We start from the raw sequence: 125,239 nt of genomic DNA, 5'->3' as shown, positions 1-125,239 counted from the left end.
TAAAAGAAAAGCTAAAATGATGACATGAAAACGGTCACCTGTAGAGTTAAAGAACAGAACTGTGTATTCCACATGGTGACTTTTTCAATATTTTCTTAATTTACTGTCAGAACAGGGCCCAGTTTTACAAAGCAGGGTTTCATCTTATCCAGATAACCTTTCTGGAGCAGGTTATGATACTGACCAATCAATTCTCTGGACCATAGCACCACCATTCCTGGAAGGTCGCTCTGACCTCTGTGTGCTGAGAGGAGAGACTAAAGTTTAGATGAGCTGAGCATCAGTAACACATATAGATGCTTAAACACAACTTTAATCTTTGGTGTATTTGTTTGATGTGTTGGTTGGTTGTCTTTACAACAGATTTGTGATATTACCAGTAAGTGAATCCAGATGATGGAAAGATCATCTGGATTCTGCTAGGAAACAATGAGAGGAGGCTACCTGATTAGCAGACACCCAACATGATTAAAGGCTTACATACAGCATCTCTGTGCCACATACATACATACTAGCCTTTTGCACATTTGATTCATTCCTTTTTGTTTATCGTCATAATCAGAAAGCTGTCCGTCTGCTTCCCCCTCTCTCCTTTCTCAAAGTAATAGTCTTGACATTCTGCCACAGATCATCACGAGCGTTCGAAGAGTTGCCGTCTACTGCTTTGTGATTTACTTGACAACAGACGGAGTGATTGCATCATTCGCACGCGCATCGACAACAAATATCATTCAGACATGTAAAAGTCCCCACAATGCCATAACACGATGATTGGGAGTGAAAGATCTTATTCTGCATTCAGTGCCAAGGACTCGAGGAGGATCATTCACATGTAGATGTGCCCTTCTGGAAGTGCCTCAGCTATACAATTTCCATTTAGATAAGGTGTATACACAAATAAAGAAAGGACATTGGGTTCTTCATTTGATTAACTAATCATAGTCTTTGTAATTCCACTCGGAGACCTTGAAGGGCAGTTCCGGGCTGTGCACCCTGATTAGCCAATGCATGATTGCTGCTGCTATGGCACAAATCAGTTCAAGTAACTCAGCTCCACAGACTGCACAGTTGCAGTGATTAAACAGGCGATTAAGACCTAGAGTTTCTGTCTATTTAATCCCTTTTCCCATTGTCTAAATAGATAGCCACAGTGTAGTCCCTGATCAGCAATAACAGAACACCACAAGAATTGGAGTGGGAGGTGATTAGGGTCTTTAAAGCTCCCTCGAGTGTGGATGCAGGTTGTTTGTGATTAGCTTGGACTTATAGGTACATTCTGTTCTTATTTGCTCTTGCCAGACCAGGGAATTCATTATCTCATTCTTAAGCTGGGAGAAAAAAAAAATTACATACACAGCCTCGGGACAGATGTGATACCTTTAAGTGAGAATGGAATAATCCATATTTGTAGCACAAGTGAGGAAGGCTCTGATCCTCGGCATGTTGACAAACCAAACAAAACACTCCTCAACCTCACGACTCAAGCCTCGAAGTGCTTTAACCCTCTTCCCACTTCTCTGCTAGCCCTCTTCGTGCAGTGCAGTGGTGTGTCTGTATGATCTGAAGGCTGTATAGAAACTCTACAGTCCCTCTTCATGACTGATCTCTTTTGATAGAGCTCATTATGCAAACTGCTCCCAACTCCCGCCGCATAATTAGTGCTTAATTAATTTGAGTGAAATCTTTCATCTGTCTGTGTCCGGCCAGCTCCTTCCTTCCATTTACAACATGATATTAATTTCGGGGGGGGTGGTAGCCCAGCTGATGAAAAGGCTGATATAATTAATCAAGTACTGTATCTTTTTCCTTCATTTTTTGGAGGAATAATAAGTGTGACGAGCAGAGTCTGATTAACCCTATTATGCTCCCTAATTAGGGTGATCGTTTAATAATCAAGGAAGCAGCAAAATTACAAGAGAATGCAAATTATGCAATCTAATGAAGAGTGTACCAATTCTGTGAATTCTTTGTTTGGAAAATTCCCAAATCAAATGTCAAGAAATGTACATGTGTTAAGGGTGGACTTGATAATTGAGCTCAAAATGTCTCCAAGACTTGTGCATTTGTTAGATTTTGATAAATCTCAGCGGAGAACTGTGAGAGCAGGAGACAAAGATATGTCATGATGACATAGCATTTATTATATTAATGAAAGATAAAGTGGTTTACACATTCATCTAAGGAGCGAAACACGTTTGATTTGGTGTAAAAAATCTGCCAATCACACGTGCAGAGTTACCTGCTGTGACGGCCCCGGTGAATAAAGGAGCAGCTGAAAGTAGGTACGTTTTTAAAGTCAACGTGTGGCTGTAATACTCAAAGAAATGTCTGTGAAACAGGCTCACTAAACATAGACCACATGCTGCACTGAAGCCAGTGCACATGTGCCCTAAATCTGTATTTTTTCTGACTGCCAGCAGGGGGCGACTCCTGTTCCTTAAAAAAAATATGCATTGTATAGAAATCTATGAGGAAATGACCTTCTCGCTCCCTTAATTTATGACCTTATTAAACGCTTTCCTGTTGAATCGATGATCTCAATCTTTAGCTTTTTACAAGTCTGCATTGGGATTTCCTCAGTTTCATAGATCCACCGCTAAAAACAAAAAATCCAAGATGCTCCAGCATAAAGCTTCAAATCTGACTGGAGACATCACGGTGGCTACGTTCATCTTTTTCTGTAGCCTACAATTTAAGTTGCTAGAGTAAGTGTTTGAAAAGAAAATCAATACCACTCTCGCTGATTTAAGTAAATATGAAGCAGCAGAAAAGCTGAAAGCAAGGGAAACAGCCAAACTCGCGATATCATGTTACAGGCTGTGGTTTTACCCTTATAACACTTATAACAAAAGGATACAAACAAAAGGATAAATGTACTTAAAAGGAGAGCGCTGTGCTTTACTAAGACAAGCCAGACATTTCCATTAGAAATGCAAAGATTTGGCCAATCGTTGTGTGGGACATGAGCAAATACATGAATTTCCAAAAAGTATTATGTATAATTTTAATTTTAAAAACCAATCAAAGCACGCACAGTGGAAAAATGGGTGTTTTATTGGCGCACTGAGAGCAAGATTTACACATTAAGTGTTTTACATCCTCAGTGCTCTACGAGACAGCTGCTGCTGTAAACTCCAGGGGAGAAGTTCAGCACCACGGAGAGCAGCCAGTCTTCTCTTGAGTGATGACACCAGGTGGACAATCGCATTTAGAGCCATTGTTTAAAACCTAACTTTGTAAATAATTCAGGAAGCAGGCAGTTATGTTTTTAACAGAGATTTTCACACGGCCCTAATGCATCTTTAGATGAATGGATGATAATCAATAGATAACGGATATGGCCCATTAGGTCTGCCAGAGTCCATCTTTCATGCTCGTAGATGATACAGCTGCTGTCTACACTTTCATCAAGATAATGGCAACCTCATATATGGAGTCTATGAGGAATGGCCTTGGTTTCATTTCTCTTATAGAGTCATTATCAATATAATCTTCAGGGAGCCAGTGAGTTAGAGAGGATGAGCCTTTTTTTGTTGTCTACTTGTGTAATGTATTGACTACTAAGCTAAATGCCTGTCAGTGAGATCCTTTATACGCTGGCTGCTCTCACTGCCGTGTGCGTACCTCCTCCACTTCTTTGTATCTGTGAGGTGCGTGAGTGCGTGTGCGTCTACATGAATGTACCTCAATTTGCTCCTCTTTACCCCCATAGTGCAGCTGTGCCTCAGAGAACTCTTGTAGAGTAATTGAATGAGCTGGGGCAGGGGTGGGGGGGGACCTGTGGCAGTGAATGTGGTGCCCGCTGGCCTTATTATCTGTAATACGGCAGTCGCTCTGCCTGGGCTTTCTCATCCACTCATGAATACTGAAATGAATGTGATGGACGTCAGAGGTGAACGCAGAGGGGAGAAACGGGCTAGAGCCTGTTTTAATCAGCTCCCAGATAGAACAATCACTTTATCCACCTCCACCGCTCAGAGGTGAATTAGTGTTTAACATTCCAGGGCATGCTTTCTGACAGGGGACTCCACCCCAAACAACCAATGGACTGCAGAGATTATTGAGAGACACTCTGATGTTTTTGATGAGTAAATTAGAGCTAAACATGCCCCTGGGACTCCAGCAACTGATGCCTGATATGCAGAAAGACCTCCTTTTAATAACAGCCTCTTTACAAGGGGGGAAAAATCTGGTGTTGTCCCTTTGAAGCCTTTGTTCACATGTCTGATCATACGATGTTTGATATAAACACTAAAAGCATTCGTGGCGTTCTCGTTTATTCGCCTTGGATGTCATCATAATCCCCCTCTAAAGATGCACTGCGGCTATATTCCAAAAAGACTGTTTTGCCAACTAGATCCACAGAACCTTTTTAGCAATGTCATTAAAGCCAGAAAACATCTGTCTGTGCTGTCATAAAGTCATCAGCATCACCGTCAAACGTACAGATGGCATCAGGGACATTCCCAGTCAGGTCCACCAGGTCCATTAGTCTTAAGCTCGGAGCTATACCACTTTATGGGCTTTTCACAGTAACCTGGTCTCATGGGCATCCATCCAAAGTACACTTTAAAGTCTAGACAGTGACCTCCGTGCTGCACTCCTTGCTAAACAGCCAATTTCCCCATTGATCCTCTGGCTCTACTGTCTGACTTCTTTTCCACAAACCTTTTACTATTGTTGCTCTTTACAGGAGCAGTTTGACTCCTGCCTCACAGGGACTTGTTGAATTCCCGCACATCGCCTACAGATTGTTTTCCAGGTCACACGGGACGCAAATTGTGAAAACAGCCACAATGATCTCTGGTCAGAGAGCAGGAAACTAAGGTGTTAGCTCGCATTAGAGATGTGACCTTCAAACAAAGTACTTCAAGCACTAAAATCCTTCAGTTTACAGTCAGTATCTGGAAACTGGAATACAAAAGGTGTTTTAGAACTGCAGTTATTTTTAAAAATACATTTATTTTCCCCACAGTGAGGGAAAACGCACGGACTAACTTAGAGCTGGAGACAACAAAAGCAATAACACATTTCATCCGTTGGCTTGTTTCAAACACTCGAGGTCATCTTACACAACGCTAAACAACAAGAACACTATTAAAAGATAAAAATAACTGAGAAAGTAACACATAACAGGATGATTACAGCTGATATGCAAATGAAAACAGGCAGGTTTTGAGCTGAGATTTGAACTGTGACAAAGAGTCGAGCTGGCGAAGGTGTAGAGGTGATGAGTTGCAACACAGCTGAAAGCTCGGGCACCCGTGGTGTTAGGTTTGAAGTGAGGAGCAGTCAGAACAGCAGCTGAAACTGGGAAGGGGCGTAAGGGTGAAGGTCTGAAAAATATGAGAATGCCAAGTCGCTGAGAGCTTTGAAGGTATTGAATAAGTCGAGGAATATGGAGCCGGTGAAGCCAGATGACTGGACAAGAGGGAAGTAAAACACTGTTTCCCTTGATAAAAATTGTGTCTGTGTGTTTTGAACAAGGATATTAAAAAAAAACAAAAAAACCCCAATGGCTTCATTAGGCTCTTTTGTTCTGCTGCATCTCTGTTCTATTGCTGGTCTCTGCCTGCTCTCAGCGTTGGGGACAAAGGCTGTAGCCGAGGCTGTGCTGTGTCCACAGCCAGTCTGATTAAATCTGGATCCCTCGCTGGCTCTCTCCATGGTGCTGAAAAAGCCCTCTATCAGATTACAACCAGCCAGAATAGGAGCTCAGCTAATCCATTACAATAATTGATTGACAGTGCATTGAATGTGGCCCTGTAGTGAGCACCAATTACAGTCACGTCCTATTGCACTTTCAAATTGGCTTTGATTGGCACAGCACATGGAGGCAATCATTCATCAGGGATGTACAGGAGGTCTCTGTACAGCTACAGCGAGAATAAGTGTAATCCAATCTGTGTGACATGACCAAACGGCTCCAAAGCTCCGTCTGTAATCACGAGTAATGCTGAACACAAACTATGTGTTGATGCCTTTTAAAAGACCATAAGGTTCTGATGACTGGAGGTAAACTCTTCCTTTGTCACCGAGTTTAACCCTTCATCCTGTAGGTGGTGCAATGAAGTAAGAGCTGAGCTCTGAAGCCAGAATCTCAGAAATGGACCAGTATTCAAATCAGGCTTCTGGTGATGCAGTTAAGCCATAAACTAACAGGCCTACAAAGGTTTAGCAGTCATTGTAAGAGCTTATTTGCAAAAGGATGGACAAAAAACAAAACAAAGCGTGCCTTTAGCAAAGAAATGTGATTTAACCTCAATGAAAAAAAACATCTAAAATGTACTTATTGATATTTTACACGTTTACCGATATTATATTTCAACATAAACATCATAACCTGTAAGAAAGAGGCAAACTCGAGCAATATTTGGACTCCTATAGCATGCCATAAGGTTAAAAGGATGGTGTTGGGCCTGCGTTAAAGCAGCTGCAGCTGTATGCTAATTAGGCGCCTATGCTTCCCGTCCGCTCAGGGCAGCACGCGCCACTGAGCAAACACGCGCATGCGTCGGTACGGCCAAGGCCAACACACCGGCCCACGCGCCCCACAGAAATTATCTCGGGGGAAAGAGGAACTCGTTAAAATGCCATCAAAGCTTGTAGTCCCAACAAACCACGACTAATAGACGCGCAGACTGAAAGAACAACAGTTCAACAACAGAGCGGCGGAGGAGAGCGTGATGCAGCAGGGACAGAAATCAGGTTTTAGAGAGGTTTCTCATTTAGAGAAAATCTGTAATTACCTCTGGGCCAGTCGATGAAACCCGTGAAAATAAAACAACATACAAAAAACCCAACAAAAAACCCCCAGCTACGATTAGATGAACGACACGTTTAAACGTGATTCTCAGAGAAACTTCAAAATCGTGGTCAAACTTTGTCACTTACTGAAATAATTTAAAGGTTTCCCGCAGTTTTAAGTCTGCCTCGTGGGCATTTCAGACTTTATTACATTATTATTCAGCTAATCTATCATTTAACCATTTCCAACAAACATAACGGTGTGTTTTCAGGCAGGTGAGGAGGCACCGGGGCACAGAGGCCTATTGAAAGCAAGGCACAGGCCTGCGGCTCGGCTCCGATTGTGCAATTATTTGACTTGGTCATACTGCAGCTTTATGCAAATGAGGGGAACAATGTCCGATGATGGAGATTAATTCCTCCCTGGTCTGCTGACTGAAAGGGAAAAAGAATGCACATTCTGCCAAGTGGCGCACTGCCGCATACATTTAGCCATTATGGCGAAAAAAAGAAGACTTGCACACAAAATATGAGAGACTCACAGAGCGCTGACGGGGAAGAGAAATAGACAACAGTGCGGTCTGTCTTTGTTAGATGGAGACGTGCTGCGAAATGAGTCAGTTTAACGCAAGCTGAGTTTTGCTTTGAGACATTTGAAAGTAAATCAAACCGTTCAGTTTGTTCAAAACGTGGATTCGACACAATCCAAACTTAGATTAGCTTCTTCCAGCAGAATTGTACTGAACTTCTAACATCCCGAAAACACTTTTGGGCTATCCAGCAGCTACATCAGCCACATTTTAGCTCTGAATATCTGGGCAGCATTTCTCCCCAACACGAAATTCGGTTTCGGCCTTCTTTGTCTGGAGCACTGATTCCGCCCAGCACGCGTCTAGCTGTGGGCCAGATTGGCCGTGAGTCCCGTTTCACAGTTAAGAGGTCAATTTGCCTTTCAAACCGAAAAAAGAGAGACAGGATATCCAAGCACGGGCAGACGTAGCCATTGTGCACAAAGACCAGAGGGCCTTCTTATTACTTATGTATGCAGCGAGATGACTGATTTATATGTCGAGTTAAACTACCGAGACAGACACGTGCCCTAAAATAAAGAAACACTCCCTCTGTAGTGTTTATTCAAGACCAAAATAAAGGTCTTTAAAAAGTGTCTTTAGTTCACTGATGTGCCCGCGGAACGCGCGTAAAGGTCACGCGTAAACGAGTCAAGTGCGTGGATAGAAAAAATGTTTAGTCTTAAAACAAACTGGATGACTGTGCACTGCAAACACAGTTTTACAGCCGTGTGTGAGGCGAGCCGCCTCTCTGACCAACACCACAGCGGACACGTGAAGAAACACACCTTTGGGTTTCTGTTTAACCAAGCTTGTCTCACCCAGTTTTAATTCGAAATTGTGATAATTGTGGCGGTGACGGACATTTCCTTTTGGCAACTCCGGGACCCCCGGAGGAGAACCACAAAGCAGTGGCACGTGTGCATTTGTGTAGGGGCCCATCAGACCGTAAAAAGAGGAGGGTCCCGGCGTGTGCCTCTGTCGGGGAGGGGCAGAGCGCACACATTAATGTAATAAACCGCCAGTACATCTGCTAAGCTATCTGCACATCCTCCAACGAAATCCAGCAAACCCAGGATCTGAGCCCTCCCACAATAAAACCCACTGGGATCTTGGTTTCATCCGATTGGTCGGGGATGCTGCAACAGGGGGGGCGAGAACAATAGCATCATTCCGGCATAAAAAGAGTGGAGCTATGCCTTGGAGACGAAAACATTTCAGCAACAGAGGGATCGATATACTGGGGAAATCAAGTCCCATAAGCCTCTAGTGTTGCCATATTTTTCAAACCTGGATACTCCAGATTTTACCCACCTCCCCGAAGTGCCTTTTCGCCGTTCCTCGCCAAGATGCCCAAAGGATTCCTGGTAAAAAGAAACAAGAAATCTGCACATGTTTCCTACAGGACTCGGTCAGACGATGATGACCTCCAGGAGCCACCCACCCCAGCTGCCTTGCCGAGTCACACGGACCCATCCCCGCCGATTTCAGTGGCGTCCAGTCCGGACCGCGCCTCCGCATCGCCGGATTTCACCGCAGCTGACGCGTCGGTGCCAAGAATGGAGAAGCCGGCACAGTTCGGCAACCCAGAAGCCGTGTGCCAAGCCCTCTACAGCCCCACCCGGCCCATCAGCAAGGAGCACGACAGGGGATATTTCGAGCGAAGTTTCAATCTGGGCTCGCCTATTTCTGCCGAGTCATTCCCAACACCCGCCTCCCTCTCCGGTCTGGATCACCTCCTGTACGCCCCGGTCGACCTGAAAATCGGCACCAGCAACAGCAGCCGCAGCGGCACCAGCACCACCAGCAGCAGCAGCCTCCCGGGACCAAGCAACCGGGTCGGCACCAAAAGACCCGCAACTGATGGAACGGAGCGCAAATCTAAAGCCGCATCCAAAAAACCCAAAGCCATTAGAAAACTCAACTTTGAAGATGAGGTGACGACTTCTCCGGTGCTTGGTCTCAAAATCAAAGAGGGTCCGGTGGAGATGAAGCCGCGGGCTCAGTCCTCCGCAGGAAACAAACCTCTGGGGGAGTTCGTGTGCCAGCTGTGCAAGGAGGCGTACGCGGATCCGTTCTCCCTGGCTCAGCACAAGTGCTCCCGCATAGTCAGGGTCGAGTACCGGTGTCCTGAGTGCGATAAGATGTTCAGCTGCCCGGCAAACCTCGCCTCTCACCGCCGCTGGCACAAACCTCGGACCACCGGCGCGCCCGCCATGCCACCCGCGCAGGGCATCAAACCTGAAATGGCCAAAATGCCACCACTAGGTGTCAAGTCAGTCTCCGACGAAGCCAAAGACATGAGTGACAGAGACACCCCGAGTCCAGGTCTGTCCGAATCGGGTTCTGAAGATGGCTGCTATGACTGCCAGTTCTGCGGGAAGAGGTTTAAGCGGCAGGCGTGCCTAAGGAAACACATCATGGGACACCAGGCCCTGCAAAAGAAAGTGCTGGAGGAGCGCGGGTTTCAAACCAGCGACCGCCCGGCAGAGCAGGCTCCGGAGTCAAACACCTCCTCATCAGCGTCATCATCCTCATCCTCAGCGGAAGCCTCAAACCAAAGCCCCCTCAATCTGAGCCCGGTGGACTGCCTGCTGTGCCCGGTGTGCCGGGAGAGCTTCACCAGCAGGGCCGGCCAGGAGAGACACCTGCGCCTCATGCACTCCTCCCAGATTTACCCGTGCAAATACTGCCCCGCCACCCTCTACAGCTCGCCGGGGCTCACCAGGCACATAAACAAGTGCCACCCCTCGGAGAACAGGCAGGTGATCCTGCTCCAAATGCCGGTGCGCCCCGCCTGCTAAAGACAACACAGAACTCGTGCCTTTGATGGGGGGAAATTAAAAATAATAATTAAGAAGCGGATAGAAAAGTGGCTTAGGGGGTTAAAAAAGAAAAACGAAAACACAAAGGGTTTGTGCTCACTGCCATAACTTTAGGCCAATGAAAGGCAGGGCGGTTTAATGTTTAAGTGGTGTCTTTTCCATGCCAATCAGTGATTGTTGAATGCTTCTCTCTATATTTGAATTACATATAGGCCTATTTTGAGATGTTCTTTCTCAAATTAGTTTATCAAGATAAAAAAAACAAACGAATACAAAGCGTTAGTTTGACTGTTAAAGGGTATTTTTCTAGGACAGCACATGTTCAACGATAGCTTCTAGACCTAAGAAATGTCTTAAATTTCTCAGAAATCCTTTTCCCCATCAAAGCCTGTTGACTTCACCGGCCGTGATTGCTCTATCACTGTAGCTTTACGCTAGTTTGTGAATGACAGAACTTACTTTGTGTTGATGGAGAAAAAAAAAAAAAAGGAGTGACTGAGGAATTCCCTGTTTAGTAGAACCACAAATGCCTTTAGTATACAAATAAGCCTAGTCCGAAATAGCCTACGTACACATCCAAATCCCGCTGTATAACTGCCTTAAAAAAGTCAACATAGATTGTTTTAATTTGAATGCTGGCACATATTTTATTATTATTCTTGAAAATTGTTGCAATATTTGTCATCATATGTTTATTTATTTATTTATTCTAATTATTTTATGTAACTTATTGTTGTGTTTGTCGTGATTTTTTCCTGTGAATCGTTCTGGCAGTTTACATGTCGTATAGCCAAATCTTTTGTGTTTTTTTGTTTTGTTTCTTTTTGTCAAATTTATGAGTTGTGATAAATGTCGTGGGTCGGGTTTTAATCTTCAATCTCCACAGCTCTTGTAAAAAAAATAAAAAATAAAAAAATAAAAAAAAGAGGAAAAAACGTAAAGCTCTTACCTTAGATGCAATCTTTTTTAAGGACAAGTTATTTTTCTTAAATGTTGGCTTTTATAGCGCTTTGATTGTATGTGTATATCGTTGTTGTCTATCGAAATAAAATATTTTCCAAAGGACACGTGGTCTCAAGACGCTTTTCACACAGACAGGAAGCCGCACACGACACCATGAACTTTATGTCCAAACAAAACTCCTCGTGCTACAATAATTATTACTAAATCACAATGAGCTCGTGGCTCGTTCTGGTTTTGCTCCTTTTGGAAAAGCCGAGAAGAAATGCCAAATTGCCCACGTGCATCAATCGTTTTCTTAATTTCAACCCGCAAACTGCGCAGTGCGCACAGGAACACGCACCAAAATAAATCCCGCTCCGTTCCTCCACACATATTTTAAACTCTATTCGACTAAAATGTTCTACAGGAGGCATCGTGGGCACTTTTTGTCCCATTTTTTATGCCTGATCAGCTGATTTGAAGTTGATTCTGACAGCAGCCTTCTGAAGTACAGGAGCGAGATGACAAATTGTTAAACTTTGACAGAGTGAAATTAAACCAAGTCACCTTTCAAAACCTGTAAAGGTTCCTCTTCAACACCTCTCCCACACATGGTGACACTCCAAAACGATACCAATCTATTTAGTCGTCTTTAACAGGGAGAAAGTCCAACTCCCTTGGCTAAACCCCCCTGTGCCTTCGACATCAGACTTATTCTGCGTAAATCATCGCTGCGGTGGCTCCATAGACGCCGTTTCGCTGCCTCAGTGAAGCACTTAAGGCCTAATCATAAATTCACCCTCTTAATACCACGTCAGAACATGACAGCAGGACAAAGAGGTGGTGGATCAGAGCTCACCTCTGCAGCAGTAAAACATTTGTCTGCTTTGGAAAACTCACACAACTCGATTTCTTTTCCTGCTTCGGTTGTTTTCAAATGATTTAGGACACATCAGGGCACAACCGGCTTCAAAGCTGACCTCCAGAATCCATAAAGCATTAAGTTGGTGGTAATTTAGCAAAAGACACATATAGCTGACCTCACAGGCCGATCAGTGATGACAAAAAAGGTGGTCAACTGAAAGACTAATGTAGTGTAAAAAAAAAAAAAAATATATATATATACACCCACACACACACACACATTTAAAAACATCACCTCTTCACTAACTTGAACTCCTCACAGTCTCTTCCTGCTTCTGCAGAGTTCTTGTGCTTATTAAAACTCCTGCAGCGGTGCAAGGCCAAAGAGAAGGCCAACTTTTCAGTGTTACCCCCTCGAGCTCCTCCAGGCAACACTGACAATACACTAAGAAAGAGTGAGATCTGAAGTGTGAAAATTGACTGCAGCTGCCAGCGTAACACATGAAATAACACAATTTGGTAGTATTCACGGGGATATCAGCCTGTTCTGTCGTAACGTATCTCAGAGTCGGTGACAAACAAGCAAACAGTGCCGAGCCGGGTGAAAATGGGGCAACATTAGGTTTCTTTCTCACGGATGCACAATTTAAGGGCTCCAATTACAGTCAAGTACTTTTCTTGCGTCTTTATGTGGCCCAGGAGAGGCAGGGCACCTGTAGATGCTGCAACCAATTGCACCTGTACCTCCTGGTGGGGCTCCATTATGCTCCTCTAAGCAGGGTAGAGCAGCAGGGGAGACAGATGGGAGGAGGGTCAGATTACTCCTGCTGCTGCCAGCATGGCCAGGCCAGGGTCAGAAAGCCCATGGCAACAGCACCATCATAACCACACACACAAACCTTACAAATCCAGATAATCAGAAATACAGCAAACGACAGGTAGAATTTCAAATTGATTTAATGAAATGTTTCAGTTTTCACATTTCTAATAAAGATAGCAGGACTTCGGTCATTAAAAACAGTTTGATATGTTGACAAGTAATGATGAAAGTTTCAAGCTTTTCCCCCCTCTTATACAAAGATTATATTACAGGCATTAATATATTTATATCCTGAGGGCAATGAAGCCCTCAAATTTGACACAATGTACAAGGATTTCTAAAACGAGAAGGAGAAAATAACTAAAACTACGACTATCTCAATTTCTTCACGCGTATAAGACACACAATCTTGGTCCGAACTAACACCTCCAGTGACTAATCCTCCGAAAGGAAGGCGCGAGCCCTCCTTTAACAGACATATTCTATAAGCTACAATCTTTGGATCAACATCATGGTCAGTTCCTTCAAGTGGCTTTGGGGAAAATTAAAACCATAGATGTGATCCAGGCCTATATATCTATACATTCCTCAAAAATGACAACACATAAAATAAAGAGAGCACAGATCTGTCAGTCCTCCTCCTGCTGCGGGGATTCCTCACATCCTGCTCGGGGAACGGACCAACAGGAGGTGAGATGTGGAGAAACCGACAGAGGAACGCAGGGAAAGTAAGGCATAGTAGTGCAACAGATGGGGGATAGTGTTGCAGCTTAGGTGGAGCCCTCAGAGGGTGAGAGTCTATAGTGTGTTTATGTGAGTGAGTATGTTTGCGAGTGAGTGGGTGAGTGGGAGGGAGGGGAGGCGGGGGACACCTGGCTACCATGACAACTCGAGCTGGCAGGTTGGAGGAGTGCGAGAGGCGGGCTGGCTGTTGCTAGGAGGGCTGTTAAGAGTTCAGCTCTGGCATGCCACCTAAACCCAGCCCCCTCCTCCTCCCCACCGCCATCCCCTCCCGTGGCCTCAGGAGGCCATGACATGGGAAGAGGATCATGGGAAAGAGGACGAATGGATACCACTGACACAAAGAAGGTGGCAGCACACCACCAATAAATAAAGAGCAAAAATCCATCTGTTGCTGTTTTCATGAGACGTGAACTTGAGAGACGCAGAGGGAGGAAGAGACTTTTTTTTTTTTTTTTTTTTACTCCTGAGGAGACGGGACGCTGAGATTTGATTGTGGGGCGTGGAAATAATGTGGGACATCATCTTAGAAGACAGACATTACACAGGCACTGTGAGAAGCTCCCTCAGAAACACAATCTCTCTCACACACACACACACACACCAGTGCATGGAGTTACCTGAGGCTCTGGCGGCATTTTTCCTTTAAACACCACACAAACACACAACACCGCAAAAGATAATTCAAACAGTCCATCCAACAGACTGACATCAACAAATAATATTTAAAGCAATTTACATCCAAGAACAAAGAAGCATTTGATGTTAACTGACAAGAGTGAGTGCAAAGACCGTGGTCTGCGTGTGTTGGGAATGTTGGAATGTCGATGTCTCGGCTTTACAGGACAGGGAAACTGATAGCAGAGGAAAGAGACAGGAGGAACTTATTTAATTACCGGACATGAGCCTATGTTAACGACATCAGAAAACAATTACAAACGCAGTGTTTTCTCATTCCAGCGCAGTTGCATAAATCAAATAATGACGCGATCCATTGGAATTCATTTAAAAAGGAAAATTAGAGTAGTAAAAAAAACGAAACCCAAATGTCATTTCAGCTCAAGTTAGAAAGACGTCATCGATTGTCCACTCCGAGTTCAAAACAATTAAACAGCCTCTGGCTGCACATGCTGCAGGGACTCCCGTGTACTAGTGCAGCGAATGCGAAACATTCAGGGGAGGCTTTTCCCCATCCATTGGTGCTTTTCCCTGCAGGAACATCATTCCCCAACGTGGATGGGACGGCATCACACTGCCGCTAACTGAAATGGTATCTTTGACACAGAGAGGCTGTGGCGGATGCAAACAGAGGTATAAAAGGCAGACTTATTTATAAATGGATACCAAACTCTTGTGCAGTTTTAGCGTGGTGTCATTTACAGCTGCGTCATCAGTGCTTTGTTACATGAAGTGCTGGGACAGAGGAACTACAGAAACAGGGTAAAACAGTCTCCCATTACCTTACTACAGTAAGAACTTTAAGTGTTTTTCTAGCGCACGCGAGCGCTCTAGAAAATGAGGATAAAATCATTGCAGGTGCCTCCTATGCTGAAACCAACGAACATAAATAGCTTACTTTCACGTACACACCTGTCTCAGTTAACACCACAACAAAGTGAAATGTACTGACAAAGAAATCAATGATCGCCACTTAAATTAAAAATTGCCGTATGCTCCAGTTAATGTTTATATGTCACAAAAACGGAAAAAAAAAAACGAAACATCAAAGTAATTTCTTGCAGTCTCGGCTGAGTTTGTGAGGTTTTTCGAGAAAAGACTGAAGGCGGCACTCGGGTAGGGGGAAGAGGGGGATGGGTTGAAGAGCTCAGTTGGAGGATTTGCTTATAGCGCTGGCTGATCGGCGGAGTTTCCCGGAAACTCTGTTCTTTGTGGCACGGGGCATGGTGGGAGACACCTGGTCGACTGAATCTGTTGTTGTGGTGGTGATGCTTCCGGCTTCGGTGCTTCCGCTGCCGGTGAAAGACCCTGGGAGAGAGAAATGGAGGAAAAGTTTGTAGACAGAAACACGACAACGAGAGAGAGAGACAGGGAGAGGAGGATTTGATTGTTTTATATCCCAGCACGCTCCATCATGCACGCGGCTGCTCCCAAAACCAGGATCACCCAATTCCCTGGATTTCCACCAACATTCACACAAATACCAAGTTTAGAATAAAAGAGTGTCGGGATTCGAGTTTGCTGCAGAGCAGAATTCATTCGAATCAAGATGCCGCATCTCAGAAATCACATGCTTTTTTCACATGCTGCAGAGAAGCAAAGCTTGTTGAAAGAGAAGCCGCCTTTATCCCCAACAGTTTCCCTTTTATGATGTGAAAAATGAGGCAACCTTTGTAAAAAAAAAAAAAAAGTATTCAGTTCACAGTGTGACAGCAGAATGCTTTGAATGAAAATGAAATTACACATTACGCTCTTGTTGTGGACATGTGGAGCCTTCCTATTGTCAAACATTTTCCTTTTCCACAAAAACTTCACTTCAATGATTATGACAAACGGTAATAAGCCGGGAGGTGGGCATGAAATGCTGGCGAGGACAATCAATTATTGTGAACGCCGACTTCCTCGCTGTGCCCCTGACCAAACCCCAACTACGGGCGCGCCCCCACCCCGCCCCCACCCGCTTTGGCCCCGTGCCTCGAGTTTAAACAACTTTTCTGCTTTGTTGAGGTGGCATCTGGTTGCCTATTTTCTTTCCTATCCTTTTATTTCCTGCCATTTTTTCAGAGGCATCTCAAGTTGCAGCGGCTAAAAGGAATGGCAGATGGCTGGAGTAACAGACACTCAGCCGCACAGTGGACACCAGCAGCATCCAGAGCCACGGCTCACAGAGAGGAGGCTGGGCCGTGGATGAAACGCTGGGTGTGGGTATTGTGAAGGGCTAGAGGGGAGGTGAGGCGGGGGGGGTCTGAACATGCATTCTCAAATCTGCATATGAATATAAAAAAAAGAAAAGAAAAAGGAAAAAAAAAAAAAAAAAAAAAAGGATCGGGTTTGGGTAAAAATGAGCAGGACGATTTCTGCATTCCCGTATTGTACTCATTCCTACAGTAAACTCTTGCAAAATGCATCTGCTGGAAAAACATACGACTATTAAAGGCAATCCAGTCAACACACCATTAAAGACGCGCTGCACTAAACAGTCATCACTACCACTGTGGCACTTAATGACTGCGGTTGCATCAGTTTCTAAATGATCTTCTTCACTGTATGGCCTTTTGTAAGAATTAATTTTCCAAGTAAGCTACTAAGTGGGGAAAAATAACACAGAGCCAGAAGAGGCTAATGTGTCATCATTATCGTGATTACAACCCAACACGTCCGCCCTATACTCGGTCAAAACGGCCGTACGCAGAGCTTCATTTCTGACGGAAAGAAGAGAGGAGAAGCAAAGGGAGAAAGAAAACAAAGAGACTCTTTAAATGGCCCCGCTATCCCATTGGTCCCCACTGCAGCAGTTCAAACAAGGCTTTAGATGACAAAGACGTCTTCCAGTGCGGCAGGTGTTAGTCTCAGAGTCTGCCCCAGGCAAACAGGCACACTCCAACAGGAGGAAATGACAGGGGTGGGGGCGGTGGGGGGGATTGAGGGAGGAAAAAAAAAAGGAAAGAAAGAAAAAAAAAGTGTTTGCTGGGGGAAGAGATAAAGGCGCGCCACATGCAGAAGCGAGGGCCAGAAGTGTAGCCGTATTGTTCATGCTGCTACTTAGTCAGGTGCTAATTGTCCCCACCGTGCATCACTCTCAATTACCAGCCTGGCCTAAACAGTAGGACATACCCCAAATAAACAGCCTGGTTTTTCTGTCCCTTTCCCTTTGTTAAAGCGCTCAGTAAATAAAGCTCGGTTAGTACTGAATGAAAAAGGAGAGGTTCGGGGAGGGGGAACAGCCAGGATGAGTGAACAAGGGAAGAGCAGGTAGGTAGGCAGGCTGCCGGAACCAAAACAAGCTTCCGGCCTCATTTGGGGGGGCTTACCTTCACCACACACAGTATTTGGATCTTTAAGATATTTTTAATCTAAAAGGAGGGAAAAAAAAAAGAAAAAAGTAAAGCATCATGAGAGAAAGGACACAACCTTAATCACACTGCAGGAGGACACAACAACGCTGCTGAAAAGAAAACTCTCAGGCACAGAGGGAGGGACCTTCAGCCAGCGCGTGCGGTGTCGTGGTTAGCCGTCGCTGAAAGGCTTAAAGGTCAGAAAAGGTTAACTGATTTGTGTGATGAGTTAATCAACAAATGCCATTTTTTTCCCTCTACCTGACAAACTGGTTACTTGGAGTTTTTAAAAACTGAGACCATTTTGAAAAAAAAATCCCAAGCACGAATGGTGTTCAGTTCACATGGAAACAAGAGGCTGGAAAACATTTACCACCGATGTTACGAGCTGAGAGGGTTAGCATGAGAGAGGGAAAAGATGCCGGGGCACCTCGGAGGGTCAGGGGAGCTTTTATGTACTTTTACCCAGAGAGAAAAATGGGTTTTCTTGTGTGCAGTTAATCATTTTAAAAAGTAAAGCGAATGATCACAAAATGACAAAAACACTCAAAATGCAGCAAAACGGTGCAAGTTGTAACACACGGAGGGCGGAGTGGTGAGGATGGAGTCTTCGTCCGGGTGTGACAGACGGGCTAGCTCATGCAGGAAGCCGCGATGCTCGACTGAAGTTGTGGGGTGAGACGGGGGTTACATTCAGGAGCTGTGAGAATGAAGTTATGAAAGACAGACAAACCACCAAGGTGGAGGGCTCGGGTTGCATGCCTTACAGCAAACTGGCAAAACTGCAGGAGCGCTTCATTTAGCAATTAGTGTGCAGGGCTTAAAGTCAAACCCTGCTGCTAAATCAAGCGCAACCCTTAGTTATCTGACGATGGTGGGGTTCAGGGTGACCTAAACGAAGTGATAGATGTTAGCAAGCCGATGCCGGGCGTCATGCCTAGTATGGAGGAAGCAGGCAGAGTCTTACAGTCCAGTTTGGCCCAGGGGTACTCCATGTCCCAAACCATCCCCGGCCAACGCCTGCACGCTGTCATGGAGCATGAGTGACATGTTAGTGGCAGCAATGAGAGGCAGAGCAGGATGGGTGAACAGACAGATGGATAGACAAACTTGTGTATAAACAGACACACACACACACACACACACACAATCCTGCACAAAGGAAAAGCATAGGAGAGTGAGAGTGGTAGCACGTTTGAAAAGAATGAGGAGCAACATCAGCCAGCCATCACAGACACATTCAAGCTCTAAGCCTGGTGAGATGCATTAGACCTGAAGCGTCACACGTATCGTACTTTTTGAAATACAGCAAATGCAGTTGACAAATGAAACACATGAAATTGTGAGAGTTGTTGCTAATGACAAAAAGAGTGTGTACTGGTTGTAGCATCTACAATGTCATTAATTCCTGGATTTCACCGACAGTGACCGAAGAAATAATCTAACTTTAGAAAGCCTATTTAAAATGGATTTTATTTTAATCTCAACTTTAGTTTTGATAGGCTGGTTTATTCCTAGTGGAAGCCTGTAAATGACTCTTATTCTGAGTGTATTCCACGTGCAATATCCAAAACCTCATACAGTGCTACGCAAAAGTCTTCATTTACCTCTCATTGCTTAATGTTTCGCCAGACGTAGCAAATACAATACGAACTATAAGTCACATAGTGACCTACGAATCACTGTGTAAACACAGTGTTGTGTTTACACATAACAAGAAACTTAGTAATAACCAACTTTAAATCATGCCTTTAGAATTTTAAATTGGTTGCCTGTCACAAAACAATCTGGTAAAATAACAGTTTTACGGTGCAGTAAAAGCATACCCGGAGAGAAAAATCAAACAAAAACCACACCATCAGTCATGGACTGGCCTCCCCAGAGCCGCACCTCAGCATTACTGAGGCAGTGTGGGATCATCATGACAGAGAACAAAAAAAAAAAAATGCAGAAACATCCAAAGAAGAGCTTTGAATGTCCATCAGGAGGCCTGGAGAACATTTTCTGTGGACTACTTAAAGAAATTACAAGAAAGTGCCCAACAGAGTTCAGGCTGTGTTCAATAATAAAAGCAGTCATACCAATTATTAGAATTATTTTAGCTTAGGCATACAAAATCTAAAGACTTCTGCACAGTTCTGTAAGAAATTATTGTAGTATTTTTTTAGTATTTGTAGTATTATTGTAGTATTGTAGTATTGTAGTATTTTTATGCAAGTTTAAACAACACCTTTGTGCATATCCTTGTATTATTCTGTTGGCCTGTTTGCACAGTTTCTGGAGAAATGGGATATCGCTGCTCAGTGGGAGGCTGACACAATGACCTTGCAGACTTCATTATACTTCTGAGCTTCATGCATTGGCTGCAGCACACGTCTCATGCTGTGAAACATTATTCTCAGTTCTAGCTAACCTTTCTCAGACCGGCTCCAAAGCAATCTGGGAACCCTTTAACTCTGTTCGCTGGGTCAACAGTCATTTGGGGCTCTTCCAAAATAATCTGCAACAATAATCTTCCTCCACCGTTTATGATTTCCCATAGCTAAATTCTAATACATAGTTAAATCATGATCCTAAGATTGGAAGCAGACTCGACACGGAAACAGAGTTTCGGGTACCGAACGTTTTTCACCTGAAGGTGGTCAAAACAACCCGCGACTGAAATACTCGTCAGCATCAGCTGCTTTGAGCAATTAAAAATAATTCTCTCTGATTTTCACTCCTGTTTTTCTATATGCCCCTGCACGCTTGTTCAGCACCGAGGATGGAGGAGGTAAATTTTACACCCCTACACAGCAGTATGGTAATGTGTCTCACCACCTCCCGCCTGCCTGAATATCACACCTGAACATCTGAAGTCCGACACAGACATAAGACAGGCCAATTCCAACAAAAAAAAGAAGAAAGAAAAAGTAGACAGTTAATTTTCACATGCCCACATATGGCACAAAAATACAGCTTACACGGTAAACCTCGTTCAAAACATAAGCTCTGACAGATTCGATAATGACACGACGTCTGCGGAGTGATGCTGTGGAGTGCTTTTCTTGTCAAAACAGAACGTGTGTCGAGATCCAATAGAGTGTAAAAGTGCAATCCTGTATTGATTTCAGTGCTGGCGCAGATCGATCGGTGCTGGTACAAGTAGGAAGAACAAGATAAGACACGTTTTCCATTCTATTCATCACAGGCTGATAAGAGTGCTGTGCTGACATCCGAGAGCTGCTGTTTGTTGGTCGGATCTCTTAAGTGTTGGTGAATGAGCTCATGAAGACATACACAAAGACACACACCCTGCAACTGCCATTTAAAAGGCTGCTTATATTCATAGGAAAGTAATTGCATGGAAGGATGCGGTTTGAAAAAAAAAAGAAAAAGAGGAGATGTACAAAGTAGCGTGAGTGGGGCAGGAGGAAGTGGAAAAGTGTTTGAAGAAGAGCCTGGGCCCGTCGTTTGATATTCATCGGTGAGCGTGGGCTTGGAGTGGAGAGAGAGGGGGGGTGGGAGAGGAAAAAGGTTTGGACAGGTGTGTTTTGAAGGAAGAAGAGAGACTGAAACGCGGGGGGAAGAGATGATGAGGAAAAAGGGAAGAAGGCATGGGAGGAAAATACCCAAAGGTAATGAAGCAGGAGTGAGATGGAGAGACAGAAAGAGGTGGAGTGGAAAGAATGAGGAAGAGGACAGAATTGCAGTGTAGTTCATTTCTCACCTGTCCCACTCATTGGATATCCAGGGGAGGGGGAGAAAACCTGTGAGGCAAAGTCTTCAAAGGTCATGACCTCTCTATGGTTCTGAACAATGGCCTCCAAGTAGAGTGCCCGCTCCTCATAGCTGGTAAGGTCTTGTTAAGGGAAAGCACATAATGATAAACAGGAGAAAAAGCCTTTGATTCTCATAAGAGTTACATAAAAATATAAATTAATTTCTTGCAGATTTCAACAAACAAAAAATAAAGACAAATAACAGCCACATTTTTCTGGATGCGCCGCACACAAACAGTGCTGTGGGAGTGAGTGGCAGCTTTAGCGGGCAGGGCAGCTCCACCATCAGCAAAACCCAGCCAGAAGCAAAGATGGAACAATCAGCCATGCCACACCAACCCCAAAATGAGAATGCAGTCTCCACAATAATCATAAAGAAAGAAAGAAAGAATACATCACTACTGGCGTGATGCTCGAAAACTCTCCTCTCCTGTCCTCTCCCGCCTCTCATCCCTCTCTTCGCTCTAATAGAACCCCTGCTGCAGGCAGCATGTCTAGGACCACCCTCCCTGATGTGCTGCCTGCCACTTCTCCGTGCCATCAGGGGGAAAATTGGAGCCATTTGAAATTCAGAGTGACAAGCAGTGACTGGGGCCTGGGCAGCCAGCATGCAGGATGGATGGCTGGGTTTGAAATGAGAAAGCTCCAATAAATAAATAAATATATAAACAAATAAGCCCGCAAAAAGGCTGCTGGGTAGGGTGGAAAACATTCTGATGGCCATTATCATATCATTATCACAGATATATCATGTTGTGGAATGGCGGCAAGTGCTGGATGAAATATGGTGTAGTGAACTATTGGAGTAAAAAGGTCTATCTGGAGCCATAATGATCCTAAGTGCTGTGAGATACGTGTGTGTGTGTGTGTGTGTGTGTGTGTAGTCTGATTATTCTCAGCTGTCTGTTGTAGTCATGTTTCCTTCACAGACGACACCTGACAAATTGCTTGACAAATGCATACGCTCTCGCACTGAAACACACACGCGGAGCTCTCGCTGCTGAACGCCGACACCCTCCTCCCCCTCGTCTCATTATGATTGCCAGGGTGGAGTGACACCGGGCCGCTGCTGACGCCAAAGCTGTACCAGGCTGAGCTGAGATAGGCTGGACTGGGCTGAGAGGCTCTAGTCTGGGTTAGATAGATAGGACGAGACAGCTAGTGGGCAGGAGGCCTGCTGTGGGCACATGCCGCCACAGCAGGGGCCAACGCAGCCATGACCAATGGCTTTGAAGGGAACCGTAGCAAAGCGGGGATGACGGGCACCTGAGCCGGGACACACCAGAGGGTACGATGGCCAAGCTGCTGCGAGTCAGAAACGGACAGAGGGCAGAATAAGAGACAAGATAACAGGAAGTAAGTTCACTGACAAGCCACGACTTAATGTTTTTTCCCCCCAACATGCAGGAGATCATTAATAAATAAAATATACATGTTGCTCAAACACAAGAGAAGTTTACTTTGCTAAAAAAAATGAAGCAGAAGCTTTACATAACCTCATTTGGACACTTGTCAGGACACAACACTAAGACATCCATTAAATTAAAAGCTCACAAAAATAAAGAAACGGGAAGATTAAAAATAAATATATTAAGTGTACGACCTGCCGACTATATGCTGCACCTAATTGCTTATTCTTTGCCAACACCTCCATTTAGGAAATGCAGAGCAGCATGACTTACGTAAAAGCACTTCGCCGTGAGCTTTGCATCTGTCTTCCTGTCATAGCCAGACATGCAACGTCACTGTTTTCTGTCACTTGTTTGAAACCGTGCTGGACAAAGAGTGGGTATCCCAGGCTCTGCTGCCATGGTAACTTGGGTCACAGCTCTGTGTGGTGGGTCATATCCAGGGTTTAGTGGATGACCGAGAGAAAGGATGTTTGTTAAAAAAAAAAAAAAAAAAGAGCAAAATGTGTCCACATTTGAGGTGGCAAGTGGAGGGCAAAATATAGGAAAAAGACTGATTGAATGAGAAGAAACGAGAGAACTTAAAAGGACGCCGAGAAATGAAAAACAAGGAAGGATGGGGAGAGAGAACCTCAGCACAGCGTGGGTCAACAGAGCCATATGGCTGTCCATTATCAGAGATGCAGATGACTGCAGGCCTGTTATTGAGATTCCTAAAGCAAATATTGACTCCAGCTGGAGCAGACGCTCTCTCTGACTCTGACACACGCCTCTCCTCCACTACTTCCTTCCGCTGCCCTCTATCCAAGTTAGACAAATGGATTATACTGGGTGAGAGACAGAGAGAGAGAAAAAAAAAAAACTTCACAGAATAAAATGAAGGTAGATAGTACAGAATTATCAAGAGACGAGAGAAAATATGACAGAAGGAGGGGGAGAAAAACAGGTGGTGAGGGAGGGAGACTAATAAAAGGTATTCTGGGGATGAGTAAAAGCGAGAGCCATAATCAGCTCACTTAAGTAAATGTGAGATGCTATCTGCGGGTAAAAACAAAAAATTGTTGCACAGAAATCAGACCTGATGCACAGTGAGGGGTAATCTTGCCTTCACTCTCAGTTTTATGCTGGTCTCTAATTACTTAGGCATGGGCACAGCTTGTTCCCCTGCATATGCACAGACGCTGTTACCTCTATGCAGTATAGTAATCAGGGGACACATCCAGAACAATGATGCAAACGCCGTGTCCATGTTATGGACACCAAACCCGCAGACACTGACCTACTTTTAGTGGAAAAATAAGCTCCAGCTACAGTTGGTGAGTTCTTGGTAAATATTCATGTTTGTGAGACCGGGAAAGAGGACGGCAGCTTAGAAACCTTCATACTTCCTGAAAATGTTACCCGTTATGAAAGCCTTCCTGATGAACTGTATCACAGAAGGCTAAACCCCATATCCTGTGCCATAAAAAAAAAAATCTCATAAAGCGAGGGATGAAATATAAAAAGGAAAATGCAGACAGGTCTACATTTCCACAGATGGAACGCAACTCAAGTCACCCGTGACATAACTGTCATTTACAGCTGAACAGGGAGGTCAAGAAAGACGAGCACGGGTGGGAGGAGAGTTTGCAGAACCACTTTGGGAATTTCCAAGGAACCCCTACGTTCCAAGCGGCTGCATTCTTATTAGGGAGAAGAAAGGAAAACCAATGTAATGTTTATGGAGCGTGGCAAACACTGGGATAGTAATGAGAAAAAAAACCTCCCAGGTTGGAGTTAATGTAAAACAACTTTAGTTAGGAGATGATATCTGGAGACATGGATGTGGTCGTTTTGGAGTTATGAGGGTGGGGTGGAAGTGGATGCTATAGAGAGAAAAGCCTATTAACTCCAACACTTTACACATTTGAGAAATGCTCCTTTTTCATCCTGTCCCCTGGCTGCCCTCTGCTTCTCTGTCATTACAGGTGACGAAGACCTGAACTTATAGCTAGCATGCAGCGAATCAGCGCAGGTGTGAAGCCAGAAACCTGCTACTCATACCTGTGTGAACATATGTGCATGCATATATGGAGCAACATACGTGTGTATGCATATGCATCTATGGGTGTGTGCACATATGTATACATATGCATGCATGCTGTCCAGATGGTGGGGGTAGCTCTGGGGAAATGGTAGGGGTCAAGCATCTTTGTGGATCAAAGCCAAGGTCAGGGCAGCTGCAGCGCCCCATGTTCAAGGTGAATGGAGGCCTCAGATGGCTCTTCATTAGCAGGCTGCTCCATCCCCGCTGGACCCCATCGGCCAACCGTCACCAGCCCTCATCATCATCATCTCTCCTCTTTTCTCTCTCCATCCATAGGGACCGGTCCTGAACACGCCTGTCCACTGGGATCCATTTTATACTGTGCGTAACCCCACCCAGCACATTCAGCCACATACACACGCTCACACACAGAGGTGTTTGTGCATAAGCAGGCACAACGCTCACGGTAGCACCCACCACCCATGCACTTTGTTCCCCAGAAGAGCTTGAGCTCTAAGCTGACCTCTGAACCTGTGCGTCTCTAGAGAGGAGCATCCTGACCATCCCAATCCGAATCTTTGTGTTCCTATGGCAAAAGTGGTCACACCACACCACCGGCCTCCAACACACACTAAGCATCTTTCAAATACACAAAACCTTTGAACACTCAAGCACACGGCCTTCAAGGATCATTATGCATCATGGCTTCAGGAAGTAGTCCTTTAGTAAAAAGGTATCACTGAGGCAAAATAAACAAGCAAATGTTCTGGATTCTAAACGCGTCTTTCACCTGCATCATTAACAGTAATCAGACAGTAAGGGTCAGAAGACCACAGAGAACCTGTTTGACCACTGGAGGCTGCTAATGTTAGGTCTGCAATTCTGAGAGCATTACAGTACAAGACAAAAAGATAAACTCTGCTTTTGCCTGATGAAGACCAAATAACGGTAGACACCTTGGGGTTAGATGACATAAAAGATAGGAGCAGCTTAAGGATTTGAAAATGTGAGGCCAATGCTTATGTATTAAATCTGGATTCCTTTTAAAGGCCAGCAGGGTTGCAAAAAGAAGTCTAGAAGAAGACTTTGAGCACTTGGACTACATACGCTCCCGATCTTATCAAATGACACCGATTCTGAACATGTTGGTCTCTGAATACTGTTAAACAGACAATATTGCCACTGTGTCAGTGAGCTATAACCTCAGTTTCTCCTCCTCGTCCGGTTTCCAAACAAAAAACAAGAATGAAACTTCCAAAGTGCTCAGCTTGAGGTTTCAAACAGCACTACATACACTGACGTAAGTCATCATGGCTATGTCCATCTTTTATATACAGTCCAAATAATCATTAGCTGTACTAACCATGTATGGGGATTTCAGCAGCATGACCGGTTCAGACCTGGTGTGACTGAATGCTCCTGCTGAAAGCTTATTTTATTTCTATTAAACCATAAACATCTTTGTAAAAAGGAAACAACATCTGTGTTGTAAATACACTAATCAATAACAGGGACATCTTTAAGGATCTCCTTCAGTGTAGTTAGCTCTGGGGGGTATGGTTGATATCCAGTGTAAACACGTTCGTCAATTTCTGATTTCTCCCATGTGATCCTGCTCTTAATTTGTGTCACGACATTAAATATCCCTCATTTTTCATTACAGGATTTTGTTACAATGCTTCATTATATTTCATAGAGTTCAGACACAATACTGAACTCTGCAGTACACATTTAGCTTGTGTTTCTTCACCATCCCTTTTTTAACGAGTTGATGACCAGCTTTGCATTCGTAGAGAGCTACACGGGTTCTTCTCTGTGTCCAGATGACAATTGGTTGTTTTATTCTTTTTTTTGTTTTCTATTTCCTATTTGAACATTTTATTGTTCTGCTCTCTTTTAAACTGAACTGATTGAGACAGGCACACACAGCTAATCTGCTGATAAGGCAGGGTAGGGGGTCGAGGCCCAGATTAGGCAAAGCAGCATTATAAGGGTCTTAAGACACCCCATACTGACATTTCACTGCTTAAGCTCCATTTCTATCCACTTCTAAGTGACGGAAGTTGGATGATATGAGCAGGGCGGGCGACTTCCTCCTCTCCTTTTGTCAAAGGTGCATTAATCGGGTTTCAAACAGCGCTCCTCCGGAAGCTTGAATTGTCGTCATCTAATAAGGAAGTTTTCGCAACAGAAAGAGAGACAAAAAAAGATGAGTGCGCCAAGAAATAGTGGATAAACTTAAATTATTCCAGACATCAGAACTTTGAGATTTAGTCTCTCTGTGCTAATGAAAAACAACAACTCTCCAACCATGACATGATCCTGACATATGACACTTCACTGATTTTATGAATCCAGGGTTTCACCTAAAAAACACAAAAACAAAAAGGGGAAATAATCAAATACCTATTCAAAAATATTTTTGCCATGCGTGCGGACAAACCTACTGCTTAAGTCTCCACAGCAGCAGCCAAGGTTAATCCTGTTTGTAAAAGCACTGGTGGCAAAAAGGGGCTCTTGTAGTGAAGAGGGACAGTTTAGAGATGAGGTGAAGGGTGCCTCTAGGTGCTTGACCCCCCTCCTCTCTTAGCCCCACATCTGCCCATTAACCTGGACCAATCAGCTTGACCTTGGTGAGGAGAGGAGCTGAGGAGTAGCTCACAGTGCCATTGACTCCCAGCAGTCACATAATTGGGCTGTTAAGAGGAAAAGGATGTTTGGGGGGGGGGGGGGGGGTCTGGGTACAAACAGTATAAAAAAAGCAGATGTGGCCACCATGCTTTTCATTCAAAGACACAGTAAACCACCTCCTCGTATCAAATGCACATTCACAGCAACATCACTGGATAGCACGCGGATAGGGTCCAATCCTGTGGATTAATTAGAAGGTTTAGTCCCTGCTTTGGTGGCGAGCTAAGAGGAAATGATGACTGCTATCAAAAGCGGACAATAAGACTCACTTTGATACAAGCTGTTGACACCAAATGCAGTAATGAATACAAGCCGGAGCAACATGAACAGGTTCAAATCATGAAGGAATTACAGTGCCATCTCCAGGAGGCATTGATATAGACAAACTGATTACTGCATATGGACAACCTGTCACTTGATACAGAAGAGGACACAAGAGGCAGAAAGGCAGGGGCACAGGGCAAACTACTGGTTGAACATCACAAATAAGGGCTATGACTATGGAGAAAGAAGAAGGTGGCAAGGAGGGAAAAAGGGAGGAGGAAAGATGGTAAAGAGGAAGGCAAGAAAGAGAGATAAAGGCGAGCAGGTGTTGATTGGAGAGAGGCCCGGCGTTGAGTGCCAGCGGTACCTGTTGTCACAGCGAGGGCTGAGGTGTGAAGCTCGTCTCAGCAGAGGCCCTCAGAGGTGTGAGGTGATTATGGGAAAACGGGGAGGAAGACAGACATTTAGATGGAAAGACACAGGGAGAAAAGGGGACAGAGAGAGTGAATGTGCCACTAAGGCTGGCTGCAGGAATAATGGCAGCATGGGAAGGAACAACAGATTAAGGTGGATAAAGTGAAAATGTGTATGGTATAGCGTATATGTGTGTCCATCTCCCACTTTATATATCAGCTACTCAGACCCTGGTGTCTCATTAAACAGCTGTGGCTGCAGAAAACGTCTGAATGTGTCACAGATGCGTTATTATGCTGTTTGTGGGTCCACTTTCTGGGTGAGTGTGGACTTGCAAAACATAAGAAGCTCAAGAGGAATAGCTGGTTTCAGAGAGTTTTAACAAGTAGCCCAATTAGTGGGTCCAAGAAATTGGAACTCTGAGGCCCCAGAGGAGTCAGGTCAAACAGTAAGCCAAGGTTAATGACACCTCCTGAGGGGCACGTTTCCCACAGCGAGAGCTTTCTAAGCTCCAACCTCCACACCTCTCTACCGTCCATCTGGCATTCGGACAGCAGGGTGGGGAGTTATGGCTGTGACATCACTCCTAACCTGTGACATCATCACTGCCCGTCAGTGATTTCACACGGGTTCGCCAAAGCTGCAGACAAAATCAGATGTCTGCTAGCTGGCATGACTGGGTTATTTACAAGCTGACTGGAGGAAGCAGACACCCATTTTCTCAAGTCTCCGGCAACCCACCGTTCCTCTGGGGGCCACTAAAAATCGATTTCCGCTGCAAAACAAATCATAAGAGCAGCACCTACACTAAGGTCAATGTTGACCCCTAAACTATGTTCGAACTGACTGATTGCCAGGGTTTCACAGAATATAAATGGCAGTGCAACAAGTCATCCTCACACACCAGAGACGTGGGTTAGCTCCAAGATACCTGGTGACATCATAATTTGTTGGCACATGGTTTGTTTAACATGACTGCCATCAAAGCCTGCTAGCCTTGTGTATTCAGATGAGCCGAGTCTGTAACCAATCTCTTTTTCAAAGGACTCTGGCCTGCATTGATGAGTCCTAAACACAGCAGCCTTAGATGTGAAGCACAAAGGATCGACATGATTAATCAAACACAGACCCATTATAGCCAGACAGTCACACAGGCCTCCACTGTGTATTAACAGAAAGTCATAATAAGATGAGCTACAAAAGGCTGATAGGGATGAAGATTAACAGATACAGCTCTGAGTGGCTGGGTGAGAGTTTTCTTGGAAGGTCTCCTTTGTTAGCAACGATGGCCAGAGTGTCACGAATGTCTGCACCCTCTGGAAATGTTATTAGGTCAGGACAAAGGTGGGCATCCTGTGAGCTATCTGAGGTAAATATCTGTCATATTTTCCCCTCAGTTCCTGAAATTGTTCAAGAGAGAGAGGAAGCAAAAAGCATCTATCTGATCTCAATTTGAACTTTTAATAAAAAGTCAAAGATTAAACAGGGAAGGGCATGCTGAAATCCATATGAGGGCTTTAGCCTCTTCTCTCTTCCAACTTTCATGATGAAATTTGTAGCACGATGATTATCACGCTCACACGGTTTCTGCCCACCTGTACACACACCTCAAAGCACAGCAGTAATCAAAGTACCCTGATGTTCTATAATCTATTTGACACATCTGCAAAACCAACCTGACACTTAAATTGTCAGAGAAATGTGCCAACGCCGGGTCATGCCAAATGACTCTGATTTTCACCCTGCAATCACACAGCTCAGACAAGCACTGATGAAATATTAAAACAAAATGAACAGAGGCTTCTGCAATTTTAATGATGCTTGCGGTATGTGCGTCAGAAGACGCGTGATGCGTTAATGCCAAGCATCCCTTTCTGCCTCCCGGCCGAGGCATCCTACACATAAAGTCTCTTGCTCCTCCATTGCCCCCTCTGTGAAAGGTTCATTGGACCAATTAGGCTGCCTGGCCTCATGCAAAATGCCTGGCATTTAGGGAGAATGCTAATGATTAGCACTAGGTTACATATGATCACATCTGCGGTAAAAGCACTGGCAGAACAGGTTCATTATTGTGACTAGGGGCATAGTTTAATCAATGCCACCGCTGCTAGAATGAGTTATGAGATCTGGACTGTCGGGCCAATTATTAAAGAAAGAAAATACTAAACTGTCAAGTACATGATGCACATACTTTTTGATGCATGATAACTAAAAAGTCTGTCAAGTTTGTGCCAGTTAATCTCATGGACATGAAACATTTTTCTATCCCATCACAATCTGAAAAGCAACTTTGTAGTTGTGCACATTTACAGTAAATATCCAGATTCTGTAATGTGCAAGGACAAAACCTGGAATGGTGGATAACCTCAGGAGGAGGACAGCGAAGGAAGAATTATAGATGTACGCACTTAAAAAGAAAGTCGCACACAAAACCTTAGGAAAAAAGAAAATAGACTTCTACGATGGCAACAGCTTTTTCCTAATCCTCGCCCCTGGGCTATATTGTGCAGTCAAGCAGGCTATTACATGGCAACAATTAGGGGGGCTGGAGCCCAACACCTGGTCGTCTCCTATTCTGGTCCTTCAGTGGCAGCTGACTGTACAGTCTCACAGCCAGGTGGCTCTCCTTCAATGACATTAGCTAGTCACTCCAGGGTTAATCAGGAGCCTGCCATCATCCAGTGGGCATGCACAGAGCTCCATTCACAGTGGAAGCTTTTATAGGGAAAAGGGACGATGGAGACAATGTTGGTATAAAAACTTGTTCAACTGAAGATCTCTGGCAGAGACCGCACATAATCAAAACGAACTCGGGGGTGGCGTTCGTGCCCCTTGGATTCACGGCGCGAGTTCAGAGCTGCGTCTTGATTGGCTGAAGTGGAGTTTGCAGTACGTCCACTGTGCATCCTGCAGATTATAATGGACCTTTTCATGGGTGGACAAAAACAGATGGAGGAGCGGGAAGTGCTATACATCCACACAGACGGGTGATGATGTGGGGGGATGGAAACTGGATTTTGTCAGAGTCGGCAGATACAAAAACAAGTGGGTGTAGCTAGAGCAGTGCGGGCTATATCTGCCTGCACAAAGCCCCCTGGCTTGGAGATCTGAGGGTAAATAACACTCATTAGAATATGAAAAGCTATAGATTTGTACCCAAATCAGCTAGAGTCTCATCAATAGTAATTAGAAGATATACATAACTAATGAAGATGTGTACGCTACATTAAACAAAAAGGTACCAAGCGCTGCTGTGTATTTAAACACAGAATTAGGTAAGTGGATGTTTGAACACAAAACAAGAGCAAACAGGAAAATGATGAAAAAAAGCAATGCTAACCATGCACAGTAGGAATGGTGCTTTAAAGTTATACGGTATTTTTAAAGGAGATCCCACCACCCAAAATGTGTTCCGCGTGCTTTTACAACCAACAAAACCTTCTTTCTGTTCGACATCAAACTCTATTACAGCCTGTTGCAGTGGAGACGCAAAGGAAGATTTGGCCAATATTTCTCACCGCTTCCCTTTCAGCCACAGCCACCACTTGACAATGAAATACAGACTATCAGTATTAACACATCAAAGGCTGCTCCTCTAAGAAGAAGCAGACGATGCACAGTGATGCACAGTTAAATGTTTTGTTTTTGTTATTGCTTTGTTTCCCTTGCCTGTCTGTCAATGCAGAACATTCCATTTAGTGCAAAAATGCAAATGCTGCAAGGCACAAGGACATCCTCTGAAAGAGAATAATGGCCACAGGCCAGCGGAAGAGCACACACTGCCTTTGAACCATTTAAAGAGGCATTAATGTGCAACTTATAAATAATCAAGCAATTCCTTCCTAAAACAGCCAATTAAGTCTGCAACATTAAAAGCAATGCAGCCTTATGGAAAAAAAAAAAAAAAAAAAAAAAAAAAAAAGAGCAATACTGGTGTCTGAACAAAAAAAGGGAACTGAAAAATTAATGGCCATTTAGGGACAAAGGCCGCCAATAATGTCACAAGGTATCTTCACAAGAGTCTCCAAAACCCCCGTGCCAGATCAGAGAACGAGAGATTCCAGTGGAGAATGATGAGTGACATTTTGCTGACATTTCCCAGCAGCGCTCGATGCGTGGCTGTCTCAAGACGGTGTCAGAAATATCTATGGCTATGCTCAATGTGACACAGACGTTAAGGGATGCAGGTTCTTTCAGGGGACGGCCTCAGCTCTGGGGCCGGTGATGAGGAGCCTGGACCCAGGGAGATTGAATGGTAATCACTGGAGCACAGATAATAGATGATTGAAGGCTCTTTCTACGCCGCTGTTGGATTTCAATATCAGAGAGGCCCTAGAATTGGGATTCTTATCAGGGGCGGTGTGTCAAACAAAGGAGAGCTGAGCGTGAAAGATGGGGTCCAACTCAGGCACACGACCATGCCGATTAGCACAAGGATAAAAAAGGCCGCACAAACAAAAGAGGGCAGCTTTAGCTGGACAAAAGGCTGTTCACGAGACATGGAAGGAAGAAGGGACGTAAATGAAAAAAGAGAGGACTACTTGGTGGTAAAAGGAGGACAGGACAAGAGTTTTGCTGAGATGGTTGGAAGATGAATAGTGACAGAGCCAACTGTTAAAGAGTGTTCCAGATTCCCGGCTTCTGAAGACGAATGATGGACCAGCAGGGATGAAATGCAACGCACCCCGCCGCAACCCATTCATACACACCCAAACAAACACACACTCACACAGACTGACACGGTGGCACGAGGCTTCACATCTCTGCCAAGTCCATCACAAAAAACAAAACAAAAAACAACAAAATTATTCCCATTTATCCCCAGATTCCAAGCACTAAAGCTTGCCAGGAAAGCTCATTAACCCTCCCTTCAAGAACCCTGAAACAAAAGAGGGGGGGGGGGAACAAAACATAACTAATCAATGAGAACGCACCCATTGAGAGTGGGTGGGTGGGTTGAGTGGGGGTGGGTTGAGGGGAGGGGGAGCAAGAACACGCATCCATTTGGATAACCTGAGAGGACTAACAGCTTTTGCTTTAGTGTTGCACTGCCTGGCTGTGGGGTGGAAAAAGAAAGTTCATTAATTAAACAGGGCTAGGGGTAACAGATGGAGTGGCTAGCTGGATGCTAATCACATAAAGCAGACACAGGTTTTTACACCCAAGCTAGCAGCGGCACACATCAATCACAATGAACATGTCTCAGTGTAGCTCGTAATAGGTCCAATCATGCGACCGGGGTCACAGCATCCTGACTACGCATCCTGTGCGTTATTAGTGAGACGGTGATTGCATCAATGTTTCTATGCGTGATATTTTGTGAGAATATTTGCGCTTCTTTTTGGCTCGGAGGGCCATTCCCTTACATATAGTAGCCTATTTGAGATGAGGACTTTAGTCCTACATGATCAAGCATATGCAAACTATAATAAGAGGGAGGAGGACCATGTTGTCCTCTTTGATGGTTCAATCTGTGGGAATTTCTGCTATTAAGCACATTAGGAGAACTGGGAGGCTTTTCTCTAGAAGCACACAGTAGTAGAAAGATATTTTAAAATGACAAAGACAAAGAAATAGACTTCAAATCATTTTCCAGTTATCTAATAGTCAAATCATTTCAAATACAGAGTTTTTCTTCCATTTTTACCATCTGACATTCAGAATGTGGCACTTTTTATACACCACACAAGGAAAAATCCCTTGTACTGGAATTCAAATATATTGACCAGAAAATAATACTAATTTAGTCCAAAGAGCTGCCAAAAAGTACACAGAATCCTTCACACAACTGTAATGGTCTTTTTGGCATTCCTAACCCATTCCACAACGCCGAGATGGAGAAGAGACAGGGAAGGTGATCCCGCATAAAACCGGCTCTCACTTTGCCGCTAACAAACAGACAGATGTCAGACACGAACGCATAACAGACGGACGGGGGAGGAGGGCATGAGGGTGGGGGTTCAAGTTTAAAAATACACAGAGCGTGACATTCTTTGGGTTACACTAGGCTACGCAGTTTTCCACCACTGATACCTGAAAACACCACGGCTTTTTATTTGATAAACACTGCGCAAAAAAGTAAATAAATGAAAGCAACTGAAAAAATCCTGATAAGAAATAGACTTTTATACATGGTAATTAAATATCAATCAAAATGTGGAAAAATATCAGTGAGACCAGCAAGACGTCACAAAGGTTGCAGGGAGAGACAAAGATGAACAAATGCAGGACACCAAGCGTGATATATACAAACACAAACTGATATACACCAACAGGCAGTTCTGACACCAGCAGTGTGTGTACGCTCTGACAGGCGGGGCTCTGGGGCCCTGCTGTTGGCTGTCTGGTTCCATGCCTGCTCTACCTGTGTTTAAAAGGGGGCGGCCCCCATGAAGCTCAGACCCCAGAGTGTAGGCTGTGCTAGGCCCCCAGGGCTTTCAGGGTGTGGGTGCCGCACAGTGTACGCCTTTTGTTACAGGCTGGGTGGCAAGAGGAGGAGGAACTAATGTGTGTTGGGGGGGCAGGAAAAAAATGAGTAATGCTATGAGTCATTCTGCATTAGCAGCAGGGAGAGGGAGATGGGGAGGGGGAGTAGATGAGAGGGGGTGAAGAGAGAGAATACTTTTGCATGTTGTATGAAGCTAGACGCCATATGCCATCCGAGCTGGGCTGCCTCCTGAGTCAGGGCTCTCTGTTTGACAGGCCTGTGCTTGCCCCCTCCAAACCCCCAAAGCTACACCCCTTCTTCCCCAACCAACACCCTCCTCCTCTAGGCCTTCTCGGCTCCAGCAATGGGCTTGGCAATTGCTTTGGTCGTGCATGGACTGCGCTCTGTTCATGTGTGTGTGTTTATTAGGAGGGGGGTACTCAGTGATCTGAACACATCGGACATTGTCGTGAGTCCCGGCAGGAACAGCTGGTCAGCTGGAGAGAGGAGTGGGAGGGAGCAGGGATAAGAAGGGGGAAGAGATGGGAGGCAGTGCGCTACACTGATAATGGGATTAGGTTAAAACATTCAGTTGGGGAGAGCCCCCTCCTCTCTTTGCAGCCCCCTGAAATAATGTGTAAACTCTCAACCACCCTATCAAAGCCAATGCCAGCCTCCGCCCAAACTTAGCCCTGCCAACTCCAAGCAGGGACACTTTAAGTCCAAACTAGCCCCTCACCCAACTCCAGCTACCTACTCATCCAACAGCAGCCAACCGCCTCCGACTAAACGGTTCGCATCCAGTAATAACAATATGCTGACAATCACTTGTCATAAATCATGCAACAAGTCAAGCTGTCCAACTCCCGCTGCAAAAGTTACTGCAGATTACAAATTACTTTTAGTTGGTCAGCCCCGCTTCCAGTGAACAGGAAGTTGGCTATACTCACATCAGCTCAGACCATTACATGAATCCAGCTTATAATGACTAGCTTGGCGTCTCACTGTGCCCAGTCAAGCACTGTGCTCCATAGTGATATAGACTGCTGAGTATTATCCATGAGTCTGCCAACAGTTATGGCACAACAGCTGGCAAATTAGACCTATCAACGATGCTAAATAATTCATGAGAGACAACACTAACATGGCAGATCCTATTCATGACACCCTATCATGCATACAGGCGCACTTTCATCTCCGCTAGGTGAAGAATCTTACAGTATACAAAAGAACATGCTGTCGTGAGACAAAGACGCGATGAGACCGGGACAATAACTTGCTCAGAAGGGGTGTGAGAATGTGTCACGGTCAATGCGGCGACTGTACTAATTATGACGGCGTGTGGGGATGCAGAAACGGCACACAAAAGCAGTGCATGCAGAATATCATATCCATTGTGTTTTCAGCATACAGCCGTTGCAAAGATGTACATCTTGTTTCCAGCAGTGGAGCTGGGGGACTGCAGATATGCTCACATGAGCCTGTGAGGGAACATGACAGAGTTAAGCAGCTTTTTGGGTTCCACTGAAAGGATCAAGCCTTCCTCTCCTCTTCCTGCTGCTGCGCACACACACACACACATGCACACACACGCTACCGAAAAGCCTGGCTCGCATGACTGGCGATGGGCAGAAACAGATTATGGTTATTGATCGCTGCCTGGAGATGGATCTGTGTGTGTGTTTACTTGTGTGTCAGAGCAAAGGATGGGGACTAAGGGCAGTGTGCAAAAGCTATTGATTCTGTCCAATAGGAAGGCTATGCCTCTGAATCAAGGTCAGTTTTGCATTGTCTCACCTATTAGTAACTTGCCATCACCCCACACACAGACACACACACACTTCACCTTTAACAATACCCCATCACAAAGAGTGATGGATGGCACATCAAACTCAAGTGCTTGTTGAAGAGTGAAATGAATCCCACCTTCTGGATGACGACATTATTCTATACTGACAGTATGAAGGATCTTTCTCATACAGTAAATGGCAGCAGGCAGTGCAGTGGCAGGTTTGGTCCACGTGTCACTAACAAACTAATTGCCGTTTTTGGTTTTAAGCTTCTTACATTTGCAAGGGAGGGCCCGATTAACATCCATGTTTCACAGAAGTCTGTAAAAACAAATGTGGTTACATTTAATTCAAAGTTGTTTTTGATTGAACATTTTGTGGTCTCAAGTATTCAAAATGCAGCCGCGAATGGCCAACAATACACTTAGAACACAAAGCCAGAGCAGCTGCATTTCCTATCAGCCATATAAATAATAAATGATACATTATGAGTTGTCTGTGAGAGTCTTGTGATATGTTGCCTATGAGGCCAAGGTTGTGTCCTGGCAGAGGAAAATGACACAAATCGCAAATGACACCGATGGCTGTACGTGACACGACAAGGCATATGCAACTGCACAGATTTGACAAAATCATGTGGGCAGAAAAAGGACGAGAGAGCAAAGCCATATGAGAAAGACAGAAAGCTGCCAAGAGGTAGTATCCTTTTGAAAAACACTCCTGTAGCCCATCTGTGTGTATTTTCAGAAAATGTTGCTGGTGGTCATTTTTCAATATCAAATCCTATTAGCTCGAGAGATTCTGTGAGCGTTGCAGCAGACTGCTGGAGTCCTCTAGATCCCTGTGACGGCGCGAGAGAGGGGGCTGCAGAGCCATACTGGCCTTTTATCTGGACACACAGGGGTTATATAGCTTCTCTTTGAAGAAATATTCAACTAATTACCTTGGAGAGTGGCCTCACAGGCAGAGAGCAGGCTGTGAATTGTAAAGGCATTGTGAAGGGGTAAACTAAGGATGAGGATTTTCATCAAAAAAAAAAAAAGAAAAAAGAGTTTCAGGTCATTGTTCCAACCTGTGAAAGATAAAGGGCTGCAATATCCTGAGAAGATGGAAGAACTGAAACGACCGGAGAGGGAAAAATGCAAAAGGCTGGAGTGGCGTAACAGTAAAAGCAATGTTGAAATCAAAGCATCTGAAAGAGCAACTCCACCTGGCTACCAACGCACTGTTTCTTTTACGATCAGAACCACTGCGGGACGTTGCACCAGTGCGCTCTGACGTTCTCTTAAAATATCAAATCTCAAGTTGTCACTTTTCATACAGCACCAAACATTCATTAGCTTAAAGTTTTGCCTCTGTGCTCACGAGCTCTCTGGCTAGGCAGACATGCAGATACTCATTTTGGCCGTGTGCTCCGCCTGGCACTTTCATTCATCTCCTCTGGTGGAGTGTGCGAGGCCTGGCAGCCGATCGGTGCCAGAACTCCAGAGGCAGCGCTTATCTCCTCTCATAGATCATGCCTTTGTGCTGAACTGATTCTGTGCTAAGGAATGCCAGGTGAGGCTTTAGTGTCCCAGTACGGCCCTCTTACTGCAGCAGCACCACCCCCCTTTTAGAAAAAACACAAAAAACAAAAATCCCTTCGGCTTCCCCAGTCCCTCAGGCTTCCAGAGCCAGGCAGGCCTGTGGACGGCCCCCCTCTGGCACTGAGAATCACACTGGACTAATTCACTTGGCGTCGGGTAACAGACATCTGTCACTCAGGATACCCCCGGGGACTTTCAGACAAGGCCCGATATTGGGGTGGGGGGGCCAAGCTATGTGATGCACTGTGAAATGCATACAGACACACACATACTTGCACACACCCTACACTGTGAGCGGTGCAGCACGATGACAGACCAAAAGCCCTTTGTGAGTAATAGTCATCCACACAGAGTCTGAAAACAAGTTTAGAAATTATGCATACATCCTCAATCCAAATAAAACCTCCTTGGGAGAGGTTTCTATAGCAACTGCCAGAGGGGCAGTGTGGTTCTGGTGAGGCGGTGGCGCACACGCTGTCCGAGTAGGAGCGGGACGTTAAGGGAGATCAGGTTTCCCCCTCCAGGGGCCATCCCAACTCTGCCCCCCCAATCTCACCCTCCCACCCCTCCCTCGACTCTGTGCTGCTGGTATTCACATGCTAATTCATCTCCACTGGTAATTACACTCTCTTTAAACCAACTGACAACTACAGCTGGAGTCAGGCTCTTAACGGCACACAGTTGGATGGATGGGTGTAGGGATGAGAGCAGTGTGTGAGTGTATGCACTTGTATACATTTGTTGATGGGGCTTTTATTTTGGTTCTTCTCGTCCGCCATAAAACGGTAGTGATAGATGATGACACATTATCTGTTCTCTTACCCAAAACAGCCCCGCAACCTCCCGTGTTGCTCCAGGCTGTGAAACAGCCTAGGCCTAATAGTTGTATGTAAATCAGGTAGCTCATAAAGATCAGTGTCTGCACTCAGCTGTGTACTTTGGCTAACATGGAAAGCACACCACATGTTCCAGTGAATCCACTCCAATGTGGTGGCTTGTCATGTTGGAAATTTAATCTCAGTGATGTTTTATTTACATCTAATTGAAATATTTCAAAATCGTTGCTAATAAACTTAGCAGTCTGAGCTCTCTGAGTAACCACTGCCTCATCTTTTAGAAGTGTCACACTCATCTGAGGAGCTGTACCTGTGTGAGAGAGGAAGTAAAGCAGAAGCCTTGAGGAAAAAAGGATACAAGCTCTGGTAGAGAGTCAGCCGGGACTTGACAGCTCTGCTGGCATTGATACAGGTAGCCCGTACTAAACTTGGCAGCAGCATTCCAGTGACGATAGCGCCATTAAACAGAGGGCCAAAGAAGGGAACCTGAGGAAGTCAAGAAAGAAACAAAGAAATTAGACAAGTCGATAATAAAACTCAAATTTTAGTGCGGATCCTGTTTTTGCATGTGCAAGTACTTAAGAGACACATTTTTTGTTTAAAAACAAAACAAAAAACCCTCCATCTGTTTAGGGGAAGGGTTCAAGTTGAAATTGGATTTTGCCTAACTCTGCATGACAACCACACATATCTTATGCGAATCAATGTTAGGTAAATGAAATTAAAATGACAATCAATACTATACAATGCCCTCATATTGAGCTATTTAATACAAAGGGGCAGAATGAATTTCAAGAATAGCGTGTGTGTGTGTGTACGCGTCTGTTCATGCATATTGGAAGGGGGCCCTTAATCACTGAAGCTCAATAGTCACTGACCTGGAAGTTGACGTGAACGTCAAAGTCTTTCCAAAGGCCCTGCTGTCCTCAACTTGGCACTCGACCAGCCAAATTAAACAACAAAATAATGTATAACACCAGTGATACAGAATAATTAGCTAAATCGTGTGATGGAAACCTGAAGTTATACTATAAATACTCCAGTATCAGACATCTGAGTAGATGGTTTTACATGTTTTTTAATTTAGAGGAACTCTCCGATAAAAATGTTTATTTTTTTCACGATTGGCCTCGGCACTGCAGCGGCAGCTCTTCTTCTGACCTTCACCCAATGAAAAAGGCTTCCTGTGGCAGAAACTCTTTTTTTAAATTATGATCTTTAACAACTGTAGTTTTTCAGCTTCATTCCAATTCCTCTTTGTGCAGCTCCCCGACAGAAAAACTGAAATAAAAGCTTCCTGCACAAAGGGTTAATGTTTTCAGAGGTTATCTGGAATAGGCCCTCCATGAACATGAGTGGGCCTGGAGTAGCACTGAGGAAAACATATGGATGGAAGTCGACTAGTGTATGACTCATGAATGATAAAAGCAGTTTTGTGGGTTTTCTTAACAGCAATTGAGAGTTCCAGGAAAACGATTTAAATTTCTTTTTGATAACTAATGTGCTCTCAGCAGTGAATAAAGTTTTGCATCTAGTGAACTGCTGTGTTGAATTTTGACATTTAACAAAGTCAAAACGTGGAGCTTTCAGTGACGAGGATGGCCTCGCTAGTTTTCTGTTTACACAGACAAAACCAGAACTCCATTAGAGCAATGACTATGATGCAAACAGAGACGGCAATAAATTGGCACTATGATCATTCACACTAAAAAACAATGAAAGAAACAAATACAGTCTGAATGAATTTCCCCTCCTCCTATGACTGTTATAAAAAACAATGGAAGAATAAGAACATAACGTGTTTCTTCAAGTTAGGCTTAAACTACAACATCATTTTACATGATCCATTTCCCGATTATCTCTCTCAAGATAACTTACTGGAAAGAAAAGAAAAATACTGCTTTACAAATTTTGCACTATGCACTTTTATAATGTGTGGATATATCTGAACATCTGAATCCAGTCATCCTGGACAAAGTAATTTCACGGTCCTCCAGGAGGCCACACATCGAGTGCAGCACTATGGAGTAACCAAGATGAAAGCAAGCCAACAAAGGCCAGTAACCATCTCTGAAAGCACATACCCACAGTGTGGGTAATAATGCATCGCTGGAGGAAAGACCTGAGAGCCTTCAGACAGAAACCACAACAAGGGAAAGAAGGTATGAAATTCAGAGCAAAGTCTGAACACAACAGAAGGACGAGGGTCTGCATTATCTAATGAACACAGACAGGAAATTAATGCAGTGCCATGCTGTATGCTGACTTGTTACAGCAGGTAACAGGTAGAATTAACCTGCTACCACTTTGTTTAGGTGCCCTTAAGACATGACAGTAAACCTGCATGCTTAAAAAGTAAAACCTCCCGTAAATGATCATTACACCTAAAGAGCTAAAACATCTGCAGTGGTCTATAACCTAAATATTCCACTCGGCACTGCCATTTACCTGTGGTTTCTTCATGATCTGGATGAAATACATGTGTTTCTTCATTGGGTAGATGACTATCAGCACATCTCCAAAGTCAGTTGGGATGATGCCGCGCCGGTAGTCCCTGGTGTGCTCGGACCACACTATGTGCACCTCATCGTTTCCCAGGTGACGCAGCTGCCAAACAAACAAAATTAGTCTAATCAACAGCTTAGTGAGCGAATATAATTTTCACTGCTTTGGGGAACTAGACAGGAACACAAATTTGGATGGATTAGGGCTTCTAACTGGGTTTTATCCGCTCTGCACTTAAAACCCACACTGCCTCCAGGAGATCGAGGAGCGGACTGAGGTTAAAAATCTTTTTAGAAGAGGATGACTGACAATATTATTTTCTAGTGCATCTTGGGAGCAACTGTTTCTGGAGCAGGTGATCGCAAAATTTGTTTGAAAACAATGGTCTAAATCGTAGCCTGGCTCTGGTTTAGTCTCCTATTATAGCTTTTTCATTACAAATTCAAATAGCAAACATAAAATGGACAAAATTGAGCATTTTAAAACCAAATAATTCAAATCCAATTAACCTACCCCATCAGAGGTTAAATTGCTTCCCATTTCCACTCTGTTCACAACCACAAATGAAACTGGGCAGGACAAGAAGATTTGCTTAAATGACAGGAAATTGACTGATGCTAGTTTAAAAAAAAAAGAAGAAAAAAGGTAAACAGCTTTCCCCTTTTCAAAGTAAAATAGATGGGAGTAGCAACGTTACATTCTCTGATGACAAGTGTAGATCATTTATTAGCTGGTGGTCCAGTGATGTCGAATCAAGCAGTCCTTCCATTTTCCAGAGTATCATAGACACTGAAAAGTGAGTCTCTACTCAGAAGAAAACATCTGCCAATGTACTGTTGGCCTAATGAGCCATTAAGAAACATGCCCTCGCCACCAAAAATGCAATTAGCACATTCTATTATAAGCCCTTAATTATGGTAATACGCTAATCTTAAACAAATCCACGGCATGCTGATTACTGGAGCTCGCCAGTTCAGTCTGTCTGTCCAAGGATCAGCAGGTACCAGCCAGGTCAGTCACTGGGACAATTTCAGAGAAAATGTTGAATATGCATTTGCTGCAGACAATCAGCAGTGGGATGTTAATTTGGGTTAAGATAGTAGCATTTGGATTAGCTGAATGACAAGTTTAATGAGGATGCTTATGCTCTAGTCAATCATCTTCTGCACCAACCCATTTATCCCCTTGTTAATCACATCCAAATGTTTGAGACTTCTTTAATAAAATGTGATTCAAGTCAAAGGCTCTTGTCCAATTAGCCCACCTTGACCTTCCACCCAACCAGTGGGGTTCACATACATGGAAACTGCCACCCAAAGGATCCAGAAGACAAGAGCATCCTAATGAAAACAACCTGCAGCAACCTAGTTAAGACGTAGCACCCGAGGGTAACTGGGACGGCTAAGGCACCCGTCCATCTCCCTCACTTTCACACACATCCACATCGTCTACATGGCCTGACCCCAACCCTGCAGGTCATTTCTATAAATGCATTACTGAAGCCAGCTGCTGCTGCTGCTGCTACAGCCTGCAGTGCCTTAAAACCCACAATTGGATTGAGGAATTCATGGTTTTCCGTCTTTTCTTTTAGGTTTAGCTTTCCCCCCCCCCCTTCCATCAGCTTCAAACAGGCAATCTACTCAGCGAGAGCTACCCCATCCGTCTCTCCCCTACAGTATGCCTCTATGGTTACAGCAAGTAAAGTGGGTGACTGCTGGACTAAAAGTGTTATTTTTAAATTGACAGAGTAACATCGTACTTAGACACAGACAAAGCCTGTTTCTCATTCCAATTTTTTCATACCACTTTCTCTTCTCTTTACCTTCCCATCGTTTTCTGAAACATCGGCGCAAGCGGCCCAGCCTGCAAATTTCTCTTGGACCTGTAGCTGGTGTGGAGATCTGTGCGAGGTGAGCACGAGCAATTACAGAAGTTCCCGGCGAAACTGAATGAGAGCGGAGTGGCAGCACACTCTGCTTTGGGCACGGGCACCCCTCCAGCGCCACACTCTGGACAAACCGAGACAAAATCTTTCCTCAGACTAATTTCCGTGGCCACTAAACACAGTTCCAGGATGGGTTTGGAATGAGTAGGCGATTATTTGTGAAATGGAGAGGGGGATGTCTGTTGAGGGCTGGAGTGTGGCTGGATATGAGGAGAGCCTGATGAATTTCCCTCCTCAGCAGGGTACTGTATGAGAAGATTGGCAGCACGGGCAGGGGCCTTGCGGCTCATTTCTTTCTGCTAACTGCTACTGCTGCACTACAGCTCAGAATCCCACTGCAGAACCAAATCGATCGCTCCTGTGGCGGCAGCAGGAATTGGATAAAAGGATCCTGCCGGCATCCGGCCGGCGCCTGCCCTAGCAGGGAGAGCTAATGGCTGAATCCAGGCCCTGGTCACAGCACACAGGGAGGGGGGCAGGGGCTAGCAGAATCATAGTCATTACCACAGCAGCACATGCCCTCTCTTCACTCACGCGCCTGCGATTCTCTACTCCTCAGGCCTTCCTGGCCAGGGTCACTAATCAATGCCCACACTCTGGAGTCACACCTCCTGATCACAGCTTAACACAGAGCTGAAGGCTGCAACAACATACTGCTCTGGGCAGGCATGGCTGTGTAGCCATTTCACTGCAGTACATTCTTCTTTTTCTAATGCACTTAGAACTTAAGGTGTGCAAGTAATTCAATACAGACAATCCAGATGTGCGAATAGTCAATACGAGCTTTTTTTTTAACCTTTTTGGTGAGGCAGTCATCAGAATCAGATGGCATACGCGTTGAGACGTGGAAAATAACTTCCACAGTGGAGGTAGCATAATAAGGAGCCGTTAGACCTGTGCTGCCATTCCTCTGGAGCCCGCCCATAAAGCCACAGTGCGTGGCTAGGTCCACCTGAAATGTACAAGCAAAAGTTACTCTTTTCTGAGTGAGGCTGTACAACTTTGTGCAAATATGAATGCAAAGATTTGATTTAAAGTCGTGGTTTGCACCTCCCATCCCAGTCCAGATACAAAGTCTTCATAGTCCTGGCTTCCTGTGCTGTTAGACAAAATGGAGCACTTGTCTTCTTGGCCTTCTCCAATGTAGAACACAGCAATCTTGTGCGTCTCTCGGCTACAGAACAACAACAAAAAATAAAAAGCAGCCAGCATTAAAAGAACAACAGCTACACTAACCAGTTTAACAGTTGTAACACAACTTGAAAAGCCTTTAACTACTTGAGCTACTCTGGATGAAATGCTTGGATTACACCTCACCTTGAACTGCTGAATAAAAATCTCAAGCACAGAGGGGGAAAAAAATGTTTATCTCCAAAAACCCGTCTGCTATCTATCCATCAGCTTTAACATCATGTTAAAAAAAAAAAAAAGAAGAAGAAGAATGGCAGCAAAGCCCCCCCATCCTACTTTCCCTGTTGCCATGGCAGTACATTGTGCTGGAGTGCATTTAGGAGACTTTGCATGATTGCGCACAGGTTGTTATTGTCCAACCAGCTCTACCGTCTGGGAGAAAACAGTCCACTTCTGAGGGCATTATTTTATAACCTCCTGTCATTAGCAATGTGTAGAGCACTAATTGATCGGACTACGAGAGTCCAGTAAGAACGATGAGAACAGGACGGAGAGAGTGATGGAGGGAGACTTCCAGGGTTGTGCTCAGCAGGAGTTGGCACAGATTAGCAAATTCATGGAGGAGTAAGGGAGCACTGCAGTCTTGAAAAACCGGAGGGCTCGCAGGACATGCAAAGAGTTAATTCCACTCATTCAGAAACATGTTTATGGGCGATCAGGAAAACACAATACATTACAGACAACACTGCTTATCATGACGTGCTAAATCATCACAAGATGATACAAAACTCCCAAGTGAACTTTACCACTGCCTGGAGTCCAAGTTCTTCAGTTCCCGTAAGAGTTTAGAGTTTTTCTTCAGCAAATGGAAGCTTTTCCTGTTGAACAACAACAAGTCTTGATTAGATTAGACATGAGGATTTTAATCTGAAACTAAAACTGCCATCAGCGGCTTAAATCATCACAAAGAAAATAAGTGTTAAACCAAAGTTGTGTTTTGCAGATCTGATGACCAAGGACCAAAAAAAAAAACAGGCACAGGTGCAAGCCACAATCTCCTCTTGTAGTGTGCATGTTACACCATCACCATTAAGAGGTGTAAGCTTTTAATTTACGGGGCAGAACAGCAAAGATGAGGCTCTGCAAGCTAGACCTTAGTGAAAACAGCTGGGCACTCTTATCCTGTGGAGAGGAGATTAAGACACTGCGGACTCCAATGTGCCTTTAAATTCATCCTCTCTCTCTTTGAGTAACAAGCCAACAGCTGAGTTACTTTGAAGATGAAGAAAGTGACTTTGTGTCAGACTTAACAAGAGGATGTGTCTTGTTCTTTCTCTCTGATTGCCTGCATTTAATGTGTGTTTGTTTTTAGACTAGTGACCAATAAGTAACAGACCCCTGTCTGACTTCTCTTAAAACCCCACTTTCCTCTATTTGTTTCTTTCAGTAAAGAGCAGGCTATTTGCAGTCTGTCTGTAATACCTGCGATCCCAAGAGTTCATCCCAAGATCATTAAGCAGCAGCCGGCAGAAGTAAAAAGGAGCTTTTGGTTCCTGGTGGGACGGTTCGCTCTGGCAGTCAGCCCGAAAGCTTACATCAGCCTCCCACCTCCTCACTTGCTCCTCCTCCTGCTGAGTCTGACGATGAATGGCTTCCAGGATGGCGTTCTCTTGCTCTAGGTTCATTCCGTGTGGTGATGCGGCCGGCTGGTTAAGCTTAAGTCGTGGCTGGGGAAGACATTCTGGGCTGCTGTGTCCGAGGTCCTCCAAAAGCTTATCGAGAACATCAAACTCATCCTCCTCGCAAGAGTTTGAGAGGCAATCGGAGCCTGAGCAATGACGCTTGTGCGGTCCTGCTACTGGGGAGGGGGGCGGGTTGCTGCTGTGGTTGACTGCAGTGGCTGCAGAAAGGGAAGGGTCAACTGGTTTAAAGGCTCCCACATCAAAGTCTTCATGTGCGGTGCAGTAGAGGATGGCACCATCCCACGAGTACTTGCCCGAGATGTCCCGGACAATGACGCGTACTTGGGAGGAAGTGTGCAGGGACTCTCCAACGGTGGGAGTCTCGGCAGGGATTTGCAGGTAGGACACCAGCGTGCTGTCGTTGAAGACAAAAAGCTGCAGGTTGGGGCTTTTGAAGACCTCGGAGGACAGCTCGGACGACTCCACGTATGGGTTGTCATGATTTTCGCTCACGAGGCTGTGGAGGAGAGCGGGGCCGCCGCTCAGGGGATGATGGCCCAAATGGTTCACAAGGTGTGTCATAACCATCCGTGCCGTCAGCGGGATCAGCTCCATGTTTCGGCGACGCTTTTCTGGTGGGAGAAAAAGGATGGGAGGATGAAAAAAAAAAAATACAAGCAAGCAAGTGTAACACATGATCAATAGTAAAAATGACCAATGGGTTTAGAATACAGCTGCACTCAGGGCTGTCTTTTATAATATGTTCAATGTAGACTTTAACAATATTTAAAAAGCTCCACATTTGTGTGTCGACATGTTACACTCTTTATTAGCTCCTTTTACAAAAACCCAAATCTGATTCATGATTACTAATAGGGCTACTTTATTCATTTCTCACAATAGCTTAGCTAGCACACCTCTAAGTAGGTAGCATCTAATCATAAGAGACAACTTTGAAAAGCCCATTGAGTCTTCTTACAATGGACAACCATTGAGACTGGCCAAGTGCTAATGAGAACCACCATCTTTGCAGACTTCTGAATAGAATTGTACTTTGCAGATTGCATTTATGTAAATGTACAGGTTTTTACTCCCAAGTGAAAGGCATGCCGTGCTTTATTCTGCAGGGATGTGGGAAAAACAAGAAGATGCACTCTTGCATTGTGACAGTGCTATCAATACCATCATCCCCCATCAAAGTGGAGAAAGCTCTTTAGAAAGCAGGCCAAGCTGCATTAGAGATGCACTGGCCCTTTGATGTGACTTGATCAATATGAGGTGAGGGCATGAATATAACTAGGCCGGCACTCTTTGGTTTGCCCTTTTGATAGTGTTTTGTTATTTCAACCAAGACTCTGTGCAGCTGTGCAGCTGTGCACCAGAAAAAAAAAAAGAATTGAACAAAAGCAGAGGTGTGATGAAATTTTCAAGACAAAAGCTTCTGTTTGAATTTCTTACATTGTTTCAGGAGACATTCACATTGTGTATTTGGACTTTGAGGACTTTTTAGAAGTTGAGGACGCGAGAGAGAAAGAGAAATATGTTGCCTAATGGAATCACAAGGTCACAAAAAAGATTTTTTTTTTTTTTTAAATCTAAACCCCATAATGGGTCTTCTCTTAGGGCTGAGTACTAATGTGAACATTCCATTCCCTGTGATGGTTTATTTCCTTTTTATACTTTTAATAAGATATTGACATTTAATGGAGAGGCTCTAAATGGATGGCCTACTTAGAGTTTTCTTTTACCTGTAACCTGTTTTGGATGATTTTTTGTGGGGGTGGGAGGGTGGGGGCAGACAGGGTAGAGAGTTTGGCTCCATATTCTGGGAGCTATAATGTAGGAACTATAAAATATAGAGCTGGCAGCAGTATCCAAAACATTACGATGCAGCAGCTGGCATCAAGCACTAACTGGCTTTTAACCCTCCTATGTAAACCTATGTACATACTAACACATACTATATAACAATTAACACTTAACCTTTTTATGCAGTGCGATCTTTCTCAAAACAGATTCAGATTTAGGAAATGACATTTTCCTGCCCTTACCCTCAGCCACAGTGAGTAGGTTGCCTAAGTCCATGGTGGGTGTCTGTGACGGGGTTGGCTCGCAACGCTTAACCTGACCCAGCATGAGGTCATAGTCACTGGACAAGTCAGACAGGGTGAGCAGATAGTGGCTCTGCTGGGTGTGCAGGTTGGACCCAGCCACACAGCAGTGCAGCACCTGAGGAACGAGAGCGGAAGAGCAAAAATGTAGTGATTATTTGGCATGCATGGGTTGTTTTGCTACAGTACTTAGTAGAGACACCCCAAACACCCCGCAATACCATAATATTACTACATTTAACTCACAACATTACTGGAATCACCTTTTTCAAACTGCAAATTATGTCCTCAAAGTCAAACTTCAGTCATACCTCTTTAATCAGATAAGATAAGAGACTGCAGTCGGCAACTACATGCCAACAGTTTTATATTTCTTAGAATTCAGCAATTAACTGCAACAGATTGCTGAAAATCACATTTATTGCCATCTACGTAGACAGAAGTTCTCATTTAACATAAATTGATATTTAACTATTACATTTGTGCTCAGCAACCTTCCTGCTCCAGTGTGATGGCTGCACTTACAGCCACACAGTGGTAATACCCACCATGTTAGTGCAGAGGCTTATAAGTAACATTGCATTCACATTTCTTTCTTTAAATATAGGAATTTATTTACAGGACAATAAATAACTGGTTTTGGTTTAGAATTCATTCACATATCCACATAACACTGCATTCTAAAATAAGTGCGCACATTTTAGTTTACACTGTTATGTATGATTAAATTTTTGTTTTCTGAGTTACCTTAGTTGCAGCTGTTCCAGTCCCTTGATTAAGGAGCCAAGAGGTGGAAAAGGGGCGGAGCGAGCTTTAAAGGAAGACTACAAATTGGTTCATGCCATAACTCGGGACCATGGGGGGGAATTGGAGTTCATTATGTTTGGTTTAGTTAGGTTTTGTGTGTTTTACCCCTTCTCCTGTTTTTGTGGGCTGATCAGCCACTATTTAAGTTTCCCCTTTGTCTCATTAAGTTAGGTCAGTTTGAGTTATCAGTTGTGTTGTCAACTTTGAGTAGAGTTTTGTTATTTTGACCTCTTTTATGGGCCCAAGATTTTGATTCTTTTTGCATGAGTTAACCAATTATGTTTTTTGGGTTAAATAAAAAATCTTTTTTTTGGACTTTAACCTGTGCCTAAGTTTCCTTCACTGCTCGGTCCATCACATCCAGTATAACCAGATTACAGGCAGCTGGCAGTTAGTTGAGTCAAGACTCCTTAAGTTTTGCTCATTGACTCATTCATACTGATGGCAACATGTCAGCAATCTGTCTACATAAACAGTGTAGTGATTTATGGTAGTGATTGGGGTCAGTCTAAATCAGACTGCAACTGTTTGCAACAAGGTTGCCTCCTATCAGATGACTTGCGAGTGTGAGCAACACCAACCTCACTCCAGGCAACCATTTAGTCACCAAAACTTGCAATTGGTTGCTGAAAAAGGAGGTCGCTGTCCTACTTTCACTCGTGTGACTGAGCCATTAGCGTGCTTTGAATTTGGAGACAACTTGGTCAAGATAAAGCATAATTTATGGTCCTGCTAATGTGTCCATCTACACATTTGAGTTTGAAGAGGGAAATGCAACATGTGCTCCTGTGCAGTCCTCAAAGATCCTGACTGAGCACAGCTGACGAAAGTGTCTTTTTAATGTTGACAAGTGGGCTGGAATAGAGGAGAATGACAGCAGAGTTCCCGGGAATGGGAGCACAGACAGTGGCTGCAGTAGAGACTCTTGTTTTTAACACTTGGATTTACTTCAGCTCTTTGCATGTTTTAACTTTGCTCTCCTCTGCAGCTGCCTAGTGGACCATCAGCAGTACAAGTAAGAGTGGCCCACAGACCGGCTGTACCCTCAACTTTGTAAACCGCCTCCATTTGACATCAGAGCTCTCTGCAGGCAGTCCCCAGACTGGAACGGACAGCGAACACTTTCCTCTGCTGGACCATAAATCCCGCTGAAGTGTGTCTAGTGTTGGACGTTTTTCAGTTGAATCAATTTAATTAAAAGTTTGCTTAGCTAAGGTTATCTGAGGATGCTGGTGAATAAGACGAGCCACCTTGTTTACAGTATTCCCAGATTTTAATTCATTTTATTAAATATTGATATTCGATGTATGTTTACCCTCCCCCCCACTCACTCATAGTACTAGAAGGTTGAAGTCTGGTAAGAAAATATGCAGCAGTGTCTGTCGTGACTGTGCACGACGCAGGAGAACGTGAATGGGGAATATATGGTCTATTTACATCATAAGGCAAAAAGGGGGAGAGAGGGAGAAAAGGGAAGAAAAGAGGGTCTTTATAGCCACTAATCCATTTCTTCTGTGATGTGTGAGTGTATCGATCTACATAACAGATGGCAGAGCATCCGTTGGCAGTGCTAGATAAGGCGCACTGGGGCAGTTGATTACAGCCACTGAACAGGTTTACACTGTTTGATTTAATTAAGACTTTATCCTTGTGCTCAGCTCCCACCACAAACACGCATGCTTAGCCACATATACATATCCGAGTACACAGACAAACACACCTGTATAGTGTATAATCTGAGCAAAGGTAAGGGGGTAGAACATATGCCTAATGCATGTAGAGGAGGGCGCCTCTTATTCAGAGTGGAGCAACTTGGGTAAAGCCATGCAAAGGCTAATCCCATTCAGCGCACACACACTTGGCTGTGAGACGCTGGCCCTGCCATGTGAAACAGTATTGTGTGGGGCAATGTAGACAGTATGTGGATGATTCCATCAAGCAGACCTCTGGGTGCGTAGGGGGAGGGATTTGAGGCTTGATGCTGAAAAGATGTGAACCAAACAGCTGCTACACCAAAGCCCCAAAGAACTTCCTCTGTGGAGATGTAGAAAGGGGGGGGGGGGGGGGGGGGGGGGGGGGCAAACCCACGACTGTGCTTGACAACAAATTGACTGCAATTTGCATAGCAACAGTTCCTGGAAGGTAACACAGTAGTTAGAAGGGCACATGGTGCATGGAGATGTGAGCACACTATGTACACAAATAAATCAAATAATAAAACACGGATGTACCTATCTTTGCTGTCTCTCTTGCACGCACACACACACGCAGTGCAGCTGGCTGCTGAGGCAGGCACAGGGAGCAGATGGAGAAGCCTGAGCAGATCTCCAGTGAACCGACATGGTCTAGTGCAATGTTGCTTTTTACAGCTATGTGCTCGCCGTTAGTCAACCGTACCAACTTTTTTCACTTTTGTCTGCATCCCAGGAAGCATGGAAGCCATTCATTAGCTGTAAACATGGTCTCTGCTTGCATTTGATTGGTCGGCAAAGGACACATTGTTAAGTGCCCAAGTGGAGTCATTTATGACTCAAGTCGTATTTTTAAATGTGTAGCTGTGATGCTTTCAGTCATAAGAAATTTTTCTATAAACTTTTAGCAGTTTTTGCTCTGCTGTTGTGACAAAGACAGTGGAAATATGTCTTTTTTTGTACATTTATATTAATTTTCCACTTCTAATCACTACATTGCAAGACTTTCCAGCGAATCTCTGCTAACCGATGTCTGAATAAAAACGATATAATTAAATTGATTAGAATATTTTAGAAAATCTAAACAGAAAATGGAGCCAGGATGGGGGAAAAATTGTGGTCACTAAAATAGCTTGGGCGCTTGAGCGTTAAATATAAATTTGTAATTAAAGGAAAATGAGGCATGAAACAACCTGTCAGGGAACGTGGGTAGTGATGGAATAAAGGGAAGATGTTTTCTATTCTCTGCCTGGTATACAGAATAATTAGCAGCCAATGTGACAGTGGAAACATATAGATTTCAGCGTTGATATCACATTAATATCATCACACCTTGAATGAAAGCCAGAGGGACTGTGCTTTTTGTGCACTGATAGACAACCAATCATGCTTAATTGTCTTTGCTTTCATAGCAGCTGCAGTCTCTCTCATATTAAGACATATTCCATTCAAATCTCCAGGACAAGCATTTATAGCCTGAGCTTATCAAGTGGACAAAGGGTCCCGTTTGAATAATTGGACCATTTCTTATCAGGGGTGACATCCTTACAAAGATCTGCTGTTGACCGCATCTGCCCAGACAGGAGGGAATGAATAATACCTCATTCATTTGGGCCCGAAGCTTGGCCCTCATCCTCAGGGTCAGACCATAAAATAAAGAGTTTGAGGGACAAAAACAGAGGAGCAGATCCAATACGGAATATTTTGCATGCTTGAAACAAACACTCCTGAAGTTTCCTAACAGTTGTCAGGGTTTCGTACATATGCTAAATGCCAGTCACGAGTGTAAGCTGCTGTGGACACTTCTACGCCTTTGTGCTACAATAATGTTAAATGATGCATAGTCAAAAGGTCATGGTAGAGGTGAGTCTAATTAAAGTGGCAAGCCCATGTGGCGGGGTGGGGGTGGAGATGTCAAAGCTTAAGTTGCTGTGTCTGTTTGCAAAAGCTGCGTGTGGTTCAGAAGACTATGAATATGAATCGGTAAAAGGTGGCTCTATTCCAGGCTGCCACTGATGACACCCACCCTGTAGATGTAGTCCAGCAGCGGGGCCTTGTGGGCTGTGTGGTCCTCCAGTGACGGCATGGTGATAGGCTCAAGCAGCAGACTCAAGGGAACAGCCATGCACCAGTCCAACAGGCAAAGCAGAAGCGATACCATCAACTACAGTGTGAGAAATGAGAGAGAAGTTCCTAATTTATTTCAGTCACACACTAACAAATAAAAGATATATTATTAACAAAGCAAAAAAAAAGAAAAAAAAAAAAAAAAGAGTGGCAGCGGATAACAGGTGAGAGCATCAAAGACGCAGTGGAGAACGAGGTCGAAGAGAAAACAAATCACTTCAGTAGAAACATTCCTCTGCAAATGCACCATTCCAACATGATAGATCAAGAGCCTTTAGATCTCAGCCATTTCATGTCCCATCCTTTCCAACATGTACCTTTTTGTCCGCTTCCACCGTTGAGTGCTCTGCGCTCGGCAACAAAAAGGCTATTGTGGCCACAAAGATCTGTATTGGGACAAAACAAGGAGAAAGATAATTGGATGACACACTCCCATTCATCATCTGAGTCAGGGCTGATTGCTAAAACGGAGACGAAACCACAGGATGAGGACTGTGCACATGAGCGAGCGACAATTTGTGTAACGTTTGCATTTAAATGCTAAAAGTTATTTCAAAGGAATTTCTCTTATTGGATGTGAAACACATTTACATGGGTTACATCAATGTGTGTGTGTGTGTGTGTGTGTGTGTGTGTGTGTGTGTGTGTGTGTGTGTGTGTGTGTACTAAACTTCTGGGGACCAAAATCATGGTCCCCATACGTTTGAAGGCATTTTTACATTACCATTGGGTTATGGTTGGGTTTAGGCATTCATTTCTGATGGTTAGGGTAAGCAGCTAGAGAAAGCATTATGTCAATGGGATGTTCCCACGAGGATAGCAAACCAGACGTTTGTGTCTGTTTTACCTCAATAATTTTCTTTGGGAATGTGGGCTCCAACCTCTGGAGATGCTCCCAGTGAGAGATGAGCAGCTGAAAGACGTCACAGGCTACCTGCGCCACTGCTTTGTTCCCAAACTTTAAAAACAAAAAACAAACAAACAAGAATTGAAAAGTGAAGAGGAACTGTACCGTCAGTTAAAAAAACAACAACATAACACACTAGCTAGCCACTAAATCAGATACATCTTTTCAATTGCTAAGCAAAAGCTAAAAGCAGTTTATCATATATATATATATATATATTTTTTTTTTTTATCACCCAGCACGCCCCTGCTAAGATCCTGTGGGACTTCCAGATACAGACGGACAAAATGGTGGTGGCTAACCAACCGGACATAGTGGTGGTAGACAAACAGAAGAAGACGGCCGTAGTGATCGATGTAGCGGTTCCGAATGACAGCAATATCAGGAAGAAGGAACACGAGAAGCTGGAGAAATACCAAGAGCTCGAGAGGATGTGGAGGGTGAAGGTAACGGTGGTCCCCGTGGTAATCGGAGCACTAGGTGCGGTGACTCCCAAGATAGGCGAGTGGCTCCAGCAGATCCCGGGAACAACATCGGAGATCTCTGTCCAGAAGAGCGCAGTCCTGGGAACAGCTAAGATACTGCGCAGGACCCTCAAGCTCCCAGGCCTCTGGTAGAGGACCCGAGCTTGAAGGATAAACCGCCCGCAGGGGCGTTAAGGCTGTAAACCCCCCCCACTACACACTTTGTACACTTTTCCCAGACAGGCATGAACATTTTCACTTTTCTCTCTTGTTTAAACACTCAAAGTTCAAACATTTGTAGAAAAATAAGTCCAGTATTATAGAATGAAACCAAAGACACCCGCAGGTGGCATGATTCTCGTCGGCATTGTTGTGTTTGTGGGTGAGAAAACTTACAAACATACAGTGCAGCACTTCAAAGTTGCATTGCTAGCGATCAAAGATTTGACAAGCTGAACACATTCTGTACTGTACAGGAGACATGGCACGGGGTTGATTGACAATGGTCTACAGCCAATCAGGAGTCAGAACACAATGTGCTGTAAGAAAAAAAACAAAAAAGAAAAACCTGCAAAATTGCACCAAAAAAAAATCCCAGAAACCGCGAGGCCGCGAAAGGTGAACCGCGTTATAGCGAGGGACCACTGTAACTTGATGCATTTAGGACATGTGTGTGGACATGATCAAGAAAACCTGCTGAAGTTCAAACTGAGCATTAGAAAGGAGGAGAAAGGTGATTTAAGTAACTTTGAACGTGGGGTGGTTGTTGGTGTCAGACGGGCTGGTCAGAGTGTTTCAGAAACTGTTGATCTGCTGAGATTTTCCCACAAACCATCTCTAAAGTTTACAGTGAACAGAGAAAATATAGTGAGCAGTAGTTCTCAAAGAAAATGCCTCGTCTTCCTGCCAGAAGTCAGAGTACAACGGCTGAGCTGATGGGAGTAACTGTAACTAACGTAACCACTCATTCAAACCAAGATATGCAGAAGAGCTGAATGCAGCACAACATGTCGAGCCTTGAAGCAGACGGGCTACAGCAGCAGACCACGCCAGGTGTCAGCTGAGAACATGAAACTCGGACTACAATTTGAACAGACTCAGCAAAATTGTACAATAAAAGATTGTAAAAATATTGCCCGGTCTGATGAATATCCGTTTCTTCTGCCACATTTGCATAGCTGGCTAACAATTAGAGTGGGCAACATGAAAGATCCATTATGCCTTGTATCAATAGTTCATGCTGCTGCTGGTAGTGCACAGGTGTTGGGCGATACTTTATTAGCACACTTTGGACCCCTCAGTACCAACTGACTATTGTTGTTAGCCACGCACACCCCTTTGATTTGAAATTTGGGACACAATGTGTTGCACAAACAGTTTCTGAACACAACGATGAGTTCACTCAAATGGCCTCCATAGTCACCAGATCTCAGCACACTTGAGCACCTTTGGGATGTGGTGGAGCAGGAGATTCACATCTGCAGCAGCTGTGCGATGCTATCATGTTGATATGGACCAAAATCTCTGAGGAATGCTCCCTGCACCTTGAATCTGTGCCTTGCAGAATTAAAACAGTTCTCAAGGTTAAAGAGGGCCCAACCTGGTATTAGAAAGAGTTAACTAATACAATGCCAGATGTGTGTATTCACACATGTACAAGTGTATATAAAAACGTAATTTTCCAATAGAAGCGTATAGTGGGACCCTGGTACAATGTTGAATATCTGCCATGTTTTCATGTCATACTGAAGATAATCAGTAAGTTTAGGGATATAAAATTTATATACAATGGAGGAAGACATTTAAGATGTTTTGTTTTAATCAAGGTGGAGCTGTAGGAGCATTAAGGTGGAGCTGTAGGAGCTTTGTGGCACTGACCATTTTAAGAGGTGGATTTGATCAATTCACAAGAGGCTTATTCAACAAAATCTTACTTAAAGTGCCTCAAGTTTCCAGCAGAGTTAAATAACATGATGTGATCGAGATCAGAAGTAAGACAAGTTTCAGTGTCAAAGGGTATAAAATACACTGAAGACTTGTAAGAGGACAGTACCCACAGTAAGACCTCTGAAACACTTTAAGGAAAAGGGATCAGGTAGGCAGACCTGAAGGAAAAAAAAGCCTGCTGAATAAAGAATTTAACACTTAAATAAAAAAAAATAAAAAATAAAAAAAAAGCAAAGTTAGTGGTCAGTAAACTGCTTTTCAGGAGGGGAAACAAGGCCAAATGCTTGGGCTGGGCTAAGACATACCAGCATTTCACACTTGATTACAGATGAATCCATCTCTGAAATCTACGGCAGTAACAGAAGGATACGAGAGGGAGAAAAAAAGAGTGATGGGAATATCAACTCCTCTCGAGTTGGACACCCCTCGATTCTGCAGAGACAAGCTCCACCCGCTGATTTGCATTTCTGCAGACAAGGATTCACACTCCTGTCCAAACACATCTCAGAGCTGTGCAGGAACTACTTGAAGACCAAAGAAGACTGAGAAGTGCAGACTGTCGTAGACTTTCTTCCACCCTCAATGACCTCGACTCAGCTGAACTTGTGTTTGAAGAGCGAGAAAGTCAAGCTCTCCTGTCATCACAAGAAGCTTTTTGGAACATGGTCAAATCATTCTGGTATGACATCGGCTATCAGATTTGACAAAAACATGAGGAGTCATGCTTAAAAAAACCCCACAAAAACAACCATTTTTTAATGTTTATCTTCATTGGAACTTTTAATCTAACCAATAGTTCATTTTCAATCTAAACACTGTAGGGAAAGAACGTGTTTTATCATGATACATAAACCTCAGTGGAGCCTCTCCTTACACTTAAAAAAAATGGGCCAGTTTTTTTTAAAGACACTAGAACTACAGAAGTACTTTGAATGTAATGTGTGATCTTAAGGCAGAACATTAATTATCTGCAGAATCCCTGATTTTAAGGCTTTTAAATGTCTCTTTCAGAGCTTCCAGAGAGTAACGCAGGAACAAAATCTCTTGCTGCATTTGTGTCACGTAATTTGTAAAACAGCAGCGGGACAATGCTGATTAAAGACAGTGAAAAAAAAAGAAGTTTGAGGACACACTGACTGTGCCAAAATTTGGAGTAATTTTCCTTAAATTTAGTTTTGCACTTACTGTGCAGATAATCAGCATAATTTCATTTCACTTCAAACCATGGTTCATTTTCCCCAGACTCATTGAAGGAAAGAATTGAGTTGTTGACAATTTTCTTTCAAATGTGGATTTCTTCAGTGATTTGAAATTCTTTGTGGAGAAATAGAATTTCCTATTTCTTCCAGCTGAATGCCTCTCAACATGTAACAAGGGCAGACAATGTGGGGAGTGCAGAAATGGCCAAACACAAAAAGGGGCCCTGAGAGTTCAGCACCTGCTTTTAGAAAAGAGACTCTCAGTGCCACTCTTCCCCCTAGATCCCCCACCCAGCCTATACCCTCTATTTTGGGGCTGGCTGAGTCTGTGTGTCAAGTTGTACAGGGGAGTGATTACTGCTCCATTAGAGAAGGGGGCGAGGGGATGGGTGGGGGCTTTGCTCGAGCAGGAAGCTGGGAGATGTAGCTGCTTAAATTGGCCCACATCTACTGAGAGTGAGCAGCCTGGAAATTACGCCACCGCCCCAAACCCTTTTCCCATGGAAGAAAAAAAAAACTAAACCAAAAAAGCCCACAAACCCACAGCTTCTCTGCATCTCTTCACTTAGGGAGAAAAAAGGCCTGTTCCAGAATATACCCACGAGTCACATTTTATTCTCACACTTTTTGCCTGTGTTGAAAATTTTTCTGCAGTCCTTTTATGTAATCAACTGTCATTTTAGTTTGAGATAAACAATGTAAGGTTTGCACAAAAAAACAGCTTCCAACACCCATTCATTTCAGGACAGCGGGCTTATCTGTGTTCTCAGCACATGACGCAAGCATTTAAAAAAAAGCGCACCTGTAGTTTCTTGTAAATGAAACTGGAAATGCACAAGTGCAGCGTCCTCGGGTAAGAGGTTCACTCACCTTTAGTGTCACTCCCAAAACATTGATGGCATCTTTAACCTGGGGGTGGATGTTCTTTTGCATTAGCTCCTCACACACCCACAGACCCAGGCTGCACACAGCAATGCACCTGAATGGCAGCAGCAGAGAACAAAATGTGCAGATTTAAGTAGAGCAGGATCTGAATGGGATCAGATGTTGTGAGAAATAAACTACTATATAATTAAAACCATGAACATTTGGACTTTTTTTTTTGCAAACAGGCTTTAGAAGCATTGCATCAAATTTTAATGACGGGTAGCCACTGCTTCACCACCATTAGCCTCTTCAAATTCCTTATGTATACAGAAATGTACAGCTGCAAAGAGAAACTAAATGTTGGAATGAATACATGTCTGCACTGATTGGTTGTACTTTGTTTGTCTACAAAACTAAACCGCTCCAGTTTATGTCTTTATTGAACACTAATCATTCACAGTGCAGCCTGGAAAAATGAAGTGAACCTCGATGCTAATGAGTTCTCCACAAGCTACTTGAGTGAGTTTTGAGATTGGAAGTGTTGGCTGTAGAGGTGCTTCTCCAAAAGAGGAGGCTGGTAAAGTGTGGTTAGTTAGTCTGCCCCTCTTAAAAATGATTGGCTGGTGTCAACAATGCCTCAATGACAATTTAGTGGAAGAACAAAGCAGGAAAAGGCTGCGGAAGCATTTCAAAACATGTCATGATGACAATAACAACAATATGATAGAGCAGGAGGAGGAGGAGAGGCAGGTGTAATCCAAAGCTTACAAGAGCACGACAATCGTAACACAGGTGGACAAGATTGTTAAAAAATATGTATTCTGTATTTATCGAGGAGTGATCAACATAGAAACAGTATTAGAAAACAGTGACGAGCAGGTTCCCAAACCTTTTCTTGGAACGTGTGTAAAACGCGATCATATCAGACAGTGCAACAAAAGAATTACTAATCATACCTCGCCCCTTCATAGTGCTCCTTCGTTGCCGTCTCCAGCAGGATGTTGACCAAGTAATTCTGAACAGAAACGACAACACCAGTTAACAGTTCTCAGTGACAATCCAAGCCATTCCTTCCTTCATCTTTATAACAATAAGACGCCATTAACTGTAACACACAGCCTTGTAGTCATGTTAAATCAGTGTGATGTTCACACTGCTGTATCTAATAACGTTTAGGATAAGTTTGTCATGATTTACACAGCAGACGACTGATTGATCCTAATTAAAACAACATCTGCTTTTATATGAAGTGTCCGTATTCCCGTCACTGCACATCATGAGCGTTTACCTTGATGTCCTCATTGCTCACACTGATGTCATCAGAGCCAGGCACACGGTGCAGTATAGGAATCTGGAGGTAGAGGTTTGGGAAACACACGAGGGAGCCCAGGATCGTCTGAGCTTCCACCCTCGGAGCCTGGAGGAAATTTAAAAAAAAGAAAACCAAACCCACGGCATCATTAATACCAGAGACAAACACATAAACAACCCGCTTCAAGCGAAAGGCGCAGAACGCATACGATGGATGAGGATTTGAGGGAGCTTGCAGATTTAATTTCATCTTTATTCATGATTCTGCTGACGGAAAAACATCGCACATGTTAGGCGCTGGACAACAAAATGATTGATTAAATGCATGATGGGTGCAGCTCTGTAGCAGGTTGTGCTGCCGCACCTGATGAGCTGCTGTTAAACTGAGGAGCGAGAACAAATCTATGCTGGGAGGTACGTGTAATGGCAAAAACAGGAAGAAGCAACACATACACACCTGATAAATGACAGTTAACATCAACTGAACCATATTCGGGTTTAAAGCTGTGCAAGTAACAGATAGCGGCCATAATATTGATCTGCTCCAGATCAGCTCTCTCTCTATCTAAAGTCCATATGCTCACTTGTACAGATGGTCTACAACATTAACTGAACATGACCAACAGTCATATTAAGACTTTTCATTTAATACTTGTGTGGATTTAATGAAAAAAAGGATATTTACGTATTTCATTTAGTCCTCAAACATGAAGTCATCTATCATGATGAATAATCATAGTAAGACAAAATATCTATAATTCTAATTTCAGCCACAGTTGCTCAGTCCTACATGTAAGTGCAGTTTGTATTTTGTTTTTTTAACATTTCTGCTATTTGGTGCCTCAAATAAATTTTTTATTGCTAAAAGCATAAAAATGTCACAAAACAATATCAGCTTTTCAATGTCAAACAGCTGCAAAATATGAGAAGGATGATTTATGATGTTTTGTGAAGAATTTTATCATCTTTGTTGCAGATTTACAGTGCTACTGATTTGTGGGAAAAAAGAAAAAAAATCTGAAACCTTTTTCTAGTTCTTGACTCATAAATTCCTGTATGACTGAAATATCAAATAAAAGTTGAAAGTGTGTTTGTACCTCTGAGGAGCCAGAGGTGAGGACGCAGGCAGCAGCAGTGATGAAATCTCCAATCAGCATTGTGAAGCCCGGCAGGCCGAGGAAGAAGAATCGAGGAGAGCAGGAGCGGATGATGGTGTTCAAAACATCCTGATGATAAGCATGGACACAGATAAACTGTCATCATGTCTGCAGCAATCTCCGTTATTATATCTCTGCAGACTTTATTTAGGAACAGCCTGAATAACAGAACAAAAACAGATTTTTTTCCTTCTTTTAATTCTCCAAAATTTTTTACGATTACAGCCCGGGATTTTTGCATTTGGGGGGAGCCTCGTGTGTTGTTAGTGTGGGTGGAGTGAAGCAGTATCAGAAATATTTTGTAAATGGGCCACAGTGTGAGAGACGTGGCACCGAGAAAGCTTTTCACTTCAACAGGTAGGCTAAGCATTTTAAGCGTGCTGAGGAGAGTAAAGCACTCAACAGTGCATGTCACCAAAGGACAAAAAAAGGGGGAAAAAACAGAGTGGGAAAGACAGACAGAAGAGAGAGACAGCAGATGGATTGTTCACAGTGGATAAGAGGGAGAACAAAAGACCTCAACTTTCAAGAGTCACATGTATGTACACACACAAGCAAACCTGTAATTAAAGCCAGAGACAAGGTATTGTTTGGTTGAGGTGCAGGCGGCTCAGTGACAGATGGGTGCTCTTTCAACACAGGCATATGCTGTATTGCAGAGGGTTCTGCACAAACTGCTCAAGTATGTACAGTATAATACTGCACTAGTGAAGGGCGTAAAAGGATGCTTGAGAATTTCCAGACTATATTTAGCTGGTAATCTTACAGCAAAGACGCTCATTTCTTCACCATTGACGGACACAGGAAATACTCTTGGGAAAAAAAAAAAAAAAAATTAGTTTAAGAATAAAAGAATGCAGCATCTAAATAAGACGGAAAGATTGCTGTCTCTCTTATCCGAGTCATGCATGCGCATATTTGCGTATGAAGGCAAGGTCCAGGCTCCAAACACCTGCCTTCTTGGCCATAAACTTGTGTAAATCGGACAGTTCAAACATCAGCCCGTTTCTAGCTGAACCGAAGGGCACCTTAACAAACAATTTCTCTCTCTCTCTCTCTCTCTCTCTCAATCACACACACACACACACACACACACACACACACACACACACACACACACACAGTACCACTATCTATGCGCGACATTAATCACCCAGAGCTTTGGTAAACAGGGAATCCAGGTGAACAACAGAATAGAATAAACACAGAGAAGACTAGTAGGAAGTCAAACCAACACCAGCAACACATGTGGAAAATTGGTGGGAAGAGCTTCGGGATTGAGGGCCCATTTTACCCTCGTTTTGTTGGTAATTGACCTCTGAAGCATAATGTGTAGTGCAGTCAGCGGTAATTAGCAGGCAACAAACTGTTTCTTGATTGCCTGAAATGAGCATTTTAGAGGAAGCCACAAATGTAGAATGCAAAGTGCTTTCAATTGTACGTGCAAGTAGAGGGAACCTGATTTGAAGTGTGTATAGAAATCAGAACAGAGAAATGTGGAAAGGGAATAACCGCATGCGGCGCTGTGTTGGCAGTAGGAATAGCCCCTGCATCAACAAAAGGTGCATTAACGTAACTCTGAATAGAGCCACCTCAGGCCTTTTTATGTGGCCTCATTTTCACGAAAGCAAACGCTTTCCACCTGCTGGCCCCTGGGGTGACGGGGTTCATTCTGGCATTACATCACTCTGCACAGAATCCCAAAATTTACCAATTTAAATGTACAGTTTCGCATGGGGACATATTTCCTATTGTAATTCATTCACAAGTTGTAAGAAAGGGATAATAACCTACCTGCAGGCTGTTGTAGCCACGAGCAGTTTAATCAACAGCCGTGTCGGTGGCCTACGGGTCAACCTTCACATTTTAATCTGACACTATATAAATTATGCAGCAGCCTCCTTTTAGGGAATGACAAGATGAACCGAGTTAAAAGGAGAAGCCAGCTCTGCACAGGTGCTGAAATCTGTGTGTTTGTGCAAATGTGTTAGTGCTTTCGAGCCCTTTCTTTAACCTAAAGAATAAAAGGTGAATAGATGCATTAAAGCTTTGTGTGCACTTATTATGTTTAGCAAAATATGCTGTTGACTATTGCACTCCAGATTGCAGACCTATTAGATAGATTACTGCCATTGTGCGGTGGTCATGCTTTTGTGAGACCAGTGACCAGAGACTGACAGACTATCAGGACAATAGCCCTGACCTTGGCACTCTGTCAGTTGGAAGGAGAATCCCTCCAAGGGAAATGTCATTTTCCTCCAAGCTTAGTTGATTTTATTGGTGAGGATTTACACTGGGATTCCCCCTGCTGTCTATAAAGCATGGCTGTTTAAGGCAGACTGTGTTACTCCATTGACAGGCAGACTATACATTCAGCATTCATTTCTAAAGATATGAGAGATGCTGTTGAACAAAAAGACCAAACATCTTCAGATGTCTAATATTAAACGCACAAAGAAAAAAACATTAAAAAAAATAAGTCCTATAATTGGAGCCTCCAGAAAAAGCTTATAAATAAAGAAGCTTAATGTTTTAGGTGCATTGGGGGGGTGGGGTGAAGGCAGAGAGGAAGGAGGAGGAGAGTAAGAGCCACTTTCTTATGTTAAGCAGGCGTGCGGCTGTCCTCTATTGTGTGGCGTGAGGACTCTTTTCTCTGGCCAATTTGAGCATGCTTCAGTGGCCAGCCTGGCTCTGGCCCCCCAACGCATTATACAGAGCCACAACAAAAGCTTGAGAATGCTGCCTGCTCTCTCAGAGTGCCCCCCTCATTGCTCTACTCTGCACTACGTTCCCCAGGCTCCCCTCCCACTCCTTCACACACACTCGCATACACAGAGGCAAGCGGGCCAGTCTACTCCGGGCCCCCGGCCGACGTGTCAGTCTAACGGAGCGCGACAGACGTCAGTCCTTAATTAATCACGTATACGCGGCAGGGGCTCAAAACATTATTTAACGACATGGAAAACATTCTAATAAGCTTGTCACACAGCCAAAGCGCAACAGAAACCCGGCGAGGAGGGCATATATAAATCTATAGTCCTTTATATACACACACACACACACACACACACACAGTAGCATGCAAAACATCTCTTACACACATTTTCATCTTCATGTTTTTATTTAGAGGAACTCCATTCATAACCACTCAGCTTTGTGCAGAAGCAATGGAGCAATGCCAGACCTGAATACTAGGAAGGGTGTGGCTGAAGGAGGTGGAAGATGCCAAAACACAGTAATGTTCCTCCTCACCTTCTTTTTTTAAATAAAACAAGGGTCACAATCATAAACCTATATAAACTGTGTCCTCACTCCTGCCAAGAAACCCTTGAACCTAACTCATCACTCCAAACACATGACTAGTACTGACACGAGTACAAAGATTGCAGCAAATACAACCAGTTGAATACGACAAAAATCACACATTAAAAAAAGTAAATGGCAAACTGACAAAAACAAACAGCCTTAATTGCTTTTCAGTTTTTAATCAGGGCTGATGCACATTGATTTGACCAATGCGCCAACTACTGGAGGAAAAAGGAACAACCGGCAGCTTTTGTGCAGGAGCCTTACCGGGTCATCGCTCATGAAGCCCTTGTGCATGATGTGGTAAAGGTGCACCAGGAAATCACTGTTGGGGAGCACATCCTGGTGCCTGGTCATCATCTCACAGATCAGCTTGAAGGCCTGCAGTTTGCCAGCCTTGTACTCTGCAGGCAGCATGGTGCCCTAAAGAGGGGAGGAGTGCCATTATCAGGAGCTGGAGACACTTCTATTCTATTAAGCTGCAGCAGAGGCTTGAGAAGCTGATGTCCCCCACCCATTTAAAAAAAAAAAAAAAAAAAAAAAATCCAACACCAACCACTAAATTTTCCCTCATACAGACATAACACATATTGAGGCAACATTCTTCCTTTTATTGGTTTGCATAAACAGTTTGATTAGATAATACTAATATGTTTGTTGCCGCCAAGGCTAACCATTCAGCTGCATTGATTACTTTTTGCTGCTCCTGGAAATGTAATGATATTGCCTTCTGAGCATTATAAGATCCTCCCAGATTCCCCCCCCCAAATAGCACCAATTGAGAAATTCACTCTAAATGTTTTAATATTTACTTTTAATGACATGACAGTGGATCCGGCAATCAGATCTATAAATCATTTTTAGGTTTTAGTATTTCATCCATAGCTTGTGTGCACACTAACATATAAAAAGCGTTTTGAACATCTGCTGTGTCTTTGCATTGTTCATACCCTGAAAAGCCAGGACGCAAGCATTCGAAGAGGTGGGATGAAGGCAGGTTGGGGCGGAGAAGACTGGTTGTCCACACTAATCCCAAGATTGTCCCGAATCTGTAAGCAAACATTTCACTTCATTGAATAACACATCATATCTAATGCTTGGTTCAAACTCTCTGCTTTAGGAAGTACAGAATACAATGTCTGATTTAAAATGTCATATTTTTTTTATAGAAATTTTATCTGTCTTTGACATAAAGAGGATTTAAAAGCATCACTTTGATGTAGGCTTTTTTTTTTTATGCTCGTGTACAAATAACATATGGAATTACTGGTTTATCATCAGCTGATTATGTCTTTATTGTACCTTGGCCAGCTTGTGCCACAGCTCATAGAGATAGGAGAAGACCTTGGCATGGATTTTGGGGCAGCGGATATTGTTGACATCTCCCAAGATACCCAAAATTCTCCTCCACAGGACGAAGGCTGAATCAGCATGCCAGCCAGTCAGAGTCCCACCAGCAATGATGCTGACATCATCAGCCAGAAACTCACTGCTATCTGCATGGTCACATAGAAAGAGTAATGGGTGATGTGGGTTACAGAAATTATTATTTGGCAACACTTTGCCAGTACCAAGAAAGACTTCATTTTATTTAGCTGAATGGATTCAGTCAACAAATGCAGATCAACTTTATACAGTTATAATAAAATGAATTGATTTGACTCTCAATGCTAATGCGTCGTTAGAGCAGCTGTTGACCAAATCCTTAAGTTATCTGGTGCATATTCCCCAAACGCATTATGCAAGTGAATAAAACACTCAAATACTTTTGGGAAACAGGCAGAAACCACATGCATCATCCAAGTGAATTGTGGCAGGACAGTGCCACCTAGTGGGCAGCAGGAGAGCAATGAGAACCTGAGGGAGTAAAGGCTTGGAAAGACAGATGATAGTGTAGCTGATGTGAGGTGATTCAAATGACTTCTGAAAGTTTTTTCTGTTTCACTGTTTTTAAATTTAGTTGCAGGGAAAAAAAGATAAAAGATTGCTCATTTGTTTACAAGAAGAAACAAAAGAACAATTATTTTGTATTATGTGTGCAGAATAATGACAAAGCAACTACTTTAAGTAAGAGTAGCATCAAACCAAACAAAGAAAAAGAAAACAGAAAAATCTACAGGGGGAATTTAAGACAAAGAAGTGAAATGCAGATGAAGACTGTGGTCTACATGATGAGTAGCAGCTAGGGAGCAGTACCCAAGTGGTGTGGCATGTGTAAGACAGACTGATGCATGGTGTCGTCCAGGGGGCAATCCCGTGGGCACTCTGTGTGCACCAGCAGGGCTGGTGAAGCGGGGGGATTCTGGGGGTAGTGGTAGTGGTTTTGGTGGTTGTGGTGGTAGGACGGGGATGCGGAGTGGGTAGGGAGAGCACACTCAGGACCTAAAAACAACAAGTGGACATGGATCAAACTGGGTTTGAGGAACAGAGCAGAGGGGCAGTGATCACAATGTGGGAAACACAGAAGTTCACGTACAAGGGTGGGAAGGGCAGACAGGGGGACGACAATATCTGCATACACGAGGGGGGAGGGAGTAAATAAATAAAAAGCCTCAAAGCTGAAGGGATGTTGTGGTAACCCCCCCTCACAGAAATTGACAGGTGACAAATTAAAGGAAAAACAAACCAGCTAATTCAAGCCCCTCCTCCATTTTTCCTGGTTAATGAAACATCTCTATCCTGATGGGAGTAGTCTCCTCCAACATGACAATGCTCTCACTGAATGAAAATTATGTGAACCACATGCTATCCACAGTCACCACTTCACTTCCTATCTGATTACACATGAGACAGTACCTATGAGCTTTTGCACAGCATCAGAAAACCAAATGAGGGAATATTTCCTGGAAAAAAATGTGTTCTATCCCTCCAAGGGGCAAAAAGTAAAATGATGCTGTGGTGGTTCTTCTCCATACTACAACAGCGCATCTTTTTTTCCACCCTTAAATTTGTCAAACATCTGTAGATACCTTAAACAAACCAGAGACCACAGGTTACTTTTCCTTTCATAACATTTCCACTTTTCAAACACCACAAACTCTGAGCAGATTTAAAATCTTAAATTGCTTGGGAGAAGTCATCTAGACAATATTAGGTTTTTCACCCTTCCTAAGATTGATCAATCTATCAATCAAGAGCAACGTTACAAAACCCAGTTTAAACTGCACAACTGCTGAAGTGTCCCAAATAATTTAATCACTGTGATGAATGGTCACAAAGGGCTTCCTTTATAATAATGAGGATATTAGCTCTGTTGCTAACTATTATATGTATCAAACCAGCTGCAGGCTGCAGACAGACATAAATCAAGTACTCTGACTGGATTTGTTAGCTCAAACAAACTGTAACAAGCACAGCTAAACAGAGACATTTAATAGAGACACTTGCATCAAGATTTAGGGGCATGCTGTGAGTTTCTACCTGCTAAAGCTTCATTATGGCTGAGCAGCAGACTCCCCTGGCTCTGAGGATCAACTGTTACGTCCATGTGTGCCGACTGCGTGGACTGATTATCGGCTTCCTCATCAAACGCCTGCCAGGTAACTTCAGCCTCATTGAGGTAGCCATTGGACGTCTCGCTACTAACACTCTCACCTAGGTAAGGTGAAAAGATTAAATTCATGAAAGAAAAAAAAAGCAAAAGAAGCTTCAAATGGAGCCTACTAGCTCTGTAAGGAAAACTGTAATATCCAATGCAACAATTACATATTTATATGCTATAGTCTCAGAGTATGCTGATGAAAATTCACATTTGTTTAACATTAAAACTGAACAGTGATTATAACTTCTAACTTTTCTCTCTGAGCTTGGGCCTCGTGTAGTTTGCGTGTCCCTCAGTATTGCACTCTGTCTCAGCTGAGCTGCTGGTCCGTCGGATGAGGATCTACAACAAAGACAAACATTTAAACAGATGAACCAAGCGTTGATCAATCTTATTTTAAGCTAACACGATGGTTGAGGATGAATGTTCTCACCACAGGTGGTTCACTGCTCTCAGTCCTGCCCTCCGACATCCTGCTATCAGAACCACAGGAAGTAGGCGAGTACTCTCTCTGCTGGACTGAAAGGCAACAAACAGTTCTGATTTGGTCTCTACCAAAAACTGGAACATGTTCAGTTAATCTCTGTAGCCCTGATCTTAATTATAAAAAAATAAATAAATGAATATGTTTAAAGCAGGTCGTCTGACCAATCAGAGCAATCAGAGCACACAGGCTCAGGAAGGTGACCAAGAACCCGATTATCACTCTGATCGAGCGCCAGAGCGTCCAGTTACACTGGAGAGAGGAGAACCTTCTAAAAGAACCATTTCTGCAGCACTTCAGGCCTGAATGGTAGAGTAGCCAGATGGAAGATGCTTCTCAGGTAAAAAGCACATGACAGCCCACCTGGAGTTTGCCAAAAGGTCTCTCATCTGATTAGAGCACTTTGCTCTCACACAGGCCTACTTGTTGTTCCTAGAGTATTTAAAAGTAGAATGGGAAGCAGAGCCTTCAGTTTTCAGGCCCCTCTTCTGAGGAACCAGCTTCCAGTTTGGATTCAGGAGACCGAGAATTCTGTACTTAAGATTAGGCTTCAAACTTTCCTTTTTGACAAAGCACATAATTAGGGCTGGATCAGGGGACCCTGAATCCTCCCTTAGTTATGCTGCAATAGGTATAGGCTGCTGGGGGATTCCCACGATGCAGTGAGCATTTCTTCCTCAGTCACTTTTTTCACTCACTATGTGTTTGTACACCTCTCTGCACTTATTTGTTAGTACTAATCTCTGGCTCTCTTCCACAGCATGTCCTCTGTCCTCCCCACTGTCGCCAACACGCTTGCTCATAGAGGACATGTGATTTTTTTCCCCCCTCGTTATTATTGTAGGGTCTTTACCTTAAAATATAAAGCACCTTACAGTAACCATTGTTGCTGGGACACCGTCCCTACAGTAAAGCATGGTGATAGCATCAAGTTGTTGGGATGCATCAAGTTGTTGGGATGCATTTCAGCATAAATGCAGCAATCTACAGAGACATGCTTGATGATAACTTGCTCCTGAGTGCTCTGAACCTCAGACTGGGCTGAAGGTTCATCTTCCAACAGGACAAGAAACGTAAGCACACAGCCATGATAACAAAGGAGTGGCTTTGAGACTCTCTGAATGCCCCGAATGCCCCAGCCAGAGTCCAGACTTGAAACTGACTGAACAACTATGGAGAGACCTGAAAATGGCTGTGCACCAAAGCTCCTGATTCAGACCAAGCTTGACAGTTTCTGCAAAGGATGTGAGAAACTGCCCCCCCAACAAAAAAAAATAGGTGCGCCAACCTTGAAGCATCATACTCAAAAAGACTTGAGGCTGCAATTGCTGCCAAGTTATTAAGCAAGAGCTGTGAATACTTTAATTTTTTTAATAAATTTGCCAGAATTTCAAGCAACTTTTTCACTTCACTATTGTGTGCAGAATTTTATTGTGATAAATGAATTGAATCTATTTGGAATAGGGCGTTAACGCGGCAGCTTTATTCCAGCCGGAGAATGCTGTGAATACTCTGGATGTACTGCATCTCTGAAATAATTAGCAGACACCTGTTTCTGTGCAATGCAGCTTCTAAACCAAGCTGACTAGCACTGGCTCATAAATCCACCGTCTCATCACTTAAACAATAATAACACCAAAGATCTCTGACATACAGTTTAAGGTCTGTTTAACTATTCATGCTTAAAAATCAAACATATCAGGCTTAGCTGCTAAAATGAAAAATTCCAGTTGACTGTAATGTAAATAATAAAAAGTGTTCACACTATACAAGTCCACTCTCACATCATCTTGTTGAAAAGAAGAATAATGAATTTTACCTTTCTTTAATTTGCTTACAGAGCTGTTTTTTCTAAATGGTTGTTTTTGTACATGTATGTGCAAATATATGATGTTCAAACTCATTTGCAAACTCGAGCTGCATGATTATATCAGCCGTTTCTGCTCCAAGCTTATAAAGTGTAAAGAAGTCAGTAACTTCCTGTTTATGAAAATCAGACTAAACAGAAAAATTCAATTTGGTGTTTGGCCTGTTTTTCATATCCTTTTTATCACGAGGTTAAATTTTTAACTGTGAAAAACAAGCTGTTATTTGCTTTTTTTGTATTGCTTTGAAAAACCGAATAAGATTAATACCGTAATATTGCACTGGATAGTGGTGTAATAAAGACAACTGAAGTGACAGATTACTTCTCTTTTATAAAGAAACTGCAGGGTTAATTTGTATCACAGCTGAACACACAAACTGAATAAAAGAGGAGTAATTCCACTGAAAATAGTTGAATAGGCCTATAAAAGGAAATTGTCCAGTGAGCAATAGTTCTCAGTAAGTGCCAAACTGCTTTAAGTGGATAGGAAGGCAACAATAACTCAAATAACCTCTAATTACAACCAGGGTGTGCAGAAGAGCATCTCTGAATGCCAATAACTGAAACTTTGAAGGAGATGAGCTACAGCGGCAGGAAACTGAGGCTACACCTTGAACAGTCTCAGCAAAATTGGACAGCAGATGATTGGAAAAACATCTGGTACTTGTAGGGTGTACCTAATACAGTATTCAGTGAGTGTATACAGAAGATTAAAAAGTGCTTTGCGCTTGTATATACCTGGTAAGGTCTCAGACAGCTGTTGGGTGATGTCTGAGGTGCTGCTGCTACGCGGCAGAGGACTGTCTCTGCCTCCCAGCTCCTCCTCTCCCCCACACTCTGACAGCTGACACTCCTCCACATCTGACAGTCGGGAAGACAAAGACATGGTCAGGCAGAGGTGCAATACGGATCAAATATCATGGAAACACACTGGAATATGACTTGCAGACACTGTACAGACAAAGATTTCACACATATGAAACATGGTGAGGAAAAACAGGGCATGCAAACATGCAACGGTGATACATACACTTGTTAAGGACAGCACAAGGCACTGGGGCAATCTTGAGAAATGCATTAGTCAGATCATCCAACAACATGGATTAAATAAAAAGTTCAGGGTGCTATATGAGAGACTGTGACTGAATATGAATGGGAAAGGCTGGGCGAAGGTCACGCAACATGCAAACACATGCAGCTCTCACAATACTTTACCTGAGAGTCTGTGAGAGCAAGCAGAGTTACCAGAAGAGATACCAGGCAAGAAAGAGCTCACAGTGTGGAGCAGCATAGGAACACTTTTAGTAGTGGGCAAAGCCTCGTATAGATGAACACAGTTGCTGATGGACTGGCTTCGCTTAGCTTCCATCAGGGAAGGAGAAAGAAGAGGAAAAAGAAGAGAGACAGTGGGAAGAGAAAAAAGGTAAAGGAAAGAAGCAAATATTCAATGATAGTAAAGTACAAAATGCTGCAAAGAAGCTTCTGCTAATAAATTCAATTCTGATCGTGAAAATGGAGCAATTGAAGACCAGCAGCACCAGAGTTTGATCCAAATATAGTCGCATGTGAGTCACAGGTTAAAATAAAACGGCTTTAAGAGAGAAAATATTTTAAAACCAGTCAAAAAAATAAATAAATAAAAATGAAGGGACACTGTCACAAAAGTGAGATTTAAAGATTTTATACAGAAAAAATATAGAAAATCATAACACAAATCAGCACAGCAATACCACAAAATCTACCAAATATAAATCACGAGGGAAAGAAATCAAAACGCCTGGAAGACAATAAAATAAAAAACTGGTAATACACATTTCTCAGATAATGAAGAAACACTGATTCTGCACTATGTCAATTTTAGATTTTATTTTACTGTGAAAATCTCTGGTTTTAAATGTGCAACAGAAGTAAAGAAACTATATAGAAAATGAGCACGAATGCTAAAGTTTTCCTCCAAAAAGCAAAAACAAAGATCAGCGATGTCTTGGTTCTGAATTTAGTGAACTGATTATTATTATGATTATTTAACAGCCGCGTGACCCTTTTAAGATGATCATGAGGAGGCTTTTTAATTTATTCCTAAATAATAATGACATACAGCTGACATTCATTTTAAATTAAAAGATACATTTTCTGACATGTAGTAACATATTTGCAAATGGCAATACGTGACTTCCAGTGTGGAGTATCTGTAGTATTTTCAAACTGATTTTTTGCTCCTTATCAGCTGAAACGCATATCAGTCTATAGACTAGCACTCTCCCCTAAATCCATGCAGATTCAAATGATGATGATAAAAATTTGTGTAGTTAAAATTTTCATTGACACACACACACACACACACACACTCTCTCTCTCTCTCTCTCTCTCTCTCTTTCAAGGGCAACCTAAGAAAGAGAGCAACAGAACTTATCCATCACACATATACAAGGCAGGATGGCTGCTGTGTATCCAGGTGTTACAGGGTGAGAGTCTGAGTACACCCTGGGCAGGTCGCCAGTATATTGCAGGGCTACACACACTATGCAGTAAAAAATGAAAAATTAATAAAAATAATTACCCGTGTACACGCCAAGCAGAAAACATTTGATCTCACTCTCTGCATTATTCTATAAGACCTGATAACCATCTCATCTCTGGCAGACTGAGAGCCGGTTCAACTGGGTCCTTGAAGCTGTAGAAGCTTAATGAGTACTGTAATGAATTTTTGAGCCCCTTCCTTCGTTATCAAGACATGATCTCAGAACAATATTAGTTTGCATTTGCATGCTTAAGTGCAACCAAGTTTTGACAGTTGTCAATGCTGAGGCATTGCCATTGTGCCTGAATAGCACTTCAGGTTTAATCTCAAAGGGAGCAGAGAAAGAGGACAGTTCTATTCTCTGCTTTCAGCACACTTTAATTATGCCTTTCAGTGAGAGAGATACATCGTCTCCTCCAGCCCGCCACTGCATCCCATTTATGCATATTAATGAGCATTAATTACACTCTTAATGAAACTATCAAAAACTGCCATGCAATTGATGTGTGGGCCTTCTCTTGAGGAGTAGGGAGGAGGGCTGCTCGGCCTTTGAAGATCAATGTGGGAGAAATCCAATTAGGCCAAAGAAAGGGAAGGGAATTTCAAGCAGTAGTGTTTCATGTCCATCTTTGCTTGTACGCAGATACAAATAAACAGACCAGCATAATAGGTGGATAAACATGTGCATGGGACGCATAATAGATCGAGAACACGCGCGCATGCACACGCACGCACACACACACACCACAACCTTAAAAGTGACCTTACTTGAACCTTTAAATGTGTGCGATTTATATTACAGGCTCTTGCTTTTCGCCTCCATAGGGAAGACACGTCTCCATAATGAGACTGTGTAGACAAACAAATTTAGGCCCCCACAACACGAGTAATACCTACACCACACACACACGCCCCTTCTAAGATGTCATCCAGGCACAATTACGTCTGCTCCTCGCTCAATGAGCTCGTCATTTCAGAACATTGGCGGTAATTGGTGAGGCGGAAGGCCAGGGAACAAAAAGGGATCATCTCTGTGTTTTATCCCCCACATTAAGATTCTGTCTAGACAAAATTAAGAGGAGCAAGCCAGACACTGTAGCTTCTTACTACTCCACTGCTCAACTTATAATTAGCCTGCCACTTTCTCATCAGATAAGGGGTGTTTGCAGAGTCCAAAGCTGGCCTCTGACATGCTGTCAGGGGGACTGTGCTGTATGCCTACAATCCAGTTGACATGGAAACATGTTGACACTGGGTAGTGACATGTGAGGGAAACAATAGGTGCCATCTGCTGGCCTCTTTGTCTTTGGTGTCAGGGCTTTCAGAGACACCTGGGCCAGTGTACGCCAGTGTACACACGGACCTGTCTGAAGACTTTCACACACAATAATACTGTCTGATAAACCCTGCGGTCTAAAGTTGTGCTTCAAAGGGTTATCAGTATGGTGTTAGAGACTCACACAAAAGCTGAAGATAATACTCTGTGCGTATGGAACAATGCTTTAAAAAAAACAATAACAACACATTTAAAACAGCTTTGTTTCCTGCTTCTAACGCATCAGCCAAAATGCATCTTAAAAAATGCAATCATAACAAGATAATCTGAGTCATTCTCTTCACCTGTCAGTGCCTTTAATGCTAATGTTTTATATAAAGCCAAGTATTCAATTCATTTTACGTCTGCTTTAAATGTATATGGCTCATACGAGCCACAGCTTACTTACCAGAGGCCTTCTGTCGGACATTGTTCCGGGCCTTCTCCACACCCGGTGCTCCTGAAGTAGTGGCTGAGCGAGTCCTCATGGGCTCCTGTACTGGTGGCCCGCCCTGTTCCCCATGATTCCTCCAGCTCAGGGAGAATGAGCGTGCAACTGCTGCTGCCTTCTGAGAGTCCTGGATCACTCCTGACATACGAGGAACAAAACTTAGTGAGTGCTGAAGTGTTCAAGGGCATTTTGTAATGAACAAAACTAAACATTTAGTTTATTTTAGAGCTGAAAAAACAAGAATGAAAATTAATGGGCCAACCCTTTTTATTTGACTTTAAACAACACAGAGTAGCTGGCAGAATTATCGTTTTAACCTTACATAGGTCACTTTTAAGCATGGCACCTTTAAAACAGGTCAAACAAGTGTACTGAATCGTACTGGTCAGAGTTAGTCAAGCACACAAAGAAAAACAAAAGACAAAAAATAAACCGTGTCATCCTTCCAATCAAATTAAAGCCACTCTAATCTCCTCATCTTTTCCCATTTTGTCCTCTCACCACGTCCTCTCTGCTTCTTCTCCTTCTGTTCACTGAGTTTGTCCAGAGGCAGGTTGGCCATGTCCAGGCCATAAACGGAGCGTGCCAGCACAGCCGTAAGCGAGTCCATGATGCTGGCCCATTCTGTCACCAGCTCCTCCCAGCAGGTAAGAGAGGACAGCACTGCCAGCAGCTCATCCCAAAGCTCCCGGGAGATAAATACGCACAGGTTGGCTCGTACCCACGCCACAATGATGGTCTGGATGCAGGAGGAGAAAAGACATGATGAATTAGCACCAAGTTACACATACAGTGAGACACAAACACGCTGAATATAGAGCAGGCTTGATAGCACGTGTACAAATAAAGACAAATCGCACTGTATTCAGAGCCAAAGAACAGAGGTGATGACAGATCCATCTCTATGACTGCCTGTTTATCAGAGTGTGTAACAAACTAAATGCAACCATACCCTAAAAAGCAAAGATGCTAAACTTTCAGCAAAGCTGTCTTTTCTTTGGTTGTCCTGTGGCCTCTTCATCACAGCCTCTGTGATTCTCAGTAGTACCTGCAACATCTGCTCCCTGCAGAACATGGACAGTAAATAAATTACAATAATGTCAATTGAATTCGATTAAAAAAAAAAAAAAAAAAAAAAAAAGGGATAAAAATCACAAATTTTTTTTTTTTTTTTTTAAATATATAAATTTGCACATCTAAACATACTACTAACCACGTCTGTGTATTCATGGAGTGCTCCATGATCATATGCCGATAGATGCTAAGAACACCCTTGCACACCTCAACCTGATTTTCCAGGAGTTTTGGTACATCCTGGCATGGCTCCAACAGAAACACGTTGGATGAACTGGTCAGAAACACCTGCACGAACGTAAATGTGTGCAAACATAAAGTAATTAAGACAACAACAATACTGGAAAAACACTAATTCCAACCATCAGAGGTTATGAACACAGATATACCTGTAGTGTTGGCTGGATGCCGGCTTTGATGTTCCTGTTCTCCTCCTCGGTGATGAAGCCCTGATTGATGGCACTGCTGAACGAGTAGGTCCTACCCCAGCTGGATGACCGCTTGTGACTGTGACTCTCCATCATCTGGTAGAAGACAAGGCCGGCCAGTCAAATTCACAGTAGACGTAAACTAATTTATTAAGACCGGTTTTTCTATGTATTTGTATACACAAACTGCATGACTAAGGCCAGTTAATCAACGTAAGCTGGTTTTATGCACATAAATGCATCGTATCATTTGCATGTTACACGTTCGTTTTAATGGTCAAAAGGGTTTTAGAGTTTATTTCTCAGTCTGGTGCACCTTTATCATTCTACACCATTAACTGGGGCTCACAATAGGCTGCAGAGACAGGACACTATTTCTGGACGTTTGCATGATCGATACAGGCTGCAGGTAGTTTCTGTGAATAAAAAATAAAGCTGCTAATTGCTTTGAAGTAAAAATATGCACTTTAAATGTTGTGGTAATTAAGTTATTGAGGCATATGATTTATAGGTAGATCAATGTTTACAAATAACAGAAAAGATATGTCTAACAATGAAAGTGAATAACTAATAATATTCTTATTGCATTTCTGATTATTCCAAAATTGTTAGTAATTAAATGTTTTTTTCTGTAAGATTCTCAACTCAAATTGTACCAAGTCTGATACAGGCCTGCAAAAACTACCTGTAAGACGGGTTTTTGAAAGCATGGGGAAAAAAAACAAGGGCATAACTGATTTTTATACAACTTAGTCATTATATATGTGACAGGTTATTGCAAACTTATTCATCTTTCTGCATTACTTACTTGCACGTGCATGTTATTTGTCTCGGTGCTGATAATCTGTTCGGAGCATTCGTCCACTTCATCTTCCCGAGCGGTTCTGTCGGGCTCTGCCATGAAAGAGGGTTTCTCCTGCAGGAGCCACTTCCTGTACACTTTGATGACCTTCCTGGTTGCAGAAGCCTCACAGGATGGCAACAAGAAAGCCTTTGCAAAACAAATTAACAAGAAAGAAAGAAAGAAACCATGGCTCATTAGGATTAAAGTTAGTTTTAAATGTGAATCTGTAATTTAATGAAAAGGCCAGCAGAGGGCGACACAGTCCGTGTTACTGCAGTGCATCTTTGTTAGAGGCATCTTCCAACAGAACAAAATAGAAAATACTGGCAAAGGTTGCAACAGACGACAGAAATACTCCACCTGGTGGAAGATCTCGTTGACGAAGTTCACATTGTCCCGGGTGGAGAGCAGAATGGACTGCACCATGTCATAAACATGGCGGTGCTCCTCCTCAACGCTACACAAACTGGAATCGCTGGCTCGTCGATCTGACAGGGTGCTACTGTTGGAGTGGCTCTTCTCAGGCTCCCCCGCTGGTCCGTTTGCGTCCCCATCTGATGTCTTATCCTTCTCCTGGCTGCTACTGCCTGCAGTGACAGTCTGGAAAACACAGCCAGGAACGAGAGTCCTTCAGTATGCAGTAGGGGGTACCTCCTCACACGGACCACTACAGTCTCCTTCAGCACAGATTACTTGGCTGTTAGTTGTATTTTATAGCATTTTTAAAGGGAAATGAACCACTGTAGTATGTATGCAGCATTTGTCTCTGGATAAATCACATAAAAATCCATTTATTTTCTCCATGACTGATTTAACTCGAAAGTGACAGAACTGTTGCAGTCTGAAATAAAACCTCCATGACTCCTGATCGCCGTCATCACGATTTTATTTCAGCTATAATCTTAGGTTGAATGCTGTATTGCTTGTGAAGCTGTTGATCAACTATGTTTTATATAGAGGTAAAATAACATTTAGGAATGAATAAATGCATGAATATTGTTCAGAAACATAAACCCCAGATGTCTTTATACTACTGCTAAAGATGGTGTGCTACAAAAACATCTGAAGGATAAAGAAGATCTTGGAATAACAGAATGGAGAAAGAAGAAACCAACACAGGGTACTGTGTGTTCACCTGGATGAGTTTGGGAATGACCTCGGTGCCGTTCTTTGCGCTCTGCGCTGAAGCAGCAGTGCTGATGTACTTCTTCTCCAGGAAGAAAGTGACAAGCCAGGTGATGAAGGCCACACGAGGTGCTAGGTACTGATCCCTTGTGCAGAAGGTGCTCTCATTGTTCCGTGTCACTGGCACATACAAGGGTTTTGGTCTGTGGTGGGGGAGGTCTGATGGAGTAACACAGTGGATGAAGAGTTGAGGGCAGAGGGGCGGTTAAAAATGGAAAACAGTGGGAGAAAAAGACAAAGATAATAAAGATTAAATGAGTGGCTGTGGTGAAGTCAGAGTTTTTCCCACTAAATCAAATTGTTCATTTAAATGATTATGGAATCTTGAAACAGGATATGATTTCATCATTTCCTGTATTTCATGAAACTGCTGCTCACGAGTAAAGCCGTCACTGTTTTTATTAAGGAAACTATTTTCTGCACACTTATCTTATTTTCTGTGTTACGGGAAAGTAATAAGTAAAGAAAGAGTAGCTGATGTACACTGTGTGCAACTTGAGAGAATACTCCTTTTGTAAATAAACATACTAAAACATACAAACCGGATTCCAAAAAAGTTAGGACACTAAACAAATTGTGAATAAAAACTGAATGCAACGATGTGGGGATGGCAAATGTCAATATTTTATTCAGAATAGAACATAAATCACGGAACAAAAGTTGAAACTGAGAAGACTGATAATTTTAAGGGAAAAATATGGTGATTCAAAATGTCATGGTGTCAACAAATCCCCAAAAAGTTGGGACAAGGCCATTTTCACCACTGTGTGGCATCTCCCCTTCTTCTTACAACACTCAGACGTCTGGGGACCGAGGAGACCAGTTTCTCAAGTTTAGAAATAGGAATGCTCTCCCATTCTTGTCTAATACAGGCCTCTAACTGTATTATCGTCTTGGGCCTTCTTTGTCGCACCTTCCTCTTTATGATGCGCCAAATGTTCTCTATAGGTGAAAGATCTGGACTGCAGACTGGCCATTTCAGTACCCGGATCCTTCTCCTACGCAGCCATGATGTTGTGATTGATGCAGAATGTGGTCTGGCATTATCTTGTTGAAAAATTAAGGGTCTTCCCTGAAAGAGATGACGTCTGGATGGGAGCATATGTTGTTCTAGAACCTGAATGTATTTTTCTGCATTGATGGTGCCTTTCCAGACATGCAAGCTGCCCATGCCACATGCACCCATGCAACCCCATACCATCAGAGATGCAGGCTTCTGAACTGAGTGTTGATAACAACTTGGGTTGTTCTTGTCCTCTTTGGTCCTGATGACATGGCGTCCCACATTTCCAAAAACAACTTCCAATCGTGACTCGTCTGACCACAGAACAGTCTTCCATTTTGCCACACTCCATTTTACATGATCCCTGGCCCAGTGAAAACGCCTGAGCTTGTGGATCTTGCTTAGAAATGGCTTCTTCTTTGCACTGTAGAGTTTCAGCTGGCAACAGTGGATGGCACAGTGGATTGTGTTCACTGACAATGGTTTCTGGAAGTATTCCTGAGCCCATTCTGTGATTTCCTTTCCTGTTTGTGGTGCAGTGTCGTTTAAGGGCCCGGAGATCACGGGCATCCAGTAAGGGTTTACGCCCTTGACCCTTACGCACAGAGATTGTCCCAGATTCTCTGGATGTTCGGATGATGTTATGCACAGTTGATGATGATAACTACAAAGTCTTTGCAATTTTTCGCTAGGTAACACCTTTCTGATATTGCTCCACTATCTTTCTGCGCAACATTGTGGGAATTGATGATCCTCTACCCATCTTGGCTTCTGAGAGACACAATCGTGTTGCCAATTAACGTAATTAGTGTTAATTGGTCTTCCAGCTCTTCGTTATGCTCAAATTTACTTTTTCCAGCCTCTTATTGCTACTTGTCCCAACTTTTTTGGGATTTGTTGACACCGTGAAATTTTGAATCAATATCTTTTTCCTTTCAAATAATACATTTTCTCGGATTGAACTTTTGATCTGTCATCTACGTTCTATTCTGAATAAAATATTGACATTTGCCATCTCCACATCATTGCATTCAGTTTTTATTCACAATTTGTTTGGTGTCCCAACTTTTTTGGAATCCGGTTTGTAATATATACAGTGCATAGTTTGGGTTTGTGGGCTTACCTAATAAAGGCTTGTAGAGGTTTGTGAGCTTGGTGAAGGAGGGAAATAAGTGTGGAAGGTAGTACTTCTTGAACAGGGTGAAGAGAAACCTGAAGCCTGTGTCCTGGTTCTCTTTGTTCTTCCATTCTAAACTGGATGCCTGGCAGACAGACAGCACAATAAGGCAGACAAGGTCAGGCTACAGAGAGAGGAGATGCTTCCTACATCACAGCGACAGTATATTGTTTGCAACACAATAGCATGAAGGTTCCTCTAAGATTAAAAAAAAAAAAAAAAAAAAGTACATAGACATAAACTGTTAGATCTGAGGCCAAATATGATGAAAAACTTTAGACTTAACAACTGAATTTACTTTTTATCTTACAGTGGCACAATACATGGAGGAGACCCAATCATGAAAACAAATGAAAGATGAAGCCAGAACAGAGTATGTTCACATTTGTTGAGCACTTCCATCACACGGCTGTCTATTAAAGACAGAAAAAGCATTTGCACATAAAAGGCATTTAATTTAAGTATGCAAGTGCATTTGCGCAAATTTTATAACACAACTTAATCTAGTCACTGAAAATGTTTGTGTCTGAGGAACTAACTGTACAGAACATGAGGAATTAATAGTTTAGCTGCTGACTTCATAAAACGTGCTGGGTTAAAGCTGATATTTTCATGATGAAAGAAATACTCAACTAAAATACTTTATCTAACAGTATTAGAAGGAACCCCAACAACAAGTGGGGTAAAGCAGCCATCAAGCACATCCAAGAATATCCTGCAGGCAGGGTTAGTTATGATAACATTACTATTCTTGCTGCTGTCAGACAAAGTGAGTTATTACCTGGATGACCATGTACTTAAGCAGTATTTCTAGGATATAACAGGTCAGGTCATCTGCAGCTTTTTCACCTGCCACAGCTGGAACCAGTGGGGTGATCTCCTCAGGCACCACCTTGGCTGCTCAAATCAACAGAAAGAAAGGACCCGAGTTAATGACAGAAAATAAACCTACCCAGTATTATAACTGGGTACTTTACATAATTTCAGTGGCAATCCTAAGCATGTACAAATGTAATAAAATCTATGGTCATTTAAATGTGAATACATAATGTGTAATGTGCTACTCTTTTCTCACCATCTGGGGGGTTGGAGAAAGGGTTGTAAATGATGGTGTCGAGGGTGCACGGCCCTCTGGAGGAGGGCACAGCGGGGAATCCTGGCACCAGACAGGCAAAGATGAGGAACTGCTCCTCTGCACAGTGGTCCCTTAGGGCCTGCAGCCACAGCAGGAAGAGACGGATCCCCTCACAGCGAATCTAGAAAGCGGGAGAAAAGGTCATTTTTATGCATATTCAAAAGGAGGCTAATTTTAACAATCCATTCAACTAAAAAAATATGTTCAGTCCATCTTTGTGTGCCAAGATTTTAAAAGCTCAAATTGGGCACTTACTTTGAATGAATTTCCAGTGTGCAGAAGCTTTTTGAGAATAGAACCTGGAGGATAGAAAACGTGACAACGGTCAAAAACCGCTATTCAAATTTTCTTCTGCACAACAAGGAAAGAGACAAACCGCACAAAGCTGTCATCTCGACTCAGAAGAATTGACCTTGATGGGTGGTCTTGACAAACTAGTGGGTAGAGTGGCAAGGCTTCATATTTTCCTGATGAAAATTAACACGAGTTGGCAGCGACACACATTTATGAAGCCAATCTGGTTCCACTGTAATCAAATGAGACATCGGTCTGATTGCTAAATATCTCGGGAGGAAGAGCTCTGCATGTCTGTGCGTGCGTGATTTAGGACATGCTCTTGACAGGCAGCAGTCTCTTTTGAGGACGTTGTGGGCTGGAAAACACTTTGACTGGTCCTAATATTGATTTTAAGGTGATGATTAAGATTAAGAATCGGGTTTTGTTAGTGTAAAAGCCAAACCGCTGAACAGGTGTCTTAAAGTCCTGATCAACAGGCCCTTACTGAGGGAGCTTTTGTCTGGTCTTCTCATCAGAATACTGAACACGAAAGCACAGAGCAATCCTTTCATGGGTTGTGGGCTGGGGACAGAAGGATAACAAAAAGCTGTGCACATTTCCTTCAGCATCTTAAAGGTACGAGTGAAGTACCTGTGACCCTGCATCTCCAAACTAAAAGGCCAAAACCACCAAGTCATTAATGTAATTCTTGAGCTACTCTACCCACCACAAAGAATATGTCGCAAGGTGCTGTATTTCCATTAGTAACGGTTCTGGATACAGCACACTAAAAATTATGTGAAAGAAAAAGTTAACCAGGCTGAAGTACACATATAACAGCACTGGATCTTGACCAGTGACACCTGAACTGATGTGTGGAAAAAAAAAAAATTCTATGCGAGTGCAAGAAAGGCTAAGAGGAAGCTTTAAACCTGCGCGGATTTGTGATCCAGATGGACAAAAATGGTAAATATGTCTGGGACATCCACCCAAAGATAAGTGTTGATATTTAAAATTACAAGCCTGGGGAGGGGGAAGGCAAATCTGCAACAGTGATCTCAACCTGGACTGTTTAGCTGCCAACGGCTGACGAAAAACAGTTATAATTGGGGTTATCGCTTCTTGCAAGGGTTTTCCTTTTTTGTGCAGGACTGAAATCATGCATAATTCAATTACTTATTTGCATTTCAAATGAAGTGTTAATTTGCATTTCCCATTTACATCCCCTTCTCAGACTAATTATTTCCTCCTCATTATTAAAGGTTAAGGCTTGGTCCTGGTGACATTTTTTTGTCCTTAAGTGTAAAGAAATACAAAGCGTACACCTACCTGTCAGTTGTTACAAAGAAAACGGTTACAATTCAAGCAAGTGCAAAATGTTTGATAAAGTGGAAAAACGTTACGTGCATACCTATACTGTGAAACTGCCATCTGTTGTAGAGCTTCTCAGGCAGATTCTGCAGGATTTTCTGATGAAAAACAGGACATGTCATGATTAGCTTTAGAGGAGTGATTAGAGTGGTAGAGAACAGTACCTGCGTCAGCTGTGACAAACAATTCTGGTAGCTAGCTGATGAATGACAAATTGGGGAAAACACCCATTTATTCCAGTTATGTTTTCTGGATTTCTAAAACAAATAATTCTTTGCTGAATTTACGCATGCTACAAACTTTACCAGAGTCATTTAGACAGCCGTTAGCACATGATTCTCCTTATGGGGACCTGATATGTTTAATATGCTGCTGAGAGTATAGCCCAGAAGAAGCGTATAGTATAGCTTTTGTTTTGGAAAGAGACATTTCTCTGTAACAAACTCTTTTCCAAGATGAGTGATTTCTCGATCAGAGATTTATTATTTTATCCCTTTGTTGTTTCAGCAACATTACATTTAAAAACTGTACGTTTGTGTTAAAATATATATTTATAATTTTAATAAATGACAAATTAAAAAGGCATGAACCTTTTTTTTTTAATCGAAAAAAATATCGAACTGTGACACCAAAGTATCGTACCGAACCGTGAATTTTGTGTATTGTTGCACCCCTAATATATACACACATATATATTTATTTAAGCAATGCCCTCTCTCTCCACTTTGCCTAGCCTGTCAGTGAAACCCCGTGACCCGACACAGCACTCATCACCTCACCAACAACAGTTTTACAACTCAATTAGCGAGCTCTAACCTTTGAGCAGACTATCATTATTCCTCAATGCAGCGACCCGTTAACTGGGTCCCTCTGGAAAAATGAAAAAAATGCCCCGAGTCTGCAGATGTGTGCGGCTGTGCACATGCGGCTAGTTAACAGTCAGTTCATTGCGAGCAACTAATGCTCCAATGACTCACTTCTCATCAAATCCTAATGACTGACCCAGAAAGACTTCATGATTGCAATGCAGAGGTCAAGCCTGTCCTTTACTGCTTTACGTATGCAGCTCTGACCCACTCAACCAGACAACCGATGGTGGTCAGCATGATAAAAAGCTCATCTGGTCTTGAGTGCACGAAACAGAGGCGAGAGAAGGAAAGTGAGCATGCCAGGAAAGAAATGGCAAATATTAGTCTCCTATAGTAACAGATATGAACAGTGGAAAAGAAACTTGGCACTGAAACAGAAACTGGCAGGATAAAAAAAACTCACATAACACTGGTCTGACAAATGGTATGAGCTTTATCTTTACCCTGTGCTTTGCCGCATTATGCTGAGAGCTGTGGTGGCCCACAAGTCATCTCAGGCTTTGAGTGTCTCCGTTTGTCAACAACTTCCTTCTTCCCTTATCTTTAACTTTCCCTTCTTGTCCTCTGAGACTAAATCCCCGTCATTATCAGTGACAGCAGAGAAACTGAAAGGCATACATCACTTTAAGGGGGCGCTGGATGACTATCTGTGCCATTCAACTTCTTTCTGATCCCCAGACTCGATAATATGCGTGTACAGGCGTGTGGCTGCACCTTGGTATTGATCCCAAGTGGGATTATTACATCTCCGCAAAGGCTGTGCTGGCCACCTTCATTTTGTCTCCTTATGCCAGTAGAGACATTATGCTAGTCGGTAGCACAGCAGGGTAGCCAGCTTAAGCCTTGTGTGTGTGCGTGCACACAGTAACACTGTCTCTTCACAGAGCATTAGGAAGGGAGAGTGGGAATGAGGTGGAGAAGCTAGCTCAGAAAAACTCCCTGTGGAGCTGGAATGGCGGCCGCAACAATGAAGAATTTACCGGCTGATACAAGGCGAATACAAAATCTGCAGGACTGGATGTTGTTGGAGTTACACTAATCTGCAGCCATACTCCAGCATAAATATAAGGGCATTATTGTGGTCCAACAGCAGCCTTAACACATTTACATGATCCGTACTTAGATTTCCAGCAGTAGAGCCTGAACATGACACAGAATATGCTGCTTACAGATGTGGTCTACAAGGGCTTCTAGCACCAATCACAATGCAATGCTTTTAGATGAAATGTTGTACTTTGCATATTGTTTGGGATTTCTGGCAATCATAGAGATGAATATAGCATATATGGAGGAAGGACCAAACACACTAGAGACATAACGAACTAATCTACCTTAAACTGCAGTCAAGGACGTGCAATAATGAGAAAACCAGACAAAACAGGCAAAACTCAAATTATAACACAGAGTAAGCAGTGTAGGAAATAAAGTGCAATGTATAGTGCTTGCATTCAATCAACCAAAAGCGGGCCCTGGGATTACAAACACTTATAGATGAAAAGCACAGAGAGAAGACGTCAGTTACACACACCTGCTTTGCTTATGCCACAACAGTGTGAGCCACGTAAGACTGAACAGAAATTTGACTAACATGCAAATTAAACCAAGTAAAATATACAAAACTCCAATTAAATGGTGCTTTAAGCCCAAAACACTTGTTTTTATTCTTTGTTTTTAAGAAGAACACCAAAAATATGGGAACAGTGTTACAAAACTGTTTTAATTCCCCTCTGTGGCCAGTAGATGGCAGCAACAGCACATGAGACTCCTTCAGCGCCTTAACACCAGCTTCTCATCCATCTGCTACACCTTCCTCTTTGGTTGGCAAAGCCAAGCTACAGCATTCTAGGGTCCGTTTTAAAAACTCTTCTTAATCAGGTTACGTACTAGTGACAAAAATGTTCCTATCTGTAATATTCTGGACCAACGCACAGATCATCAAGATTCATCTGCTGCTCCCCTGTGCAACCCCAAGCTACACTTTGTACATTTGCATTATGCATAACCAGTGAGGGTCCAATGGGTAAACTGCCAGTCAAGAAGAATTAGACTGTAAAACAAATCATGTAACTAAATGGCCCTGAGCACATTTTTTTTATTAGAAGCGTTAGCCGAGGTTTAGAGGAACAAAGAATATGAAGCAATTACACAAGGCCGAACAGAACTATAGATGGCTGCTCATGATAGAGACTTAAACTATGTAATTAATTACTAATTACACACCTGGGCATTTAAAAACATGCAGGTCAAAATAAATCATATGCTACGGCTGACATGAATAAATCTCAGTTTAACCTCAGAGATCTCTCTTCTCTCAGAGTCTTTTTTTTCTGCTTGATACTTGTTTTAGTGTGTTGCCATTTTGGCTGATACTATTCCTATAAAAAAAAGATTTCTCTCAGTCTGTGATCTCCAAAAACAAAAAACTATACAAAAATAGATTTATTTTGTTTATTAAAAAGTCAGTAAGTTAAGTCTCAGATCTAGATGGGGCAGCTTGACAGAGAGGATAACAAGGGGAATTCAGCCTGCTGACTCAGGTCCAGATGGCACTTGACATGTCAGGGTGAGGTCACGGAGTTTCAGGGGTCCCAAAGCTGTCCCTTAACCTGTTCCATAACCACAGCGGCACCAGTGTTCAATGCCACTGTTGTCAGTGAGAAGTCATCTCCAGTAATACAGGCGCATAAACAAACTCTTCCCCTGAGGCCTGAGAAGCTGGTTCTGGTCTTGTGACAGCAGAAAACAGAAAGAGGTCTCACGCTGGCTGTAAAACTCATTCTTTATAGTATCCTTCTACTGTGCAGCAGCAAGAAAGAGAAATGAATTACATGTAGAAAAATATTTTCTCAAACACCAACTCTTGGCTCTAATTAGCTGATATCTGATTAGCAAATAAACAATTTACGACTGCAGCTTGCAAACCAAGAATGAAAACTAAAGACATGAACACATGTCATTACAAAACAAAAAACAAAAATCACAAAAACACGAATAAAACGACTACATGACAATAAAAAAGAAGCCCTCCTTCCTTAACTTTCTGCACTCAAATCAGAAAGTAATGAACTAAACAAGCACACTTAACTTCACTGATCAACCTCACAACCTCTGTCACATGTGTCAAATTTGGCTCTTTGTTGATCGCTAAAGGTTGTTAATAACTCTTGGCCAATCAGCAACAATGTGCGTCTCACGCACAGGTCACCTGACGAGACAGGTGGTTCTCCACAGCAGCTGGGTGCCAACAGGTTAAGACAGAGATTGAAAACCATGAATCTTTACCGAATGTAAAGAGAAGCCTGTTTATCCTTTTGGCACAAGTTTTTATTTTATAAAAAAAAGAGGAAAAGAAATTTTGTCCTTCATGTCTGAATCCATGTACAACACAGATATGGAGACACATCCATGCATCTACAGCAGATTGTGTGTCTTTGAAAGGCACATTGTGCTCACAGGGATGGAGCTATAAGGGAGTTTTATATTAAATTTTACATCTGTGTGCAGCCACTAGCCTACCAGCAGAACTGTAATTAGAATGTATTGTTTTGCTTGACCTTATTTTATAAAGGCTAATAAGATTTTTTGTGGACATGTTCGCATGCAAAAGGCCACTCCAAACAAATTAATTTATTTGATTTAATTAATTGAAGTACAACAATAAACTCTATATGCCTGGCCCTGACGCAACACTCATTTTCCCCAGTGAATTTTTGGGAAACGGCTCCTCAATTCAGATTTCCCGACTCTGAGCAGACAAACCCCGAGTTAGCAATCCAAGATGGCGGCAGTGAATGTAAACAGTTGTGAAACTGTAAACCTTTGAATCTGTACTGCCACTGTTGTGTATTTGTGACTTAGTAAAGAAGCCATACACAGAGCACTGACCAACATACCTGGAACGTGGCCTCTTTGTTGGTCAGTCTGTAGGAAGAACCAGTACCAACCCCTGCTGGCCTCAGGGATTGGTATTGGTTGGTGTGCATGCTGCCGGCTGTAACCCATAATTCCCTTCAGGATTAATAAAGTATTTCTGATTCTGATTAAACTACCCAAATGAACTGCAATTTAAAAAAAAAAAAAAAAAAAAAGCATGATTACTAAATCTATAGTAGTTTACCCTCTTTCATTGATTGTGATACTGGTGAGGTTTTAGGTTTAGGTTGTGCACAAACTGCCTCAGATTTCTGCAGCTGAACAGCCCATAGGTTTCATGATTCCCACCTGCCCATTTCCAATTTCACTCTCACACAGAGGATAGTTTCTTCTGTGTGAATTTACAGCTGTTCAATGTTCTGTCCATGTTCTATGACAACCATCACATTGACTTCATCACATTTGTTTCTGTGTATTTGTTGCTAATGTGCCTGATTTGTATGGGAGTTACTGCCTAGGAATCAACTAACCATCAATCACCTTGGAAGTCTCCACTGAATTTGTCATTTGCAGGAACAGATAATGATTAAAGTGCAGCAGATGTTAATGGCTAGGCAGTGGAGTATTTTCACATTTCGATCAATAAATTCAGAACTTCTAATCAAACTAAGTGTTCGCTCTCTCAAGCTGTGAATGACTAGAAAAACTGCTAACGTTACTTCAAGCCTCCGCCTACACGGTCAAAGGAGCCAAACACAGTTTTTTCTGCGGATGTTATACACTGAAAACTTTTCGTTTGAATTATTTTTAACAGCATGTATCATAGCAACACGTATTCAAAAACATAAAACATGTTTTAACATAAAACACAAACAGTTGCCAAGAGAGTTCAAAGCCTTGTGGTCATACTAAGGCAATCCTTTGATTCAACATTGACTAACTATTAAAGTTAAACAAAATAAATAAATGTTATGTCGCTTTTTATGGGGTAAAATCTTTAATCAATATCAAAATAAAAGATGCTGAGAACACGACTGCATCCTCAGAAATGTGGTTGCATTCCCATAAAGACTGCCATGGTATGATGCCTCTGTGGAAGCAGACAAAGAAAACCTGGAAGGGAGTGATGGCTGCTGGTGGGATGGGGGGGTGGAGTGGACCAGCACAGTTTAGGCAGAGGAACAAAAGATTACCCCCTCTAGACAGCCATTACTCAAACGGGCCCAGCATGGGAGATCATGCTCCCCCACAGCAACTCATGAAAAAGGGGTTGCATACCTCATCATGACAGCAAAGTAATCCCCACATAGCCAGCTCGAAGGAAACAAACTGGGGACGTGGACTGTATATATCAGGCAGATGTGAGGGACAGGTGAGAGCGTGAGGGACTACGTTTCACATTCCTGAAGAGAGGAGTGTAAACGGGGTTCTCCAGGGAAACTCATACAAAGAACATGAGAAGTGATGTTGAGATGTCCTGTTCTTCTTACCCTGTCATACAGCATTAAAGTGTGACTCTAAGCACTGTGCTGCAAACTTGCTTTTGTCCCAGCCATTATCCACTCGTAGGCCACGCTACAAAATCCTCTGACACTTGCTGGACAAAAGCTGCCATGTTTTGGCCGGGCGATTCCCATCACTTATGTTAACAATGGCCGTTTACACAAAGTATTATCCTGCACTGAGAGAAGGTGTATGACACACGTGGCATAAATGTAAAATTCCCATAAGAAATATATTACATTACTGTGCTTGTTGTAGAAATAATTTATGAGGGAGCAAAATGCCATTGCCTCGAAACACTGTTTTAATTAATTTTCTGCTGCACTGCCACATCTTTCGTTGCATAATATTACACATTTTCTTCAAGTATGCATGTTCGAAGTACATGCACTGATATCACATTGACGAAAAAATTCTTAATGTAATGTGGTGTGACGAGAATGTCCACACAGTGCAGCACAGCTCAGGATCAAGGCAACCCTGTATCTGTCCTGCCCACATTAGTCAAAGCAAGCTTATCTTCTCAGTGCATGGGTAAAAGCACACAGCGTCACAGGCAGGGGCTAAAAGGGGAAAAATGAGGGTTAAGCTGCTTTCAATATTAGTTCTCTCTGAAAAGATGACTCCATAAATATGTAGAAGCCATGAATCCAGGCTTTATTTACAGGTCAAATGACTGGATGTGTGCAGACAGACACTGTGGGTTTCTAGGTAAAGAATAGAGAGAACTGAATGGAAATGTTGAACTGAATGATAACATTTTTCTGTTTTGATCAGAAAATAATTTCTGGTATGATCTGCAGGAGAGGGGCATCGGCACAAGTGTTAATTCTAAAGAAGATTGACAGACTGAAAGAACACCAGCAGGAAAAACGATGAGCAGCCAGACACATAGGGAAGCATTTCAGAGCATGCATGAAGTACACGATGCATCACCCAGACAGCACCGAAAACGTAATGTGATTACACGAAAACACTGAGCCCAATTTGCATTTGATATGCCCGACTAAAAAAAACCCAAAAAAAACCAAACCCAAAAAACCCCAACAACATAGTAATCCATCGCTCAAGACAGACTATAGCAGTTAAGAATCCTTGGCAGCGCTTCCCTAGCTGTGACTTGGTGTAATTTAAGGAACCCCCTGATACTGCTCCCAGGTGATGACAAAATTTAGGGCAAGGCATACTGTACCAAAAGAGACAAACAGACTGCCCCACAATTTGATCTGCTGCCATCCTAACAGCCCTGCCCTGAGCAAATGTAACCGGAGAGCTCACTGTTTGTATTGGAAACTCGAGCTGCCTTTGCAGTCAGGTGGAAAAACAAGGTAGGGGACTTTAACCTGCATGTGCAACATAAAAGTGCTCAGCAAAAACAGAGGGAGGGGCTAGAGAGCCAACAGCATGCTGTGCATGCAGAGATGAAACACACCTCTGATTTGCATGCACGCCTGGATTTTAAAAACAAGTGGACTGAATGGCAGCGTAACAATGAGGCCTTAGAACAACCTGCTATTGATCTACAGACTCTATGAAGTGAATTCAGGACGTAGCAGGTGATTCTACTCCCCGAGTTTACCTGGAAATACCAGCTGGAGATATCAACATAAAAAACAACAGAGCACTTACTTCAAAAATAAAGAGGATAGAGTCCAGCTCCTCCCTTTGAGATTTGTTCCCTGAAGCACAAAGAATACACGCTTAGTACAAAGTTTTTAAAACATTTTACCTGAAGCTATGCTGCATAGAGCTTCATCAATAATGCAAAAATAATATGGGCCATTGCATAAACATTCATTTAAATGAACGTGTATGACCATGAGACCGCAGTCCCAGTGGGAATGAATGAAGGCAAGCTCAATCCACTCAGTTACACTAAACATAATCAGATTGATTCTCTAAGTACCGCTGCTCTGGAAATGTGGGGCAAACGGAAAATAACCTTTGCTGTAGCACAGAGGGCAAAGAGAGGGTTAATTATTGAACCGACACTGACAGCAGCAGCTAAATAGTTCATGTGCAGTTTATTACAAAAAAAGCTTTTACTCACCTTTTTGTTTTAAGTTGCTTTCCAGTGTAATGAAATTTTCATAGAAGATAAAATAAATCTGAGAACTGTTGCTCTCAAAGAATGTCTTCAACTCACTCTTGTCAATGATATCTGGGGGAAAAGAAAAAGAAACTCAATCAACTTTAGTCAGTGAGAATATAAAATAATAATTAAATAAAAAAGAACATAAATCACTTTTATTCAACAGTGTATTCAACGTTCAAGGTTTGTTAATGTAGAGATTTTCCCCTGTAGTCTGTTTTGAGAAACCTGGATGCTTTAATGTTGTCTGTGTGACACTAATCACAGGAGTGACAGTGAGTTCCCATTAGTTCCCCATTTAAACAGAAAACTACATACATTTTAAAACAAAGCAAATTGCTTCACTTCCTTAAGCAGTGTAACTTCTCCCACTCCTCACCTGTAGCCACGGGAGAGAACTGTTTTTTTTGGGGACGTTGAGAAACTTTTTACCCCGATCTACAATTTCACAATTTGAAAAGTGAAAGATTTCTAAATGATGCTTTTACTGTGAAATGTGCATTTTATCCAACAAAGACACAATTTTTGTATTGTTGCCTCTGTGGTGGCGCACAGAGGCACATCCGTGCATTGGTACATAAATTATAATAAGTAACTAATAAGTAATACATGTTAAGCTGGCACTACAATGAATAGACCGATTCCGGTGCCACCATGTTGCACCTCAACCGACTACAGTGGTCCTTCTGCTCTGGAGCCTCAGCCTGGTACAAGGTTCTGGTTAGCTTGCAATCAATCTCCTAAACAGAAGGCAAACAAGCTGCAGTCCATCACAGTGAAATGGATGCCGTCTAATAAATTCATCCACCCATCCAACCGCTTATTTAACTCAATCCATCTCAGCAGTTATGGTGCAAAAGGCGCAGTGAACCACGCACCGGTCCACTGAGATCTGGCAGAGGGACAGAGAACCTTACCTTCTCCCATATACATGCACCTATGGCTAATTAACCTAAAATGCCTTTGGGAGAGAACCAGAGTACTCAGAAGGTCCCACAGGCACAGGGAGAACACAGAAACTCTACACATAAAGGGCCCAGTCGACTAGGAGGTGCAAACCCAGAACCTTATTGTGAGGAATCACTTTAAGGTTCTGCTTAAGCTAAACGAGTCGCAAAATATACTTTTTGTAGCTCCCAAAGGCAAAGTCCATGTGAGGAATACAATGCAAAGCTAAGAGCACTTAATCTAAAGAATGGTAGTCACAGTTTAACATGGAGACAAAACATACTTGCAAACCAAATAAATGTTAAAGAAAATATCAGTTTGTGATTTTTTCCCCTTTTGTTTCCTTCTGTTTTTTCAAGATTGCAAAACTCTCAGACAATATGAGGCCATTGTTTCAGTTACTGCTGTGATGAAAGTCTCCTCCATGTTTCAGCCAGTAATACTTTGAGTTCATCTACACTGGAGGATGAATAAATGAGATGACTTTTTTCCTCCATGCCATCCAATAGGGCTCTTTGGGATTTAGGTCAGCACTCAGGAAGTGCTATTGTAAGACAGATTTTCTCCTGGGCAAAAATACACTTTAACAGGCAGCTGGGATGCTGGAAGAGACACCTCTGCTTGATATTTAACTAATACACATGTTTAAGCTTCCTCAAGCATTAATCTATCTATATTTATTTACAGCTGTGGTAAATGTGTTTTTCAATGCATTAAATAGCAGTTTAGTCACACACACACACACACACTGTTGAAAACTATAATTTCCCCATATACATTTCCCAAAAATGATTCCTGGCAAAACAGAGCAATTAAGCTTCACCTTCTGTTCCAATTCTCCCTCTACTAAATGGCAAATTGGAAAACTCCCAGAAGCTGTCCAACTCCCGGGGACTGCTGGAATGATGAATTACGTGACAAAGACAAAGCTTTGCCCTGAGATCAAAGCAGGGATAATGAAGATGCATGATGAGAAAACTGAGTCAAAGTAATGAGTGTTTTACATTTTTAGCCTCGATTTAGGAAAAAATAAATAATCATGTCATCATGGGTGAATCCCTAGTGACGCTGCTGTTTGACAGTTAGATGTATAATGTAACGACTAATTGGTGACACACAGTGAGATGACACCGACTTTCTACCCGACCCAGTTTTACTACCATCAATGCTTTACAGTTACCTTAGCTTGCCCATAATTACTGTAGACTAACAAAACTACCTGATGATATCCGCAGATAGGCAACCTCCCTGCCAGCCAGCAGCTAGCAATTTAAATCAGTGTAATGCAGCTATTATCAGCCCATTGCTGTAGAAACAGATGCTTGTTTTCAACTGAGAAAGCACAAGAAGATGTACATGAAAAAAAGAAAAGCTACATTAATCCCATGAGGCTAAGATTCATTAATCATGAAACAAAACAGTGAAGCATAACCAAGAATAGCTCCATCAGGAAATTCAAATGTCTGTATTATTTAAACTACCGGTAACAGACTTTTGATTTCGTTAAAAAACACAGGGATAAAAGGGGGAGATTTTTTTTAGGTTTTTATTTCAGCTAATTTTTAACCACTAAAAACAGTTGTAAAGAGATGCTGGAAAATGTAGGATAACAAAAAAATAATACTAATTAAAAAAAAGATTATTATTCCAATTTTCCCATTTCCAATCCAAATCTAAACTGATTTTAGGTTATAGATTAGATTTAGACTATCAGACTGTTTTAGATGAGCCAATCTTAATCACAAAACACATTGAACTGAAGGAAAGCTCCGGTCAACTGCACTGTTATAAAAATAACATCCAACACTAAAATGATTTAAAGAAATCTAATGAACCTTAGTCTCCAGTCACACATGCCTATAGCCAGCCACCAGTTGCTATGGAAAAAAAAAAATTCCTTGAGTGGTTGCAAGTGGCTGCAGGCAGTTGCTGCAAAATCAACTACTAAAGCCCCAGTCGCATGATTTAGCAGTAAAGACAACTATTACTTTAAAGTAGAATGTTCTCCATAAGGTAACAAGTGCTTGCAGACAAATGCATCTTGCATGAACACTATGGGCCAACCCAGGAATCTGCGAGACCAAAGAAATCACAAGGTCAATCAAAACATACTCTGTGACCGATTTAACCCAGAGACAGCCACCAACCTCCAGAAAACACTCGCTAACCACTGAGGCAAAACAGAGTGAGACTGCAGATGAAGAAGGCTGAAATAAGCCTTCAATGGAAGAGTGCCTGGGCTCTCCCTTAGAGCTACAGTGAGAAGCTTGGTCACTTGGGAGCGGCTCAGAGTAAAGTAGCCCCAGATGCACAGGGGGAAATATTCTAGTTATCCAGAATCAGAAATGTTGCACAGAATAATACACCAAACCTTTTTAAAGGCTCATGTTGCTCAGTTTGGCGTTTCTCTGCTACTAGGGCTGGTCGATATAACAATATATATCGGATGACGATATAAAAACATCTATCGTTTCATTTTACGCTATTGTTTGTTTCGTGGTGTCGCAAAATAAACTGTTTACGGCAATATTTTTTTCATCGTTTTGATGGCCACTGTAGTGGCTATATTCATTTCTTAAAGTTCTCTCTTTCTCTTATATTTAATATAACCACACTACGGATGGACAAGCGCCTGTTTTTTTTAGTTGTCGTTAGCAACAACGACGGTAAAACCATCGCATGTCCGCTTGTTTATTTTCCACATTAACCTTTCACAATAAAGCTCAAGATCCTGTTGAGAATTTTCAAAATAAACGGAATCACATGAAAAAGTATGCAGAATATTGACGGGTGAGAAGCAAAAAAAAAAAAAAAAAAAAAAAAAAAAAAATAGTTGTCAGGTGCTAAAAAATAAACCTTACACTCAGAACAGGCTTTCCCCCGCAGCACGCTGTGTAATAAATACAAAGAAAACGGCGGCCTTTACAACTTATGTCTAAAAAAAGTGTAGTTTCATGCATCGGTTAGAACACTCGACTCCAGGTACACGACGCCCAGCTGGAAACACTTCACCTACCCGAGATTCACAGAATTTACAGAAAATATTTAATTTTTTGTGATTTATATTGTTATTGGGACGATAGATGTTTTATATCGGGATATGAGATTTTGGTCATATCGCACAGCCCTATCTGCTACCCTATCTAGTTAGTGTGAACCATAAAGAATGATTATAATACTGTTTAATGTGACTTTAGTGTATCTGGCGGACGAAAGCCAAACCAGTTCCACACCACTGAAGTTGAAGCATTTTTAAAAACCAGTTCTGGTTCATCCGTTTCATTCAACGATACGCTTTCTCCCTTCTCATTTTCCATCGCCGCCATGCTTTTTCCACCATGTGCGTATGAAAACAAAGGCACTGCACATGCACGTTTTACCCATATTCTATCGCAATATTTAATTCTCTCATCGTTGCCCAACATTATACCAGTATTACTGTGAACAGTATGGTATGGCCCAGCCCTACTATACACGTTACTATTTTAAAAATCAAAGTTGTTATGCACATTTGTATAACATCATTCCCCTAATTCCAATCTTTCAATGACTTCCCCCCAAACAAAAAAAAAAAAAAAAGGGTTTATTATCTGGCTCAATGAGTGTCTGTGTCTGGTAAACCGTGAGCCCATGGGCTGTAGTAACGTCACAAGCTTTTAAAAAGTGAGCTTTTAGGACATGCTGCATATGAATGCTGCTAATGAAAAGCTGAGAATGACCTCTAATATAAACAAGCCCCTAACAATAATCAAACAAAACATGCAAAGTCATAGTGGAAGCAGGGCTGACACGTTATCATTTAGAACAGAACAGCCGCTTTAATGACAAGAACATACACAAGTCAGTGCACATCAGAAAACTAAAGGTATACTTTTCCCCCCCTATTGTAGGATCTGTACACCTAAGAATATAAGACAAACTTGTCCCTATACATTATTATTAGTTAGTAAAACTGTACAGAATATATTTGAAATAAGATTAAATGGACAGGCATTGGGGAAAACCATTTAAAAAAATGGCTAAATCAGCAAAATGCAGAGGATGGTAGCTGCCCACTTGACAACCCTAGCTCTACTATGTGTTATCCTTTGAAGCTAGTGCAAGAACCCACAGTCACCTCTGAGCACAGGAAGAATGAAGGATTATTCACTGCTTTCCCAGTAGCTTTGAAAACATGGAAGAAGTGCAGATGCACAATCTTTAACTTGGATTCAGCACATTGGCCTTAACATGTCCTGTGTATAATAAACAGTAAGAACTTGACCTTACAATATAAAAGTGCCCTGAGATGAAACTATGTGTACTTAAGAGCTCTGTGGATAAAATACAATTAAAAAAAAAGTCTTCATATCAAACAGATTAGATTAGAAAATCATGTACCTGTAATGTAAGACGGAGAAAGAAAAGAATTGTGTAACAATTCATCACTAAATGCCTCTAAATTAAATATTATTGGCTGCTTCATATGTTTATGGTGCTGGGTGAATTTCATACATCAAGCTGTTGTGATACTAGTCTGCGCTCTTCAGCAGTGGGTAAGCCAACATCCTTAAGCCCTTAAGGATGTTGGAAAAAGCTGACAGTCATCTGCCTACAAGTACTAAAGTTCAGATAAAGAGCCTAGATGTGATTGGGAGTGTATACAATCCCTCCTAACAGACCTACTGTCCAGGCTACATGGAGAGGGTTAATGCATTAAAATTCAGTAATGAGAATACTCTAATATCTGATCACACTGCCAGCTACTAATGGTCTGCTAAGCCATTAATGATTTACAGAAAGAGAGGAACTTTATTTCTTATGCTTGCTACATCAGGACTTGCTTTTTATGAAAGAAATGTGTTAAATGAAAGAATGAAATTGTTCAATAGCATCCAGCAATGTGAGAAGATATCCAACATCATCAGGTAACAGGATGTGGACAGAAAGCGACAGAACCTGCTCTCCAGACCCAGGAATGCTGGGGATAACTCTGTATCCTCCGATTCCAACAAAATAACTCAGTCCTTTGAATGACACGCCTCCATCTGTCATTCTCCATCTGCTCGCGTCAAAAACAGGAAATGAAATGATAATGAAATGCAATCAGCCAAATAATGAGATAGGAAGGCAATGCATGGTAGCATGGAGATACAACACAGGAATTAGTGTTGAATTAATCAAGAATCATACTGGGTAAAAACGCTCTAACTTTGGCAGTGGCAACATGACTGCTGATAGACATGCTTATACAATTTATGAAACTGCTGTTAGAAATGTCTCTCACACACACCTTTAGGGTTTATTGAAGAAGTTCAAAAACACAATAAAAATGGGTGAATGAAACAATTTTATTGGTGAAAAGAGTAAACGGGGTGTGGCCAAACTGGTTCGAGCTGAGTTTCACAAACGTTCAAAGTGCACAACAAACTCTGAGACAGAGTCAATAAACAACAAGATCACATCTGGCTGGGTATCTGCAGGCCGAGGGCAGAAATCTAAGGCTGACACACACACGCGCGCACACACACACACACACACACACACACACACGGTCTGATAAATCTCAATATCTGCTGAGACGCACAATTTAGTGCCGACTGCATAAATCTAGAGAGCTAAACTGCCTTCAAACGTCAAATGCCGAGTTCATGCCACAGGTGCTATTTTGTTCCTTCCAGTTACTGTTTATTTTCTGATAAAGTGCCCAATAAGGCTTCATACTCACATAAAGCCTTTTTTGGTTGCATAAAATGCAGTAAAAATGACTTGTGGGGATCACCAAGTCAGCCCTATTAAACAAACAATTGCATGAACACTCTTCTAAATGGTGCTGACAGTGATAAGTTAATGATTCGGAGATCTGCAATTTTCTACAATGGAATTAATAAATACATGCCAAACACATCAGCCATGCCAGGTTTGGCTCGGAGGACACAGTTCTCCATTGTGATGTTTCCTGTTAACTGTCAGGAAAGGGCAGATGTTCCACCCCTGTGTGAAACGACCAGCTGCAAAACAATAATATGCAGCCAGAGCTAAGAGCCATAATCTTATATACTGCACAGCCGTTAAACACAGTATCTTCTCAAAATGTTCAGTCTAATACTATCAGCTCATCCTCCTGTCTAAAAAAATTAATTTAAAAAATGACAGATTATACCTTTACTTTCTGATCTTTGGCAGCGCTGTTATCGGATAATTCATATCATCGTCATCATCATGACATGAATGAGGCTTCCTTACATCTTACTGTGACTTCTACAACAAAGAGACCGAGAGCTGCTATGGTGAGAGTGGTTGGAAATACCCCAAACAGTGTTCAAGTGTTATCTAACGCTTTTGCACATCCTTTGATGCATAACCATTTCAAATAAGGTGGAAAAATGAACAGCAGCCACCCGCTGGGTAAAGCAGAACAGTCTCAAGTTTTAGCTGAATAATTGGTGTGCTCTTCTGCTGTTTGCTCTTTGAAGGCGATGGGCCACGATGCGCCACTCTGCCTACTCCCCTGTTTAAAGTTAATCAGCAGACAACACATCCAATAAAAACTGACATTCAGTGTAACAGGTTTTGTTAAACCACATTTAAGTCTCTGGGTAAATTCCAGTGTACGCCACTTATTTCAATTAAAGCTGAATCATTAGTATGCCACGTCATACACAAAAAGCAGTCGAATAAAGCCTTTGATCAGACACACTCTCATTTGCATTAGTCCTGGGCTAGCTAGCACTGCAGGTGCACTATATTCTTGCCAGAAAGGAGATGAGAGAGAGAAGAGACTGATATGTGCCCTTGGCTGAATGCTCACATTAGACACAGAGGACTCTTTAAGGGCCCCGGCACGGATGCCTGGAGGCTGCCAACACGTAGGAGCACAGATATGGCATGCCAGCTAAAGGAGAAGGCGACAAATGCACTATGGATGCCATTATACTTCCCAAATTTAGAGAGACTGCAGGAGATTGATCATAATAAAGATACGCCTGTTCCTTGAGGATTTCTTGAGAATATTCAGTTCTTTAACCAGTTCAAACATTTTTCATTTATTTATAAGTATTTATTATTGAATAATAACTGCAAAAGTCAGCAGCAATACCCTTAGCTATTCTACTCAAGTACCTTAGCTATAAAATATTCCAATTAACAAAATGCATTTAAGTAAGAATATTATTACCCTCATCCTTCCAGAAATAATGGAAATTCTATATGAATATGAAGCCAATTATGGACACTACTTAAAATCTGTTTTTTTCTGCTCCCCATCCTGCTCCGTGGCTGTTTGCATGTTGAGCTACGATCCTCCACTAACAGACAGCATGATTCACAGAGCCGCCCAAATGCTATTTGATCATTCTTAGTCAAGTTAACTTAGTGAAAGCGGTGACAGTGTGTCTCAAACAGTTATCATGGCTGCTACCAGTGGTCACAGTAATTAGTTACAGTAATTACATATGTCAGGCAGGAAATCCAAAGTGTGGAATCATTTTGAGAGAGTGGAAGAAAACCCTAAGAGGGTGACATACTAAGTCTGCACGCAAACAGTCCTCTTATTTGTTGACAGACATCAAACATGACATTTGAAACATGTAAGTGGACCAACATGAGCCCAGTCTTTCTATTCAACATGTTTTAATGTTGAATAAAAAAAAAACTAAAAAAAAAAAAAAAAAAAAACTTGTCAGTTATTGCACTGCATTCAGAAAAAAAAATGCTGCTGATAAAACAATACTGGTAACATTTTGAAAGGCTTTGTGTCGAGGGGACATTTTTCTTATAATGTGGTACGGCCTTTACAATATTATTTAACAATGTCTGTCTTAGCACTGGAAGTGAAACCATTTGTGCTCCACCCAAAATAAATACTGACATAATAAAATTATTTTTGTCAACAAATGCTGCCAATCAAAGGGAAGCCAGGGGCAGCATTAATGCAGTGCTGATGAAAACTTACTATTAAGACATGCAACAATACTTGAATACCTTTGGAACAAACTAAAGATATAAAGTCAGTGTGCAGAGTTTGAATGTTTTATACTTAGTTAAAAACAATCTAAAGGCAGACAACAAAGGACAGACCTGCTGCCGTCAGCTGGTTTCATTTAAGTGTAAGGTTAACAGATTTCAACCATTTCTAAAGTATCTCAGTAACTGCTAATAAGCTCAAGAGTATGCCAAGTTACTCTAACTTTTTTTGTGGCTGTCTGTGCTAAAAAAAAAAAAAAAAAAAAAAAGGAAGCAGAGTTAATATATAACTTCTTCTAAAACTATTTAATATATCTACAGTATCCACACTATTAAAATGGGACATAACAAACACGTAGAGTCAATTATCAGTCCTAAAATTCCACGTTCATGAATGTAAATGAAGAAGAAGACAAAACAGGAAAACATATCTCCTGTAGGAAGTTCTTTGCAACCCACAGAAGGTTGATATTTGACCAAAGTGAAACAAAGTTAATCATAAATCTGCTGCAACCAGCAGAGAAGGACACATCTGTCACATGATGCAATAAGGAGCAATCAGTGCGAGGCACATTTGAGGCCTTGATAGCACACAGTGAACATTTGTGTTACTAAATGCGCTCCAGGCTTTGCCAATCTACAGATGTCAATCATAATTCGATGCTCGCTGGGACAGAATGATTTTCCTTATCAGGGGGTCTATTAGAGCCATTTGTTTTATTACTGACAAGACTCGTCTTCTATGGATTGCTTCGGCCATTAAAGCTTTTATTTTGCAGCACTGGGCAAATGTACAAGTGGTTGGCTGATTGTGAGCTTAGCTTAAGAAAATAAATAAAATATTTCCAAACTTTATGTTTATGGTTGAAACAGACATTTACTCATCATAATCTTTCAAACTTATAAAACTGTATTTTAGATACAAGATCCACAAAACTGACATGATCTAACAGACATGTCCAATATCAGAATATCCTGTCATTTGTCAGAGGCACTCACACCTTGCTGACTTGTATATTAGCCAATGCTTCACTGATCAATTGGTGGACCCATAACTAACATGGTGCTAGGGTAAAGCAACACTGCAAAGGCTGCCACACTCTCAAAGCATCAGCTATACTCATGGAAGACCATAAATTAAATCTCATCAGGCTTGTCATAACATGATGTAACATGATGGTGTGGATAAAAACTAGAGTCCTATTTAGACGTATTATTTATGGTTGAGGGTGTAGAGCTTCATTAAATCAATCACAAGAATGAAACTGTGATGAAAAAGGACTTTCCTCCAATCCCATCACTTTTGGTCCATGTCATTTCATTATGGTGCCACCATGCCAAACACTGCATGAATGCCTCTTGACTTGCAGTTAGTGTCTAGCTGTGTAACAGATTGGGGCCTATGAGTCTACAGAGAGCACAGTGTGAAGTGGTCATGCTACAACTGGCAAAGCCTGACCTTATCCCAGTCTGAGCCCACACATTAGAAAACAGCTTATCGCAGAACTGAGCTGCTAAACTGGCAACACTCACTCTTCCTCTCCACGCACCACCTTTACTTTTATTGAGAGCTGTGGAAACGAAAGACCAAACTGAAACAAGCAGACAGGTAAAGACGCAACAGCTGACCACAAGGCAAGGTCACATGAACACCTGCAAGTGTGTAACCCCAAACAGAGGTTCTATTTTCATTGAATATCAATTTGTCACTGACTATTTTTGAAACAAACACCAGCCTCGATTGTGCTTTACTCAAACTACTAATCTGATGGACTGTAAGCCAAACCTGAGTGTTTGTTTTTACTCGGCTTTAAAACTGCTTAAGATTAGCGGGAGCTTGTGCATTCAAAAAGGCAACATGAAATGTAAATCCACCCTGAGATCAGATCTCAATAACATGCTGCCACAGTAAAACACGGGGGCTAGGTTTAAGTTTGGCCATTATAAAAACAGGAAAGGTCAACAGTGAAACCTGTCAAACTGGTTTTGCAGTGGGTGAAACACAGATCACCCACAGCACAACACAGGGTTTTGGTGTTTTTCTCTCCATTTCATCAGCTGGCCTGTAGCTAAAAGGGGAGGAAAGGAATTCATTCAAAAGCATGTGATTTAAACATATCTTTATATCTGAAATGTGGGCTCTGATAAACAGCAGTGATGGCAAAAAGAAAATAAAGCCAAGAACATTTCCAAAAGACTCAAAGAAATGGCCCCAGAGTTTATTCTGATGGTGTATGAGAAACACCTGAAAACACAGACACGGGACACCCTAAAACTGTCACTACTACGGTATGGACGTACTTCAACATCAACTTAACACTAATAAGAGCCCTCCACTCCTACTGAGGTGTGCCGATCCAGCATTTATAATGCGCGATAGCTAGTTTCTGTTTTATGGTGCCATGATTTGCAATTCTAATCACCCAGGGACTGCGGGATAGGACTTCTTTGTACTGCCAAATGCTTATCTTGACTCTGCCACCAGTTTAGAAGCCACCAACATTAACAGCAGAAACAAGGGTGGAAACAAACTGTTCCTCTTATTACATCTACTTTTTAATCTTGTTCTTAAAGCCTGAAGCTCTTTGCCTACAGAGTTATTAATCTCTGATCTGTTCCAATGTAGCTAATGAATAAATAAATCATCATTCATTTACCAGAGTGACTCTGACAACTACTGGTCAAAACACTCGTTTTTCACCTTCCACCTGCTTCCTGTGTGTGGCCAGATAACTCAGTCTTTATGTAGAACTGAAGCTTTTTCCCCAGCTTACCTTAGTTCCTCTATAACTTCTTTTAAAAAAGCTCTTCCACTGATTTATCTAAAACAAATACGTGGATGAGGTTTTACATTCGTCTGCCCAGCAGCTATCTGTTAGATCATCAGCCATTTTTCACACTGTAATAGGCTCACATGAGCCTTTTTGCAGATGTGGACAAAAACAAACCTGTTTTGCTGCTTTTACATTTTTGAGATCATGACAGTTATAATCCAGTCTCTTCTTTTAAGGATCGATTTTTAAGAAGTCTAGTTGTCTCTAGGGAGGGGGGCGATGCTGCTTCTGATAAATAGCCCCGAGAGACTGAAGCTGACACTTTCATTACAATCAACTGCACCATGATATACACATATTTGGGTTTTATTACTGACTCAAAGGGTACTTAAATCAGTGAAGCAGCACAGTAAGTAACAATAACATCTAGAAGTGATTATTTGATAACCTGCATGGCTAAGTTCTGTTTTGCTGCAGAAGCGTCGTCTACCTGTTGATGCCAGTAGCTGCTCCCATTCTTGATTGACAAGACAGTAAAAATTATAGACTTTATGAAAGGAAATAGATCTTCCCCTCCAGCCTAAATAAACCATGTGGTTAACATGACCACCTTGTTAGATATCACTGCAACACAATAAATAATTGATATCCATGACAGAGTCATAGTCCTGCCGACCCTATCAACTAATATAAAGCAGTTAAAAACATTCACCTTTATGAGCAAATATATATTAAATATAAATTTAACTGATAAAGTCTACAACAATTTATAATGTACAGTCAAATCAGGCAGCTTTACACTATTCCATGATTATACAGTGTTAGATATTCCTCATTTCTATTCTGAAGCATCTCTGTGCTTCTCTTAATAAGGCATTTAGCACGTGTTAAGTACGTGCTAAGATGCTAAATGCCTAGACCATTATGAGAGGAGGTGCTGCTGTAATAGGCAACACTACAGAGCTGTTAAAGCTGCCATCTAATCTAAGCAGCACGCAATGCTTCTAACATCATTATATTAACAGTTTATCTGACAGGGAACTAACAATGATTTCTTTCTGCATACTTCTTCATTTATCTGGAAACCAGGTAAATGTTTTGGTTTAAAAGTGGTCAGATTTATTTTACTTGTAACATTAAAGAGTCCACTTATGCCAATTAGTGTCAAAAAGCTTTAATCATCCATGATGACTCGGATACAAGTTTAGTTGGTGATAGCATGAAAATAAGAAACAAAACTCAAGACTGTGAAAGGTTAATAAAATCCTGAAAGGACAGTTTAATATGACACTTGCATTGAACTGCACTACACTTTTTAAGTGTTGATATCCTGCCTACGCAGTGTGGGATAAAAGATGGTAAGAGGCTGGACTTGTTCACAAGTCTAACCTGAGTGTTGTACAAATGGGGCAGAATCAGAAGTCAAGTGATCTCAGCCTTTACTTCAGCCACACAGAGGACCTTCTTGAGAGCACTTCCAGTGTTGTGCTCATTGTTCCCCCCTGGTGCTTCAACTTGTGATTTCCTCCTCTAACAGCAGCACTTTCAGTTGACCCCGACCCACACAACAGCACATGAAGAAAGGCAGAGTGTAATGACACCATTTTCATTTTTGTGAACGATGAGTACAGAGCTTCATTTTTTCCCCAGGTTTACCTTTGGTTGCAAACTTAAAAATACCAAGACCTACAACAAACACACCTGAGTGTTATCACTGGCAACACTTGTTCCAGTGCAGTTCACAAGCAGATTCCAGCTGAGCCTGTTTACACCAGCTGAAAAGTAAAGAAACAACAGCTAATTTACTCCTTCAACCAAGGCACCCGGTCTCAAGTCCTCACAAACGAAAAGCTTTGAGTTAAACATTTACGAGCTTCAAATGCAGCAGCGTGACTCGTTTATAGCTGACTTGGCACTAAAAAAGAAATACTGCCCCGGGGATACAATGGGTATTCCTCCAGACAAACACTGTTGTTTACATTCATGTCAATGAAGGATTTCCTACACTTTCATCATCATACTCCAGGTCACTATGAACAACCTGGAGCACTGGGATGCACAGCAAGCTCAGCAGGTGGGGGCCGAGGATGAGAAAGACTTCGCACAGAGAGAAGTCAAAGGAAAAGCGGTTGGTGCCACAAGTGTGTGAAGCAGTGAGTGATCAGGTGGTTTTGCTGGGCTCCTGTAATTAACAACCTCAGCCAAATGCAGCCAGGCATGACCAGCAAATTAACATGCAGCAGCTTTCACACTCTATCCCACAGATCGGCTCAGTGAGCAGAAAACCAATAGAGGGCCACTCTGAAAATAGCCCAGACCACAGATTGTCCTTTCAAGTACAATACTGCTGATAGTACCACTGATTTAACAAGCCTGTTTACCAAATTTCTGGTGTTGGTGTGGCAATGACATAAAGAGGTCAAATTTTGGATAACTTAATAGACAATGACCTTGAGAGAAGACGAGCAGGTTGAAAACTTCTGTGCAGAAATTAAAGGATTACTGAAAACATAAGAGTCATTAAAAAACAAACTGTGCCTTAATGGTATCTTCTCCTTGGAACATAGTAAATAAGTGTGGTAAACCCCAGCTGTGGATGCTTGACATACAGGTTGTAAAGTTTAACAAGAAGCTACATATTAAATTTTCTCCCACCAGAAGCTGTTCCAGCCTGCCGCCTCTGGAAATGTCTTCTCTTGCTAGTGTTATGAATAATAACATTTAAATATTTCAAAAAGATAAAACAGCGTGATTGGTGAAAGAAGGTCAGCTCTATCCAAGTCCCTGTCCTGCCCTGTCCTCCACCTCACCCCCATCTCTCATCAAGCTTCCTGCCACACAGGAACCAGCAGAACCAGGAGGAAATCCTTCCTGAACTGCAAGCTCGGTGTAATCTGGGAATTTGGGGGAGATTGCAACGTCGGCCCAACTATCAGCTGCTGGACAAACAGACCAGCCTTATCTTTAGCTGCACATGAGGGAAAGAAAAACACAGATGGCAGGCAGAGCACTGTGCTGACCTCCACCTTGGCTGTACTAGTCTTGACATTGAAAGTTTGCTATGATAGCAAAAAACTTCAACCATATCAACTTCCCACAGCTTTGCTCAAGCTACAACTGTTAGGCTGACAGTGGCTATTACAATCCTGCTGCAGTACTGAGGATCAATAAATTGGATAACAAGTCACTATATGAAAAGGTTACAAGCAGGCACGTGTCAATGAACCGATGGTTTAAACTCTAAACATGGCAAACGTGCTCGGACTTTCCTCTGAATTTCACTGCCACCACAGACATACCAAACTTTAGAAGCTCTAAAAGTTCTCTAACTAAAAGCAATTAGTGTTTACTGTAACTAAAACTTACCCAAATCAGTCATCGTGTGTATTTTGGGACAATATGTAAAAAGGTTTCCAATATTTTTCAAAGCTTTATGTAAAAAAATAAATAAAATAAAATCTAAATGAAAACAAGAGAAGAAACTGTGTTTACTGCATCTGTTTTCCAGCTACTCTGGGGATATAACCATTAATCATCAAATAAAAACAAGAGAAAATTAACTGCCTAGATGTTCACCTCTGTGTGGTCCACGTCAAGAAATACACATACATGACCTACTTTGAATGATATTTCTGAAAGACATGATTTATTGCACTCAGAGTGAGCAGATTGCAGTTTTTCTCCAGATCTCTTTGTTCCTCTCCACACTGACCTCGATTACTGACAAAGCACGGAGAATAACAGAAGAGCACAAGATATAGTACAGCATTCATGATGTTGTCAACAGAGTTCTGATGGGAGGCGACTGTAACATTTGACCTCCTGGCCTCTAATACAACGTTTGAGTTCCAAATACGAGAAACCAATAATACACCAGTGACATATCACCAGATATTAGCCTATCACATATATTTTTCAGCCAATGGATGCGCTCTTCATTTATAAAAAGGATGATGGTGCCTTCAAATTCCAGCACTGCATTTATTTTGTCTTTGATATGATTCGGCATGATAAAATGTACAACTTGCACGTCATCGGTTCTGCTTAAATCAGTGTAGCTTCAGCATTCACTTGTCATTATTACAGTTTATCAATGGAATAAGCCGTGCAAACTCAGACCGTTTAACAGCTCGTATGGACAACACAAGTCAGGTGACTGCAGAACATAGTCGTGTCTCTTTTTTTTTAACGCAGCGCAAGAAGACAACAGTTTTATGAGCCTCATAAATTCTGCACTTCCTTGTCCAGTGGATTAAAATAAATGACTGCTCTTGTTTAACACGTTTATGTCAATATCATGTCAAATTTCTCAAAAAAAGGTAGAGGCAAGTTGACTGAAACTCGGGAAGGTAACCTGCAGTAAGAAAGCCCTGTCTTCTCTCCAAAAGTCCAAACAGAGACTTCAACCTGTGCGAATCGATGCTGAATGACGACGCTTCAGTTACGTGTTTAACACTATAATGATGGCACAGGACCGAAGAGCAGCAAAGCCTGTTCTCGGCATCTGTTTCCCTGCATCAGTTAGCATTATTGGCTGGCTAGGTAGCCGCAGGGGAGCTAGCTTGTATTAGCTAGCATCCATGCCTCATCACAGTGCGATTTGTCTCATATTTTAAATGAACAAAGACTTCAAACAGCAGAGGGTACCGGCATAATGCAGATGCATGTTACAGGTCAGCCGGCTGGACTCGCACTAAGCAGCCAGCTGACCTGACGCCTTGTTTGACGTTAGCAGTCGGCTGGTGCCAGCTAGCTAGCTCCACTTAGCTAAGCCTCGACGATGCAGCATCCAGCTCCCCGGTGACATTTCACTCACCTAACAGAGTCCGGAGGTGTTTGAACCGGGTAAACACATCCTTCTTTGGGTCCAGAACTTTCTGTGTAGATTTCTTGACGTCTCCATGCCCCCTTCGAGTGAACATTACGCTTTAAAATGCGACCGTGGAAGCTGAAATCACCTGTCTTTCACCATACACCGAGCCTCCCGTGTGGCTGTCACTTTCCTCACTGCTACTCTGCTTGCTCGGTAAACAGCCGCCCGACGGCCGCTGGAGTCTCCTATTTTTGTGGGTGTGTAAACACGGAAGCGCAGTCTAACGGAGGCGTGGTTAGACCTCATGAATACGCCTCCGTGTTTATGTCTTTTACACCTTGCACCTTCAGCTTTACTCTCCGTCCCTGCTAGAAGTAAGGTTACTCATTTCAGTTTTCTAGGTTAAGAACAGACTTTTCAAAGCACCACGGAGGAGTTTGTCTACTTTAATTTCAGAAACTGATAGTAGTGGGCTTGAGTGCACTGTCCTGTCTAAAAGTTTGAGTATTGGCAGCAAGCTTTAGTTTAAAAATGGGACTGTGAGACTGTATACCTCTTTATTTTGATAAAAGGGGGTTGATATAGCTCCCAAGCGCCCTCTGGTGTCTAAGGTAAAACACTACAGTAGAGGAGCAGTGGATGGATATTCATGATACTATATACACTGATAAGAAAAAGTGATTTCCATATTTTCCCCAAAATGATTGTCTGTATTTAAACTGTTGTAAATGACTTGTTGGCCTATGTTCAACGTGTCTTTCATGAATGATATTAAGACATTTTTAAACAGAAAGAACAGAAAGAAAGTTTATTCTTTATTTTAATGTCATTCAAATTAAAAATGTGTTTTACAAGAGATCGAACCAAGAGGAAATTGTAACAAGGATAATGTCACAGTTCTGATTTTTTTTTGTAGGTACAATAACTCAGACTCATAAAGATACTTGTAAAAGAGGTAATTTCTTTATTTTTTATATATGACCCCAGTCATAAATCCTGTTTCATAAATCACCTTTTGGCATAACAACAACAACAACAACAACAAACAGAAATGTGCTTGCAAATTAGAATTTGTTTCATGAAAATTAAAGATAAAGTAGTGATTGCCCATTTTGTCCAACACAAGGTCATCAGGTGAGTGAAGTATAATTAGTGAATTGAAGTATAAAAGTATAATTGGGTTGAAAAACAAACCCAAACAAACAAAAACAAACTAAAACAATATGCTCTTGAAACACTAACTAAAATAAGATTTGAAAGAATGTACAGAATGCTTTCCCTTTTAGTCTCTAACACTAAAGCTAGAGAGGGACACGGTGTGTATGTTCACACATATTAATAAAATAAATGAAAGTAATATCAAAACTAAGGGTAACTGACAAATGAAATCACCACTTTTTGAAGGACATAAACAAATCACAATTATGACACAACTGCTCCCTTTAGGGATCATCACAGGGAATCACCTGGCTCCATCCTTCTCTGTCACACCAGCCCTCTGCATGTCCTCCTTCACTACGTCCATAAATCTTCTCTGAGGTCTTCCTCTTTTCCTCCCGCCGACCAGCTCCATCTTCAGCATCCTTTGTCCACTGTGTCCAGTATATGCTCTATCCCACCTCTGCACATGTCCTAATCATCTCACCTCGCCTCTCCAACTTTGTTTCCAAAGTGCTCAACCTGAACCACTCCTCTGACGTAGCCATTTCTAATCTTCTCCATCCTGGTCACACTCAATAAAAACCTTAACACTCGTCTTTTTGTCAGCTCCACCATCTTCAAATCAAACATCTTAGCAGGTCTCAGTAGCATCATTTCAACCTTCACTCTTATTGCTTTTCTTCTTTGTCTAACAGCCAAACATGCCTCAAATAAATTAAATGGAATTATTTTAATTAACGCTATATTTTTTCCAGATAAAGTAGAAATGGAAACACTCGATGTTGAGGGGAAAATGATGGCGTAATCTACAAAAACACCAAAATTAATAATTTATTGCATCTCCTGTGGCTTTCATAACGACCTGATTTTTCTGAGGCATGGATGGATTTCACTAATGAAAAGCAATATTCTGTATCAACCTGCTCTCTCAACCAGCCTTCCCAAATAGCGGCTGGCAGATCAGCTTTCCAGCATGGATGCTCACTATGGAAATTTACTTTTTCAATTTCCACCATAAATTTTCAATCAGACTTGGATCCAGACTGTTTGCTGCCCATGGCACGAAGTTGATATTAGCTGCCTTTTTGAGCACTCTTTGCTCTGCAGCAAGATGCATTATGATCCTGAAAAATGGCTTCATTATCACCAAACCTACTTTCTGTCAGATGAGAAAAATGCCCAACATGCAAGTGTGATCCTGTGTGAATAGTGCTGAGTTAATGATGGTCATGCCGCCCGGTACTTTACCTGATATGCAACCCCATTAGCCAGAAAATTTGTTCAGGTAGTCGTCTTTAAAGGTTTCACACTGCAGATTTGTCATTCGGCACTGAACATCACTTTCATCCATGCTGCTCCTTGGCCTGCTATATATTGGTTTCTTCTTTTTAGGTCTTAATCTTGCTTTTTCTTTGGCTTCTCTGCACGTAGATCCCAGTTCACTCAGTCGTTCATTTTTTACAGCTTCTCATTTTGTCTGGTAGTTTCACTTTTTGGAAGGAGACAGAATATCAACCAAAAGTCCGGAAAAAAACACATTAAATTAAATTCGGTTTAACACATTACACCAAGTGAAATAAATATTTGATCCTCAAGGAAGTCATCATTTAGTGCGCGGTGGAGAAACCCTTGGTGAGACCTTTGCTGTAGTTGGTCACCAGGTTCGCACACATCTCAGGAGGAACTTTAAGTCATTTAGGTTTCTTGGCTGCCTCTTGGTAAATGATCATTAATATTAATTATTTCCTCTGCTGTATATGTATAAAAGCAGACACAAGCCTGCACTTTATCTCACTGTAGTTGGAAGCCTGGGAACACGTCAGAGGGTGTATTCAAAATATTTCATGTCTTCCTGCAAACTCTCAGAGCCGAATGCACTAATTTTTAGAGTGAAGTTAAAAATGAACCGTGGAACCCAACTTTCAGATTAAAAGGACTTGCATTTTTTGATATTCACACCCTGCTATGGTGACACTTAAAAAGAGAATGAAAGTATAACAGCTTCACTGCTCATTCCAGCTGCTGCCACTTGACACTTTAAACTGGAGGTTTTGATGAATTAATATAAGAATACAAGGTAGTTTCAAAACAGCAAAGCTTTTCTGTAGTTTTAAGTACTCTCACGGTTATGATACCTTAAAAAGAGTTCACTGTACTCATGACACTACTAGGTTTTATGTTTTTCAGAACATCGTTCTGAGATAAATATTAAGTTTGAAGAACATGGATAGATTTATTAATCAACCCACTAAAGTGACATTCAGTGCAGTTTCACACTTTTACTTGTCTGAACCAATCTGTCTCATTTTGTAAGCAATTCTGACCTAAAATGATTTTACTTACACTTCTTAGTAACTGATTAAAAACACAGATCCGACTGCAGGCTTAAAATCTTTTTAGCCTTATGTGAAAAAATAAAGGTTTATACAACTACCGTGCCACCGCTACATATGAAAAATCATGGGGCACTTCCCACCTTAGGATCTGCAAATATTCTAGAACAATGTGTAGTGTATTTAATGAAGCCATGTAAAATTTGTGCTATGAATATTTACCAACTTGTGGACTTTCATAAAGATTTGGTTGTACAAGCTTTGCTCAAACTTTCTGTAGAAAAAGGTGAATGAGGTGGACTGAGAGGCTGTAACTCAGGAAATGCTCATAGTATGTGTTTAAAATTCAAATGGCTTAATTTTATGTGATTCTGAGGGGTCAGGTGGAAACTTTTTTAAATATGGAAAGATCCTTTATGACGTTATGTAATACTATTTTTTTGTTTTCTAATTATTGTCCTCACAACCATCCATCCTAGGTTCTTGGAGTTGACCTATTTTACCAGAAGATGGCGCCTAAACCACTGAAGCAAACAAACCTGCTGAGCTGCAAAGGCTGCAGATCTGGATTTCTTTCTTTTCCCAAGGAGTAAATATGCTTCATAGCCATAGGTCTGCAGATGCAGGTGCATCGGTGCAGATAAGACTGACAGAATCCATTTAAATGGCAATAACAGAATAATCTGTAGGAAAAATCTCACAAGTTCTCATGTTTTGTCTGAATACCAAAAAACAAAATTGTGAATGTAAAATAAAGACATTAACAAGAAATTTAGTCAACGGTGAAGCATCGCTTTCATTAAAGAAAACAAGACTGCACTCTGTTCTTCTGTCACCCCCACATATCCACCACTGACAATGCTGTGAAAGCATTTGTCTCTCGTTTTCAAGGTTCCCAATAATGGATGTCTTGAATGATAGAGAGGAAAACAGAGGGTAGTGAGAGCAGAGGCCAAAGAGGAGGAGTAAAAAGAGGAGTAAAATCAGCCTTCGCCCTGCAGTTTGGTATGACACTCATTATCTGAAGTGGGCCATTCTGAGAAAGGAGGAGGGTGCCTGTCACAACAGATGTTGATTACACAAAACAGGGTAGTTTGGAAGAATGAGTGAATAAAACAAGCTCACACATGCTCACACACACACTGGGTTATTATTGGTGCTTTGTCATCAGTCTTAATTGACTGTAATCACCATTCCTTCTTGGCAAACCTCCCCTGTTCTTGAAGAGCAGGTTATTGCTCGTTATCTAAGATGGCACGGACCTACGATAATCTATCAACACTAACAATGGGACTGGATCTTTTCCTCTCTAATTTGGCACCTGGAAGGAGTTCGGGTCCAGCTCATGTTTGAAATCATATACCCGACGCTGAGGCAGAGTTTGAAGCCCTCCGCAGAGCCACTGTTTCCTGAAAACTGGTTCAGTGCAGAGTTAAAACTCTTACTGTGGCAACTGTAAGATTGTTGTTTAATTATTTCTTCTTTTTTTTAAACAGGACTTTTGATGCATAACCAAACATAATTTGTTATTTTAAGATTGGCAAGTGACGCTCCCCAACACGACCAAATGGTGGCACTGTAGGCTTACAAATGCGCACCACCGCTCTCATGGCCAGACTGTCGGACTGATTCCAATCCAAGGTTTGAAAAGCACTTGTCTGCTCTAAATTGTTCTTATAAAGAGCTTGGAAATACTTGACTTTTCTCCTTATGTGGTTATGGATTTCCTTTTTGTACAATTAAGTGCCATTAAAAGCTAATGTATCCTGTTAAACCACATTAAGGTGTGAGGGTGGACAGTGGTGCATCCGCATATTTTGAACAGGAGCCCACTTTTGGAGTAATGTTTGAAATCTATATCAGACCATTCAGAAACTTCAGGATGAAAAGGATCAAAAGGGAAACGTCCACAGCGACCCACATTTTCAGGCTGAGCGACCACCCACAGCTGCCTGACAGAGACGCGCCACGGAGCAATAAAATGATAAAACAAAAGCAATCTTTGTTTGGTTCAATGCAGCACCTCAGAAAGGGACTATCCATATTTTACCTTCCTTTTTCTTTTTTTTAACGCTTTGTTGTAATTATTACATGCAGAACAGCAGAGATAATTCTGAAATATTTATTTCAATTAAATACATTTTCAGGCTCACTGTTAGACGTGCTGTATAGAAAACTCACATACTATATGTTGACTTTTTTCTCTCTCTCTCCCTCTCTTTTTAATAAGGCAAAAATGCAGGCTTTTAATCTGAAATTACACCTCCCACCAGGGGTCGTCATGGTGCCCTTAGCCACCAAGGTTATCTCACAGCTGGAAGTTCAAAGCACAGATTTCCTAATGCTTCTGTTTTTTTCTTTTACTTTGAAATTGAAAAAAAAAAGTTCTTTTTTTAAGAACTGGAAACAGTCGTATCATTTCTGGTAATATAAATATTAATACAAGTATCTGTATGTGGATATAAGCAATTTCGGAGTGCAGTGTGTGTAATTCAGCCAGCAGTTTGGAGCACATCTCCACAGAGGTTAATGAGGGGGCACTCTGAAGTAATTAAAACAAGAGCATTATAAGGCAGCAGTTTCACATAAGGTACTCTTAGCAACATACCCCATACTTAATTAAAACTCTTTGCTGACAGCATTTTGTATCTTCTCAGGTAATCTGCTGTGAAATTAATAACGAGGGAGAATTAAATGACTAATGTTAGCAAAGAAGGGCTATTTTTTTCCTGCAGTATGCATGACAGGGGTCTCTATCAGCAATGCGTGATCCTTATTGCGCTGAAAAACACTTCTTCAGATTCTTTCCGTAATCTGATTCCAATTTCACTTATGCTGTGACACTGTAGCGACAAGCCGGGGGGAGGTTTAATTGAAATGTCCATGCTTTTAATTGGATTCTGTTAAGATGTGAAATTACCTTCTGAATTACAGCCTTGTACCTTTAAATGCTGATACAGAATTGTTTCCAGCGGTGATCAGTTAAGGAGCTGAAATAATGCTTCGATTCAGCGGTGTGCATCTCTGTGCCAAGGCAAAAGAACATTCTTCAATTTAAAGGCAAACGTCCTTGCATTTCAAAGATGGGCGTTTATCTAGTGAATTGAATTGTTTTTTTTTGTTTTTTTAACAGGGTTTAGTGCTTCAGAGACAATGCAGTACTCGAGCATCTGCAGTACAAGACGTGCGACGCAAGGCAATGCCCATTAATTCTGGCAAGATTTATTTATCAAACTCTCACACTCATGGTATACGCTGCTCTTTATCGTGATACAGAGTTTACACCCACAAATGCCCAGTGCCAATAATATAGTGGCTGCCAGATATCCATTGCGAAGCAAGTGAACCTGGCATTCATGATATCATCGTTGGGCTGAAGGTGTTGGCACAGGACTCTGACATGTTCAGGTAATGTGTGGGTGGTAGGCAGCCAAGCTTCCCTCACCTCCTCAAGGGTTGCGCTCTTCTAACCTCCTACACTGAGATTTGAGAATTTTCCCATTCTGCGGCCGGTGTCACCCTGCTGTGGCTGTGCAAAACATCCCTTCTCTCCTACTGCTGCCTCCTCCACCTACATCCATGACCCCTTCTGATAAGCTTGGAGGTCATCCTTTTCACTGATTAGTTTGCTGGCAGATTGAATGCCCATGTCTACAGCCCCGCGGCACCCGGGCTGGCTCTACCTGTGTGTGGTTGGATCAGCAGGTGGCTGGCACACTGTCCAGTGTGATACTGAAACCATTATTTACAGTATACATGGCAGTGCTCTGTGTGCTCAGCTGAGCCGTGTTTCCAATCTCAGAGAGAATGTGAGGGATAGGCAGCATCCTTGGTTATTTTGCTATTCTAGAAAAATAGCTCTTTTTTAATGCTAGAGCTGTGCTGTATTGGAATAATGTAAAAATTGTCAGTAGGTATTCCAGGATATTCTCCATGAGTGAGAAGCCTGAAAATGTGAGGTCATTAGTAAGTTCTCTGCCGAAATCCCTTCTCTTTAGAATACTGTGGTGTGTGTTTGCAAGAACGCATGTGTTTGTTTGTTTACTGTGTCACTGCTGGCCCAAGTTGAAGCCACAGGAGTGTGAAATAACAAGCACAAGAGGGATTTCACGCCTTTGCAGAGCTGAAAAGATATGTTTTTGTCAGACAACTCAGTCCATTTCCATCCCCAACAAACTTTGTTTACTTCCAGCTACTCGCAGCCTACCCATTTCCCATACAAAGCCGTACAATTAAACCGCATCATTATATATAAATATATATATATGTGGGTTCCCACGGGTATAGTGTGTCCAGGTTTGCTTATGCTACACCCCTGACCCGTTTTATCGCTGTTATCAATTGTGCACGGTGCATCGTTTGAAAAGACAAACAGCCCCTGTTTCTTTTTCGGGGGCAGACATGCTGACAGAAAATCAATGCCCGGGTTCCCATGAGCACCTAATTAGCTGGACACTTGTGCACTGTTGAAACACTGGACCACATCTCTTTGTCTGCTTAGTCGATCAGGTGAAATGCATGAGAGACACCATCAGAGCTGATAAAGTGTCAGAGAGGTGAGGAGTAAACACATAAGTGACACTTATGGTCTAGCACGTCTCACACCCACTATATGCTTTGGCAGACTTGATCTGAACTTTATCGTCACAGAAGCATTTTATCTGCTCATCAAATAGGCTTAGTCATTCCACAAATTTCTCCAATGAAATTTGCCAGATATATATATATATATATATCATATTGCATAACATGGAGATATTATAATCCAAGAAAACGGTTTAAAAACTATTTCGAGGGCGTATTTTTTCCAGCTCGCTGTAAAACCGGGTCAGAAAACAAGTGCCGGAGGTGGATTTCTGACTGGAGTGCCATGCAGAAGTCATTTTTCTAAAACGGCTTGGACTCAATTGGTCTCTCACAGAAAATTCTAAACACTGAATAAAAAAGGGAAGAGGTGGAAAAAAAATCTTAAATGTCCAATCTTATTCTATAACCTGTTAGAGTGACACTTGCGAATTTCCATTATGGACATGGTGGCAGTACAAACGCAGATAGACGAAGGGGAATAAAAGGGCCTTCTCATGACAAACTTTCTGGAAATGTCAGCCTTTCATGCTGTTGAGAAGACCTATTTCATATCTATTACAGCAGGCATTCTGTGTCCGATATTTCAGATTTCTGTCCTCCCCGCACTGCAAATCCTCTGCCAATCTTCCACCCTTAAGAATCTCTGCCAGCCCCGATGCATTATTCCCCCTACCTCCTCTCTCCCCCTTTTGATGTGACAGAACAAACCGCGACCTATTAGGATTAAGGCTTTGAAAAGATCTTTGAAGCCGCTCAAGGTTCCTTTAAACTGGGGAATGACAATATGAGCTGTGTGGCAGCAGATGCTGAATGGAGTGATTGCTAGTCCTTAGCGAGGTCTGCTGTCACATTCAAACGCTCACACATCTTCGCGAGCACACACACACTGCCGACTTGCAGCATCCACCCTTTGCCCGAAGCACAGCGGTTGTCATTTACAGTACATGTTTTGCGCTCACAAATGCAGATTTGGTTCATCGTGTTTCTTTTTTGCAGCGAGGGCCAAGTCTGGCTCCGAGCCTTTGCTGTATCTGAACTGCTGCCAAGGATGAAAACAAACAAACATGACAATGCCTCAGGTTTTCTCCTTTAATGATCCGATTCTGTTTAGGACGCAGTCGTGTCGGATGTCACGGTGCTGAAAACGTGAAGGACGGGGGTCGACGCCGAAGGATGTGGGCTGCTGGAAACCGACATGAAAGAGACGAATCGTAACCCACTTGTGTGTGCTAATGATGTCAGTATGAGTGCACGCGAATGAGAGTTTTGTGTCTCTTTAAAGCATAATGGCATGCTGTGGGAGCTGTTTATCTAGCTGAAAATTAAAGGAGTTCAAGGTGTTTCAGTTTTTATTGCAAAGATTCTCAATAGCACAGAAGAATTTTCATTTTTATCTTTTCTATGATGCCTCACTACTCACAGCTCATCTGATGGTGCTGGAATGATGGAATGCCACAATGATGCAAAGGAGAGCAAATTAAGTAAAAATGACATCCTGAATGCTACCTATACACTTTACTTCAGTCACACAGACACGGCAGAGTGCAAATACCATAGCTATGCATCTCCCACAATCGAAAAAGAATTTAGCTTTCTTTTATCTAATCGCTCCTCTGAATATCCCTTATCGTTCCTGCCTCGCCCCCTGAGCTAGCCAAGGATAGATGCCATATCAAATATTCAAACTGGATGATTCCTGGAGAGATTTATCATGGCAAATTTCACAGGCGATCCTATTTAGATATTCACCGTCTGTTTTGCGTGGTGTCACGGGTTAAACATGCCCCGGTGTGAGATGTCACTGAGAGACAGTTACTGCAGATAGCTGGTCTGTGGAGAAATGAAGCCATGGGGCACACAGGGTAAAGTCTTCTTAGTACACAGGAAGAGAGACAAGTTCTCAGGGAGCTGCCACCATAGAGCACATATTGATCTGCCATTGCATCTTATCTTTGTGACTCTAGATTAAAATGCTCAACATTGGCTCTCCCCCTCACTCTCTGCCAGGCTGAAGGCCTTTCTGTGTCCCTGAGTGGAGGAGCTCTAATCTCCCCACCAAGTAGTGGGAGCCTATCACTGGCGGAAAAACACATTTCTTACTGTGAAAAGCAGAAAAGGGCGAGCATGGAAATTAGCTGTCTCGAAACGCTTTGCATCTAAAGAATAACGTGACCGATAATCGGGTTTGTTCATTCGGCATCTTTCGATACAGGCAGTTGTTTTTTTCTTAACACCATGTTTTCATCTGTGAGATTCCCCCCAGACCCGCCTTTTCTGCTCTTTCTTTATCTCGAGCTACTGTTATCATAATCCAAACAATTGGCTGTTGTAACTGTATGTATTCCTCTTGTGGGAAATGGCTGGGAATCAGATCCTCTTGGGTCTTGTTTAATGTCCTGTCCAAATGAGCGGGGAAGAGTTGAAGCTCTGACAAAAACTGGCAGGAATAAAGGGGAGAAAGCCTGGGCAGACAGACGGATGAGCCCCAGGCTCCAGGGCTTTGACTTTGGCCAAACAAACGTTTGTTTTTCAAAGTGTTTTTATAGTAGCATGGATTAAGGAGGATGTGGACCAAAGCCCCCCGCCACCCCCTGCCCATCCGCAGCCTTGTCAAATGGTGCATTGAGAGGATGGGTCGCACCTGTTAGGGCAGCCCAGAGGAGCAGGACCAGGATGATATTGAGCAGGGCTTTGTGGCTATCAGAGTCAAAACAAAGCTGTCAGCCAGGGCTCATTCATCTTTGATGTTCATTGATGAGGAAACTGGTGGGCCTCAACAGGGCATTGTTTCCTCTAAGTGGTGCCCATTGATAGCCAGAAAGCCACGTTTGTTTTTAGTCTCTGACGGGTGGAGCTCATTTTAAAAGGCTTAATGGTGCATTTAACCAGTCCAAAACACTGTGCTTTGGAGCCCTCCTTGCAACGTTGGCTCGGGGCTGTCTTCCTGCTTCCTAAATGGCCCATAAACAATAATAAAATGCTAATCGCGTCTGAATGGCCAACACCGGTGGGCATGCATGTACCGTCGATTCCTGGGCTCTTCTGAATGCCTGCTGCGACAAATCAAGATCCAGGAACGAGGGCATTTGACTGCCATCGTGTCTGCTTCCTGGCCCATTCTCCACCTCTCCACCCTCTGTCATAAAAACCTGGATAGCCTTCATAAAGTGCATTTCTCATGCTATTGTTCAGCTAATCATATCCTCTCCAACAATTTCAGGATGTGACAAGATAAGATAGGGAATATTAATGCCATATCGCCTCATCTCAAATTATGAAAATGTGTGGATGGGGGAGGGCATCTAGGAAGGAAATAGAAATCAATTTGTAGCGCTTCCATTTTGTATATTGCCTTGAAAAGAAAACAGTAATTTTCCATGTTATCTACCTCAGATCCTATTAGAATCAGGTTAATTTAGTGGCAATGATTTCAAAACGTTATCACGCCATCCTATCAGCTCATGTCTTTGAGTGCTCTCTGTTTGTAAGGTGTAAATGTTCAAATTTAATATCATGTCAGATACCACATCTGACTGATGCATGATCTTGGATATCGCTTGCAGAATGGTGAATGCGAGAAGACGGCATTAATTAAATTCTTAGCTGTACTAAGCTTCCTGTGCAGTTCACCATTGAATAAGGTGAATGTAGCCACACAGGGAAGGAAAAGTCTTCAACTGATACGACTGCACAACAACAAGGAGGGTTTTTTTTTTTCATCTTTGTTGGCGTTTGCTTCTCTCCATCCTACGTTAAGAGCACTACTCTTAATCAAACTTAATTATTGAGAAATCCCACCCTGTCCATGGTGCACACTTCAAAAAAGTGAAATACATATACTTTGGTACTTTGGTAACTAGCATGAATACTCCACATGATTATAGTATTCAAATGGTTTCTATCATTCCACCTCTCGCGGTAGCGGCATGCTTATAATTTATCACTATAGATGCTTAATTCATGAATATGAATGTGTCTTTCTCAAGAGCTGGCCCCCATTGTTGTGAAAAATCAAGGACTCTTGCCTTGTTTCAGTGCAGAGGTGTATCAAGGATGCACAGCTAATCTTACCTTAAATAAGGGTCTCTGTTTACACCTTCAAAGCACAGGAACAAGAAGCCTTTTCCCCTCTCTGCTGATTGTTTGCAAGCTTGATTTGCTTGGATTCCTAAATGATAGGCTCATATAGAAGCCCCAGACTTTGTTTACGTGGCCGTGTATTGGTTGGCTGCCTCCTTAAGCGCGAGGAGATATGCAAGAGCAATCAAATATTTCTATGACTTGTATAAATGATGGTGGATGGCAGAGGAAGTTTGAATTTTTCACTCCTCATTTGTGGTTCAATTGCCAGAGTGTGTATTGCCTGTTTTTCCGGAAAGAAAATAGATGGCTTTGTCACTCAGTATGCATAAATTGTTGGTCTGCTCGCTATCAACAGAAATGATAGCAGTTCTATTTGTCTTATGAGAGAGACATTGTTACAAAGTCTGAATAGCAGTTTTCATGAAAGGGATTGTTTGTCCATTCTGAAGTTATTTTCTTCAGACATATCTGCACGAACCCTTTTAAATGCCGAGCGCCCTGTCACAAAGTGATATGTTAAGAGGGGAAACAGAAAAGTAACTGGTACTTTAATGAGTTACAGATTACTAGATGAGCTGTTAAAAATGTAATATCTAATGTTTGCATTTGAGATTTCTACACCGGGCAACAACAGTCCCCTCCTGGCTATAAATGTTTCCTTTGAGGCTGACAGAATTTGCACTGCAGCAACGTTAGTGCCCTTTTCTGAATGCGGACGCTGGTGTTGACTATCCGGCAGTAAAAGGGGTTCTTGTTAGACAACGCCACCGCCCGCCTTGGTGTCTGGATGACTGGACACAGGTGCTTAGAGCAGTGCTGTTGATTTCCTGCCAGACAAGAGGCGGGCAAATCAGATGACCAATTGAAAAGACGCTGAAAACTTAATTTATACACTGTTATTGACGCCATGACAAGAGAAAATATACCCTGATGTAACTGGGATTTCATTTTTTTCCCCTTTTTGAAACTTTCAAAAATTCACTTCATTTTGGTACCTATGTAACTTATGTTATCCCCCAACACTGTGGAAACGCTCTGCCTATCATCACCTGACATACACTGGGTTAAATTCAGAGGTCGCATCGAGCAAAATCAAACAAAAAACAAAAACTTGATACAAGTGCTGGTAATTATGAGCTACTCATCCAACACTAATAGTACACCACAGAGATTACAATTTGTCTCTTTATCTGAAATGACAGACTGTCATACACACTACCCGTCCACATCCACCAATGCGGTCTCATATCATCCCGCACTTGAGCCAAACATATATTTCTACCGAGGCGTGGGGAGAATAGCATCCTCCGTTTGGCGCAGAGGAGGTGTGTCCCCTTCTATCGCCGCGAGAGAGGGAGCGAGGAAGAGGGGAGAGAGAAAGAGGGGAGAGAGAGAGAGAGAGAGAGAGAGAGAGAGAGAGAGAGAGAGAGAGAGAGTGGGTACCTCTCTTTTGTTCACTCCCCTCTCTAACTGGTAGTGTTTGACTTCCCCCAGCCAGGAGTGGGTAATTCTGGAGCCCTGTGTGAGGTTGTTAGATCACTGAGGCCCAAGACAGCACCATTCTTTGCAGACCCTTGACAGCAAATATGTGGTAATGATATTGTCTCCTGCTGGGTAATAACACACAATTCAGACCGCCACATACTGCAGTTGCCGGGGAAAAAATGGAGGGGAGAGAAAAAAAGAATTACACTGAAGTACTGGAGGAAAATGACAGGAGAAATGTCTTCAACCTGAAGTGCTACACTGAAAAAAAATCACTCCTGCAGGACACTGCAGCGGGAACAACTGTTTTATTCTGCACTTCTCGGTGATGTAGCACAGGATGCAATGGCTGCTGATACCTGGGATAGGCACAAGGTAGTTTCCTCACGCAAATGCCTGTTTCTGGGAAGATTACTCTTCTTTAGAAACAGCCTTTATTATTATTTTAGTCAGCCTACCGGAATGTGGTTAACCACTCTTAACAAATGCTGTGGCTTCAAATGACTAAAGCCAAAAAACACTTTGCGTAGTGCACAGTGTTGAGTATAAACAGCATTTTCCCACCATGGAGACCTTTCATTGTTAACTAGACCACACTGGCAGCTTCAACCTTGACCTTTGTGTTGCTCCACTTGCTACTCGGCTTGTAACTGTCAACACCATCCATCACTAGCCAATCTGGGCCTGGGATGGGGGCCGGTCCCCCTGCTGTACTGTGAAATTGTGGCATGTGATCCTTAATGTGCGTGAAGTAGACAAGGCCTCGACACAATGCATCGAGCTTCAGGGGGGCTCCTCTGGGCTAGTCTATTAGCCTCCCGCTGTGCCTCTGGCTGCCTGGACTTATTCCTAGGGATAAGTTGGAATAATAGTGTTATGTCTGCATGCATCCAATACACTAGCCTCAGCCCTGCTCATACTCAGGGCTGGCTGTCAATCAGAAGCCTGACCAGGACAACCAATGTATCTGTCCTCCTTCCTTTTTAAATAAAAAATTATTGCTGACAGACGGGGAGGATATTTGGACAGTCTTCAGCTCAAAAATGAACCCCCTCCTCACAGAATCATCTTTGCCAATACGAATGAGAGTATCCATGATCGTAGATGCAGAGAAATGGTGTATGTGTGACTCCCTATCCTTATTCATACATTTGACTACCGGAGAAGCGCTGTGCAATGGGCTAAAATAAACGAGAGCCCCGCGTAAAAAGGTAGCCTTGATACCGTGCAACTGGGTGAAAAAGGGAGGCACATTCAAACGGAAGAATTCATCTTTTCTATCAGCCCCTCCGCTCAACTCGTGAGCAGAGGGGCTGATGGGTTCAGTCTCAGCCGCTCAGATTTGCATAACACAGACAGATGAACTCAAGTGATTGAATTGGGCTAGGTGGAGTGAAAAAAGAAAAGAAAATGAATTTCCAAGCGAATTAGGAAAGGATGGAAATGGCAAAGGGTACATTATTTATTTTTCACACTGAAATAATTACAGAATTAACCTTTCCTTCCCATGTGACAGCCCTCTGAACCCTCTTTATCGCAATGAATTTGGCGTGCCGGACTCTGTTGAAAAAGAAAACTGGGATCTGCTGATGAATAAAACAATGTTACCTATGCACCTGTGTGGTCTGCTGATCTGAATTCCTTGGCCAAGCCCCACCCACATGTCATGTCTTGCTTCCCATCGCTGATGTAACACTAATGTCCGTGTACCTTCCGCCGTAACTGGTAGTGACCATTTTATAGAGTCACAACACTACAGGAGGGGAAAAAGCAATTTCACGGTTCACTCTGTGGTTAATGTGCTGCTGTAATCTTTAGAGGGGCCTGTCCGTTTTTGTTTAAGTTTCACAGAATAAAGGGTTGAACTATCGGGAGCTCAGCCCAATTAATCACTTGGCTAAAAGGTGGCAGAAGCATCCACCAAGAACAGGCTCATGGTGGACGTGTGTCCCCATGAGTGTCTGCTTGAGCAAATAAGTTCTTCCAAGAGAAGTCGGGCTTTCGTTTTGTTGGTGTATGTGTGACCATCAGCTGGTGTTTCTAAGGAGAGGGTAGGGTTGGGTTACTTACTGTGTGTACCTTGTGTGTGTGTGTTTGCGTGCTGTGCTCACACAGTCAGGTAAGCCTCTCTAATTGCTGCTAGGTGCATTAGCACTTAGCCACCACTCTTTAGCTCTCTCTCTCCCTCCCTCTCTGTTTCTCGCTCTCTTCCCGTGTCTTTGTTTTTCCTCTCAGTGCCAGTCTGTGGGCCAGAAGACAATCAGACCAGAAGGGTCATTTTCTGCAAGAGCTCACCTCCCTCCTCCGAGCCTCGCCGCTGACAGGCTCACGCTCGGCAGGAGCCCTAAATTAACACTTGACGTCTGCGAGGCTCAGCCCTGATGAGGCCACGGAGAGACAGAATGTCACAAAACAAACACTCCATCATTTTTGCTTCATTTCCTCCACTGTTGGAGAAACACACTCACCTGGAGGGTGACATTCAGTATCTGTTGCTGTGGATCAGCCCTGATGCCTATGGGCCGGGGTGAGAGGTTGAGACCAAAAATGAACGGAGGGATGCTGAGCAGGAACTGGCAATTAAATAATACTTCTCAAGAAACGAGTGGATTGTGTCACACCTGTTGGGTTTGCACGAACTTTCATATCATCGAATCAAGAAAGGAATGTGACTTTGATCTATAAATATGAAAATACATTTGATCAACATGAATGAAACCTAAATATTTTTTTCTTTTTTCTTTAAAATGTTTACAAAAAAAACCCCCAAATCCTTATTTCCCTTCACTGGGGTTGCATTTATCTCCTTTCTGCTATTACAAAGTAAATGATTTGTTTTCCCGAGCACATCAACAACAACCCTTGTAATTATTCCTCGCTGGGGATGTTCACAACACTAGGACTCAACACTGTGGAGTAGTATGATACTATTTGAAGCCTACTTCAAACACAGTGCCCCCAGCGAGTTCCGATAGTGCCCGTGTCTATTTTATTATTTGCTTTATCTCTTTGTTGCGTGAGAGTTTATTTGTTTACATGAGAGGGATTGGAGGTTTGGTGATCTGAGCAAATTGCAGCAGAAAGTACTTCAGATAGGAATGACTGTAATTAGCATGCTCTTAAATGTGGAACGCTCTCCTAATGTTTTTGTTTACATGGGGCAGCTGATCTGTGACTTGGTGCGGGGGCGGCCCACAGGCAGGTTAAAATCACTTGTCATGCCAGAGATCATCATTATGAGCTTACAATTGGTCAGTGTTGAGGAACAATCGATGCAGCGCCAAGCAGACACTCAACCAGCAGTCTATGCTGTCAGATTTTCTGTTTAATTTTCTATCTATAGTTTGGTCTTCCAGAGTGGATAATTTGAAAATTTGAGTGTGTTTATGTGCGTACATTTGTTTGCGGTCATGCTCGTGCAGATTTTTTATTTTATTTCATTTTTCCGCTGCGCTCACCGAACTGGCTTTTCCTAATCTTAGCATCTACACTGAAGCATATGTTCCATGACACTCATTAAGAGCCAATTAAGAATTTGCTGCTGTGCCCAGTTATTCAGTCAGTGATTATATTTCACTGAAGGATAATATCCAGGTAAATTAAGATTTCGATTTAATTCAGCCCTGGTTGTCGCTGCATCTCCATTTCACATCATGGAACAATTGAGATCTTATCAAGGATTAAAGTGGGGGATATTACACCTAATTTAAAATATGCACATCTACGACTGCTCGCGCTGCTTAAGCATCTGCTATGATAATGTGGGGGGGAAAAGGAGAAGAGCGAAACAATTCTGAAAGCGCCTCACCTACAAAACTTAAAAGGCTTTGAGATACAATTCATCAAACTGGCAGAAGAATTCAGGGCGGAAATGCTGCCTTAAAGAGTTCTTGAGAAAGATGAAGAGAGGCGGCTAAATAGAGGGACACACGAAAGGAGCAAAGAGGAGACAGGAAGTTGGGAAACACTGAAAAGGGGCTGCCATGGTAGTCAGGTGACAGTGTGACAAAGTTCTGCTTGTTTAAAATGGAAATCTTCCCAGACTTCCTCCCTCTTGCCCTCGTTCCCTCCTCCACCCCCCTTAAAGCCCACTGCGAACACTAAGCTCCGGCATCTGAAGTGGCAACACTTGAGATGGTGAAAGTGACAACATCTTAACATAAGCTGAAGGGCTAAAGTGAAAGTCAGTGCAAACCCCCGACGAACCTCTCTTCCCACCA

The 125,239-nt window shown here is 42.5% G+C and overlaps 2 protein-coding genes across 6 annotated transcripts; one reads left to right on the top strand and one right to left on the bottom strand.

Moving 5' to 3' along the window:
• Positions 1-8,352: 8,352 nt before the first annotated feature.
• On the top strand, positions 8,353-11,240 carry insm1b (insulinoma-associated 1b). Its single transcript, XM_085257838.1, has one exon. The coding sequence runs from the start codon at positions 8,666-8,668 to the stop codon at positions 10,118-10,120; it is 1,455 nt and encodes a 484-aa protein (XP_085113964.1). The 5' UTR covers positions 8,353-8,665; the 3' UTR covers positions 10,121-11,240.
• Positions 11,241-12,886: 1,646 nt separating this feature from the next.
• Positions 12,887-107,697, bottom strand: ralgapa2 (Ral GTPase activating protein catalytic subunit alpha 2). Of its 5 annotated transcripts, none has more exons than XM_085258429.1 (42): positions 107,374-107,696; positions 90,850-90,960; positions 90,429-90,478; positions 82,595-82,652; positions 81,163-81,206; positions 80,848-81,028; positions 80,554-80,669; positions 79,719-79,857; positions 77,543-77,751; positions 76,768-77,007; positions 76,372-76,554; positions 75,525-75,659; positions 75,275-75,423; positions 75,014-75,125; positions 74,563-74,800; positions 74,020-74,199; positions 70,990-71,136; positions 70,513-70,635; positions 67,857-67,942; positions 67,675-67,765; positions 67,303-67,476; positions 66,079-66,264; positions 65,185-65,378; positions 64,833-64,931; positions 64,150-64,305; positions 60,517-60,645; positions 59,397-59,525; positions 59,065-59,123; positions 58,112-58,220; positions 53,572-53,682; positions 53,042-53,110; positions 52,624-52,761; positions 48,040-48,217; positions 45,789-46,620; positions 45,113-45,184; positions 44,226-44,349; positions 43,972-44,127; positions 41,174-41,332; positions 39,084-39,211; positions 21,231-21,352; positions 18,489-18,548; positions 12,887-15,494 (listed from the first exon to the last, which is right to left on the bottom strand). In XM_085258429.1, exons 1-42 carry the CDS (start codon positions 107,477-107,479, stop codon positions 15,334-15,336), a joined length of 6,243 nt encoding a protein of 2,080 aa, XP_085114555.1. In that variant the 5' UTR covers positions 107,480-107,696; the 3' UTR covers positions 12,887-15,333. The 5 variants fall into 5 exon arrangements, with proteins under 5 accessions (XP_085114555.1, XP_085114558.1, XP_085114556.1 ...); XM_085258434.1 differs by lacking the exon at positions 18,489-18,548 and adding an exon at positions 17,498-17,539 and having other exon boundaries at positions 15,357-15,494; XM_085258432.1 differs by lacking the exon at positions 66,079-66,264 and having other exon boundaries at positions 107,374-107,697.
• Between the last annotated feature and the right edge of the window lie 17,542 nt (positions 107,698-125,239).

This window comes from Mchenga conophoros, linkage group LG19 (genome assembly GCF_057382185.1).
Source record: "Mchenga conophoros isolate Kocher_MC1m ecotype Shallow Benthic linkage group LG19, M_conophoros_male_GT1.1, whole genome shotgun sequence".
In the NCBI taxonomy this organism is placed as follows: domain Eukaryota; kingdom Metazoa; phylum Chordata; class Actinopteri; order Cichliformes; family Cichlidae; genus Mchenga; species Mchenga conophoros.
The sequence above is the reverse complement of the archived record's forward strand: the minus strand, read 5'-3'. Positions and strand labels throughout refer to the sequence as shown.

Excerpts from the sequence above, each read along its gene's own strand:
- insm1b (XM_085257838.1), top strand. The coding sequence starts at position 8,666 with ATGCCCAAAGGATTCCTGGTAAAAAGAAACAAGAAATCTGCACATGTT.
- ralgapa2 (XM_085258429.1), bottom strand. The coding sequence starts at position 107,479 with ATGTTCACTCGAAGGGGGCATGGAGACGTCAAGAAATCTACACAGAAA. Across the intron at positions 80,670-80,847 it reads TTTCTCCAACCCCCCAGATG|CCAAGGTGGTGCCTGAGGAG; the intron begins GTGAGAAAAGAG and ends TGATTTGAGCAG. Across the intron at positions 59,124-59,396 it reads TGAGCAATGAGGACATCAAG|AATTACTTGGTCAACATCCT; the intron begins GTAAACGCTCAT and ends GTTTCTGTTCAG.